The sequence below is a fragment of the Oryx dammah genome, unplaced genomic scaffold, assembly GCF_014754425.2.
Source record: "Oryx dammah isolate SB20612 unplaced genomic scaffold, SCBI_Odam_1.1 HiC_scaffold_4, whole genome shotgun sequence".
Lineage (NCBI taxonomy): Eukaryota > Metazoa > Chordata > Mammalia > Artiodactyla > Bovidae > Oryx > Oryx dammah.
In genome coordinates, this window is record NW_024070188.1 from 70,160,544 (window position 1) to 70,304,722 (window position 144,179).

The 144,179-nt window shown below is 37.5% G+C and overlaps 2 protein-coding genes across 5 annotated transcripts in view; one reads left to right on the plus strand and one right to left on the minus strand.

Annotated features, from left to right (window-relative positions):
- Nucleotides 1-4,758: 4,758 nt before the first annotated feature.
- SHPRH (SNF2 histone linker PHD RING helicase) lies at nucleotides 4,759-87,580 on the minus strand. 3 transcript variants are annotated; one of them, XM_040238635.1, is made up of 30 exons: nucleotides 87,331-87,580; nucleotides 78,984-79,650; nucleotides 73,489-73,618; nucleotides 71,256-71,474; nucleotides 68,462-68,540; nucleotides 67,658-67,808; nucleotides 66,161-66,269; nucleotides 65,457-65,713; nucleotides 63,067-63,726; nucleotides 61,596-61,847; nucleotides 60,737-60,815; nucleotides 56,315-56,478; nucleotides 55,943-56,199; nucleotides 54,350-54,471; nucleotides 50,332-50,420; nucleotides 48,585-48,677; nucleotides 42,874-42,981; nucleotides 40,086-40,228; nucleotides 37,207-37,380; nucleotides 36,829-36,891; nucleotides 35,636-35,861; nucleotides 33,176-33,319; nucleotides 31,199-31,300; nucleotides 28,039-28,110; nucleotides 26,441-26,629; nucleotides 13,472-13,564; nucleotides 12,718-12,804; nucleotides 11,770-11,948; nucleotides 8,389-8,469; nucleotides 4,759-6,977 (listed from the first exon to the last, which is right to left on the minus strand). In XM_040238635.1, exons 2-30 carry the CDS (start codon nucleotides 79,620-79,622, stop codon nucleotides 6,881-6,883), a joined length of 5,058 nt encoding a protein of 1,685 aa, XP_040094569.1. In that variant the 5' UTR covers nucleotides 79,623-79,650; nucleotides 87,331-87,580; the 3' UTR covers nucleotides 4,759-6,880. The 3 variants fall into 3 exon arrangements, with proteins under 3 accessions (XP_040094569.1, XP_040094570.1, XP_040094571.1); XM_040238636.1 differs by lacking the exon at nucleotides 87,331-87,580 and adding an exon at nucleotides 86,924-87,297; XM_040238637.1 differs by lacking the exons at nucleotides 73,489-73,618; nucleotides 78,984-79,650; nucleotides 87,331-87,580 and adding an exon at nucleotides 72,915-73,100.
- Nucleotides 87,581-136,442: 48,862 nt separating this feature from the next.
- GRM1 (glutamate metabotropic receptor 1) overlaps nucleotides 136,443-144,179 on the plus strand; it is a 430,251-nt gene continuing 422,514 nt past the window's right edge. For both annotated transcript variants that reach the window (XM_040238639.1, XM_040238640.1), the window contains exon 1: nucleotides 136,443-137,186. In XM_040238639.1, the coding sequence (XP_040094573.1) occupies nucleotides 136,487-137,186 (700 nt within the window). In that variant the 5' untranslated portion in view covers nucleotides 136,443-136,486. The remainder of the gene's footprint in view (nucleotides 137,187-144,179) is intronic.

A 144,179-nucleotide genomic window follows, 5' to 3' on the forward strand; every position in this document is an offset into this window, starting at 1 on the left:
AGAGCCTTAAAGTTCACTTGTACTAAAAACTTTCAGAAATTATTTCACTAACTCCTTTTGAGAACTCACGTTGTATTCAAATTTTCTTTTCTCCATGGAGAACCAATGTTGTAATGGATGCTTCAGGCCTGTTCTCTGACTTCAGTAAACCAGCTCCTTATAAGGATGAAATTCTTCACAACTATTTTACCTGATAACATGAGTAGCTCCCATGTTCACTTACATAGGTGACATGTGACTGCCATATAAATGGATGGGAATAAAGGTGTTGGTCTGCATATTAAATAAGAGGAAGCTTAATTCATCGTTTATAAAAAACCCTCCACTCTGAATGAGTTCTAATATCTTCTTTCCACACCTTAATGAACCTCCTTGGTGATCTCTGGAATGTGTCCATGGGAGTCCACTTACTGAGCCAATGATACTCATGAACTACCATTTCTTTGGGGTACAATCTTTATTCTTTAGATGTTTAAGTCACAGTTAAACAGTTTTGAGTATATATTTTTAGAAACATTACAATGCTATTTAAAAGTGGTAGCATAAACCGTATCACCTATTTGTTTCTCCAAGGATAGTCTGGATCAAGAGTTCAACCAGAGAAACAAAACCTGTTGGAGATACATATTCAAGGATTTATTGCAAGGCATTGGCTGATGTGATTGTGGAGGCTGGCCAGGTAAGTCTGAAGTCCAGAGGGCAGGCCATCAGGAAGGACAGGCTGGAACCCTAAGGCATGAGCTGAAGTTGCTGTCCACGGGTGGAATTTCTTCTGGGAAGTCTCACATCTGCTTGGAAAGACTCTCAACTGATTAAATCAAGTCTGCCCAGCTCATCTAGAATAATTGCCTTTAAAGCCAACTGATTATGGACATTAGCCGTATCTACAAAATCCATGAAAACATTTCATAGCCGCACAGTATCTGATTGGTTGAGACTACACCCTGGACAAAAGGACTCGTAAATCTGACCATCACAGGTGACAATTTCTGTGGTCCTGGGGCAGTCACAGAATATCACTTGTTTACATTCATGTGGACATAGCTTTTAAAAGCTGTTACATGCAACCTCAACCATTTCATTTTTTTTTTAACAAAGTATAAGATATAAAATTAAATGGAACTCTTTGTTTTATAGTCTACCAGACTTGCAAACACTGCTGCCGCTGTGTGGACAGACTTCTTCCTACACTAGGGCTTTGTCCATGATCAACAAAATTGTGTATACAGCAACTTACAATGTGGCCAGAAAAATTTGACCATTCCCTGCCTTGCTCCTGCTGAGGAGACACCAGAGTTAATTTAAAAATAGGCTATTATAGTTTTCAAAATTTTTGGTCTCAGGATCAAAATTTTTGGTCTCAGGTGCATCAAAATTATTGAGGACTCTGAAGAGCTTTTGTTTATATGGGTTATACTTATTAGTTTGCTTTGCTTTGCTTGCCTGCTCAGTCATGTCTGACTCTGTGACTCCATGGACTGTAGCCCACCAGGCTTCTCTGTTCATGGGATTCTCCTGGGAAGAATACTGGAGTGGGTCCCTCCTCCAGGGGATCTCCCTAACCCAGGCATAGAATCCTAGCCTCCTATGGCTCCTGCATGGGCAGGCGGATTCTTTACCACCTGAGGCACCTGGGAAGCCGGTTTGGGCTGCTACAAAACTTTCCAGGGACCTGAAGACTGTACACAGGGGAACATCCCCTCTGAGGCTCATCTGGGGAAACTCTTCCTCTTTCTAAGGAAATTTGGGGACAAATGTCTGCTCCCCAAGGCACTGGAAGAATCAGTCATCAGAACTGTGAGGCATACAAATCACAGATGTGAAAAGATCTCATGTGCTGAAAATAGGTTCTTGCTCAAAATTGTGTTTTGAATAGGCTCTATTGAGGGTTTGGAACATAAGAGCAGGTTTACTGGGAGACAAAGATGCCACAGGGGTTTGGAGATTAAGCTCTTTAAGGCTGAAGGGATGGAATAACTGAATGCAAAAAGAAAAAGTTACTGAATAATTTAGTCATCCATACAAAGAATTGTTACACAGGTAATGGAGCTTAAATTTTATTTCTATTTTGCAAGGAAAAAGCATAAGCTGTAGTATGAAAGATTTGGTTCCAATATAACAGAGTTTTAATGAACAAAATTGGTCTTGAGAGTCACTGATATTAAATAATGGAATAGGGTTCAAGGGATGGTACAGGACCTTCAAAGATAAAGTATGCAGGGCTCTGAAAGGCTAACTGAAGGCAAAGGAAAGTTGGAGATGTCAACTTTGGTCCTGGCCAACTTCTGCTATTTTCTGTATATGGTAGTCTGTTAACTCAGAAGCAACACCACATACCCATTATGAGAACTGAGTTCCCTCTGCGGTTTATCCATTACTCCTTCCTTTAAAGGAAGGCTCACAAGTAGTTCATATTTAAGCCTTATGTGTGATAGCATTTATGTGAAATTCACAACACAATGAAGGTACACAGAAATTCTTGTACATTATACAAAAGGTAGAGCTGACTGATCCCACTTTGAAGAAGCATTATGGAAGATTAGATTTTTCTTTACCAGAGTAGACAGGTTTAAAACATATTGCTTGTACTGTTTCATTTTAGCAGCATGTCATTTTTATATTGCTATGCCAGTAAGAAATTAAGAAATAGCATATAATTGTGGGATTTTGTTTAAATTCTAGAAAAATTGAAAGATACTTTTTATTCAGCTTAACAAGGCCTGAGCTCTTTTAGCATAGGTGATTTTTGCATTTCTCAAAGATTATCCTAGTTTAATAAACATAAAAATACTCAAGCACAATATTGGGAGAACTTATAAAGGAGAGCACAAGATTTAAAAGATATTATTTGTTTCTTTGTCTATTTAACAGGGTAACTTGGGTTGATGATTAATCTTGCATTGTTAAACTCAAATCCTAAATATTTTGACAAATATTGTCAAGTTTGATAACTATTTGTAAAGAATTTGTGGTTGTGTGTTGAATTATCATGTAGAGAGTTTAAAGTTTATTAATACAGTATAAAAGGGGCCAATCCCTAATAAGCTATCTCTAAAACACAGGCCATTGTGCTGAGATCACAAAGAGAAAAGCTGAAATTGCAATAAGTATGGTAAAGCTACCTGAGTTTGAAGCAAGAGACTAAGGACTTAGGTGTATTTCACATTATAGGGCTTCATTATATATAAATAAGTCTTTTCAGTCCTAGTAAGGTTACTTGGATTCATTTAAGAGAGATTCAGGGCTTTCCTGGCGGATCATTGGGTGAAGAATCCGCCTGCCAATGCAGGAGACTCAGGTTTGATCCCAGACCTGGGAAGATCCCACATGCTGTGAAGCAACTAAGCCTGTGAACCACAACTATTGAGCCTGTGCTCTAGAGCCCAGGGTGAGCCTATGTGCCGCAGCTGCTGAAGTTGGTATGCCCCAGAGCCCATGATCCAAAACAAGAGAAGCCACTGCAATCACTCTGTGCACCACGACCAAAGAGCAGCCCCAGCTCACTGCAACTAGAGACAAAGCCCATGCAGCAACAAAGATCCAGCACAAACAAAAATAACTAAAAAAAAAAAAAAAAAAAGAGAGAGAGACATACAGTCCCAGTTCCAAACACATTTCAGCTCACTAAGGACTTGAATTACCTTACTATTTTCCCTCTGTGGTTCATTAATAAAGTACTCATTCAAGAACAACTATTTTTAAAAGTATGGTGATATTTCAGAAAATCTAAAAAGACAGAAGCAGGGAAAAAAAGCCCTTTGTTTGCAGCCAAGATGTGGAGACTAGATTGGAATTTATTTTGAACAATTATTTGGAGGAACTGTCATAACTATGAGAAATGCTGGAGTGGATGAAGCACAAGCTGGAATCAAGATTGCAGGGAGAAATATCAATAACCTCAGATATGCAGGTGACACCACCCTTATGGCAGAAAGTGAAGAACCAAAGAGTCTCTTGAAGAAAGTGAAAGAGGAGAGTGAAAAAGTTAGCTTAAAACCCAACATTCAGAAAACTAAGATCATGGCATCCGGAACCATCACTTCATGGCAAATAGATGGGGAAACAGTGAAAGACTTTATTTTTGGGGCTCCAAAATCACTGCAGATGGTGACTGCAGCCATGAAATTAAAAGATGCTTACTCCTTGGAAGAAAAGCTACGACCAACCTAGACAGCTTATTAAAAAGCAGAGACATTACTTTGCCAAAAAAGGTCCGTCTAGTCAAAGCTATGGTATTTTCAGTAGTCACATATACATGTGAGAGTTGGACTATAAAGAAAGCTGAGTGCTGAAGAACTGATGCTTTTGAACTGTGGTGTTGGAGAAGACTCTTGAGAGTCCCTTGGACTGCAAGGAGATCCAACCAGTCCATCCTAAAAGAAATCAGTCCTGAATTCATTGGAAGGACTGATGCTGAAGCTGAAATTCCAATACTTCAGCTACCTGATGCGAAGAATTGACTCATGTAAGACTGAAGGTGGGAGGAGAAGGGGATGACAGAGGATGAGATGGTTGGATGGCATCACCGACTCAATGGACATGAGTTTGAGTAAACTCTGGGAACTGGTGATGGACAGGAAGGCCTGGCGTGCTGCAGTCCATGGGGTCGCAAAGAGTTGGACACGACTGAGCAACTAAACTGTCACAACTATTTTGAAGAAAGAATAAATGTCTATAAAATATAGGGTTCTGTGGTTTAAACAATTTTGACACCTTTTGTTGAAAGACCAAAACAAACAAAAAATGAAAACCATGTAGTATGTTCTATGGATCAGAAATTTAATAAATGCCCGAATTTCAATTTACACTAAAATATTTATTTAATTGATGACACTTTACAGGAATAAATAAGAGCAGTTTTTCTCTAATACAGATAGGTATATTTATCTATTTATATTTTTATATTTCTCTTTATACAAAATTGAAGCATTATCAAATTACTTTCCCTAAAACTGTAGCGCAAAAAAGAATACTCAGAAACAGAAAGAAATACTGAAACATGTTCATCATTCAATTAGAACCAAGGGCCTTCTGAATTGCAGCAAGTTATGATTTAGAGAAAAAACATGAGATTTGGAGCCAAGGGTCCTGGGCTCCACTGTTTACTTGCTATGTGTCATAGGCATATTTCTTAGTATTTCTGAATCTCAGTTCTCCACTTTTAAAACAGGAATGTTGTAAGTTTCATCAACTTCACAGGACTGGTGGGCAAATTAAACACAAAAATGTATAGGAAAGCTCTTTATAACACGTAAAGAGCTACAAAAATAATAGTTTTGTCTAATCTCATATAAAAGAATCAATGCATATCTTCTTTCAACTGAAGAATAAGCACCAAAAATGTGTGTGTGTTTTCTTCAGTTGGATTATGTCACTCTATAAACCAGAATAAGAAAATGCACCTTAACTAAGCACCAAAGCCTCTTGGACAAATGTGATCCAGGGTATATTCCTGTTAGTTTTCTGGACAACTAAGTAGGAGTTAATGAGTCCTGAGGGTCATTTGAAACTCTGAAGGCTCAAAGAAAATAAATCAAGAACATTTGTATTACATCAAATGGCTAGGATACAACAAGCTACTCCTTATTTAACAATTTCAAAGTCCATTAATTCTTCACAGAAGAAGAAACACTGGGTTATTATCACTTGCAATTATTTGCTTCTGTGAATATGACATTCTCTTGTTACAAAGATCAAATGCTAATCCTTGAGGGAAGTACTAGTGGAATGAAATAACAAATCCCATCATAAATTTAGATATTAGTGGTTAAAAAGTCTAGTTACACAAGAACATAGGAAAGAAAAAGAATCTAAGACATTAGTATGTAATAATGATAAAAACACCCTGCCATATTGCTATAATCATAAGAACTGAAATTATAGACACTGCAATATTTACAGATCAATCTTAAAACGTAAACATTTAGAACACAAATTAAAAGTAGAGAAAACAATTTTAATTAAACATTAATACACTTAATAAAGCTATGTTAACTGCCTACACTGATAATATTTAACATATAACAGAAATACTTAAAGTGTTCAGTGTTTCAATTTTTAGTAGCAAGATAGAGAGAAAAGAAATAATTGTCTAATATTAACTTACTGTTGGAGCTACATTACTCTGAAGTTACTATTTATGGAGTTACAGTCTATAACTACTCAAAGAACTGGGAGCTAATATAATCCATCATCTTTTAAAAATATTACTAATAAGATATTGATGAATCCTGTGCTAAAGATACTGAAGGCTCTTCCGAAAATGAGATCTATCTTGGTTGAGTATACTGAGTCATATAAAACTAGAAGAGTTGAGTTACTCTCTTATTCCAACTTCTTTTTAAGACTGATCTTATCAAAAGAAAAGTACACAATACCTCTCTTAATTTCCTCAGATAGAGATATTCTTTGGAATAAAAATAAGTATTTTTGTGTGTGTGTGCATGTGTGCAATCGCTCAGTGGTGTCCAACTCTTTTACGACCACTGTGGGCTATAGCCAGCCAGGCTCCTCTGTCCCTGGGATTCTCCAGGCAAGAATACTGGAGTGGGTTGCCATTTCCTCCTCCAGGGGATCTTCCTCACCCAGGGATCAAACCCATGTTTCCTGCATTGGCAGGTGGATTCTTCATCACTGTGTCACCTGGGGAGCCCAAACATTTTATTAGGAGTGTAAAATTAAAGATCTTGATAGCTATTATGGAAATAGTATACTGAAAAGGACTCAAAAACTACTGGACTGTACAACCAAAAAAGCGATAAACTCATTCAACTAAGAACAGTGTTTACTGACATCTACTGGATTGTTTTACTTATAACTTTATTCTATAAACTATGAAAAATTTAAAATACACTGAAGTCTGGACTGAACCAAGTGTACTTCATTCAAGGTCTTCGGTGTCTTTGGTAAACAGGTCTGCCAGGTCAGCCACGGTCAAGACAGAGGCCTCGGAATGCTTTGCGGAAGGGTTCGTGTGACTGCAGGATTTTCCAAGTGAGCAGAATCAGAAAGAAACCCCAAGAAATAAATTATTATGTTTGTCTTTATATACTGTTCTGGTCTCATAATAATGTAAGACATAAAAATATATTAATATTATATTCTTAATATAAGAGTACGTCCCTAATTTTTTGTAATTGAGTTATAAGAAACTCCGATAAGATGATGGGATCATTATTACAACTTGTTAAAATTAGGAAAGATTTCTATATAGCATTTTCAAACTTTGCCATAAAATGTTTTCCTCTGTACACTTAATAAACAAAACTCCTTGCCAACTACTGCTAAGGCTTTCACCTTACAACTTACCGTCTTACTATCCAAAGTTAATTTCAAGAAAAATTCAAGCTGCTATTTTTATTGAGGCAGCTTAAATATAATCACTGAATTCTGTTATATTTGGAAATACCACCAAGAAAAAGCCTTCATGTTTGAGGCAAAAAGCTTTTGTGGCAGCCTCTCTCTTTTCCACAGACCACCAATGAAAGAGAATTTCTGGTTTCCAATGGCCGCTTTACTGTGCAAAGTACTAATACCTCTGCAGAAACCATCCCTTCCAAGGCAATCATCTCTTCTGAGTTTATCTTGCAATCACACCTATCTCACCAGAATTCAGTTAGGCATTAGTTTATGTTTCAAGAAAACATATATGGAAAGAAAACAAATATTGAAAGAAAATATATTAGGAAGTAAATGTTAGGAAGTTTTATGATTTCAAACTTAAGTTTTTAAAATTAAGGCTGTTTTAGTCTCCCTGCTTCTGCTATGCCTGTAAGAGTAATAATACAATTACCAGCCTAGTTTTAAGTCCATACCTTTTAACTTGCATGTAACCCACAAGTGTCTGTAAGTTTCATGTTACAGATTTCAGACCAAGGCTTTTAGGTTGGGCATAAAGATAGATTTCATTTAAAAAGTAATCCAGCGTGGCAAGGAAATGTAGGCTAGTTCTCCCAAAGCCCTCCACTGGCAAAATATATATAGGTGATTGAAAGTATAATAGCTCTGAAATAAAGTTTCTTTAACAGCAGAATCACTTAAATATTTTTTTATGTATCTGCTGTTGTTCTTCCATCTCTAAGTCGTGTCCAGCTCTTTGGGACCCCATGGACTGCAGCTCTCCAGGCTTCCCTGTCCTTCACTATCTCCTGGAGTTTGCTCAACTTATAATCCCTATTAATAAATTAAGTCAAATATAGAATGCTTGGAGTATTAGCTGGGAAATTTTGGATAGGCAAAATGTAATACCTTGCTCTATAAAAAGTACTTGCACTTACATCTTTTGGTTGACTAAGTGATCATCTAGATGAAGAAGTTCTACACGCTTACACAACCTTAGATGAACGGGAACACTTCTGCCGTCTCCACTTGAAGCGAACTGTTACCTACCTCCTTTCAGCAGTTTTCAGCATTGCTTGCATTCTTTCTTCTATTGTCGCTTTTATTAAGAATCTGTGTACAATAGTGGGTCTAGAAGGTACATAACAATGATAAGTTTAAAAACACCTGTAGAACAGTTTAGAATGAATAAACTTCATATATTACATGCTATATTTATCAGTCAGTATCTGCTGTGGCAGGTACTAAGCCAGGTGCTGGGATGAGGGGGTTTGGTCAACAGTGAATACAACAAGCTAATCTCAATGAACCGCTATCTACAGTATCTACTGAGGGAAGACGTAATAAAAACACACCATGAAGACATTTTTAGGTATAGACAAGGTCATGAGGAGGCTGACATATGACCTGAAACATGACTGCTGAGAATAGGTGGCTACAAGCAGAGGAGGACAGGGAGGAGCAACCTGACAGCAGCAGCAGTACATCAATGCCACATCCGAGCACAAGCTTCGAAAGTCTGAGGGGCGGAAATAAGGCTAGCAGGGACGAAGCATACAGTGAGGGGGACGGAGGCTGGATTCCCTTCCTGCCCAGCCACCTGCAGGGTGGCTAAATCCTCCTTACCCTGCCCCTAACATAGTATATGTATTTACTCATTATGTTTATTGTTTACCATCTGTCTCTACCAATCCCCTACAACTAGTATTTAAGCCAGGTGAGGGCATCTCAAGTACTTAGAACAGTGCTTGGCACACAGAAGGAGCTCAATAAAAATTTACTGAATGAACTATACGGATACTGCTGGAGGTAGACAGCTCAAGTTGGTGATGGAAAGATGAGTTACTTCTACTCTGACTGTAGCTGTTTTCCCTTTTCTCCCTCAACAAGGAGGAGGAACAGAGAGACTGCAGATCTTCTCCTCAGAAAACAGAAAAATCTATATACTAGGGAAGCAAAGTAGGATTGTTAAGCAGTGTTGAGTGGCCTTTATAGACTTGTGGTCTCACATCTGAGATAAGCCCACTGTATGCTTTAGAAAACAATAAGAAGTCAGTGTTTAAAAATATAAGACAAGGCGAAAACAAACAGGGACTTCTCTGGTGGTCCAGTGGTTAAGAGTCGGCACTTCCATTTCAGGGGGCATGGGTGTGCTCCCTTGGTCAGGGTACTAAGATAACCACATGCAGTGTGGTACGGCCCCAAACCAAACAAAACCATCCCCGTCCCCGACATAAACCCGAATCAAACAAAGAAAAAACCTAGGAAGACATAACTACATTCTAAATGATACTTGGTAGTACTTTAGAACAATCTTACCTTTATTACAATTATATTACTTTGTCATATTTTGGTTGATGAATGTCTCTTTCCTGCTTAAAATTAAAGCCATTGTTTGCTCTCTCGGCCACTGCTTACTGAGCAGGCTATGTTTCTGAGTGTGGCATACAAGCCCTTACCTCCTGCCACTCCTCTGCACATACTTTATACCCCGGCAACTTCAAACTCCTGATGGTCCTGAGAAACATCATGTGGATTTTCTCTGTGTTTCCGCACAAGCAACTCTCTGCTGTGTGAGCACCCTTCTCTAGGCCAACTCTGGAGTAATTAGTCCTTCAAGACTCAATCTAATGAAGCCTCTCCTGACTCTCTAGGGCACAAGAGTACACGCTCTTCTTTGTTACCACAATATTCCTATTTTTGCACATTCTACTATAATATGTCAAATCATCTGTTTCCTGTATTACACAGTGATCTCATTGGGGAAACAAGATTATATCTTATTCAATTTGAATCTTCAGGGTAGAGCATATTTGTCATCATTGTTTAGTCACTGAGTCATGGGGACTCTTGTGACTCCACAGACTCTAGTCTGCCAGGCTCTTCTGTCTATTGGATCTCCCAGGCAAGAATACTGGAGTGGGTTGCCATTTCCTCCTCCAGGGGATCTTCTGGACCCAGGGATTGAACGCACATCTCCTGTATTTCAGGCAGATCCTTTACTGCTGAGTCCACCAGGGAAGGCTCCAGTGTCTAGAATAATACCGGACATATAGCAAGGGTTCAATCAATATTTATTTAACAAGTGCTTAGTATGGGTGCCACCACCCTTATGGCAGAAAGTAAAGAGGAACTAAAGAGCCTCTTGATGAAAGTCAAAGAGGAGAGTGAAAAAGCTGGCTTAAAATTCAACATTCAAAAAATGAAGATCATGGCATCCGGTCCCATTACTTCAAATAGATGAGGAAACAAAACAGTGACAGATTTTATTTTTGGGCTCCAAAATCACTGCAGATGGTGACTGCAGCCATGAAATTAAAAGACGCCTGCTCCTTGGAAGAAAAGCTATGACAAACCTAGACAGCATATTAAAAAGCAGAGACATTACTTTGCCAACAAAGGTCCATCCAGTCAAAGCTATGGTTTTTCTAGTAGTCAGGTATGCACATGAGAGTTGGACCATAAAGAAAGCTGAGTGCTGAAGAACTGATACTTTTAAACTATGGTGCTGGAGAAGACACTTGAGAGTCCCCTGGACTGAAAGGAGATCCAACCAGTCAATCGCAAAGGAAATCAGTCCTGAATATTCACTGGAAGGACTGATGCTGAAGCTCCAATACTTTGGCCACTTTTTCCAATGAGAACTGACTCATTGGAAAAGACCCTGATGCTGGGAAAGATTGAAGGCAGGAGGAGAAGGGGATGACAGAGGATGAGATGGTTGGATGGCATTACCAACTTGATGGACATGAGCCTGAGCAAGCTCTAGGAGTTGGTGATGGACAGGGAAGCCTGGCATCCTGCAGTCCATGTGGCTGCAAAGAGTTGGACATGACTGAAGGACTGATGTGAACTGAGTATGGATGCATTAGAACAAATTGAAAGCATCTAACATCCAGGAGGTAGTGCATCTGAGAGGCTGTATAAAGGACAATTATCCATTCTGATATTTGAATAAAAGTAGTACATACTACATAATATTTACTATTAGGTTTACTTAACTATCTCTTATATTAGATCGGGAAGGTTGTACTTTCCTAAGGGGAAGCATTTATAAGAGCTATTTGTTTTCAGTTACGCTTGAGATATGGCTTCTTTTAAATACTGGCTACTTCAGCAAATCAAAAATCAGTTCTTCTCAAAGTTATGACAGATGCCTTCAGCTTAATAGTTGTCTTAGGTATTTTAAGAAACTATCCTGATGAACAAGGAAAGAGAAAAATCTGGGAGAAGGTGGGGATTTGGTGTTTGGAGGAGAGTCACTGGAAATCTCAAAATATCTTCTGGTCATATAATAAGAATTGAAAATTTAATATATAAGTAAGTCACTAAAAATGAATAGGTTAAGATGAACATAAATGAAGAGTTTAAATGCTGACTTGTATCTTAGAAACAAGAGCAAATGTGACTGAGGCTAACTTTAGTCCTTACTTTGTTTGTCCAATCCGGTGCACCCTTCCGATGGCCTGAAGCTCATGGGCAGGGTTCAATATGGGCTCCACCAAGAGAACATGAGTTGCTTCAATGATAGTTAATCCATTAGAACCTGTGTGCAGGGGCAGCAGCAAAATATTGATTTGGGGATCATATTTAAATGCTGACAGGTTCTCCTAAAAAAAGAAAGGTACATTTAAATTTTAGCTGGATAGTCAAAAATAAAAGCAGGATACTACAGCTCGGGCTAAAATGCCCAATGATATCCAGGTCATTGTGAAAGGCAATAATTAAGAAAATTAAATGTTAAGAAGACAAATTTTAGAAAACAAAATCATGTGGCTCGACTTTAAGAAAAAAAAAGTGTCACACAACCTCTCATGTTCTTTATAATACATAGAAGAATCACAAGACACGTGCATGTGATGTATGCAAATGAAACTATATGAGCTTAGAGGAAAGAAGGAGTGAGAGAAAGTGCTACAGTGAGTATGAGAGACATGAATCTGCTAAATTTTCACTTGGTCTTTTTTTGGTGTTTTTCTCTTAGGTTTGTTCCTGTCATTGTGCTGAGTGTGAGGTAAGCACAATTTGACCATATGCAGTTCTGCCTAATACAGTGTTTTTAGAACTTAATTTTAGGGGCATGAGGCCTCTGTCCATTCAAAAGGTATACTATAGGCCATCTTTTCCTATGTTAAAGAAACGGACCTCAAGTCATAAGATCTTTAAATATGGTTTGCTATGGGTATAACTGAATAGATGGAAAGTAAATGTAATTTGTTTACTTTGCCTTTAAATATTAATCTTATAGTCAATCAAGAACTCAAACTGTTTTTGTGGTTTATATGACACACCACAATAAATGCAAGTAAGCTAGTTAAGAGCAGTTTCAGTTTGCAACAATTCACTCCAAAAAACATGAGTAAATTCTTCTTGACATACCTGAAATGTCTTAACACGACTGATCTGTGCAAATTCCATGTTGTTGTCAGTGAGAGCTTTTGAAATAATGTCTAATACATCTTGCCACTAAGAACACAGAAAACAGAAAACCAAATATTTACACATAGCTTTCATGTAAAAAGGATTTGAAAAGGGACTAAACCAAAATAAGCTTTATACCTCAAAATTAAGTAAACAAAAACAAAAACTTCAAGTGTAATACCATTAATATTATTTTCTATCCTGAAAGATATTTTAAATCAAATGCTGGTTAAAGATAGGGTAAAAAAATGAGCATCTTTAATAAATGAATTAAAATAAACATAATAGAAAATAAATTATAGAATATATAAGCAGAAGTGGCTATTTATCTTTCAAAAATGAAAACCAGAAGTTCTACTCAATACCTTTTTTTCAATAGGCTAATTTTCTTTTCCTTAACCAAGTACATTTGTGAAATGACTTTCAAGTTTATAGATTTCAATTTTAAAATAGTAATATAAGAAATCCCTAAGTAAAATTAATATTAAAAACATAAAATACAGCTATGGGAATTGCTTTGTGAAGCATCATCAAATTTCTCTAAAAATAATTCTATCCAATGGATATAGGAAAAAAAATTTAACAAGGAAAAGTCGATCAGTAATGCTAAATCTCAATTACATCATGGCAAACATTAACAATTAGTTCTCAGATATAAACTGACTAGAAACAGAAAGCCAGTCCAAGTTAACACTGAGGATATTGACTGTACCGTTGAGAAAACAAGTGCCTTAGCCCCTGGATCTCTAAGCTGGATTCTCATCAGAGTTCTGACCACAGCTTCCACTTTTGTAGAATGGCTGCCCTTTGAACACAAAGAAGAAAACCCATTATTATCAAATAAAATCCAATCAACAAGGGAATGGAAAGTCAATGTAAAACACCATCAAAACTGTATGATAGGTACATATGTATTTATTCTTTTTCATTTCATATTTGCTGGAAATTTTCTTTAGCCTCAAACTGCAGAAGTTACAGATTTATATCCCAAGAAAATCAAATATAAAAAAGCACTCCAGAAATTCATAAGACCCTAAGATAAGCTTTTTAAGTGGCTATATTTTACAATTACAAAACTTTGTTATTTTAGATAATCAGAATATATATTAAAATACACATCACTTTAGATAGGATGGCACTGAAATTGTTCAGAATATAATGAATCAAAACTCTAATGTAAGCAAATAGTAAAGAACCTAACCCACAAAAACATCCTTTCTTTTAAGGGCATTACAAAGGACAATGACAGAGGTACAAATGATGTCCACTTGGACAGAGGCAGACTTATGCAAAGCGAGATAAACACTTAAAAACTGCTTTTTGTACTCTGCATAACCATTTCTAAGATAAAGGAATAAGAAAATGAAGAAATAAAGCGTGTTTTTGAAGCCTTCATTGAGAAAGTTTTCCTCCTAGAATGCTGTGGGAGACGGTATGACATGGAGCTTAAGGGCATGAGACTGAGTGAGATAAATTGAAATTCAACTGCCAGTTCTGCAGCTCCTTAGTTACAAAGATTCTAACCTTTCTAAGCCTTAGTTTGTCAACCAGGGATGATGATTATATTTATTTCCAAAGGTTGCTGTGCTGGTTAAAGGAGAAAATGTGTACAAAGCGTTTAGCCTAATACTCCAAATAGTAGACACTTGGTAACCTTTCGGAGACATCAGATCACCCTACAAGAGGGGCAGATGTAACCAAAACGTAAAAGTATCCCCATATTACTATTACCCTCACATCATGCCCCCTTATTACTTTTACACAGAGATATTTAAAGGTAAAAATAGAAACAAATAAGGAAGAAAGTTTTATTAAGTTTAAAGTCATCAACAAAGAATTAAGGAAGATTTTTAAATTCTTATATTAAAGTCCTATATCTACATTTATTTCTCTGGATATGTAGACTTTCAGTTATACTTGAAAGGTTAAAAAGTATAAGGGAACTGTTTCAATCTAAAAATTATCTTAAATAAGAGCAAAACTATCTCACATAAAAGAAAACAGGAAATTAGCATAAAGTGATCATTTTAGCAGTTAAGAAAGAAACTTCCATGTTCCATGCAAGGTTTTATTTTCAAAGATATTTTCAAGTGAAACACCAGGATAACTATGAACTCTTCTAAAATTAAGCTGCTTCTTACAAAAATTTCAAAAGAAAACAGAATAACCTTTTATAAGCAAAATTCCAACCTGGATTGGTAACTCTGTGAAGGAAAAGACTAGAGTTCAGTTCAGTTCAGTCACTCAGTCGTGTCCGACTCTTTGTGACCCCATGGACTGAAGCACACCAGGCCTCCCTGTCCATCACCAACTCCAGAGTTTACTCAAACTCATGTCCATAGAGTCGGTGATGACATCCAACCATCTCATCCTCTGTCGTCCCCTTCTCCTCCCATCTTTAATCTTTCCCAGCATCAGGGTCTTTTCAAATGAGTAAGTTTTTTGCATCAGGTGGCCCAAATATTGGAGTTTCAGCTTCAGCATCAGTCCTTCCAATGAATATTCAGGACTGATTTCCTTTAGGATGGACTAACGGGATCTCTTTGCAGTCCAAGGGACTCTCAAAGAGTCTTCTCCAACACCTCAGCTTTCTTTATAGTCCAACTCTCACATTTGCTTATTAATATAAATTTACATTAATTTCATTCTTTTTTGTTCTTACAAACAATACTTCAGTGACTATACTTAGAGGATTGGGTATGTGTGCACAGAGTTTTTGTTGGCTAGGCATATCAAAGTGGAACTGTTGGTCAAAGGTTAAAAAAAAGTTTTTAGATTATCTGGATTGCAGTAGATTCCCTATCATGCTGACCCTAGTAATGCTAGAAATTTAAACTATCAATAGTTTAGATGTGCCTGCTTCTTAGTACACTTGTTAAAATTCAATTTTTTGCCAATAGCATAGGTAAAATGAGGAAACAAATTTTCATTTATCTGCATTTTCCTGAGAATGAGCTTGAATATCACTTGCTGGCCATTCAGAATTTCTCTTCTGTGAACTGTCTGTTCATATTCCTTGCCAATAAAAATAAACTGGTTTGTAGGACCACTCAAATACTGCACATGTTAAATTCATGTTGTAAATATTTTCCTACCTTTCTATATGTAGTTCACATTTAATTGTATTAAATGCAATAGTGTTAGCAAAAGTACTGTCTTAATACATTATATTAGTTTCAGTAACTCACAAATGCTTGATGAATGGTATGTGGGTTTATAAACTAGATGTCTTTTTGATTTTATTAGGCTTTTCTGTGTTTGACAGTTAAATTTGTCTTTCATAAGGGAAAGATGAGAGATTTTATTTGGAAAGGAACAGCTTTTTCTTTAATTAACTGCCCTGCGATGGTTCTATGTAGTATCATTTGATATGATATCATACCTGAGTATAGAATGCTTCTGTCATTTATCAGTTGATATACTACTTGAAAACATGGACTAAATGGCATTTACTTTTATATCTCTTAGAGCCGTGCATGGTCTTCCATAATAGTATACACTTAACCAATTTACTTAATGTAAAAGAAAATTTAATATGTACTTTTAAAGTTCTCAATCCCAAACAAATCTGAGTAAAACAATACAGATAAAATGAAAATAAAAGAGGTTAGAATATAATTTAAAACTCTCAACATATTTTTTTATTCATTCAGAATGATCAACAATAGGCAAATCAAATCTTATGATTGATCTCTATCGCTTTCCCAGAAAGACTCAGATAAGAACAGTCATGAAAGACAAGCAGATTTAATCTAACACAAAGCAAGCTTGAGGAGGATTTTGGGTTAGAAATATGTAATGAAATCTGGGGAACTGGTCTTAAAAGAAGTAAGTGATTGGAGGGTGTTACGATTTCTTTCAGGTTTATCAACTCTTGTTTTTTTTTTTCACCCACCTATCAGCAGCGATAGGAGAGGTTAATAAAGTCAGCCAACCCTGTGGACTTTTAGTTCAAATCCTTAGGATCAGAGGTCCTTATTCTTAACTTTCTTTTCTCTTTTCTGCTTGTGCTTTTTTCCCCTTCCAAGTGAAAAGCAAAAGTCCCAAAATAATACTGAAAAGACCATGGTTGGTCTAAGAGCAGAGTCAATAAAAGTGATCAGAGACAGGGCAGACTTTCTTCTGTGTCATTCTTCTATCATTCAATCCCTCCAACATTTCAGGCAAGTTCATGTTTGATTATTTAAATCATTCAACAAAAATTTTCTGTGCACACAAGTGACAAGAACTACAGTAGGCACTGGATGTACAAAGATGAAGATACTCCCTTATTCCCAAATGCATACAGTCTAACGTATGTTACAGAACATGGAGAAAAGCAAAGGAAAGTCTTATACTGCTGGGCTGACTTGGAAGTGACTTAAGTGAACGCTTTATTATACCAGCTTAATAAGCATTATCCACATTCTACTGTTCTTCTTAATGTTTCTTTTTATCTCATATGCATAAATGAACTTTGGCTCAAATCTACCAGTTTCTGAAGAGACTACACAATGTGGTCACTGCTCCAGAAAAAAAACATTCACCTTTTTGAACAGACTGAAATAGGAAGAAGGTGATGGATTATATACATGTTGTATCTGTATAGGAGGTGATCATAGAAAAGGCAAAAAAGATATGGGAGAGGAAAAAGGGATGCCAATCTATCCCTGTGCAAGGTGTTAAGAAAGTATAAATATTCTCAAGACATGTAAATTGGTAGCCTTAATCCAACCCAGCTTATGTTTTAGTCATGTCAATCAACACACAGATGAAAAGTTAAGCTGGAATTAGGAGGGTGCATAGGAATAGACACCCCACCCCCAAACTGCTAGATTATTCCTTAATATATGAGATTGATAAAGTTGCATTTAATTATAGCACCTCTGTCCTTTTCTATTGTTCTTGTCCCTTTCCTCATTCCTATCCTTTCTTGATAGTCTCCAGTTTTTCCAGATATATATCTGCCAACCCTGAGTCTATGATTAATGCTCAGTTTTCCTTTGTTTCTGAAGCATCAGTGACCAAGCCCGAGCTTTGGAATAAAGACCCTTCATTTGTCCTCTGCCTCTCTTCCCTGTATCTTTGTGGCCATTCTCTCTGAGACACAAGTTCTCTCTAAGGTCAACGAGGAGCTATAAAAAGAGACATCTGAAGGAAGTACAGCCATGCAGACCAAGCCAGTGCCTCTTCTGGTTTTCCTCTCATGAGGTAAGCAGCCAAGAGCATTGTAATAGTTAATACTGAAGAAAAAGAATTTGGAATTTTCCTTCTTTACAACAGAAGGATCTTATAAAATATTCTTTATGAAGATTTTTGCTCACCTGCTTATAATTTAATGAGCAAAACCAGACTAGATCTCGAAGCTACATACACAGGTCTTTCACTTTTCAGAAAATTAAATACAAAGTTAAAAGCTCCAGATCATTGGGTCAAAGCAATGAAAAAGAGTAGAGCTCCATTAGTAATAAAGGTTAATAAAAAATTTCTCATGAAATCTGGCCTAGAGGCTATCTACTAGCATAACTAAAATCAGAAAGGTCATGTAGCTTCTTATCTATTTTAAGTAGGTATAATTAACATTTTTAAAAATCAGAGTTAAATTTGATTGGAGTGTGCAGTTCTATACTCTCAGGCTCTTGTAAAATTCTGAAATCATACACTGCGTTAAAAGCTGTTAAATGTGTTTAGTTCAGTTCAGTCGCTCAGTCGGGTCCGACTCTTTGCGACCCCATGAATTGTAGCACACCAGGCCTCCCTGTCCATCACCAACTCCTGGAGTTCACTCAAACTTACATCCATCAAGTGGGTGATGCCATCCAGCCATCTCATCCTCTGTCGTCCCCTTCTCCTCCTGCCCCCAATCCCTCCCAGCATCAGAGTCTTTTCCAATGAGTCAACTCTTCGCATGAGGTGGCCAAAGTACTGGAGTTTCACCTTTGGCATCATTCCTTCCAAAGAACACCCAGGACTGATCTCCTTCAGAATGGACTGGTTGGATCTCCTTGCAGTCCAAGGGACTCTCAAGAGTCTTCTCCAACACCACAGTTCAAAAGCATCAATTCTTTGGTGCTCAGCGAAGGATAGAAAACTGAGTTTTGTTTCTATCATATATGTAGGAGACTAAAAGAATTCTAACAATAAAACAATCAACTAATATTTAATTTATTTAGACTTTGATCAACGCCTCTCCTCCAGAACGGGTCTAAATATTTTACCAATGCAACTTAGAGAGAGGTACGACTTTTTATTCCCTGAGGTCTTACTACTGGGGAAAGAGGGTGCACCTTAGAAAAATCCATGAGTATGGTAGAAAAGAGATTGCAGTTGGCTTCACACTATTCCCTCCACATCTATGTCCTATCTGTTGAGACTCCTGACTTGGAGAAGGGAGAACAGACATGGCACCTTCCAACTGGAGCAGCAAAATGCTACCTGTACTTGATTCATATGAACAAAAGAAAAATAGTGCTATATGACTAGAAAGTTAGTACTGCTTTGTATTTTTTTTTCAGTGACTTATACAATAGAAGTGAAAACTGTGGACTCTGAAGCAGAGCTTGGCAATCCATGACTGAACCAACAGTTCGTTGCCTGTTATAACCCTTCTTCACTGTCTTAGTCCTCCTTCCTTCAGCTTCTCTTATTTCCTCTGTTAAATCCATCCATATGCCTCTCCCACACCTTTTCCTTCGTAGTATCTATGGATTCTCATGGTCAGGCTCAGCTCCACTGGCAGAATTAAAGGCTACAGTGTCTGCTGTGTTCTGAAGAGCATCAGAAAAAACTCAACACAATGGAGATGATGAATGTATTCAGTTTTCATCAAACATCAGAGAAAATATTCATGTCTAGATTCTGCAGGCAGACCATATCCTTAGAGATTTTACAGATACTGAGTATTTGTACATCATCTTTAACAGCTTCACACCACACTGTGTGCTGTGTGTGCTTAGCCGCTCAGTCATGTCCCACTCTTTGCAACCCCAGACTGTAGCCCACCAGGCTCCTCTGTCCATGAGATTTCCCAGGCAAGAATACTGGAGTGGGTTGCCATTTCCTTCTCCAGGGGATCCTCCCAACCCAAGGACTGAACCCAGGCCTCCTGCATGGCAGGCAGATTCTCTACTGTCTGAGCTACCATATTAGTATGTATGTTCTATATATTCTATACATGTGAAATACACATAAACTAATATATACAAGATATGTCAAATAATGTCTCATAGTAAGGAGGCCAATTACTTATGACTCTAAAGTGAAGGCGGAATGAAGTCGTTTTTAGAAGTGCAAAAACTGATTTGCCATTCACATGCTCATCATATTAAAATTTCTTGATGCAGTTATAGCACAGTGAAAAAAAGAATCAAAGAATAAGGGTTACATGAATAATGATATCAGATAAGGCTGACACGGAAGTGCAGGAAGCTAGCTAAAAAAGTGAGAACTTCTATTAGACTGGGGTACTTAAAAAGATTCTTCACTGAAAAGTGAAATTTAAATGATACAGGATCAAGATTCTGCTCCTTTCTGCATGACTTCAATCACTCTACTTGGTTCTGTAATGAAAAGTATTTATATAACAAAATGTAGATGTATAAATATTATAATATAAAAATGGTAATATTATAAAAATACAAAGGAAAGGAATGAAGGAGGAATAGATGCATTAATTTTTCCTATTTTATAGTGAGGAGTCAGCAGATACTGTCTAAAGCTAGTACTTTAAGAAACAAAATTGATGCATATTACTGAGAATCATAGAGGTGATCTTTGTAAATAAAAATAGAAATTGTTCACAGTGGCAAGGCAAAGTAGGATGGATGAAGGAGAACGTTAGTTTTCACTGAGTGTCGTTCATTTCATTCTGAATTTATTTTAATCTTTGGTGTAAATTACTTCCACTAAAAAGTAACATTATACTGATTTCTGACAGATGAATAAGGATTTTAGGGGAATGGGTGGGAGATTTGTAATTGTAATCCTGGGAACTTTTAAGTGTATCAATGATACAATTGGGATTGTGTTTATCCTAAGTGATAAACACTTCCCTGGTGCCTAAGATGGTAAAGGATCTGCCTGTAATGCAGGACATCCAGGTTTGATTCCTGGGTTGGGAAGATTCCCTAGAGAAGGGAATGGCTACTTACTCCAATATTTTTGCCTGGTGAATTCCATGGACAGAGGAGCCTACAGTCAATGGGGTTGCAAAGAGTCAGACATGACTGAGCAACTAACACACATTTTATTATAAATGAACTGGTCTTCTGAATTATGTGATTACTCTAGTGCTGTGTAATATTGTACCTACAGCACCTCTCACTGCTCTAGGGTCAAACGGGTGCCTTGCCTCTGTTAGCTGCCACAGGAAAGGAGTGTCAGCCTTGTTAGAAATGGGACAATCACAGCTGAAACAGAGCAGAGTTAGTATTTAAATTTTCCAGCTATTACTCGGATTGATTTTTTGCAATCTTTTAAACTTAGTATAAGAGTCAAAAATCCTGAGATTAGAGTTTTTTTTGAAAATTCATTTAACTGAAGAACATCACTTTTAAAAAGACAAATTTATACAATTTAGCTCCCTCACACCCCCAAAAGAACTATAGTTTTTCATCAGTTATAACTAGGGCTATAATTTGGTAATAGGTCACAGATTTTTCTTTAGGTTTTCTTACTGGTTTGTAACTTCCAAATAACCTTAATGTTTCCTATTTTTAGGAAAACAGTACAGAGGAAGTAATTTTCTGTCTTGGGACTTTCTGACTTTCATTACTTTTATTCTGGACTTCTTTTAAAGTAGAGCTGACTTTTACAATTTGCTTGTGCTGTCCATAGTAGTTCTAGTTGAGTAAGATCAGTTAACATTGTTTTATTTCTGTCTGCACCTGTTCACCATGCTAAAAACCCAAGTTGATAGTGACAGATACAATTTAGTGCAGTTACACAGTTTATATACGATTGATCTCACAAATCAGGAATATTTGTCAAGTTCTTGCCTGGGAAAATGGTTGGGCTTTTCACATGTTTCTTCAATAAAGTCCAGTGGAAACTCCACCCAGGCAGCCTAGGTGGGAAATTTTACAAGTGCACTTAGCCACAAAAACATCCTGTTCTTTAAAGTATTTTGAATAATTATTTCAAAGAGATAAAAAGGTAGCAATAGCAAAAAAGTTAAAAATTTTATTTGGACCCAAAGGTTATGGGGGATATTATATGTAAATATAATAGATGGGGAATAGATGGGGAAAACAATGGAAACAGAGACAGACTTTATATTCTTGGCTTCCAAAATCACTGCAGATGGTGACTGCAGCCATGAAGTTAAAAGATGCTTGTTTCTTGGAAGAAAAGCTATAACAAACCTAGACAGCATATTAAAATGAAGTGATATTACTTTGCCAACAAAGATCCATCTAGTCAAAGCTATGATTTTTCCAGTAGTCACGAAGGATGTGAGTTGGACTATAAAGAAAGCTGAGCACCAAAGAATTGATGCTTTTGAACTGGTGTTGGAGAAGACTCTTGAGAGTCCGTTGGACTGCAAGGAGATCCAACCAGTCAAATGTAAAGGAAATCAGTCCTGAATATTCATTGGAAGGACTGATGCTGAAGCTGAAGCTCCAATATTTTGGCTACCTAAAACAAAGAGCTGACTCATTGGAAAAGACCCTATGCAGGGAAAGATTGAAGGCAGGAGGAGAAGGGGACAACAGAGGATGAGATGGCTGAATGGCATCACCGACTCAATGTACATGAATTTGAGCAAGCTCAACAGAAGCCTGGGGTGCTGAAGTCTATGGGGTCACAAAGAGTCAGACACGACTGAGGGACTGACCAACAACAACAAGATAATATCAAGTATCTTATATAAGAATACTTAGAGGAGCGTATTTAAATATAACCACTTGTGGATTATATTTACCAAATTATTTTATGTCAACTTTAAACTCAGTCAGAATTTTACAATCAGTTTTCTTCCACCTAGATATTTTAATTATAGTTAGAAAGTATAAGACAGACTTTACAAGTCACCTTCAAGTCAATTGAATACAAACTGAAAAAAAAAAAGGAAAAGAAACAACATGATCCTACACATAGTACAGTTTGACAAATGGTGTTGCTAGGTTTCTCTGAGCTTTAATGTAAAAATACAATATTTTGTTTTTCCTCTACAAAAGGCTGTATAAAACATCTTTACCAGCAATAGATTTGCTTGTTAAAAATGCAGATTTCGGGACCAGATCCAAGATCTAACAAGTTAAAAGTTATGGGAATGCAGCCTGAAAATATACTTTAACTTAAAAAACAGAGCACTTGATCACTAGGCACTCAAAAGTTTGAGAAGCTGAACCTCTGTGTGTGTAGCAGGTGCTGTTTTGCTGTGGCTATATCCATGTATTCTCTCTTGGATAGAAACTTCTTATGACATAAGAATCTTGTTCATTACAGGGTCAGGGTTTCCAATGACAAAAATGCTTTGTATGAAAGAGAGCCAAACTGAGGACACAGGGAACAGGTCACGTGGGGCCTATGTTCTGCCAGGAGGCCTACGTCACCCTCTAAAATGCCTGGCAGTTGTCAGAACTCGCAGAGGGAATTTTGTTCACTTTGCAAAATGCCCAGGAAGTTCCAAGGGTCACTTAAGAATACTGTGACACTGCTGTTAGGGTAGAGACAGTCTTTAACTTAAATGCATACCCTAAATCACTAATGAATACTTTATTCATTTTATTTCTATGGTCAATCAATAGGATTCCTTACATTGGGAAATACCAGTAGAAAAAAAAAGTCTTATATTTAATTCTATTTTTATGTTCTCCAAATATCCTTTACCAGAGATCAGCTAGATGATTAAGCACCATGTATGAAATTACATTGTTTGCTGTGTCCGAGTGTCTTGACATGAATTCTTAGAGTAAAGTCAACATTTCAGATAAAAACTTTAATGAAATAAGTTTCAAAACAATGCCTTCAGTATTTACATAGAGCCATCTTTATATCCCTCAACTCTAAGATGACGTGATCAATTAAGTGGGATAGTCTCAGACGGTCAGAGTGCAGTGCGAGTCTGAGAAAACAAGCAGATGCTTCAAGAAGATGGCAGAAATGTGACAGTCAGAAAAGGACACAGGCAGCAGAAGGCGGAAATGGCAGACAGAAACAGTGACAGAAAACAAAAAGTAAATGCAGAGAGAAGCAACGTGAGAATGCAGAGAAGCGATAAAACTTGCTCGCACAGTAAGTGTAATATTCAGTCACGTATTTAATAAAAAGGAAACATAAGTATATGTACATCTAAGATAATTTAACTTTGATAAATTCTGTATTCTTTTTGGAAAAAAATTATTTATTTTAATTGGAGGATATTTACTTTACAATACTGTGATGGTTTTTGTCATACATCAACATGAATTAGCCACAGGTATATGTGTGTCCCCCCCCCATTCTGAACCCCTCTCCCACCTCCCTCCCCAACCTATCCCCATGGGTGGTTCCAGAGCACCCACTTTGGGTGTCCTGATTCATGCACTGAACTTACACTGGGTATCTATTTTATATATGGTAATGTAAACATGTTTCAGTGCTATAAAATTTTTTTTTGGTAGATCCTTCAATTAATTCCTGTGTTCATCAATATCCACGGAAGACAGGAAGGAAAAAGTCAGAGCATAATATACAGTTATTTGTACACTGATACTCCTGTCCCAACAGGACAGCATATGTAACTGTCCTGATCTTTCTCCTAGGTGTCTAGGAGAGCTGCCATAAAATGAACAGGTGTTTGAGTTTGATGGCCTCAGTTTCAGAGAGTTGGTGCTGTTTACTAGTAGCCAGGCAATCACTTCCTAAACCTTACTGCATGAGGTCTGACACAGCAGTTCCTTCTTATGCTTGTTCCCTGTACCGTCATGAGCCATGCATGCCATCTGTGGCCCCTGGGATGCCTGAGGCCAGAGGAGAAGAGAGAGGTAAAGAAAAAAGACTTTTTATGCAAAGGAGAGTAGGAAGAGAGGAGGGGGGCGAACTGAAAAAGAAAGCAGTTCTCTGTGTGGTCAACAGGCTAAAGTATAATCAACTCTGGATATTATATACCTTCCACTTGGACCACTTACTCAACATTCAAATCTCATTGCTTCAGCTTCTACCACCTCAGCTGAGTTACCCATTTCTACAGTCACATCTGGAGTACTGAATACCTATTTTCTTTGAAAAGAACTAATACAAATATCACATGATACTGCTCATATGTGGAATCTAAAAAATTGGTATAAATGAACTTATTTACAAAACAGAAACAAGTCACAATAGTAGGAAACAAACTTATGGTTGCCAGGGGGAGTGATAAATCGGGAGATTGGTATTGACATATATACACTACTCTATATGAAACAGAGAACTAATACGGATCTACTGCATAGCACAGGGAACTCTACTCAATACTCTTAATGACACACATGGGAAAAGAATCTTAAAAAAAAAAGTGGACACATGTATATGTTTAACTCTTTTACTTTGTTGTACACCTGAAACTAATACTATAAATCAACTATATTTCAGTAATAGTAATAGTAATAAAAAGGTCTCCTATTCTCTGATAAGGACCTGTGGTTTGGTCTACTCACAAAATACAACCTTGGACAATAAGTGAGCAGACAGCAGCAGGGACCCAGAAGGAGAAGGAATTAATTAAAAATATTCTACTACTTCTAGCTTATGAGCCAGCTCCATCAGTCTTCCAACTACTTCTTCCGGCCTACATGCTCTACCACACTCATATGTTGAATTGTCCTCTAAGTTTGGTTAGGAAAACAAACAAAAAAAGCATGCTTACATAAAACAAAGAACAAAAAACCTAGTAAAGGCTTTTCATTAAATAAATACCCCCTCAGGCAGAAAGTCCAATTACAGATCCTACTTGGATTTTGGGTTTCCCTGGTGGCTCAGTGGTAAATGTAGGAGACGTGGGTTTGATCCCTGGGTCGGAAGGAGCTCCTGGAGAAGAAAATGGCAACCTACTCCAGTATTCTTGCCTGGGAAATCCCATGGACAGAGGAGCCTGGTGGACAACCGTTCATGGGGGTCACAAGAGAGTTGGACACAACTTAGAGACTAAACAACAAATCTGGAATTTATTTTATTTGCATTTTAAATTATAGTCTTTTTTCTTAAAGTTCTGAATGAAACATAGGAAAAAAAATTAGGAAAATAAAGCAAAGTTTTCCCTATAGTCTGAAATACCAATCCATGCCATCTAAAAATGCACTATCTCCTTGTGACAGTCTTCGCTAATTACTTCAGGAATCAATTTATTTTATCCCTCAATTTGGTGGGGCATATCTTCTTTTTCCTGATACATTGGGCTGAATGGAAAAATGAGGAAAAAGAAACCTGGAATTGAACCAGAGCTCTATCTAATATCTATAGTGTTCAGAAACACTATTAAAAAAAAAAGGACTGGAATTCTAAGATGTCACTTTTTTGCTATAGTGGGCATAATTATTACTATGTTTGAAAAAGCATTCCTGTGTTCCTACCGTGAGGAATGAGTAGATGTACTGAGGCTTTCAGGCAGTATATCTACAGTCAACAGTAGTTGCTTCATAGTCACTGAGCCAGCCCTGCTCTGATTCTGATGCTCTCATTGCCAGATACTGACTCCTATTACATTGCTCTGACTATGCATGTTCTTAACCGACTTTACCTTCACAGGGATGTCCTCTTCCTGGCTGGCTTTCTCTGAGGTGAAGACATAGGAGATTTCTTTGTGAGACGTGGTCTGGCGGCAGATGGCACACTTAATGGAGCTCCTGTGAGACCCCACGCTGTACTGTTCGATAATAATTGAAATGCACTCATTACAGAAACAGTGCCCGCAGGTCAATACTGCCCACTAAAGAAGAAAACACACAGAATGTGCCTCAGCGAGATGCTATCAAAGATGCCTTCCAATCTATAAATCTATTAAAAGGACAGGAAGAGAGCCATCATTTCATTTCCTAAATATTTCATGATATATAATAAAAAACCTTTAAGTCATAAAAGCTAAATTATACTTTTAAACTATTTTTTAGTGAACCATAGTTTTTAGTTCTGCTCACATTCACAGGAGGACTAATAGTCATCAATATTTTGTAAGATGTTGGTGTTCTCATTTCAGTATTTAGGAAAAATGCAAATTACTCTAATAGAGTAACAGATTGACTACAATATTGTGAGATATCATATTCAATACATTCTATACAACTTATTAAACAGATTTAATTTTTATATGTTAAAGCATTTACTACACAGAGAGTGAGATGCAAATGGTAAAGACAATAAAATTTCTGAGACAAACTAGTTGCATGAATCTCATCAAAACTAAAAGTAAAGAAGCTACTCACACTATGATCCTTTCCATTTATTACAGTAATTTTTGTCAAAATGCTTTTATCACTTATTTTTTTAATCAGTAATCTCCAGTATTACTGAGATTAATACTCTTGCTCAGTTTCCAATCTATCCTTTTAAGATTTATTATCAATAAAATATCCTTTAAAATCTTCTCCATAAATTATGGAGACTAAAAGGTATGTGCTTTCTGATTACTGATGGTCAGAGTACAGAATTCATATGTTTAACCTTTTACTCTTAGTTTCATAGGAAAAAAGTGCCAGAGACACTCTTACCCATTTAAGAAAAAGAAAAAAGACTTTTTCAAATTAAAAAAAAAAAAATATTCTGCTATCACATATTTATTTATCATACAAAATAGGAACTTACAGTATCGTAAATCACATTTCATAAAATAAAAATAATCTTTTTGAGGAGAACTAATATAGTATCATTTATTTTAGACATTTGTACACTAATATTCAAACACATATAAATTCCTTTAGGATTACTGTTATTTGTGCTTTAAATTCTCATACTATTAGATATTAATAATATTAAGAACTATGTTACTATACATTTGTAATACCATAAGTAAATCTGTGTATGTTGTATTGCATTTCTGTACAATTCCCAAATATTCATGATAAACTGACAAGTCAAGTGACTGAAAACAATGCTTAAAATTATTCATCTTTAATGAAAAAGATGGGATTATTCTAGAAACATGTTTGACCTATCACTTAAGGGAAAAAACATTGCTCAAACATATTTGATATTAAGCATGTTAGTTAACCTCTGGCCATATCTTTAAGAGATAACATTTGCCTTGCGTGCAAGGTTTGAGGGTAGAGCAGGGGAATTTGTATGTAGAAGCCTTTGAAAACTGTATTTTATAAATGCATGCAGTATTTATTATAATTTCACCTGTTTTCCCAGTTGCCGAGCACAGATTGGACAAGGTTCTGGATTAATACCTCCTGATGTTTTGTCCTGAGACTGTCCAAAAAAGAAGAAATAAAACATGTATTAGTTATATTTTAAAAGCTGATACGTATTTTACAACTCATTTATAAAAGTAAATATTGGCAATTGAATTAAAATAATCTAATAATTGAGATGACCTAATAATTCATATATTACCTAATACTATCAATCCTGAGATGTACAAATAACATTTATTTAAGGAGTGAACAAAAAAATGGACACCATTTTTAATACCATTTGTGAAAGTTGTCATATTACTATATTTATGATTATTTGTGATTATTATAGAAGGCAAAATAAAAAGCAAAATACTGATACAATTTAGCTAAATTCTCAAATTTTACTTTCATGCTAGATTTTTTAAAAAAATTTTTATTTTTACTTTATTTTACTTTACAATACTGTACTGGTTTTGCCATACTATATATTTTTTTTTAACAAAGAAATAAGTATTCTGCATATCCAGTTGGCATGGGATCACAGACATGGGAAGAGGCAGCATTTATTCACATAATTCCTTATTAAAGGTGATTTCTTCTCAGGACCCTTTCTGTAATCTCACTAAGCAGAAATACTATTGATTTGAGAGCTATCTATGCCTGGAAATGTCAAAATAGCTTTTCAAAATCTCCTTAAAAACTGGAAGATTTCCAAAACAAAGTCATCAAAATGAACAAGTTTTAAAGGAGGACAAGATAAAGGAAAGTAAGTTAGACTCATAGATTACTAAACTGTTCTTGATTACCCTTTGACTTTTATAAGCAGGAAAAAAAGAGTAAATTGTGCATGGATTCAGCAGTTCTAATGGTTAAAACAATTCCATTAACTATAATGTAAGTATGCAAGCATTTAAAAAAGTTGAACTGAATTATCCTTTCCCTTTTTATTTAATGATTTATTTCAGGAAACATGTAACAAACCACCTAAAACCTTAGTGGCTAAAAAAAACATTTATTTCTCCTGATTCTACCGGTCACCTGGGTAATTTGGGAATGGGCCGATTTGCTTTGGGCTTGGCCCCACACTCATGTCTAGCAGCTGGTAAGAGCTGGTCTGGGGAGAGGGCTAAGTGGAGGTATTTGCTTCTCAAGAATGGAACCTGGGCTTCCTCACTTAGTCTGAGAGTCCAAAAAAACAACACAACCGGGAGAATGCCGAAGTGCATTACTGCTGTTTAGCCCCTAAGTTGTGTTTCTTTTGCAACGCCATGGGCTGTAGCCCACTAGGTTCCTCTGTTCATGGGATTTGGAGTGGGTTGCCATTTCCTTCTCCAGGTGATCTTCCTGACCCAGGGAAGGAACCTGTGTCGCCTGCATTGGTAGGCAGATCCTTTACCACTGAGCTACCTGGGAAGTCCCCAAAGTGCGTAGACTTTTCAAATCTCTGCTATGACACAAGGCCAAAAGCAAATCATCTGGCTAAGGCCAGAGTCAGTGTGCATGTGGAGTAACTAAGAGCATGCACACAAGAGAAGGCATTACTGTATTATTTTATAAACAATCTACCATTTGTTTTCTCTTCTAATTTGTTTAACATAATAATTAGCATTTTTCCCATGAAGGGCCTGGTAGTAAATATTTTAGGCTTTGTGGGCCATATGATCTCTGCTGCAACAATTCAACTCTGCTATTACATAGCACAAAAGCAGCTGCAGACAATACTTAATGAATGACAATAGCTGTGTTTCAATAAATCTTTAAAATTTACAAAAACTGATGATGGGTTGGATTTGTCCTATGTGTAGTAGTTTATGGATTCCTTATTTTCCTTCATTTATAAACTAAATATTTTTTTCTATTTTAAGTCAAATGGGTTTTCTCATATAGATTATATCTTTGGGATTTTAACCTTTTAAAAAATAATTCAACATATAGAGGATATCAACTTATTCTATAACTAAAAAAATGACCAAGTGTCTCTTAATTTTGACCCTCAAATTTAAAGTACAGAAATCTTACATTTTAAAAACTCATGTCCATAAATATTAAAATTTTTTTCCCATGTTATTTTTATATATTTGGCATTTTTGCATGAGATTGACCTCAAATTTTTCTTTTTTACCCCCCTGCCAAAACAGTAGTCATCACTATAGTAATAGTAGTAATATTAAAATATTGTAATAATATAAACATATTAATAGCAAATACCTAGAAATGGTTTAATAAGCCAGGCAACACTCTTAACACTTTACATATATTAATTCATTTAATCTTACAAGGAGTCCTACAAGAGTATTACTATTCTTATTTTACAGATGGGACAAAGAGAAGAAAATAACTTGAAAAAAGTCCTATATTTAGAAAATAGTGGCTTCATGATCCAGCTTGCACTGTCTAGGTCAAAAGTCTACCTTCTGAATGACCATGCTATTTTACCGATAATGAATGTTTTTCATTTTGTCATCACTGAGATTTAATGACATTCACTCAAATGTTATTTTGCACCAGTTTTTCAGGACCAATTGTAGTCTACTCTTTGCTTCATTTTTCCTATCCAAAATCTTCTACTCTGATAAGTTCTTTGATAAGTAACTTTTCTGATAAGTTACTTTGTTAACTGTCACATTTAAGCTTGCCAGAAAGCTGAATTACATTCATCCATGTCTGATATAGTACTTTGCTTACTACTCAGAAAATATGCTGTGAATTACATTAAATAATTCATTGCCATATCTTCTTATTTAGTAGGTTTCCAAACACACTGCACAATTTCAGATAACAAATTAAAAAAAATCTACGCATGCATTAATGGAGGCAGGTGTATGTATTATACAGTGCAATCTTCACCCAGAGGTATGCTGCAATACTATTACTGTTCAAGGTTTTGAACTAGTCTGTTTACATTGTGCTATGCTATATACTCATACCCTTTACATTATCTGTATAACATATTTTCTACAGACATCATCTTCTTTCCTGATCTGCATAGGTACTGCAGACATAGCTAGTGTTCTGACATGTAACTTAACACAAACAAAAAAATGATTAAAAAAACACCTATAGCATTAATTATGGGACTAACAGATTAAATAAAGAGAATCAATAAAGTGGTTTATTGATAGTGCAATATGGGAAAAAGTAACATCTTTTAAAAACAATACCTTTTCCAAGTTAGTTAGGTAAAGAAGCTGCCCAAGCTTTTTCTGCAGCTGGGATGTAGCAACAGCTTTATCATTTAGTAGTTTTATACGATTCTGTTCTACCTAAAAAGCAAAATAAAACATCTTTATTCTAAGATGGTAACATTATATTAAATACACACAATTCTTCTATTTTAATTCATCCTTTCAACATTTAAGAAACATATTTAAGTGTGAAAACTCAAATGTGCAAAATGGATACTAAATAATATATATATATATATATATATAATTTAAAAAAAATTTATTTTATTTTACTTTACAATACTGTATTGGCTTTGCCATACATTGACATGAATCCACCACGGGTGTACATGCGTTCCCAAACATGAACCCTCCTCCCACCTCCCTCCCCGTATCATCTCTCTGGGTCATCCCTGTGCACCAGCCCCAAGCATCCTGTATCCTGCATCGGACATAGACTGGCGATTCGTTTCTTACATGATAGTATCATGTTTCAATGCCATTCTCCCAAATCATCCCACCCTCTCCCTCTGAGTCCAAAAGTCTGCTCTACACATCTGTGCCTCTTTTGCTGTCTTGCATACAGGGTCATCATTGCCATCTTTCTAAATTCCATATATATGTGTTAGTATACTGTACTGGTATTTTTCTTTCTGGCTTACTTCACTCTGTATAATAGGCTCCAGTTTCATCCATCTCATTAGAACTGATTCAAATTTATTCTTCTTATATTTTTAAAACTACATATATTTTGCTATATAGAAGAAATAGTATATAATGAACTTTTCTAAGTTTTTTAAGTTACAGACTGCAAGCTTTACAGAAAAAAAGATTTAAAAGATTTAAGGAACAAAAACAAGTAATAAAGAATATTATATTTTTAATAGGAAGAGAAAGGTTGGTGGAGTTATTTTTTAAATTTTGAGATACAAAGAGGGATTTAACAGATAGTAACCTGTCAATTTTTCTGGGCTCCAAAATCACGGCAGATGGTGACTGCAGCCATGAAATTAAAAGACACTTACTCCTTGGAAGGAAAGTTATGACCAACCTAGACAGCATATTAAAAAGCAGAGACATTACTTTGCCAACAAAGGTCCGTCTAGTCAAGGCTATGGTTTTTCCAGTGGTCATGTATGGATGTGAGGGATGGACTATAAAGCAAGCTGAGCGCTGAAGAATTGATGCTTTTGAACTGTCCTGTTGGAGAAGACTCTTGAGAGTCCCTTGGACTGCAAGGAGATCCAACCAGTCCTTCCTAAAGGAGATCAGTCCTGGGTTTTCATTGAAAGGACTGATGTTGAAGCTGAAACTCCAATTCTTTGGCCACCTGATGAGAAGAACTGACTCATTTGAAAAGACCCTGATGCTGGGAAAGATTGAGGGCAGGAGGAGAAGGGGATGACAGAGGATGAGATGGTTGGATGGCATCAATGACTTGATGGACATGGGTTTGGGTGAACTCTGGGAGTTGGTGATGGACAGGGAGGCCTGGTGTGCTGCAGTTCATGGGGTCACAAAGAGTTGGACACGACTGAGTGACTGAACTGAACTGTACTGAATCTGTCAATATCTGTTCATCATTTAGCAAAGGAAAATAGGGCAAGGTAGGTTCTTGGCCACTCTTTGGGGAAGACTTTCCCAGTTCTGAAAATGCTGAGGTAACAGGACACATGTCTAAAAACTGACCAAGAATATCTTTAGGTTTTTGCACACAGAAAATGCTCAAGAATAGATGAATATGCAATATGAAAGAGAAACACACACATGTACCAAATCAGTGATGCTAAGCACATGATAGATATGAAATTGCTCATCTTTGACCTACAAAAACAAAAACATCATAGGGCTCAAACTAAGAGTAGTCAGGAAACATTTATTGAAAACACCACTGTCCTGATCTCTTCTATGTGTCTCACATTTCTGTGACTCTCTATTTGCTGTGCTCTTTTCTGTGATTCACTTGCAGATTACCTCATGAGGCTCAATGATATGAAGCACTGGTGGGTTGGGCTTCGGCTCTCGAGGATCACGGACTCTCAGTCGTTCTGTAGCCATTGCAAGTTCATCGACAGCAGACACACGGTTCCTCAGAGCCATCCAGTATTCATGAAGCAACTGAAGGAACAGGAAAGACAGACAGTGGTAAAGCACATCATTAAAACTGGTTAAAATCACTTAGAATCTTCAGTGAGGTCTTAAGACATAAATAGTTTTTTCATTAGGATCTAAGGTGCAAGCAATCTTGGGACATTTTTGGGATGAAGTGTGACTGGATCATCTTCACAGGACACTAGAGGATATCACTTCTTCAGAATCTGAGGAACAGCACATTCCAAGATTTCTTGGTAGGATCAAAGATTTTTAGAGCTCAATACTAGACTGGTGGAATCTCTGCTTTATTTTCTAAAGAAATACTTTTTATTATACAATATTTCACATTCTCAATTTTAATATGTATATAGGATAATGAAAATATTAAAATACACAACTGAGTCCACATCATCCAAATTAGGAAAGAGAATGTCAGCTCCTTAGAAAGCCTCTGTTTTCCTTCTCAACTGCCTTGCTCTCTTGCCTCACATATTCTTCCTTCAACCCCCAACGATGGGGTAACCACTATTCTGAACTAGACTTATTATTCTGTACTTTTCACTGGAGTTATATTAATCTACACATACTTAATAAACTGGTTATATAATTTTCTGAAATTTGTAAAAATGGTATCAGTCATCATAACATTTTTTGATATGCTATCTTCAATAACATTATGCTTTAAGTTAGATCCTGATGTGTGAAGCAGTATCTCATTCATTTACACGGTCTAAAAGGGTTTAGTCTGCAGTGTCACAGAGAAAAAAAATGCATGAAGATCGGGGTGAAATGTGTGATAAGCATTCCTCTGACACAGAAGATGTGGCTAAAGTGAGCTCAAAGGAAGACTGCAGGGCAAGTGAACACTGTATACCGTACTGTCTTCTTCCATGACCTGCTGTTATTAACGGTGTTAATGTGCTTTTGCTTTTAGAAGAGTAACGTGAAGAGAAAAAAATTACTACAAACCAACACTTTGGACTCTACAGAAGTATCATTCCCTAAACCATTAAACACATGAACTGATAGACAACTTAGCTTCTCTTTCTTGAGAGAAATTTTTATCCTGCTTTAAAAGGAAGAACTTTAGATTAAATAAATAAAGATATCAAATGGAATTATAATGGCATAAATTAAGAAAAAACCTATTTCTTTTATTTCCTCCCCCATCTCACTTGCAAAATAGGACAAGGGATTAACAAATCTACATAAAAAGAATTCCAGTAGTCATGTATGGATTTGAGACTTGGATCATTAAAATAAAGAAAGCTGAGCGCTGAAGCAGCAATGTTTTTGAACTATGGTGTTAGAGAATACTCTTGAGAGTCTACTGGACTGCAAGGAGATCCAACCAGTCAATACTAAAGGAAATCAGTCCTGAATATTCATTGCAAGGACTGACGCTGAAGCTGAAACTCTAATACTTTGGCTACCTGATGCAAAGAATTGACTCATTAGCAAAGACCCTGATGCTGGGAAAGACTGAAGGCAGGAGAAGGGAACGACAAAGGATGAGAGAGTTGGATGGCGTCACTGACTTGATGGAGGTGAATTTGAGCAAGCTGTGGGAGTTGGTGATGGACAGGGAAGTCTGGTGTAGGGCAGTCCACAGGGTTACAAAGTTGGACATGAACTGAATTGATATAAAGGAAAATTCAAAATTAATAAATTCTAGAATTTCAAGTACAGAATTTCATGAAATTATTAAAGTATGAATATGAAGGGTTCCTTTGTGCATTATTAATTGCAATGGTTTCTAGTCTTATATGTTGAGAACTATTTACTAAGTTCAGTCTTCAAGGTTGCTGATGTTTGGTTGTTATTTACAGAACAAAAGCAAAACAAAAAAGGAAACAAAGTAATACTCTGATTTCAAAGAATAGCAGTATAAGGTCAAGCTAAAACAAGAATAACATACTTTCAAGGCTAAATAGAAGGTTTCATTTAAATTTCATTTTAGTTATTATTTTCAGCAATTTAATACACAGAAATTGCTTATTCAGTATATTTATTATTAATTAGTACAATCATTACATTTCATGGAAAGATAAATTATGATACCTCAACTTTCTTTTTTAAAAAAATATAAATTTATTTATTTTAATTGGAGGTTAATTACTTAACAATATTGTATTGGTTTTGCCATACATCAACATGAATCCACCACAGGTGGTATGGGGAGGGAGGAAGGAGGGGGGATCAGGACGGGGAACACGTTTATACCTCAACTTTCTGAAGCAGATTTTTAAAAATTGAGAGAGAAAAAGGAAAGTAGCAATTAAAATTAATGTAGAGGTGGAGAATTTTTAATACAGGAAGGAAGATTTAAATTACTGTTACCTTATATTCCTTCTTCCAAGCTTCAAAGAGATCCATTGAATTACTTCCCTCATCAATGAATTCAACATCAAATCTGTGTGATTTTGCAAATGACAGGAGCGCTTTCATAGATCGCTCTGTCTCACTTATGGCCCACAGACCACGGTTGGTAGTAGTTATTCGATCATCCACCAGTCCCTCTTCATCTTCTATCATTTCCTCAAATATTGCAGTCTGGCCTTTGACTCTGAAGGTGTTTGAGAAGAAAACTACAATAAGCGGGTGACAAGTACCGTAAAAGTGATATTGGCAGAATCAACAGAAAAGCAAGGTCAAAAACAATTATTTCATCAACAATACTGACAACTTTCAATGTTATGTCTACAAGATCATGCTAGCAAGCCTTTGGAAAAACCACAGCAGCCTTGAGGCATCATACACTTGACCAGTGTTCTTTTAAGAGCAATCTGGCACAGAAAAAAATGGCTATAAATTCCAGGCTAAAATCTTACTCTGAGAATTAAAATACAAAACACAAATTACCACTATCAACCATACAAACAGAAAAGGCCACAAAATGACCTGAAAGTACTCTATTTTCTCTTTTTTTTTTTTTTTGAGGCAATCAGAACTTAGTCTTTTCTCAATTTCCATGTTTGTAAAATCAGCATAATTTTGCTAATGTCATGGTTATACGTATCTTCAGTTTACAAATGAGGATCCTGAGGCTGAGAGAAGTCCACTATGCACATTAGTGAGCAGGGATCTGAGTTCAAATCTGTTGTCTGGACAGTCTGTGTCCTCCCTTCAAGTTAACACATACTACTATTAACACAAGACATGAACATTTAGAGGGTAAACTTCAGCAAAGGGGAAACTGAGCATGTTACATGGTCAAATGCTAAAGTTTATAAATTGACTGAAAAAGAGAGAGGAAAAAAATAGTACTTTGAGGAAAATATGATCCTATAAAGTACCAAGTCTTGGGGCATCTCTAGTGGTACAGTGGCTAAGACTGAGCTCCCAATGTAGAAGGCCCAGGCTCGATCCCTGGTGAGGGAACTAGGTCCCACATGCCACAGGTAAAGAGATCCTGTCTGTTACAACTAAGACCCAGGGCAGCCAAGTAAGTAAATAAATAAAAATAAATATTAAAAAAAAAAAACAGACCAAGTCTTGTAAAATGTTTCATTTTAATCCATCAGAGAACTTACGTGTGAGAAAATAGTTTCGACTCATACTCTGTGAACAATTCATCAGCCTTACAAAAGACACAGCTGGAAAACAAGAAATTATGAGAGAAAGAGTCACAGACATATCTGGCAATCAGGTAATCTCTAAAAGAAGCTGAGTATTTTATACTTCACATTTTTGTTACAACAAATAAGCCATTTTAGAAAAAAAAATACATAGTCCTCTGGTATGTGGTCTTAGAGAGATTTTTATTTTTTAAGTTAGATTAACAACACGTCTTTATTTCTATCTGAAATCAAATGAAAACAAGTTTTATGTGACCTGCTGTTTCTTCTCTGAGAAGAAATCTAGCTCAAAGGAATGACGCCATCTGCCAGGTGATTTCTGCTATTACCCACCAGTTGAGAGGAAGTCTGACTGGTCGGAGATGGCAGATTGTTGCAGACTCAATAACATGCCGAGATGGAGGTCCCTCCAGGTTTTTTACAGCCTCTCTCACTTGCTTCTGGAACTTACTGAGCTCTTCCATATGTGTTGTCAGTAAGAACTGAAGTCCTCGGCAGTCACGGAACCTGATTCCCATCACCAGCACCACACACAACAAAGAAAAGAACAGTAGGTCAATTTCTTGAAAATTCAAAAAGTGGTTGGCAGCGTGTTAAAGAAATTGAACATTTTACCAAGTCAAACCTGGGTGAGTTTATCTTAGGCATGTATGCAACTGCTATCTGCTAGTAAACAAAGAATAACAACATTGGGTAGTCCACTATGAAAGATAACAAAATCATCTGATAGTTGCTTGCCTCAGAACCAAAAAACAGTAAGCAAAACCTATGTCTCTGCCTCTGATGTCTGTGAAAGATCAGAATTGTCACATTTTTTTGTTTTTAACTCTGACTGATGCCCCCTGACATCAATGCTCTTCGTGGAGAGGTGGTGACTGCAGGATGAAAAGTAAAGACAGAAAAGTGAGAAGAAAGAAGAAAAATGGCCAACAGTCATTTTCCATATTACCAGGAACTTGTACATATACACACGTATTTTTATTAACCACTTACTAAATGCCAGCCACTTTGCCAAGCACTTCTCCTGTTAACCTCAAAAGACATCATGGTCCCCACAATGTAGATAAAGCTTAATGAATTAAAGTAATTTAAAGCTAGAAAGCTACGTGGCAGAACTAAGAGTTAAATTTCAAAGCTCTTAACCAATCTGATAAAGTGTAAATGAAACAGGTTAAGACAAAAAATTAATGGATGTGTTTATGCATTTATGAAAGGGAAAACAAAGCCTAGAATAATATGAAATTAAAAAGTAAAAAAATATATAAATGAGATTTGTTTGCTTTTTAGGTTAAGACTATACCTGACCTCCCTCTTGAGAAACCTATATGCAGGTCAGGAAGCAACAGTTAGAACTGGACATGGAACAACAGACTGGTTCCAAATAGGAGAAGGAATACGTCAAGGCTGTATATTGTCACCCTGCTGATTTACTAATATGCAGAGTACATGATGAGAAATGCTGGAGTACATGGATGAAGCATAGGCTGGAATCAAGGTTGCTGGGAGAACTATTAATAACGTCAGATAGGCAGATGACACCACCCTTATGGCAGAAAGGGACGAACTAAGGAGCCTCTTGATGAAAGTGAAAGAGGAGAGTGAAAAAGTTGGCTTAAAGCTTAACATTCAGAACACTAAGATTATGGCAGCTGGTCCCATCACTTCATGGGAAATAGATGTGGAAACAGTGGCAGACTTTATTTTTTTGGGCTCCAAAATCATTGCAGATGGTGACTGCAGCCATGAAATTAAAAGATGCTTGCTCCTTGGAAGAAAAGCTATTACCAACCTATAGAGCATATTAAAAAGCAGAGACATTACTTTGCCAACAAAGGTCCGTCTACTCAAGGCTATGGTTTTTCCTGTGGTCATGTATGGATGTGAGAGTTGGACTGTGAAGAAAGCTGAGTACCGAAGAATTGATGCTTTTAAACTGTGGTGTTGGGAGAAGACTCTTGAGAGTCCCTTGGACTGCAAGGAGATCCAACCAGTCAATCCTAAAGGAAATCAGTCCTGAATATTCATTGGAAGGACTGATGCTGAAGCTGAAACTCCAATATTTGAGCCACCTGATGTGAAGAACTGACTCATTTGAAAAGACCCTGACGCTGGGAAAGATTGAAGGTGGGAGGAGAAGGGGACGACAGAGGATGAGATGGTTGGATGGCATCACCGACTCAATGGACATGAGTTAGGGTAAACTCTGGGAGTTGGTGATGGACAGGGAGGCCTGGTGTGCTGCACTCTATGGGGTTGCAGAGTTGGACACAACTGAGTGAATGAACTGAACTCAATACTGCATATACTTTAGAAATTAGAAGTCTATCAGGTTCTGTATGATGGAAAAAAAAGATTATACTAAGGTACATCCAAGTTAATAATGACACATGGAAAATAGAGCATATCTTTTTAGGGTGTTAGCAGACATTTGGAAAAGATTTTAGAAGAGCAAATGAAAATGCTTTAAATATTTAACAGACATTGTTACTGAATTTTTCACTGAAAACCAGCTTTAATGCCAAGGCTGACCTCCAACTGGGATGTGATCTGAGAGGCAGAGGTCCTTCCACCCAGAATCCAGGTCTGCCACAACACCTAAGTTTCCCACACTAGGCAGACATCCCTTTTGGTTAAACCACTGAAGGTACTTTTGACAGAGTATACCTGTTCTTTGGAAAGAATTATTCCCCATTCATACATCAAGAGTAATAATCCAATATATCTATCTTAAAGAATGGTGTTGATAAGAAGAAAGACGGGAAGACAAAGACTCTAAAATATAAAACTGCTCACTGTGGCACTATACGTTTAGCTCTCAGGGAATGAATGACATAGGGAAATGGGAATGGCTTACCCCAAGGGCAAAAATCTCCAAAACAGAGCCTATTTCAAAACTCTGCTTCAGTTTGGTTTTAAGCAACTTTATCCAACAAAGATACGAAAAAATACTTCAAGCAGATTAAAAAAAAATAGAAAAAGAAAAGCACTAAAAAAGAAAACATTTAAAAATGACTAATATACAGGAAAAAAGGCTTATCTTTTAGATTTATACTTCATATTTTGGTCTGAAATATACACTTAACAAAATATAAAATTCAGATGTTCATCACCGTAGTATGTTATGATCTTTAACTGTAACTCTTAATACCAAATGATCTGAACATTTGGGATGACTATTAATACAATTATCCTGTTTTGTGCTACTTTCTTACTTCTCTGACATAGAAAGCTTGCCAGTTTGTTGCTTGTAGTTGCTGGTTATTTCATTTCGCACTCTTTGAGCAAGTTCCTCTTCAATACCAAATTCTATTGCTCTGTGTATCACATTCAGCCACCAAGGAGAATTAGAATGAATCTGTAAACAAGATAATTAATGTCTTTTCACTACTCACTATATTTCTATCACTGAAAAGGGTTCTAAAAGGAACAATAAATGCCACTCAGGAAAATCACAATAGTAGTAGGGAGACAAATAGACATGTTGGCTATACAATGAATGAACACAACATCTGCATATATAATTAAATAGAACACCTATTTCATGATTACTCTGAATGAGTGAGAATTTATTATACATACATGTATAACAAAGCTGTGCTAAAAAAAAACTTTAAAATTCAGTATTCACTCTATTTATCTGAAAAGGTAACAGGTTTCTTTCTCAACATAATAAAGAACTCATGTTTATCCTCAACTAACTGAACAAGATTCTACTCAATGAATAATCTATGGTAATTAACGAAATTATATGCCTGAATACTAAATAATTAATTAGGAAGAATAACACATGGTGTAACTGATTAAAATCAAAGACTAAAGGTTTGTGTAGCCTCCTCTTTAAACTTTGCTATTGACTTCATGAAAGAGAAATTTTAGAAATGACAAATCGCACATATTTCATAAGAAAAATACTTATAGTTTTAATATTCCAAACCTTGAAAGATTTTGGAAACATACACATCTAAGATCAAAAGAAGGTTGTGGAAGTCTACTTTCTTCAAAAGACAACTTGTTATATACCAAGGGTAGAGGAAACCCCATTACACCTTAAAAGAAATCAAAGAGAATAACCTCAAAATAGGTGATTTATCTCTGTATCTGTTCATTCAATCAATAAACACTGTTAACAGCAGATAAACTTTTATTGTGGCCCAGGTACTATATGGGCTTCCCCTGTGGCTCAGCTGTAAAGAATCCGCCTGCAATGTAGGAGACCTGGGTTCGATTCCTGGGTTGGGAAGATCCCCTGCAGAAGGGAAAGCTGGTAGCACTGGAGTGCTACCCACTCCAGTATTCTGGCCTGGAGAATTCCATGGACTGTATAGTCCATGGGGTTGCACAGAGTCAGACACGACTGAGCGACTTTCACTTCACTATACTAGGTGCTAAGAATTCCAAGATGATAAGAAAGTTCAAGTTTCTCCCCAGATCAGAACACAAACCAAAATGTTGTTGTTCAGTGTCCCAGTCGTGTCTGACTCTTTAAGACCACACGGACTGTAGCAGGCCAGGCCTCCCTGTCCCTCACCACCTCCTGGAGTTTGCCCAAGTTCAAGCTCATTGCATCAGTGATGCCGTCCAGCTATCTTATCCTCTAACGCCTTCTTCTCCTTCTGCCCTCAGTCTTTCCCAGCATCAGGGACTTATTTCCAATGAGTTGTCTGTTTGCATCAGATGACCAAGATACTGGAGCTTCAGCTTTAGCATCAGTCCTTCCAGTGAATATTCAGGGTTGATCTCTCTTAAGATTGACTGGTTTGATCTCCTTGCTGTCCAAGGGACTTTCAGGAGTCTTCTCCAGGACCACAGTTGGAAGGCCTCAATTCTTTGGTGTTCTGCCCGCTTTACAGTCCAGCTCTTAGAACCATACGTGACCACTGGGAAGACTAGCCTTGACTATATGGGCCTTTGTTGGCAGAGTAATATCTCTGCTTTTCAACACACTGTCTACGTTTGTCATCCCTTTCCTGCCAAGAGGCATTCGTCTCTGATTTCATGGCTGCAGTCTTCATCCGCTGTGATTCTGAAGCCCAAGAAGAGAAAATCTGTCACTACTTTCACCTTCTCCCCTTCTATTTGCCATGAAGTAGTGGGGCCAGATGCTATGACCTTAGTTTTTTAATATTTAGTCTTAAGCTGGCTCTTTCACTCTCCTCCTCCACCCTCATCAAGGTGCTCTTTAGTTCTTCTTTGCTTTCTGCCATTAGAGTGGTATCATCTGCGTATCTGAGGTTGATCTTTTTCCTGCCTATCTTTATTCCAGCCTGTAACTCATCCGGCCTGGCATTTCTCATGACGTGCTCAGCATACAGATTAAAGAAACAGGGTGAAAGCAGATAGCCCTGTCGTACTCCTTTCTTGATCCTGAACGAATTGGTTGTTCCATGCAGGGTTCTAACTGTTGCTGCTTGACCTGCACAGAGGTTTCTCAGGAGGCAGATAAGGTGGTCTGGTACTCCCCTCTAAGAGCTTTCCACACTTTGTCATGATACACATAGCTAAAGCTTTAGTATCGTTGATGAACAGAGATAGATGTTTTTCTGAAATTCCCTTGCTTTCTCTATAATTCACTGAACGTTGGCAATGGGAGCTCTAGTTCCTCTTCCTTTTTGAAACCCAGCTGGACATCTGGAAGTTCTTGGTTCGCATAATGCTGAAGCCTAGCATGCAAGATTTTAAGTAAGACCATACTAGCTTGAGAGATGAGTGCAACTGTTTGATGGTTAGCACATTTTTTGGTAGTACCCTTCTTGGGAACTGGGATGAGGACTGACCTTTTCCAGTGCTGGGTCTTCCAGATTTTCTGGCATAATGAATGCAAATCCTTGATGGCATCATCCTTTAGGGATCGAAACAGTTCTGCTGGAATTTCATTGCATCCACTAACTTTATTAACAGTAGTGCTTTTTAAGGCCCACTTGACTTCGCACTCCCGAAGGTCTTCATACCACCAAAATGTTACATGGATAAAAATGCAAGTAAGGAAAATTACATACATACCTTTCTCTGAAGATCACGGATAGTCTGCTGCACAGGCAACAAAGCCTGCTGGGCTTCCGCAACCTCAGTGTTACACTTGCTCATATAATGCTCTCGTAGCTGTTTGGCCTGTGTTAAAACATGAAACAAGTATAAACTTTCAGTACAGGTCAAGAAAATAATCTAGTATGATGTTTCAAGAACAGTATACTTATTTTATTTATTTAAATCTGTTTAATTTAAGCATTAAACTCAAGTATACTATAGAGAATGTAAAATCTATGCTAGAAGTTCCTAATATGTATGTTGAAGAGAATTTATCTGGAGGCCACCTTGACTTACATTTACATGTAAGTCATATAAAAAATTCCAAGGATGTGCTCTCCAAATTTCTAATTTTTAAATTAAAAAAAAAAATGGGAGGAGGAAGAGCAGTAACATTTTAAACTATAAGGCAAAGGAGGAATACATTTTAGAATTTCTTGTCTCATTCAGTTATTATAATTCCTTGGAATTACTTTAGTTTAGAACACTTGAGAATACATACTAACACAGGTTTTGTGGACTGAACTGTGTTCCCTCACAATCTGTATGATGAAGCTCTAACCCCCAGTGTGACTATATTTATAGACAGGGTCTTCAAGAAAGTGATTGAGTAAATGCACATACATGAGATGATAAGGGTGGAGCCCTAATCCAAAATGACTGGTGTCCTTAAAAGAAAAGGGAGACACACCAGGGATGCAAGTGCACAGAGAAAAGGCCATATGAGGACACAGTGAAAAGGCAGCCATCTACCAGCCAAGAAGAGAATCTTTTGGAGCAACCAACCCTGATGAGACCTTGGTATCAGACTTCCAGCCTTCCCTGATGATGAACGATGTTGAGCATCTCTTCATGTGCATGCTGGCCATCTGTATGTCTTCTCTGAAATAATATCTATTCCTATCCTGTGCCTATTTTTTTAACTGCCTGATAAGGGGTTAATATCTAAATCCCTGATAAGAGGTCAGCATCTAAAGTATATAGACAACACATAAAACTCAATATCAAAAAAACAACCTAATTAAAAAATGGGCAGAAGACCTGAACAGACATTTTCCCAAAGAAGACACAGAGATGGCTAATAAGGCACATGAAAAGATGCTCAAAACCACCAATTATTAGAGAAATATGGATTACAACAGCAATGAGGTATCACCTCGCACATGTCACAATGACTATATCAAAAAGTTTACAAATAACAGGTGTTGGGGATAACATGGAGGAAAAAGAACCCTTGTATACTGTTGGTGGGAATGTAAACTGGTAATAGCTACTGCGGAAAACAGTATGGAGATTCCTCAAAAAACTAGCTATTGCACCATATGACTCAGCAATTCCACTCCTGAGTATACAGATGGAAAAACAATGAAAACACTAGTTCAAAAAAATACATATACTCTGATGTTCAGAGCAGCACCATTTACAATTAACCGAGACATGATAAAACCCAAGTGCCCATCAACAGAGATGAATGGATAAAGAAGCTGTTGTAAATATTTATAATGGAATATTATTCAGCTATAATCAAAGAAAGAAATTCTGCCATTTGCAGAAACATGGATGGATGCAGAAAATACCATGCTCAGTGAACAAGGCAGAAAGAGAAACACAAACATTTTATCATATTACTTACACTTGGAATCTAAAAAATAAAATGAATATATATGCAAAACAAAAACAGACTCATAGATATAGAAAACAAACTACTACTGGTTGCCACTAGGGAGATCAAAGGGGACAGGGGAAATCAGGGGGATGAGACACAAACTATTATGACATATAAAACAGATGAGCAACAAGCATATATTGTATAGTACAGGGAATTATAGCCATTATCTTGCAGTAACTTATAATGAAGTATAATCTATAAAAATACTGCATCATTATGCTGTATACTGTATCATAAATTAACTAGAGAGTGGTAGTGTTAGTTGTTCAGATGTGTCCAACTCTTTGCAGCCCCATGGACTGTAGCCTCCCAGGTTTCTCTGCCCATGGAATTTTTCAGGCAAGAATACTGGACTGGGTAGCCATTCCCTTCTCCAGGGGATCTTCCCGACCCAGGGACTGAATCTGGATCTCCTGCACTGCAGGCAGATTCATTACCATCTGAGCCACCAAGGAAGCCCCATATCAAATCAACCATATTTCAATTAAAAAAAAGGAGAGACTGTCCTTTCCCTACTGAATAAGAACTATATAAAAAAGATCTTCACGACCCAGATAATCACAATGGTGTGATCACTCACCTAGAGCCAGACATCCTGGAATGTGAAGTCAAGTGGGCCTTAGGAAGCATTACTACAAACAAAGCTAGTGGAGGTGATGGAATTCCAGTTGATCTCAAATCCTAAAAGATGATTGCTGCACTCAAGCCAGCAAATTTGGAAAAGTCAGCAGTGGTCACAGGACTGGAAAAGGTCAGTTTTCATTCCAATCCCAAAGAAAGGCAATGCCAAAGAACGCTCAAACTACTGCACAATGGCACTCATCTCACACGCTAAAGTAATGCTCAAAATTTTCTAAGCCAAGCTTCAGCAATACGTGAACCGCGAACTTCCAGATGTTCAAGCTGGATTTAGAAAAGGCAGAGGAACCAAAGATCAAACTGCCAACATCCAGTGGATCATTGAAAACGCAAAAGAGTTCCAGAAAAAATCTGCTTTATTGACTATACCAAAGCCTTTGACTGTGTGGATCACAACAAACTGAAAAATTCTGAAAGAGATAGAAATACCAGACCACCTAATCTGCCTCCTGAGAAATCTGTATGCAGGTCAAGAAGCAACAGTTAGAACTGGACATGAAACAACAGACTGGTCCCAAGTCGGGAAAGGAGTACGTTAAGGCTGTATTTTGTCACTCTGCTCATTTAACTTATATGCAGACAACATCATAAGAAATGTTGGACTGGATGAAGCACAAGCTGGAATCAAGATTACCAGGAGAAATATCAATAACCTCAGATATGCAGATGACACCACCCTTATGTTAGAAAGCGAAGAACTAAAGAGCCTCTTGATGAAAGTGAAAGAGGAGAGTGAAAAAGTTGGCTTAAAGCTCAATATTCAGAAAATGAAGATCATGGCATCCGGTCACATCACTTCACGGCAAATAGATGGGTAAATAGTGGAAACAGTGACAGACTTTATTTTTCTGGGTTCCAAAACCACTGCAGATGATGACTGCAGCCATGAAATTAAAAGACACTTGCTCCTTGGAAGAAAAGTTAAGACCAAGCAAGACAGCATATTAAAAAGCAGAGACATTACTTTGCCAATAAAGGTCTGTCTAGTCAAAGCTATGGTTTTTCCAGTAGTCATGTATGGGTGTGAAAGTTGGACTATAAAGAAAGCTGAGTGCCAAAGAACTGATCCTTTTGAACTGTGGTGTTGGAGAAGACTCTTGAGAGTCCCTTGGACAGCAAGGAGATCCAACCAGTCCATCCTAAAGGAAATTAGTCTCCAGTATGCATTGGAAGGACTGATGCTGAAGCTGAAACTCCAGCTTTGGCCACCTGATGTGAAGAACTGACTCAATGGAAAAGACCCTGATGCTGGGAAAGATTGAAGGCGGGAGGAGAAGGGATGACAGAGAATGAGATGGTTGGATGGCATCACTGACTCTATGGACATGAGTTTGAGTAAACTCCGGGAGTTGGTGATGGACAGGGAGGCCTGGCATGTTGCAGTCCATGGGGTTGCAAAGAGTTGGACACAACTGAGCGACTGAACTGAACTGAACTGAACCTTGGTTCTTTTTTATAAATTAACTGACCATATGTGGGCAAGTTTCTTTCTGGGCTTTCTCTGTTCTTTCCCATTGATCTATGTTTCTGCTTTTATATCAACACCATACTCTTATAAATACTATAGTTTTATAATACAGCTGAAAAATCAGGGTGCATAATGCCTGCAGCTTTGTTCTTTTTCAAGATGACTTTGGTTATTCAGGATCTTTTCTAGTTCCACACAGACTTTTGGATTGTTTATTCTACTTCTGTGAAAAATACCATTGGAATTTTAATAGGAATTAAACTGAAAGTGTCTATTGCCTTGGGCCGCATAAACATTTTAACAACAGTAATTCTTCCAGTCCATGAGTGTGAGAAATGAAACTTCTACTGTTTAAGTCACCTAGTCTGTATTTTGTTATGGCAGTCCTAGAAGATTAATACAAAAAGGATTCAAAAATTGGGGCCCTTTCAACTTCTCAAGACAAAAAGGATCATGTTATTTGCAAAGAAACAGAAACACTGAAAAATTTTATTCGTGTAAGTTTCCACTAGGAAATTTAGGGGAATTCACTTTTGTCCATTTAACTGAAATACTTAACTGACTCTGGAAACTATTTTATGAATGAAGAAAGGGGATGATCAGAGGCTATGTGGACAGTGGGAGAAAAACTGGCAAGACTACTGAACTGGAAATCCCAATACTCCACTTAGTAGTGGGACGAGCCATAAGAAGTTGCCAATAGGAGACTACTTCTGACTTACAACAACAGCAATTTCATGAAGTCAACTGAATAGACACACCTCTCATGACCAGCCATTTCATTTTCCTAGGCTTTAGTTACTTCATCTACAAAAAGAGGTGGTGGAAATGGATGATTTCTAGAATTTCATCCAGCTTTGAAACACCAAGGCTTCATATCATGTGAGAGTTAGGACAAAGTGATAAAGTGATTTCCTTGGAAATACATCTACACAGTATGAACCCTCCACCTCTTGATGCAATTTTCCTCTTCCTGTCACAACCTTCCAATTAATATCCATTACAAGTCCTTGGATGTAATTAGCTGGTCATTAGAGCTGTCTACTAATAGATAGGACTGTCTCCCAGAGAGCTTCCTGTCACTGAAAGCATTTAATAGAATGACTGATTACATATAAAGATTAGATGTCTCCACTGGGAGTAAAATTTCATTTGAAAATTTTCATATACTTTTTCACTTGAAAATTTCATACACTTGATGCTAGATTACTATCTAGCATCTAGCTAGATACATATTTAAAAAATACTTACATACTTACTTACAAGTAAGTACATACTTACAAAATCTCATTTTTTATCCTTTTAATTTATATAAAGGCTCCATTTACAGGTTCAGTAGTTTTCAAACACATCTACTACTCCTTTGCTTTTAGGTTTGCCATCTTTCTGATCTTTAATGAGGCAAAAATTCACTGGGGAATTGGCATAAGTGTATTAAAACTGTTTTACATCACTGTTTCTAATGAGAGGTAATATTCATTGCAGAAGGAATTTCTTTGAGGACATAGGTTATCGTGAAAATTTGAGTTTATTTATTGCTTTAAATAATACATTGAAGGGTGGAAAAGATAGAAAACTTTATTTTTACTAAACTACACCTTTGGCACGTCTGTCATGAAGTCAACAAGATTTCCTTTAATTTGTTGTTTATATACATCCTGTGCTATTGGCTACCAGCAGCCATGTCTACAACAAGTAGTTGCCACACAGCTACAAGAAGATTATCAGAGAAACAAAATAATATGGAAAGTTCCTATTCTATGCCAACCCAAAATCACCACAGCAAAGTTTGGAACATCAAAGCAGCAAGGAAACACGATTACCTTTTGATTTCCTAGGATGTATCAATTAGCCGGAACATGAAGTCTGAGAAAAAATTCTTTTACAGGCAGAATGAAAAAAAAAAAGTACCTCTTCCTCAAGTCTGCCATCTCTCAGGGTAGGAGGTATCCCTGGGTGCTTGGCTGTCAACAATTCCATCAAGTTATGGGTAGCATGAAGTCTCTACAAACACACAAAAGGCAGCAATTATGACAGCCAACACAGTGGGCTCTAGGGGAGAATCTACTATCACTAAGGCATACAGAACACTAACAACGCATTTAAGGTCAAATCATCGAATTCGTTTCCTTTAAAAATGAATACCAACTTTCTTCAGAGTCAGTTTTACTGTAATTAGCTTAAGTCATAATGATGTAAATTTTCAGTTAAAATATATGGTTTTATGAAACATGTCTATGTAAAAAGTACGTAATATAGGTAACTTCTCTTATACATGTACTTGTCTATATGGGGAAATATGAATACGTCCAGTAAGTCCAGTAAAGCAGAAAGGTTGACTAGATAGACTTGATTCCTCTTCTGGAAAATGAGTCTGGATGAGCCTAGCAATTTATGATATAAAACCAAAGATAATGAAATACATAAGAAAACAGGGCTGTGACCTGGATCTGTTGAATTTAAGGGCTGAAAAGAGGAGGGGCTGGAGGTGAAGACGGCGTAGAATAAAGGAGAAAACTCCATCTTAAATCTCTGTATTAAATATTAATATAAGCCAGACATCTCACTGTGATATTGAGTCCGTGATTGTATTGAGGCTTCTGCTGCATTCTGCACAAGCTGGTGGAATGGATTGGGAGGAACACTTATCTCTCTCTGTTGCCTTACACATTTATCCCAACAGAGCAGAGTGGCTAATTTGACTGGACAGAGGTAGACATTCCTTGGGTTATGCTTGGTCAGCAGGCTAAGTTACTGTGACTCAAAGCAAGAACCAGGCTGACTGATGGTTTACTCTTCACTCTTGATCTCAGGCACTCTGGAATTACCTGTCCACTTTTGTTTCCTTTATTCAGGAGCATAGTATCTTTGCACTTTATCCTTCTCTCATAAGGTAAGGACATTTGCTTAAGGTCCAAAGCCTTCTGTAATCCTCATCCATACATACATAAGGATACTAGTATTTAATTTTCTCTCCTCTTCCCCCTCCCCCATACACTCCTCGTAACACCTGCTCAGACACAGGTGAATATGAGGTTCCAAGGTCTAGATTCTGAACAGTAAAAAAGAAGCCTCATCTAGGGCTCAAGCCTAAACTTACCAGGATTCATAAAAGGGATCTTATTTACCATTTAGCTAGAGTCTTTTCTATATGATCCACTGATAGAATCAAGAAGAAGAAATTTCACACTTAAGTGTTACAATTCAAATACCCAAATCTCCCTAAAAGACCTACAAAAACTAAATTAGAAGACCATTGGATAAGTATTATTATTACTTAGTTCCACTGCTGAGTGAAACTCAATTTCTTTTTTTGCTGAATATTATGTAAATAAATATGCTGATGTAAATATGCAAAAGTGATAAAACTGATGCCATGCTTCAAAATACGAATGTTTTGAGCTGCTTTTCTAATGTAGGTTAGGCTTATCAGTCAGCCTTGTGGCCAGTACTGGCGTAAATAGACAGAATATTAGTGTTTCTCAAACTTTTGGGTCTATACAAAAAGACATCCTGGGTGCTTGTTAAGAGAACATGAATTTTAAGCTTTATCCCCAGTGACTGCGACTCACTCCACTTGTTACCTTTTGTCCTCTTAAATATTCAGAAAACTTACTTTACAAAGATCACACAGTTTGAAACTGTTTAGTTTACTCACTTGCAGTGAATCTGTTTTGAGCTTTTCCTTGTGTTCCTCAGATGAACGCAACACTTCTCTGTATAGTTCTGCTGCCGAAGCATACTCGCCTGGATAATCAAAATATGTTTAAAGACTAAGAAAATCACGTATTTAGCTCTCAAAGTCATCTAAAAACATCTACTGTAAAAATACAGCATTGATTAGAACTCCCTAATTTATTTTTTACGAAAAGGAATTTGAGTTGGTATTAATATGACTGCCCCAGTAAAAAAAGTTGATGATAGCACCCTTTCTTGGGGGTTAAAATTCCATACAGATAGAACACCAATCAAATACAATGTTTTAAAATTATGCTAAAAAACAAACTCTAACTTTTAAACTAATGTTTTCTTCTTTTTCAAGTTAATGACTTCCAAGCAGTAGTCATTAGGATGTTTGAAATTAAGGACAAATTTAGGGTATTTACATGTGTTTATAAATAAATATTCAAAACACTATGACCAATGTACACGTACTTCTCAGAAAAATAATGCACTCTTCTTGATAGGTATTGTTTCTGTTGGTATTAGGCCAGAATGATTTAGTTTATAACTACATTTCAAAAATTTAGAATTCTTTCTATTTCTGGTTACATAATTCACAGTCTAAGAGATTTATGCTTTTTTTTGTTATACCTAAAAAGTAGCTCATACAAATAAAGTAAAAAAGTATAAAAGCACAACCTGACAAACTACAGCCCATGGGTCTTATCTGACTGTATTTTTGTAGGGTCTACACACTAAGAATTTATTTTTACATTTTTAATAGTTGAAATAAAAACTAAGATAACACTATTTTGTGACATGTGAAAATTACATGATATCAAATCTCAGGGTCCATGAATAAAGTTTTAGTGGAACTCAGTCATGAGGACTTTACGTACTGTCTGTGGCTGCTTTTGTATTACAACAGCTGAATAGTTGTCACAAACCTTATGGCTCACAAAGGCTAAAATAAATTACTACCTGATTTTTTCAGAAAGTTTCATTAGACTTCAGTGAAGGGGAGGTGAAACATTTTTAATGGCTCTGACTAATGGAACCTATCTTTTTTGCTGCCTGGGGAAAAACTCGAAACCAGTAATTTATACATACAATTAAAATGAAAATCTAACAGTGGCAAAATCATGAAACACAAGGGAGAAAAAGATAAAGAGATGTTCTAATTTCAGTTTGCTGAGGAAAAAGCTTTTATCCTGATCATTGTATACACTTGCTTATTTTAAACTTTAAACCAGTTTCATTAATATCATGGATTTAGAATTTTGCTCATAGCCATAATGAATATTATATATATATGATATATATATATGTGCCTGGTTGTTTAGACAGTAAAGAATCTGCCCACAATGCGAAATACCCGGGTTCAATTCCTGAGTCAGGAAGATCCCATGGAGAAGGGAATGGCAACCCACTCTCGTATTCTTGCCTGGAGAATTCCACAGACAGAAGAACTGTCCACTGGGTTGCAAACAGTCGGACATGACTGAGTGACTAACACACACACTCTCTCTCTGGTAAAGCTGATTTCATATATGTATATTTTATTGTGGTAAAGTATACATAAAATAAAATTTACAATTTCAACCATTTTTTTAAGAGTGTAGTCCAACAGCATTAAGTACATTCATATTGTTGCACAAAACACTTGCTTTTATACCACTGTTTTATATCTAGTTCTACCAGTTATTTAATATAAAGCTTTCTAAAGCACACATTTTCACAGTACTTGCCAAGTCATCTAATCTCTATTCATTTTTATAAAGCAGATTACTTTCACAATAATAAAGTTGCATTATAATGTAGGAGTAACACAATTATCTTCACACAATGAGCTCTCTTAGGTTTTCAAAAGACATATGGATTCTATTAATATTTATACTGTCATTTATAAAGAATAATTCATTTAACAATTTTCTCTTCATAATTATTATACCTTTTAAAGAAGGTACAATGACTAGACTATAATAAAAGCAGATGAAACTGAGCTATTCATTATAATATCTGTTTTCTTTTCACTATTTAGTGAAAAAAAAAAGATTTTTTATAGTGAAAAAAAAAATTTTTATGTCTTTCTCAGACTAAGACACAAAAATATCCATATTCAATAAGCTATGCAAATATAAGCCAAATATGGAAATGCCCATTCTTTGCCACTTGATGGCACTAAACATATTAACAACTAGACAAATTGTACTGGTTCGATACTGCCAAACTAATTTTTTCCAAAAAAACACACGCAGAAATGAAAAATGTATGTGAGGATCAGGAAAAAAAGCTTTCTTTCTCAGAAAACTGAACCTAAAACACTTCTATATTATATATATATACGTGCGTGTGTGTGTGTGTGTTGATAACACACACATATATATTTCATGTATCTAGTACACAAAATTGAAATAACAACATGTTTTTAACACCATAATCAGTGAGGACCTTAAAATATACACTGTATATCATATATATGTATATTCGCATGTAATATGTGAATCCCTTTAGAGTTTAATATAAATTTTAGATTTCATTTAGAATTCATATCTGTACTATCTGGTCTCTAATATTAGAAGAGTTTAAATTATATAAGTTAAATATGTAATATTACTTTTAAAAATGTATATTATTTAATATACTACTATGAATTAAACTAGAAACTGAAAGTAGTTAATCCCCCACAGTTAAGCTTATAATTACAATTAAATGAGAATAGACATACCACTTATTAACAGACTTTCTAATAGGAATTCTTCTTAACAATCAGCAATAGTTTCCAGCCACAGAAAAATAACTACTGTGAGGATGCAGTGGAAACTACCTGGAAAGAGCAGTGATGCACCTCCTGCTATATCATAGCATGGTATTTCGCAACACAGGAGTCAGTCACACACTGATCCTGTTAGAGTACTACAGTGTCTGGACACTGATCAGATGAATAACCCTCCCAATTCTCATACTGTGTATAATTTCACAGCAGGGGAAAAGAGACAAGTCTGACAGGAGACTAGAAAAAAGGCCAAGTGAAGAAATTCATTTACTGTCTAAGCTTCTGAGTCATAACACAGAATAAAACGAGAAATGTAGTTCATAATCAAGTTGGGAAATCTGAAATTTATTATTGTGATCATTTACAAGTGACATATCACTCAACATCAGAAATTTTTGATGGTGAGTTGCAACCTATTATATAGTATAATACTGAGGTTTACAAACGCCTATTTGATAAAGAGGAGGACATAGGATAATAAAAAAAATTAAATATCTGATGTGAAATCGAGAGATCCAGGGCAAACTCTTTGTCACTTTCTAGCTGTAATCTTGAGAAAGCAACTAAGCCTTTTGAACCCATTTTCTCAAATAAAATAGGGATGGTAATGACTAAACTAAATCCCTATAAAATAGGGATGGTAATGGCAATCATGAGGATAAAACAGAATATATATATATATATATAAAATAGTATTATATATACTATAAAATGCTTATAGAAAAATGAATTTTTCAGATATGAGGCTAGATTGACACTTATTTTAGTACATTATTTTTAGTACCTAAATCATAACCAGCACCTAGCAAATACTCGAATATTTGTTGCGAGATTGAACTTACAAGTGATACTACTTTGTAAGTCAATGACCAACATTCACTTGAATGTGTCACAATTTAACCATTCTATTTCTAGGCATTTTGGTTGTTTCAGTTGGTACACTATTTTGGTTGTTTCGATTGTTCACACAAAAAGCTTCTAAAAGTGGAAATGTTTGGTGAAAGCATACTGAAACTTTTTTTTGGATATGTTCTGTGTAACTGCTCTCCATTAAGTTGGACCTATTTAAATTATGATTAATATTGTGTGAAAGTGTCTTTCTGGGGAGACTTATTTACAATATAACATTATAACTAATACTGTGTGAAAGTATCTTTCTGACATATAACTATAATTAACTTTGATTTACATTATAAGTATTTAGAAGAACTGAAGATAACAAAGCATCACCTTCTACCTTTAATGATGTGGATGCCTGCTAAGCCATTGAGGGCACAGACTAGCTGCCGATGCGCCTCTTCACATTCAGTGCCACACTTCTTCTGCAAGGATGTCAGCAGTTCTTCCATTGTCATGGTGCTAAAAGAAAAGGCAGGTTTTACAGAACTAGAAAGAAGATTCCAAGTGAGAGAATATTACATAAGATCAAGAGTACCAGTCTCTGTTACCGAGTCTTTGTGATCCTTGATATCTGTTTACCTCCATTTTCATCACTACCATTATTAGTTTACTATTCTAGCAAGCTTTCTTTTGATCCTCTCATTCTTTAACTTTTTCTCATTTCAGTCAGTGAAGAGCAGAACTAGAAAAATCTTCCTAAAGTGCAAAGTGGTGGCTGTGGTGGTGAAGTTGTTCAGTCATGTCTGACTCTTGCAACCCCAAAGACTGTAGCCTGCCAGGCTCCTCTGTCCATGGACTTCTCCAGGCAAGAATACTGGAGTGGGCATTCGTCCCATTCTCCAGAGTATCTTCCCAACCCAGGGCAGGTCTCCTGCATTGCAGGCAAATTCTTTACTGTCTGAGCTACCAGGGAAGCCCCACAGCAACTCACATATACCTCCTGTGAAATACACAATGTTTTCTTTACATTATAGAGGTCTATAAGCTTTGTCTGATGGCTCAGATGGTAAAGAATCTGCCTACAGTGCAGGAGACCTGGGTTTGATCCCTGTGACAGGAAGATCCCCTGGAGCAGAGAATGGCAACCCACTCTAGTATTCTTGCCTGGAGGATCCCATGGACAGAGGAGCCTTTCAGGCTACAGTCCATGGGGTTGCAGAGTCAGACTCAACTTTGCAACTAACACTTTCATTAATCTTTGTCATTGCCTTTAGTTATCTACAAACTGCTCAAAGGCAAGGATAAGAGTCAAATTCCTCTTTATATTTCTTATAGCACTTGAAAGGATATCTTTTTAATATCAAGTGCTAAAAAAAAAAAGAGGCTCGTTCCTATCACAGTTTGATGAACAAACAAATTTTTTGGGACAACAGAGTATTGAAAGGAATAATCAAAGAATATAGCTAGTATAATTATGAAGAAAATATTTAATAGGAATCTAATTCACCTAATTCCCTGATGTCAGAACCAAAAAATACAACACAAAATGAACAAAAGCATTTCATATCTGAAATGCAGCAGAAGACAAATAAACAACCCCCCCGCAAAAACAACAAAACCCTTCAACAATCCTAAAAATATGTTCAAAACCATGAAAATAATTTTGATGTGGTTCTCTTTCACAAATGGGGTTCCATAGTGAAGAAAAATCACCACACTGCTAAAAACAGATGACAACTTAGTTCTAAGACCCTGAATGAAACCGTGGGCTAGGAAGCTAATTGCTTTAATACTGTCTATGTATGCACGCATGCTAAGTCACTTCAGTCGTGTCCGACTCTGTGCGACCCCATGGACAGCAGCCCACTAGGCTCCTCTGTCCACGGGATTCTCTAGGCAAGAATACAGGAGTGGGTTGCCATTTCCTTCCCCCAATACTGTCGATCACTACTCTATTATCTCTTACAGCATAAGAAAACTGATAATAAACCTTTTTTGGAGTGGCAGGAACTCGCCCCGAACCGCCTGAGGGTGGCAGCAGGCCTGTCGGAGCCTCAGCAATGGATACAGGATGGAGGCGACAGTCCTTCTGTCCAGGCTGCTGAGCTTCAAAGCCCAGTCGGAAATCTTCCTGAGTTTTACCACTGCATCCTGGCAGCACACCTCATGTTGACGGTGATAGAAATGTCTTTCCACTGGAGAAAAGTGAAGCCAGTGGGTTTCTTCTGTCTGAGGGGGTATCTGGATCTAAACAGAGGAGGAAAAAAAAAAGTCACTTGGAAATTTAACTTTTCACCCCAACTCTGCTTCTTCTCAAATTTTTTCCTAATACCCTTAATCAATAAATACTTATCCTACTGACTTGGTCAATCACATCTTTCTTCGCAGACCTCCACATTATCTTGGCAATAAAGCTGTAGAGGAAATGAGGATTCTTCTTGCAATAAGGACGATAGAGAAGTCGAACCCACCAGTGTCTGACACAGTAAGGTTCAACACCAAGAAATACCACTAACCCAAAAAGATCTGAAAGAAAGAAAAGAAACATGTTGAGAATACCGATAGTCTCTAACTTAGGATGGTTTGACTTAAAATTTTTGACTTTACCATGGAGCAAAAACAAATGTTAATTAATAAATCATCAAAACTTATTTATCTCTATCAGTCTAGCAGAGTGGCTATTAACTGGGGTGGAAGGAGGTGATTTTGCCCACTGGGGACATTTGGCAATGACTGGAGACAATTATGGGTGTCACAACTGCAAGAACACTACCAGCATCAGGAGTGTAAAAGCTCAATATCCAAAATAACCAGAACAGCTCCTAATAAAAATGAATATCTGACTCAAAATGTTAACGGGGCTAAGGTGGAGAAACCCTGGTCTAACACAAAAAGAAAACAAATGAGACTTCTACTTCCAAATACAACATAGTAAGTCAGCTGAAGAAGTTGAATGGTTCTATGAAGACCTGCAAGACCTTTTAGAAGTAACGCCCTAAAAAAGATGTCCTTTTCATTATAGAGGACTGGAATGCAAAAGTAGGAAGTCAAAAAGCACCTGGAGTAACAGGCAAATTTGGCCTTGGAGTATGGAATGAAGCAAGGCAAAGACTAACAGAGTTTTGCCAAGGGAATGCACTGGTCATAGCAAACACTCTCTTCCAACAACGTAAGAGAAGACTCTACACACCAGATAGCCAACACCAAAATCAGACTGACTATATTCTTTGCAGCCAAAGATGAAGAAGCTCTATACAGTCAGCAAAAACAAGACCGGGAGCTGACTGTGGCTCAGATCATGAACTCCTTATTGCCAAATTCAGACTTAAATTGAAGAAAGTGGGGAAAACCACTAGACCATTCAGATATGACCTAAATCAAATTCTTTATGATTATACAGTGGAAGTGAGAAATAGATTTACGGGACTAGATCTGATAGACAGAGCGCCTGATGAACTATGGACTGAGGTTCGTGACACTGACTAAACTGAACTGAAGTCCCATCAGGCTAACATTCCCACCGCAGTTACTATTAACACAAAAACCTCCCAAAACCTGATACAGTATAACAGTGATAGCATTAATGATATCAGAGAATCACGGAAGAAAAGATGAAAAATAAACTAAATTTCCAGACATTCAGGAAATGCTATTTTTAAAGATAACTTGGACATGAGAAAACTTTTGGAGTCATTATGTTGATTGTGGAAATAAACTCCTGGTAAATATATATGTCAAAAGTTTACAAATTTTACATTTTAAATATTTATAGTTTCATTATATGTCATTCATACCTTAATAAACCTGTTTAGAAAATTAATCAAAAATTTGTTAAAGGGTGCCAGTTGCTCAAAACACCTGCCAACATCTTATTCATCCCAAATTAATTACCCAGGGAACTGCAGAATTACTGCTCATATTCCTTTAAAATTAAAATACAAATAAAGTAACTGTGATAGGCATTTTCTCTATACCTTCCTAGCTAACTCTGGAGTTCAATGAAATCTTCAGTTCAGTTCAGTTACTCAGTTGTGTCTGACTCTGCGACACCATGAATCGCAGTACACCAGGCCTCCCTGTCCATCACCAACTCCCGGAGTTCACTCAAACTCATTTCCATCGAGTTGGTGATGCCATCCAGCCATCTCATCCTCTGTCGTCCCCTTCTCCTCCTGCCCCCAATCCCTCCCACCATCAGAGTCTTTTCCAATGAGTCAACTCTTCACATGATGTGGCCAAAGTATTGGAATTTCAGCTTTACCATCAGTCTTTCCAATGAACACGCAGGACTGATATCCTCCAGAATGGACTGGTTGGATCTCCTTGCAGTCCCAGGGACTCTCAAGAGTCTTCTCCAACACCACAGTTCAAAAGCATCAGTTATTTGGCACTCAGCTTTCTTCACAGTCCAACTCTCACATTCATACATGACCACTGGAAAAACCATAGCCTTGACTAGATGGACCTTTTTTAGCAAAGTAATGTCTCTGCTTTTGAATATGCTATCTTGGTTGGTCAAAACTTTCCTTCCAGGGAGTTAGCGTCTTTTAATTTCTTGGCAGAATCACCATCTGCAGTGATTTTGGAGCCCAGAAAAATAAAGTCTGACACTGTTTCCACTGTTTCCCCATCTATTTCCCATGAAGTGATGGGACCAGATGCCATGATCTTCGTTTTCTGAATGTTGAACTTTAAGCCAACTTTTTCACTCTCCTCTTTCACTTTCATCTTGAGGCTTTTTAGTTCCTCTTCACTTTCTGCCATAAGAGTGGTGTCATCTGCATATCTGAGGTTATTGATATTTCTCCTGGCAATCTTGATTCCAGCTTGTGCTTCTTCCAGCCCAGCGTTTCTCATGATGTACTCTGCATAGAAGTTATAAGCAGCGTGACAATATACAGCCTTGACATACTCCTTTTCCTATTTGGAACCAGTCTGTTGTTTCACGTCCAGTTCTAACTGTTGCTTCCTGACCTGCATATAGGTTTCTCAAGAGGTAGGTCAGGTGGTCTGGTATTTCATGTCTTTCAGAATTTTCCACAGTTTATTATGATCCACACAGTCAAGGGCTTTGGCATAGTCAATAAAGCAGAAATAGATGTTTTTCTGAAACTCTTGCTTTTTCGATGATCCAGTGGACGTTGGCAATTTGATCTCTAGTTCCTCTGCCTTTTCTAAATACAGCCTGAACATCTGGAAGTTCATGGTTCACATATTGCTGAAGCCTAGCTTGGTGAATTTTGAGCATTACTTTAGCAGCGTGTGAAATGAGTGCAATTGTGTGGTAGTTTGAGCATTCTTTGGCACTGTCATTCTTTGGGATTGAAATGAAAACTGACCTTTTCCAGTCCTGTGGCCACTGCTGAGTTTTCCAAATTTGAGTTGTAGCACTTTTACAGCATCATCTTTTAGGATTTGAAATAGCTCAATTGGGATTCCATCACCTCCACTAGCTTTGTTCGTAGTGATGCTTTTTAAGGCCACTTGACTTCACATTCCAGGATGTCTGGCTCAAGGTGAGTGATCACACCATCGTGATTATCTTATTAACACCTAAATATTAACATATTGGACAGTTTCCAATGTAACAGCAGACCACTAAATTTGGCCTTTTAATTAGCCTGATATTATTCTACAAATTGGAGAAGGCAATGGCACCCCACTCCAGTACTCGTCTGGAAAATCCCATGGATGGAGGAGCCTGGTAGGCTGCAGTCCATGGGGTTGCTAAGCGTCGGAGACGACTGATCGACTTTACTTTCACGTTTCACTTTCATGAATTGGAGAAGGAAATGGCAACCCACTCCAGTGTTCTTGCCTGGAGAACCCCAGGGACGGGGGATTCTGGTGGGCTGCCACCTATGGGGTTGCACATGGTCAGACACGACTGAAGCAACTTGGCTGCAGCAGCATTCTAGAAATATGTATCTTAATGTAACTTACTAAAATTACACAGCTATTTAAATATATACTTAAACATCTTCCTAAAAAACTCTTTTCCCCTAAAAATAATCATAAAAAAATAGTGTTTCTCAGTTCAATGTAACAGACGTTGATATTTTTACTTTAGCAGAATAGTAAGTTATCCTGCTAAGAACAAATGATACATGAAAACCTGAATTTTCAAGAATGATAGGTTTTGAAGATAAACATCTGTCATAGGACTAAGGATATTTATATTTTTATAATTAAACCACATTTTAGTAACAGTTTTTCCAGAAATTTATTATGTAAACCAACATTTACTTATTTAAACTTTTAGTCTCAAATATTTGCAACTTGGATAAAAGTTTTAAAAATGTTGTCTATGTTCTATGGAAAAAATTAGTTATATGAATGAGACTGATATAGAAGCATCAGTTAAAATGTGTGAGTGGGAAGTCCTTATCTTTATAGACACAGCCAAGTGAAACTAATTCCTTTTTCTTCTCTCTTTCCCTCTTTCTTTCTTGTCAGGTTCTTCCTGTTTTCTACTCACCATTTTGGAACTTTGAGTCCAATTCAGACCTGTGTCTACATTGTTCAGACAGGCACAATAACTGCTCAAATCAGGACAGTAGGACTATTCAACTACATATCTGTCTTCATATATATGTATATATAAACAAAAAGCACTTGATTCCATTTAAAAAGGTAGATGTCTGCAACTATTAGGATCAAATATAAATATATTTTAATATATGCATAATCACCTAAGGATTTCTGCAAAAGTTAAGCAATGCTTTTTGCTTAAAAAATTTAAGTTTTTCAAATAAATGCAATATGTGAGGAAACCATCCATTACCTTCCAATCCTCTCTGTACTGGAGTGCCACTGATGCACCAGCGGTTAATCCCACTCAAGCGCTGAGCCATTTCTGCAGCCTGATGGGAGAGAATGAAAAGAGAGACACAAGAAAAATGCAGAAGGGTTGTGTTTACTTATGAAAACAGCTCTCAAGCTCAGGATTCAGGTCAGATGCATTTGCCCCTACAGAATAGTTATCACACTCAATACTGAACATCATAGTCAATGGGCTATCTTCTAGTATGCGGCTCTTATTAGCAGGAGGCTGCAATGTGTCCTTTCAAAGAGGAAAGGAAATTCATGTATGGGTAGAATGAAAATGCCCCAGCTGACTGATACATTCCCTAGACCACCCCATCCTCCAGATGAGAAGAACCACTGTGCTAATAGGCATGACTTATTAAATCAGTTCAGGTCACAGACTGGGCAAAGAAGACAGAATAAAGACATACAGTGAAGTCTGAATAAAAGCTTTTCCTCCAGCATTTTTCCATTACCATTTGGTCTCTGACAAAAAGCTGTCAGTTACCAGAGCCTGTATGGTGAGCACTCCACGTGGCAGAAATGCTGATAAAAGTACCTAAGTAGAGTTTACTTAGATCTACATCACATAAAAACTACCATCTTCTTCAAATATATATGAACTTTTCATACAGAACAATGATTCTGAGTACCAAATAATTTCTAAGGATTATACAGCTCATGCATAAGAGAAAGCAAATGCAAAGCGTCCAAAGGCAAACTTTTGGTGAATGTCAATACTGTGGGTTAAACTACATGTAAACTATTAAATTTCCTATGAACAGTTTCCTCCAGTCTCTTCCCCAGCCCTCAAGTGATTCTGCAGAAATTCTCACTTTTACAGCAGGACATTCGACCATCTGAGCTTCATCAAGGCAGATCCTCCACCACTCCACAGCTACAAGAGGACTGGGAATAGCCATGTAGCGTTTCTGGTTCCTTAAGCGACGCCCATCCTCACTGTTGCTGTGTGGGATGTCTACATAGTTTAGTTCTGAACGGAGGACATCGTAAGTAATGATGACTATATCCTGTTCTGCCAGAAAATGAGGCTGTAAAAAACCATCCTTCTTCACTCCTTGATATACCTAGGATATAATCACAGACATTCATTTATACCCTTACTGAGCACTTTCTATTTGTTTATAACCAAACATCCTATAAGATACATCCCAGACCTATTTAGAGAAAGATGAATTTTACTGTGGAAGACTAAAAACATAAGCAATGTGAAAGGAACTGGAATAGAAGTAAATGCGAAAGCTTCACAGTGGAGACCAATTTTATGGCTAAGAAGGTAAATTCAGAGAGGAATTCAAATTTGCAGTAGATCTTGAAGTACATTCAAGAGTTTTCATGGGTGGAAGAAAGGGGAAAAGGTAGGTGGGTAGAATGGAATCAATAGTTTGTGCAAAAGCACAATGGTATGAGAAAGTAGAACAATAAAAGCTATTATTTACTGAATGCCTTTTATGTTTTAGCACTGCAAAGTTTTATCTCCCACCTTTAACAACAACTCTGTCAGTTGTTATTATTCCTATGTCACACATAGAAAACACGAAGTGACTTACTCAAAACTAGTGGAGTCAAGATACAAATCAAGGTTTGCCTCCTCTACAGAACAGAGCGCCTCAGTGGCAAAGTTGGTACTTTATAAACTACTGTATTATACATGCCTATCATAGTGGCCGAAATATAGAAAATCTCCAGTAACATTTGTGTGGAAAGAAGAAAAGAAGAACACAAAGGGTAAAAAATACTAACAGTAGTAAACAATAACAATAAATGAACACTCACTATGTGCCAGCACTTTATCAAATCATTTAATCTTCACAAAAAGTGTGTGGGGGTACAATTTTTAGAACTTAGCACAATTTCTGGCACACAATAGGTATTCACTTGTTGAATGAGTACATTCTTATTTTACAGAAGGGGTAACTGAGGCTTCAGAGGAAGATTCTGGAGCTAAAAGATGTAGGATCATACAAACAGATAACTATTAAACAATGCTGCCTTTGAACTGCATTTCTTTCTGAATACAAAGATGTTTTCCTTTATATGATTAAGGACTTTTTCAAAAACTTTCATAACTTTCCACTCACAGTGCTTTAACTTCTGATGTCAGAAAAGAATGAACAGTCTACTGTACTTTTTCTTATTCTCAATTTCCTCTTTGAGTTCTGACTTAATATTATTATCTCATTAAGTTAACTTTGGGGATAAAAACAAGGTGACAAAGATTATAAAAATTATCATAAGCAAACACTTACATTTTCCTATCCCTCTAAAGAGTCCAAACTGTCTTACCAAGACTCGAAGAGATGATGACCTCACATGCCTGTTGATTTCATCCACCCACTGATGACAGATGGAACTGGGGGAGATGATCAGAGTTGCTCTTGTAGATACTGGCTCCATTGCAACAAGGCAGTGGGGGCAGTAGAAAGGTTTAATCTTCAGATTCTTCTCTTCATAATTCACACATTTTGCATGTTGCCACAAGTGGCATTTCAGGCACTGAACACGAGGCTTACAGTCTACCTGGTCAAATTCACCACATATGCACTCAAAGCGATAAGTGGAAGAATTATAGGGACCCATGATATTAGAATGTGGCATGTCATCACCAACAGGATTTAGAGATTCATTTTGGTCCTTTGCTGAATGTTCTTGATTGACTCCAAAGACACATGTACTTTCAGATGTAGTAACATCAGTAATTTCAGAGTTACCAGTAGGTGGATAGTGATCTTGTGGGTTGAGACTGATGTTCAGCTGGCTTTTTTCCCTTTTTGTGGACGGAACAGGTTTCTTCCTCCATTTACTACGATTTCTCCTGGGCTTGTAGTAATAATAGTAAGGATCATCATCATCATCAGAGGTGTTTGATGGCAAATATTCAGAGTCTGTGTCCTTGTTTCCTGATTTTCTGGATTCTTTCTGAGTTTTCCTTGGACTCCCCACTGCCTATGAAAAACATTATTTATTTAATTTATTTCAATGGAGTGACATAGCTAAAATTAAACACCCAACTTCATGTGCTTTACATAAAAATCTTGTAGTCAGTCTTTGTTACTCTTTCCCTGAGGAGAATCACTCCTGATCAGTGATTTTCAAATTGCTCTATGAACTCCTCTCCCTGTAGGCCCAAAAGGAAAAGAAAACTCTGTTGTTTAATTAATATTTGGAAGGAATAAAACTTAGAAATAAAGGAAGCTACTAATTTTGCTATCAACGTCTTATAATTTATGGTCTGTCTAAATCAATAAAAGACTGGTAGTTTATAATACAAACTAGGGCAATTATGGGCTTCCCTGGTGGCTCAGCGGTAAAGAATCTACCGGTAGTGCAGGAGATATGGGGTTGAATCCCCGGGCTGTAAAGATCCCCTGGAGAAGGAAATGGCAACCCACTCCAGTATTCTAGCCTGGGAAATCCTATGGACACAGGGGCCTGTCCATGGGCTACAGTTCATGGGGTCACAAGAGTTGGACATGACTTAGTGACTAAACAACAACAGGGGAAATTATAAAAATATCAAGTATTAAAATATAGCTTTTAACTAAAGTAAAAATTAATCTACTAGTTACTGCAATAAACAAATAAATTCCTTCTTTCTCCTTTCTATTGGTGTACCCTCTTACAATTATTTATTGAATGCCAATTCTGTGCCAGGCAACATGTTAGATGCTGGGGATATAACTATGAGGTATATTTAGCTCCTGGTCTCAAAGGAGTCTGTAGGAAAAGAGAGAACAGTGAAAGGCAACCCACACCAGTATTCTTGCCTGGGGAACCCTATGGACAGAGAAGCCTGGTGGGCTACAATTCATGGTGTTGCAAAAGAGTAGGACACAACTGGGCATGACTCTTTAAAATGATGCTACAAGATTGCATAAGGGGGTTATACAACAGACAGGGGCTGTGCTGGGGAGGCAGATGCCAGCTGCACCTTCCTAGAGGTGATGTCACAGTCAAGGGCGAACACAGGAATGAATGACATTAACATGGAATGATTGGCATTAACTGAAGGAGATTTTCCTTTTTTGGTAGCAGAAGGATTATTAAAAGCACAGAAGTTCATTGCAGTCTTCTAACCCGGCTGGGGAGAAAATGCTGGAGACTCACTACTCTTGGAAGAGAACTTTTTGGTCTGCAATTTCTTTCACAGTAGCTAAGCTAGTAACTCCACATTTTGAATTGTTGTCATCAGTCTTTTCTTGATTTATATTCACAAATTTTTAACTATTTTCTTAAAAGCAAATTGTAGTATTGGCCCAGAAGAGAAGTTTTATAACAAAATGTAAATATTTTAAAAGGTGATGACAAGGGAAAATGAGAACATATATAAAAGATTCAAATCATATGTAAAGAGTTATGCAGATGTCATGTATTAACATTTTTAAAGTATGGAACATGCTTTTTGAGTGCTGACAATAGCATGAGGGTGAAGAAATCTTATTTTAACCTATATTATGCTTTACAAACTAATTGCATAATCCACTCAATTAATATTTATTTTTAGTTTCTACTCTGATGGAACTTTTATTCAGAAAGTAGAAAACAGAAGTCATAGCCATTAGTGCTTTTCTTAATGTTTCTTTTTTATCATCTGGCTCTAAGAGCTTTAGACAGGTGGGATCTGTCAACTTACTTTGTAAAGCATCACATGTTAACTACTTGATAAATGCTGTTACCTGCTTTCTCGTTTTATCATATATGTCCTCTTCTTTGTAATTCTTCCCCAGTGTAAAAGTACCAGAAAAACCATGGCCTTTGATCTGTTTCACAAGGCCTTCAAAAATTAAACATTTGAGCATCCGTTTCAGAAGACTCCTGTTCCGCTGAACATCATATCTATATATAGAACTGACATACTTGTAGATAGAAAGAATAGAAACTCCTTTTTTTCCATTCATTTCTTTAACAGCTGTCAGGATCATCACACGTGTAGCTAAATACAAAAGGATATGCTAACTCAGTCAAAACAATTAAAGTGAAAAGAAAATAAAACTCAGTTAATCTTAATGTGCATTAAGAACCAAGTAAAAAATAAAGATTTATTAAAGACATTCTGTCTGTATATCATCATTTTGAAGAATATGTAATGAGCTTATCTCAATTAAGAAGTAAATTACAGTAATGAAAATAATTTAAGAAGAATTACATTAATTTGCTAATCTATGAATTAAGCAACAAATTATCTGGATCAAGTCAAATCAAAGAATAAATCTTTAGTTTTGTTAAGATAATATGCCTTGTAACCAAACTTTTATGCAAAGTATAAACAACTGTAAAAACAATTATTTATAACAATTATAAAATATTGCTATTAAAGATTATAAGAATTAGAACAAATATCACTGCAAAAGGTGTTATCTTTAAGAGATTTCATACTTACGGGGGCACTGAACTTTTTCTTTTGGTTCAAATTCCATATTCTGGGTTTCTGTCTTTTTTACATTTCCGCCAGAATAATGTGATGGAATGAAATAATTTACCACTTCTCCCTGATATAAACAACGTTTAGCTGTTACACAGTGTTTTGCTTTCAGTATTCTGAGTTGCTTCACAAAATTAACCCTCCTTCTATTAAGGAGATACAAAAGAATTGTAACAAATTATGAAAGAAAGGGCTAAATAAGTTATTCACACATATAAACCTTATTTTTTATTTCAGAGTTAACAGCTAGCCATCATTTTAAAAAATTATGCATATTAAAGTGTGAAACTTCTGAAATTAATATGTTTTAAGGCTTGTTTAAAATTGTATTAACCCACTGAATTTGTAATAGCAATCAAAATAAGTTAAAATTAACACAGCTAATGAGAAAAAAACCCTCAAAAGGAAGTTACTGATAGTTAAAACTGTACACGTCAACTCATTTTTCTACAAAGGAAACAGACATTCCCTACTCTATCCCTTACTCAAATCTGAAAGGATAATTTTGCAAACTTTACCCTATCAAAAGATCATAAAACTGCTAAGGTTGCAAGCATGGTGGACCCTACAGGTAATTAAGGTTATGTCTTTAACTAGTGGCTTCTTTTCGGCAGGATTTAATGTGCTAATTGACGATTTCATTATCTGAAAATATAAGCTATAAACTATGAGTCTCAGTGAAGTTTTTTTTCTTATAAACTCTAAAATGTATATTTTTAAACACAACTATACATTTTAGAGGGTTTCCCTAGGGGCTCAGATGGTAAAGAAATCCACCTGCAATGCAGGAGACCCAGGTTCAATCCCTGGGTCGGGAAGATCCTCTGGAGAAGAGAATGGCTACCCACTCTACTATTCTTGCCTGGAGAATCCCATGGATAGAGAAGCCTGGGGGGCTACAATCCCTGAGCTTGCAAAGAGTTAGAAATGACTGAGCGACTAACACACATACATTTTAGAATGAAGACTTTATTTATTGAGAAGTTTTATTTGTTTCATTTGTTCATTTCATTGAGAAATCTGCTTACTAAGCTATTTACCCTTTAACAAAGTTCTAATTATTTGACCCCAAGATTTATATATCTGAGCTTTGCACAATTTTTGAAAAATAGCTCTCAAAAATATGTAGCAGTAATATGGAGATCAGAAGAAGTGACAAAACATTTGAGGAAGTAATCAAACTTTCCTAAGAGAATTTCTCTGCCAACTAGAAGGAAGTTTGATAAGTAACAGCATACCTATCCCCCTTCCTGCTTGGCCAATATCACTTTAAAAACTTCGCCAGGTCACAAATATCCCATTTTTTGTGCCTATGTGAAGTTAACAACTAATACAAATCATAAGCCGCAGAATAAACTGAAAGTGTTGACTTAAGTGCCAACCAAATGTTCAACATACGATGCTTTCTGGAGAACATATGCTCTGCTTTCCCAAGCCCTGTAGTACTCCTCCTACCTCAGGAAGAGTGAGAGCATCTTGTTTGACATCTTGTCGAGTATGTGTCAGAATCAGAGCCAAAACCTCCACTGTCTTTCCAAGACCCATCTCATCTGCTAAGATCCCACCAAGCAACTGTGGTCCAGCACTTGGGTACTCACGAATGATGCTAAAGGAAAATATAAGAAAAACACATCATAGGAATGCAAATATAAGTCATACTGTTCCTAAAGAGAACTGGGAGCAATGTACTAAAGTCTTAAGCTTTTTAAAACTCTACTTTCAGTTGCAACAATTATAGTCTCTAGATCATGAATAGAACAACTGTGAGAATAAAAAAACTGCCTGAGCTAACAACTTAAGTGTGCAGAAACAGAATGGGTACTATCATCATTTTTTTTTTCTCCCATAAATAAAGGGAAGCATGTCTACCTTCTGTAACCTTTATGAATCTGTGAATAAAAATGGCAATAACTACTGAGTCAATAATCATATTTAATGATTCCTAAAACTCTTTTATAATAAAATTAACAACTTTAATGAACTGACTCATAATAAGGTGATATTTTTACTTAAAAATATAATCTCTTTAAATATCAATAAATACACATCTTAAGTCTATCCTACTGCATTTATCTACCAAAAAATTACAAGTGCTATTAATTCCATGTCTATCCTATCTATAAAACTGTCTAATGAGACTTTAATTTAGTATGCCTTTTTGAGGTACTGCCAAGGCTGAAGACATATGCCATCAGTCTCATATAGGTTTTCATAATATTTGTTTTCAATATCAAGCACATAAGCAAAGTTTTGTCTTACCAGCCTGTGTATGGATTGTAGTAGAGTTTCACACCTTCAGATGTAACAATTTCTCGCCATAGAAAGTGTAAGGCATTTTCTAAAGAAAAATAAACCATTTTCTGTTTATTTTCTGTTCTGCCAGATAATCACATTAAAATAAAAGTAAGTCAACAGTCAGGATACCCTGGGAAGACACATACATGTGGGTAAAAGGCCAGGACCCCACTCTCATTCTTCAGATATTATTCTTTTGCCTCCTTTGTTTAGCATACAATTATTTTCCATAGAAGCAAGTGATAAGACAGAAAAACTAAAGCAAATTATACTTGCAATTATATTTTATTGGATACTTTATAATTTAACTTATTAATTATATTTTAATTATGCAAAGTATAGCAAAATGTACAAATTATACTAGTATAGAGGATTAACAGGAAAAGAAAACCAATACATATCAAGGCTTACCGAATAAATGAAAGCAACTTGTCTTTTATACATGCTTAAAGTAGTACCTTATATCGTTAAATAACTTCACAGATAAATGATACTGGGCTAATACATTAACATATCAGATCTAACCTTTCATATGGGTCTGAGTAGAGGAAAGGCTTAACTGAGGAAAAAAAAAAATCTAAAACTACAGCAATGAAGTACTGAGTCTGTGTCAACCAGCATCTTCCACTATCCCTTCCCAATATTTTAAGCTGTTTAAACCAACTGCTAAGTTGTAAGTATGTCTCTACTTCCAGAAACGGTTAGTCATTTTTTGTTACCTTTTTCAGTAAATAATAGATGAAGTAGGAATACAGACATACAGGTTTTTTTAAATGAAAAAAATTAAAAGATAGAAAGTTTTAATTTATGGGAACCACAGAGAACCGAAAAACCACTAAATGACGCATGTGATTTAATCAACAAAATCTAGCCTGGGGACAAAAAAAAATGAATTATTGATATATGCAGCATGGATGAACCTCAAAAACATTATGTTGAAAGAAGGCAACTCCCTCCGCCTGAGTGGACACATTTTATCACTGTCTGTTTAAAAAACAGACAAAACTAATTTATGATGACAGTGGTTGCCTCCTGAAGGGATTGAAGTCGGAAAACTGACTAGGCAATGATGGAAAGTGCTGGGTGATGGAAATATTTTATGTCAGCACTGTATGATACAAATATTAAAAGAAACAGATAAAATTAATTTTAATATTTTTGTCTAATTTAATCAAATACAATATTATCACTTCAATATGTAATCAATGTAAAGAGTAGTAGTGAGATATTTCACATTCTTTTCTTTTTGTACTATTGGAAATCACGTGTGTATTTTAAACTTACACCACATAATTTGGACAGTCACATTTCGAGTTTAAAGAGGCATGGGTGGCCAGTGTCTACTTTTGGGAAAGTCTGGTTCTATGTCTTAACTGAATTGCTAGTTACATAGATGCAGAGATTTATCCAAACTTATCAAACTGTGCCCTTAAGATCTATACATTTACTGTATATGTTAACATCTTAATCAAATTCCTTAGTTAAAAAAATTATTTTATTTTAGAGAAAAAAATAACCTGTAGGAAATTCTATAGAACTATAAAATTTCTTCAACAAATATAAGAAAAAAATAGAAGAGGAAATAAAACCTATGGACTAAAAGAAACTTAAGAGACACCAAGTAATTCCAATACTATATGGATGTTACTTGGTTTCAGATTTGAACAAACTAAAGAGAGAGAAATAGAAAGGGGGTTAGGAAGAAAGAGAGACAGTGATATTGAGACATTTTGGGATTTCAAAATTCATTATATATATATATATATATTTGCTTAAAAGAACCTGTATCTTTTAATGAAATAAACTGAAATATTAACAGATGAAATATGTGGGGTTATTGTTGCTATCTAGTCACTCAGTTGTGTCCGACTCTTTGCAACCCCGTGGACTGTACCACCAGGCTCCTATGTCCATGGGGTTTTCCAGGCAAAAATACTGGAGTAGGTTGCCATTTCCTTCTTCATGAGGCATTACTACTTCAAAATAGTTCAGAATATGGGAGAAGCAAGAGTAAGAAATAATATTGGCTATGAAGATATTTCCAAAATAAAAAGTTTAAAAAATTTTGTTGAATAAAAAAGTGGGAGAAATATGGAAGAGTTATTCATCACTAATTAAAATAAATCTATATAGGAAAAAGGAGAAATGGTTAGCACTTCACTTCCTAGAGTCATGTAAAAATCTCATCTAGTGCCCAACCCTTTAAAGACAATGATAAAGCAGTGACACAGATGATTCCCATAAATCGACTACTTTTATAAAAACACTTACTAGATGACATTTCATCTTATTATTTATTTTGTGGAGTAAAAAATATAAGTATAACTAGGAAACGCAGATTAATCACACGTTAGTCCCCCACTTTTATAAACGTGCTTTCTGTCCCTAACATTCATGATTAAATTGTGCAGTTTCTTTCACATATTAGCACAATTCCCATCTGATCAGGTTACAAAAGCAATTCTTAGTTTGGAAAGGCATGTAAAAAAAATTTCTTGGTTTTTAAAAATTCCATCAAGGCAGCCTTTACTCTGGTTGGAAAAATCAGTTCAAACTTTTACGGATGAGGGAACTCATAAATGAATTTCTCTAGGTGTCAATTTTGAAGGATGTCTTAGAAAATAATTTTGTTCACAGTAACACACCCATTCTATCCCATGCTTTCATATAATTTGTTTACTGACCGATTTCCTCCACCCTAACTCTCTCATCTAATTCCTCTGATCAATTTGCCTTTCTTTAAGTATCTTATACTTGCCACTAGCAGGGGTGCTTTTGAAATGCTCCTGTTGTAGCATCCAGTTGACAGCCTCTCTTTGGTACGGTCTCAACACAGGAATCAGTGCAGGATGCTGGACATCCACTTGGATGGACCGAGTTTCTTGCTGATGTGTCTGCTTCACAAAGTGATAGAGTTCATCAATGTCTTGTCCCTCTGGCTCACTATCGGAACCTTCCTCATCCTCTTCCAACACATCTGTATATCCAAGAACAAGTGTACTCAGAACAACAAGATCTACATTTATAATTATAAGCAATTCTTATTCCCAGAACATACCATATACTCTCCCGACTCTGGGGCTTTGCTTAGTGTGCCTTTTGACTGACCAAAAATCTATGCTTCCATCCTTCAAGAAAATGTAATTGATACTTTTTTCATGACATTATGTTTTCCCTGATCAGAATACTCTCCTCTGTATTATGCAACACTCTTATACACTGGATATAACAATACATTGCAGTCTTTCTCGTAGTATAATCGTTTGTGCGCATTCACCCCTTCCCCACTGAACTGTAACGCTCTTTGAGAGCAAAGGCTGTCTTTTGTTTTTATAGCCCCTCAGAGCAGCCAGCATGTGCTATGCCCATCGCAGATGTTTAATAAGCCTCTGAGGAACTGAATATGAATATCTATTGCAGTTTGTAGAAGAGTAATTTATTTTACTTTTATAACATTAAAAAAATCCACAGGCAGACAATTTTCCTACATCTAATAAGACAAAGTTTCCCATTCTATTTCTTATGCTAAAAAAGGATAGGTATTTGGTAACAGCAGCAGCAGCCAATTAGGAGACTAAGGGCTTATGCCACCAATACAAATTCGTAAGAATTTCAGATTCATTTGTTGGGCACAATTGCCCTATGGAAAAAGATTCATGCCTGCTGCTGCTGCTGCGTCACTTCAGTTGTGTCCGACTCTGTGCAACCCCATAGACGGCAGCCCACCAGGCTTCTCTGTCCCTGGGATTCTCCAGGCAAGAACACTGGAGTGGGTTGCCATTTCCTTCTCCAATGCATGAAAGTGAAAAGTGAAAGTGAAGTCGCTTAGTCATGTCCATGCCTACGATGCGGGAAAAAAAAAACCCCTCAAACTCTTGAAAAATTTGCAAGGCCCCTGTTGCCAATGATTTATTACTGAATGGTTTCAAACAGGCTTACACACATTTGTAGGACATACCTCACAAGCCTTAAAATAGAGACTGTACCACAAAATACAAAATTAACTTTTTTCAATAAAAATTATATCCTTTAAAGATTTTCAAAAGTTTAAAATAAATGTGTAGTTACATGCTTGGCTATTTCTGTTAGTGTAGGTGCATATTATTAGTAATTAAATTTGAAGTTTTCCTTTGAAAAGTTCCAATTTTATTATTTTTAAAAGGCAGAATAATGGACTCTTATCATAACTCTGAAAAAGTTCTAGATGTACTTCAAAGCATTCCTTCCAATTCTGAAACCAGTGATTTTCCTTTTTTCATATCTTTAGCATGCAAATGATTTACTATTATTAGTATTATGAAGCTTCACAAAGAATGTACTGCAGAAAAACAACTTAATAACCAAGCTTAGAAACTGATTTCCCAGATATCCCAGTATAAAACTGTTCTGATTTGCACCAGAAATAAGGCTGACCCACCATGAGCAGGACTTGGAGAATCTGAGCCGTTTTTCCAGTCGTGCTGATGGGCTGCAGCAAGCCATCCACACTCTCCCTTGGGAACCAATGGCAGACAACTCTGAAACTGCAGTCCTGACCAAGGATGCAACTTCTTGCCAAGAAACAGTAGCAAAGTTAACTGGTCTTTATGGGAAGCAGGCTCTTGAGATTATTTGTCAGACTGCAAAGGAGAGGTGGAGTAAAGGCCGGCCAAGAATCTCTGGCCATGACAAAAAAAAAAAAAAAACACAGCAATAATGCAAAAATTCCAATCAGCTCAGATCCCTTTATATTCTGCCTAGCGATGCCATCAACATTTCTTGAGTACACACTATAAGCTAAGCATATTATTAAGCAAAAAAAAAAAAAAGACAAAAAGTATAGTAGTGGGGGCATTTAAGATAAGTATAACTTTGTCATATAGCAATTTTATGTTGGTTGTTCAATTTTATTATGGTTTTATTAGCTGTTTTTCTGGTTGTTATATACAGGATTTGGGAGAAATTCACAGCTCTTCAGTAGCAGCAATTTTAAAGTTTACTTTAAAAATTACCTGGAATAATAAAATTGTATAGCTTTTCCATCACTCTCTTCATGAGTTGATTGAACTTTTTCATTCTTGAACCTGCGTCACTCAGAAAATCTGGTTTTGCTAGGCCAGCTTCCAAAAGATAAATTCCAACCTATAAATAATTAATCAACATTAAAAAGTTTTGACTGTACTACACCTTTTTTATGACCATATAAGAAACATTTTTAACACCATCAGTTTTAAAGGTATTCAGAGTATTTACCCCACAAACTCTAAATATATACCTACCAAATCTCAGATATTTCCACTTTCAATAACAAATTTATTCTGCAAATGCAGTGCTTACTATGTATGATGTACCACTGAAGTAGCTAGAAAAAAATATTTCCCTAACTGGAGCCAGACCTGCGAGACTGTGATGAGGACGCCAGTTCTACCGACCAAGTCAGTGATTTCCCAGCTAGATGAGCATCAGAATAATCAGTGGCGCTGGTTAAAAATACAGATTCCCCAAGAAGATTCTTAAACGCAGATAGGTTTTACTAATCCTTATTACTAGATCAAACACTAAAATGTTCAGGAAAATAGGCCCTGATTAAAGCTGTACAGCTTGACTTTGGTGAAACAATGTAGTATAAAGCTTTCCAGTCAAAATACTTGAATTTTAATACTGGCATTGATATTTAAGAGCTAAAAGAATACAAAAAATGATTGATTTTAACCCAAATGTTGTCATTTGCAAAATGGAGAGACAACTATATGAGATAGCCCACTTAGTATAATTTTAAAAGTTCCTAATGGTAGATAATCAACAAACACAGTTTCCTTCATTTCCCTGTATTATGCTGGGCCTGATTCCATGATCACTGAGAGTCTCACATTCTTTCAGTAAAGAACAAAATTCAATAAGCATTACACTGGAATAAGTGGCAAAGAATACTTTTCATTATTATTTGTATTCTGCTCTGTGTTTGCTTAGAGAGGCCCTGGTATCGCAGCAGTAAGTGTTTAAATATTTATAAAAGTAGGGATTAGGGAAGACAGAAGAGATCAAGACTTGACGTGGGTGAGAAGTGGACAGAACACAGGCATACAAACCACAAATTCTTAAATCTGTTTTTAACTTGAGCCACAATTTATGGCACTCACAGTCACCAGAGAGGGGATGCTAGGTTGCAAAGTTTGACTGTACAGGGAAGAATTAATTCCAATCTAATGCTTCTAAAATTTCTCCTTTCCTCAGTCAATTCTGAAGCTATAAATAGGGCTATTGATATAACTGCTTTTTAGTGTGAGAAATGTATAACACACGTGTGATGTTTTCAACTGAACAAAAGTGAATTTAACATTTTAGAATTCCACGTATTGAATCAAGTATATTCAAGTATATTTCAAGTATTAGCATGAAGACATATTAACTTCTTTATAGTTCGAAGTACATTTACTTACATTACCTCCTCTGATTTTCAGCACAGTTGTATGAGGTAAAATGAATATTATTTACATTTCATATGGAAAGAAGCTGAAATTAGAGTCTTTAAAAGAGTCACAAAAAGTTACTTGGCTAGTGAATAGTAGAGCCTGAAATGAATCATAAATTTATTCAGCCATTTGCTGAAAATCTGTTTAGTATTTGGTATTCTATTGGGTTGTGAAGATTAAAAAAACTTCATAGTCGAGTGAGGGGGGGGAGGTCTAAAATGGAAGTACACCACAAGCGATCAAGGCAAAAATAAGCATGTGCATCAGGTATTATGGGGGAAGAGCATATAACACCAGCCATGGAGTTTAAGAAAAGATCTCCCCAGATGAAGTAAACCCCGAGCTGCACAATGAGGAATGACCAGGAGTTTTGAGGGATGAGGAAGCAACAATCCAGGCAGAAGTGTGAAAGTGAAAGCACAGATGCAGAAAGACATCAGGGTGTATGCAGGAAACAAATCAATTTGTAGTTTCTGGGACAGAATAAAAAGCAGAGTGATAAAGAGTTGAGAAGGAGACAGATAAAGCTGGAGGAGACAAAGGTCTATCAAAGGAGAGACTTATATGCCAGATTATAGTTAATTCTGTAGGCATAAGTAGACTAGAATGTGGTCCACTGGAGAAGGGGATGGCAAACCACTTCAGTATTCTTGCTTTGAGAACCCCATGAACAGTATGAAAAGGCAAAACGATAGGATATTGAAAGAGGAACTCCACAGGTCAGTAGGTGCCCAATATGCTACTGGAGATCAGTGGAGAAGTAACTCCAGAAAGAATGAAGGGATGGAGCCAAAGCAAAAACAATACCCAGTTGCGGATGTGACTAGTGATAGAAGAAAGGTCCGATGCTGTAAAGAGCAATATTGCATAGGAACTTGGAATATTAGGTCCATGAATCAAGGCAAATTGGAAGTGGTCAAACAGGAGATGGCAAGAGTGAACACTGACATTTTAGGAATCAGTGAACTAAAATGGACTGGAATGGGTGAATTTAACTCAGATGACCATTATATCTACTACTATGGGCAGGAATCCCTTAGAAGAAATGGAGTAGCCATCATGGTCAACAAGAATCCGAAATGCAGTACTTGGATGCAATCTCAAAAATGACAGAATGATCTCTGGTCGTTTCCAAGGCAAACCATTCAATATCACAGTAATCCAAACCTAGGCCCCAACCAGTAATGCTGAAGAAGCTGAAGTTGAATGGTTCTATGAAGACCTACAAGACCTTTTAGAACTAACACCCAAGAAAGATGTCCTTTTCATTACAGGGGACTGGAATGCAAAAGTAGGAGGTCAAGAAACACCTGGAGTAGCAGGCAAATTTGGCCTTGGAATACGGAATGAAGCAGGGCAAAGGCTAATAAGAGTTTTGTCAAGAGAAAGCACTGGTCATAGCAAACACCCTCTTCCAACAACACAAGACTCTACACATGGACATCACCAGATGGTCAATATTGAAAACAGATTGATTATATTCTTTGCAGCCAAAGATGGAGAAGCTCTATACAATCAGCAAAAACAAGACCGGAAGCTGACTGTGGCTCAGATCATGAACTCCTTATTGCCAAATTCAGACTTTAATTGAAGAAAGTGGGCAAAACCACTAGACCATTCAGGCATGACCTAAATCAAATCCCTTATGATTATACAGTGGAAGTGAGAAATAGCTTTAAGGGACTAGATCTGATAGGTAGAGTGCCTGATGAACTATGGACGGAGGTTCATGACATTGTACAGGAGACAGGGATCAAGACCATCCTCATGGAAAAGAAATGCACAATAGCAAAATGGCTGTCGGGGGAGGCCTTACAAATAGCTGTGGAAAGAAGAGAAGCGAAAAAGCAAAGGAGAAAAGGAAATATATATGCATCTGAATGTAGAGTTCCAAAGAACAGCAAGGAGAGATAAGAAAGCCTTCCTCAGCAATCAATGCAAAGAAATAGAGGAAAACAACAGAATGGGAAAGACCAGAGATCTCTTCAAGAAAATGAGAGATACCAAGGGAACACTTCATGCAAAAATGGGCTCGATAAAGGACAGAAATGGTATGGACCTAAGAGAAGCAGAAGACATTAAGGAGAGGTGGCAAGAATACAGAGAACTGTACAAAAAAGATCTTCACGACCCAGATAATCACAATGGTGTAATCACTCAACTAGAGCCAGACATCCTGGAATATGAAGTCAAGTGGGCCTTAGAAAGCATCACTACAAATAAAGCGAGTGGAGGTGATGGAATTCCAGTTGAGCTGTTTCAAATCCTGAATGATGCTGTGAAAGTGCTGCACTCAATATGCCAGCAAATTTGGAAAACTCAGCAGTGACCACAGGACTGGAAAAGGTTAGTTTTCATTCCAATTCCAAAGAAAGGCAATGCCAAACAATGCTCAAATTACTGCACAATTGAGCTCATCTCACACGCTAGTAAAGTAATGCTCAAAATTCTGTAAGCCAGGATTCAGGAGTACATGAACCGTGAACTTTCAGATGTTCAAGATGGTTTTAGAAAAGGCAGAAGAACTAGAGATCAAATTGCCAACATCTGCTGGATCATAGAAAAAGCAAGACAGTTCCAAAAAAAATATCTATTTCTGCTTTTGACTATACCAAAGCCTTTGACTGTGTGGATCACAACAAACTGTGGAAAATTCTGAAAGAGATGGGAATACCAGACCACCTGACCTGCCTCTTGAGAAACCTGTATGCAGGTCAGGAAGCAACAGTTAGAACTGGACATGGAACAACAGACTGGTTCCAAACAGGAAAAGGAGTACAACAAGGCTGTATATTGTCATCTGGCTTATTTAACTTCTATGCAGAGCACATCATGAGAAATGCTGTGCTGGAAGAAGCACAAGCTGGAATCAAGATTGCCAGGAGAAATATCAATCACCTCAGATATGCAGATGACACCACCCTATGGCAGAAAGTGAAGAGGAAATAAAAAGCCTCTTGTTGAAAGTGAAAGAGGAGAGTGAAAAAGCTGGCTTAAAGCTCAACTTTCAGAAAACGAAGATCATGGCATCTGGTTCTATCACCTCATGGGAAATAGATGGGGAAACAGAGGAAATGTTTCAGACTTTAATTTTTTGGGCTCCAAAATCACTGCAGATGGTGACTGCGCCATGAAATTAAAAGATGCTTACTCCTTGGAAGGAACGTTATGACCAACCTAGACAGCATATTGAAAAGCAGACATTACTTTGCCAACAAAGGATTTCCAGTGGTTATGTATGTAGGTGAGAGTTGGACTGTGAAAAAAGCTGAGCGCCGAAGAACTGATGCTTCTGAACTGTGGTGTTGGAGAAGACTCTTGAGAGTCCCTTGGACTGCAAGGAGATCCAACCAGTCCATTCTGAAGGAGATCAGCCCTGGGATTTCTTTGGAAGGACTGATGCTAAAGGTGTAACTCCAATACTTTGGCCACCTCATGCAAAGAGTGGACTCATTAGAAAAGACTCTGATGCTGGGAGGGATTTGGGGCAGGAGGAGAAGGGGACAACAGAGGATGAGATGGGTGGATGGCATCACCGACTTGATGGATATGAGTTTGAGTAAACCCCGGGAGTTGGTGATGGACAGGGAGGCCTGACGTGCTGCGATTCATCGGGTTGCGAAGAGCTGGACACAACTGAGTGACTGAACTGAACTGAACTGAAAATAGACTAGAATTGCATTTGCATTCATATAATACCAGCCCAGAGACAAAGGAGATGAAAGAAGTGAAAAGGCAATGACTAAAGGATTGCTACTGGAAGAGAAAGAGATAATGAACATCAAAAGGAGTCACAGAGTAGAGCTGGAAAGGGTGAATCAGGAAGATCCCAAAGAAGTACAGCCTGGAAATGACTGGCTATGATATATAAAAAATATATATTTTTATAGTTATTGAATGCCCCCAATGAAGTGTACTTTGACACTTAATTATGAAATGCTTATCGCTGGCTTTATAGTGCTTCCTTCTAAATTAATTTCAAAATGGGGTATCCAATGCAGAAGAACCTTAAAGGACACCACATAAATTGATACCTTGATAATGTTATTTTCTTCTGGTTTTTGGTAAAGTTTTATTCTTTTCTTCTTTTGCAGCCATCCCAAATCTTCTAACATTTCACTGCTGAAGGACGACTCCACTTGTATTCCCTTGTCACAGATACTGATTGGCTCTCTGAGTCCTCTTTCTTTTTTCTCTACATTTTCACATCCTGAATGAACATAGATCAGGAACTGATTGCTCAACTTGGGACTCATTAGTGTAAAACTCTTTTCAGAAAAATTCTGAATTAAACACTGTTCAGGAAGAAGCTGAAGAGTGAATTCTCCTAGAAATGCTTTCCAAGAATTATCAAAGTGATAGGGAGAAATTACAATATTCAGCTTTACAGACAAAGGAGAAAAAACACCACCAGTCTCTTCTTTATCAATTGATTTTGAGATGCTCACGGCTTTGGAACATCTCTTCTTTTCTCTATGAGCCACTTCTTCCTGTAGACTGCCATCTACGATGATGCGGTGAGCAGGAGAGGGGTCGAAACCTGGGCAGGACTGCTTGTCATCGGTTAAGGTGAAAGGTTCATTCCTTCTGTCCTCATGCATATTCCAGCAAAGCTGCTGTTGCTTTTCCTCATCTACCCTCACTGGGGGAGCACGTTTCCGTCGGCTGCTCATCCTCAAGTTCTCTTGGTAAATGTGAACCCTAGAAGATAAACACAACAGCAGACATTCCAAGAGAGGATTTTAGTATTAAAATATTCCCAGATGAGCAATTAAACATAGAATAATAATCCCACACATAACATGAAATCTTTAAAGAGATACATAAAGCAATGGATAATTGTTTTTAATAAGTCAAATACAGTTATGGAACATATTGACTATAATCTCTTGTATCACATAAATCCTAATGATCTTAACGGTCTTTTTAGAGAAATTTAACATAGACGAATTTTTGTTTAAAATAAATTCTAAAAATATGTATAATGATTTTTGAATGCATGATGGGTAAATCTCTCAAATATTCTAGAAATGCTTATTTGAAAACTTTTAGTAACACTTAAACTCATATAATTATTACAGGATTTAATTTTGCTTTATAATTCCAAAGGGTTCACTTGACTCTGACATAGCTTTAAAATCTCTAAAAATATATTCTTTCTCAAAAGAGGAATATGAAAATATGGAAATGTATTTCTTTTTATGAATTAGCTGATAAACAGAATAAGAGGACAGCTGGACAAGAAATAAGATGGTGACAGATAGCAATGAGTGGAAATAAGGCAGAGACAATAAAAGAAAATAATTTTAAAATATAGGAAAAAAAGAAAAGAAAGCTTTTTCAATTAAGTTGAAAGTAGCCTATATAAGGCAGGCACTAAACTATATATATATATTTAAAGTCACTTAGTCATGTCTGACTCTTTGTGACCCCATGGACTATACAGTCCATGGAATTCTCCAGGCAAGAATACTGGAGTGGGTAGCCTTTCCCTTTTCCCAAAAGAACAGCCAATTCCTATATGTAACACAGAACTCAGAGAAGTTAAATCATAAAGTCACAATGATGGTTGGTGCGTAATCCAATGTATTCCAAGCATGTAGCTGAAAAAAAAGAGAAAGGAATGTATAAATAAAATTTGGCTTCAAGTGCAGTTTAATATATATTCTCAGTAATCTCATTTTTTAAATAAAATCCAGCCAGGTACTGGATAAGTCCCCAGTAAGTATTCAACACCATCCCGTATTTGAGGAGAGGATATAAAAGTAGCGTAGATCAAACCATGGTATTTAATTCAGTACAAACATCAAGCTGCGTTTTGGTTTTGTGAAGACAAACTCAGCACACAGAGCAGTCTATACTCCTCTACCCCTGCTAACAACCCATTCTCAATTATTCTGCCCCCAATCTAGCCCTAAGATAAAACGATGGGACAGCTCAGCTGTCCAGACACTTGGAGGGCTTCGTAAAGAATGACACAGAAGGGATCAGAATGGAAAGCTAAGTGACAGCGTGAATGTATTAGCCCAAGAGATGACAGCATCACCAAGGGGGCGGCCATGTTTAGTGGTGGGGCAGGTAGTGGTGGGACCTGGTAGTGGAACCTAAAGTGGAGACTCTCAGCACAAGAAATGTTAAATGAAGTACTCAAGGTAGAGGAAAATGATATTAGATGGGAATTTGGACCTACACAAAGAAAAAAAGCATTATGAATGAAAAATATCTGTAAAAATATTAATATTCTTTTTTTTTGTTTTTACACTCCTTTAAAAGATAATTAACTTTAAACAAAGTTGTAAATTTCTTAGTCTTAAAACTGTCAAGTCTTCATAAAAAGAGAAAATAGCATAGAGATCTGATGAAAGATTTATATGTGAAATATATACATAACTCTTGCAAACCAATTTAAGAAAAACCTTATTTAAAAAATGGACAAAATTGCTGAATGGTCATTTCACGAAAGATGATCTCTAAGTGCCAAATAAACACATGAAAATATCCTTACCATTGTCAGTCATTTAGTGAAGTTGCTCAGTCGTGTCTGACTCTTTGCAACCCCATGGACTATAGCTTACCAGGCTCCCCCATCCATGGGATTTTCCAGGCAAGAGTACTGGAGTGGGTTGCCATTTCCTTCTCCAGGGCATCTTCCTAACCCAGGGGTCAAACCCCGGGTCTCCTGCGTTGTAGGCAGACGCCTTACCGTCTGAGCCATCAGGGAAGTCCCATGTCAGTCATTCAGGCATTGCAAATTCAACTCATAAACCACAATGAGAAACTACATATCTAGTAGAACAGTTAAAATGTTAAAGACACCGAATAACTAAAACTGAATTCTCAAACATTCCAATAGGAAAAGTTTGTCAACTTCTTACAAATTAAATATATACTTTCTGCACAGCCTATTAATCCCACTCACAGGTGTTTACCTAAGAGAAATAAAAAACACAGAATCATAAAAAACCTAAACTTGAATTTGTTAATACCAATTTTGTTAATAAATGCCTAAACCTGGAAACAACCCAAATGTTCATCACCTGATGATTGGATAAACAAACAGAATGCTCCTCATAATAAACTATTGATACATATAACACGGATGAATTTTTAACACATTATACTAAGTGAAGGAAGCCAGATGTCAAAGACTATATAGTGCCTGATTCCATTTATATGAAATTCTAGAGAAAGAAAGAATCTAGTGTTAGAAAGCAGATTATGGTTTCCAGGGGTCAGGAAGTGTTAAGAGGTGTGACTGACAGCAAAGAAGCAGAAGGGAAACGTTTGGGGTAACAGAAATGTTCCACAGGTGATCACATGATTTTATACATTTGTCAAAATTCATCAAATTGTATATATAAAATTGTTGTATTTTATTGTACGTAATTTATCTTAATAAAACTGATTTAAAAGGTAAAAACAAAGAGCAGGTATAGAAGTGAATTAAAAACTCTTAATAGCTTTATTCTAATAAACTTGAAATGTATTGATACAATGCATAATTTACTAACAAAATGTAATGAGTAAAGCTGGCCCAATAAATAGAAAAATCTGAATAGGACAATAACCATGAAACAAACAAGTAATATTATTTATCTACCTAAGATCTACCTCATTTCCTTGTTGACAGAACCTTTCTCTTACTGAGGAACATGTTAGCTTTGTGACTTAAAAGGAGAGTGGTTTCCTCAACAGCCCCAAAGAAGTTGTTTGTGTAGTCCCATAAGGATGCCGACAGCTGCATCTAACTTTAAGAGGTAGTATTTATGTTAAAAACAAAAAACAAAAAGATTTAAACTCAGCTCTTCATTCTCCCTAGCCACAGTTCAAGTGCTCAAAAGCTCTATGTGACCAGAAGCTACTGTAATGGACTGACAATAATTGAACATTTTCATAATTGCAAAATGTCTACCAAAAACTGCTGTTCTAAGTCAATCATGAGAATTCCATTCCCTTAGTCAGTGCTTGGTTTATGAATATGGAGGTGGCAGTCTACAATCAACCTCTGACTATAGTTAACTACTTTTCAAGCATCTTATCTCCCCTATTACCTTGGATAAGAGATCAGAAATGATATAGAAAGTCCCTAATAAACTAAGTGCTTGTCTGTGTTCAGTTTTCCTCAGAGCACATGTTGGAATACCGCAATCGAGTCAGTCTTCCACACCAGTTTATCAGTTAGCCACCATCATAAATATGGTGTATAACATATCACCCAAAGCTCTGCCTGGAGACAGCAATCATTTTTTTTCACAGATCTGCAGATTATCTTAGGATTGGCTGATATAGGCTAGGTTTCAGGAAAAGCCACTTGGCTCTCCTAAGTATAATCATCCTTTTCCTCGTACCAGCAATAAAACCCAAGAATGATATTATGACAGTGACTGAAGAGTAAGAGTCCAAATCCAATCACACAAGTACTTTTTGGCATTTGGTCAGGGTAAAAACACTAAGGTTCCATGGGCCAAAGCAAGTTCACAAAGATGGACTCAGTCAAGAGGTGGGGACATACGGGGAGGGAACTAGGCCAGTTACACAATCTAGCTCACTAACCACCATAATATTAGTAACATGGTGATGATGAAATCATTAACTCTAATGGCCCCCAAAGCAACTGGTTACAGAATCTCACATCTGGCAAAGCAATGTGGCTTATATGAGAGAATGTGAGTTTTGGGGTCCTAAATTCTAATTCTAGCTTTGGCACTTAGAAATTATCTAGCTTCTCTGTGTATGTACAAGAGCACAGCAACCGAAATTTAGCATATATTCAGTAAGTGGTAGTTGCTATTATCATCACCCTGAGAACACTATGAGCTACTTCACTTTCACTTTTCACTTTCATGCATTGGAGAAGGAAATGGCAACCCACTCCAGTGTTCTTGCCTGGAAAATCCCAGGGACAGGGGAGCCTCGTGGGCTGCCGTCTCTGGGGTCGCACAGAATTGGACACGACTGAAGCGACTTAGCAGCAGCAGAGAACACTATAAACTACACTTTACAATAACCAAACTTTAAAGTGGCAAGATGGGGAAATACAGATCAGTGTGTTTCAAATTTGACTGAACACTAGAACCACCTGGGGGAAATTTTCAAATTCCTGATGCCCTGGTACTAGCCCAGCCAATTAAATTATCATCTCTGGGGCAGGGCCCAGGCACTACCTCCATTATTTTTTTAGGTTCCCTTGGTGATTCTTCCCTGGTGGCTCAGACAGTAGAGTCTGCCTACAATGCAGGAGACTTGGGTTCAATCCCTGAGGTGGGAAGATCCCCTGGAGAAGGGGATGGCCACCCACTCCAGTATTCTTGCCTGGAGAATTCCATGGACAGAAGAGACCAGCAGGCTACAGTCCATGGGGTTACAAAGAGTTGGACACAGCTGAGTAACTAACACTTTCACTCTCACTTGGTGATTCTAGCATCCAGCCAAGTTTGAGAAACCTTGTTATGGATAGCTAGCTGCCTACAGAAATCCATTTCTTTCCTGGCAAAGTACAGCATAGGTGGGAAATGTCTGCTCATCTGGTGGTACATCAATAGTAGTCCCAGGACCAGTCTGAGGCCATCAATTGCAAACAGAGGTTAACATGTGCCCTTTCTATTACGACAGTCTTGTAATAGACCTATTATTGAACCAGAACACTTTCCTTTTACTCTTTGTTCTTTTCTCTGGTAACACTCATCCTCATGCAGTATCTTCTAAATTATATATACCACTATAATCTGCACATTCACTCAGATGTTTGCTTCCAACTTGATTCTTCCAATATCACAGTATTATCAAAGTATTTATCAATTACAATGATAAGTTCAAGAAAAATAAATACCACGGTTTCTAGCAGGCTCTCCTTTCATTCGGTTCTCTACTGCCCAACATTCATGATCTGCCTTCTCTCTGCCCCTACCCTGTTTTGGTTAACTTTATTTTTTTAGGAGACTTTTATCTAGGAATAATTCTTGAACCAAAGATTATTTGATCAAAGCTACTCAAAACCATAATGTTAACTGGCAGCTATTAAGTCCCAGTAAAATTCCATATATCTCTAATCATATTCCAATTCTAAATCCTTCTCCTTATTTTCCTCAGACCAGATGAATCTTCTTCTTTCCTTCTTCCCCTCCTTAAATACCAGTGTTTGGGTGTAACATGATTATATATCACAGTTTCCTACATGAACCACACTTTCATTCTCATTCCTTTAAATACCTTTTGCATGAAATGCACTTTCATGCTTTTTGGCCTATCGATATTCTAATCTCCCACAAAACGTTCCACAACCAGGTATGCTGAGTTAAGGGCCTCTCCTTCTGATTCCAACTGCTACAGTGTTCTCAGCTGTTTGACTCTGAACTACTTGAAAGCTGGGCAGGAACAGTACCCTATTCAGCACTGTACTCCCAATGCCGGGTCAGGGCCAGGACAGAAATGATATACAAAGTAATGTGAAACAAAGATCTCTAACTCAGTGAATATTCTCTCTCTTCTCAAGGACCCAGAAGTACTTTTACTCAAATTTCTTTTTGGTTGAATCTCAGTCAACCACATTCAAACAGACTACAGGTAGCGTGAAACTACACCTTACAATTTCTGGCCCAGAGTGAAACAGAGAAAACTGACTGATCCGTGTCTTTAACAGAAAACAAAGATAGATTGCTGGGAAACAAACATAAAATGTTGTTACTAAGACAATACAACAGATGGATATCAATTAAACTTATTCAGATTTCCCCCCCCTCCAAATTACTATCTCTTCATTAAAAGATAACTGCCAATACTGAATAATATAGAACAAACCCATGGTAGGTCCTGGTTTAGGCTATGCAGGAAAATAGAGAGTATATACATTTGAGATATCACACTGCAAGGTAAACCTTATGCAAGTGAAACTCAATCACTACTGATGGCTGAGAAGTTCTCAATGACCTACCATTACCACAACCTTTTTCTTAGCGATAACCCCAGCAGGTTGACAGTATTTTCCTCTGCAGAACTCTAAAATATAGTTAGTCACAGATACTTATAAAAGGCCTTGATTTTTCACCAGCAGATTCTATTCCCCCAAATCTTTCTAGCCTGAACTCTTAATAACAGATTTAACAATCCTGTAAGTACAATTCTTTAGGCCGGACAAGAAGAGGATATTTATAAATAGCACCCTTCAAAAGCATTTTATTCTCAACTGCCAGCTTATTGGCTAAGTGGATTCTGTAAACTCTAGGAAGTGCCATGTACTGAATACAGAACATTTATCCCACTACTGCTCACTACTATCTTGCTTCCAGCATGATTTCTCATCATAAACCAACTAGCCTTTCTGGTGATGGTACAGTATCATTTCGATTCATGGGAGTTTCATCAATCTTGCTATCATCCAAAATAATAATTGAAACTGGCGCTAATAACTCTAAAAGTATTTTTGTTTATTAAAGTCACAAGTTAATTCAAACAGAAGTAGTGAAACTCGCTCAGTCACGTACGACTCTTTGCGAGCATGGACTATATACACACAGTCCATGTAATCCTCCAAGCCAGAATACTGGAGTGGGTAGCCGTTCCCTTCTCCAGGGGATCTTCCCAACCCAGGGATCGAACCCAGGTCTTCCACATTGCAGGCGGAAAAAGGAAAACACCAAACATCTAGGGTATTTACTTCACTGCTAAGGTCAAGTCCCTTAGAAAAAAGGCACAGAGTCACTGTTTACTAATCCTGTTTATCTGATAGTGACCGTCAACCATCAGAAAACATATCTTGGTTCAGAAAAGTAGAAACTATCACGGAGTCAAAAGGCACAAAATGCAAGGCTGGTTTTGAATGCGAATGTAATTAACCTGATTCCAGAGGTACCCGAGAACTTTAACTCAGAGGCCTCGGCCTCCCCTTTACTACAGTTACAATCCCACACACCAATAAGCTAGGCAGCTGCCCAGTTCCAGTCTCAGGGGCGTATCTGCGGAGAATGGTGATACCCACTCAGTTTTCTTCCGAAAGACTCAAAAGCGGTTTGAGGAGTCTGAACAAGGCTGTCAGCGCCGATGGCTCCCAGCAGGCCGGGCAAACAAGCTGCCTGGAGGCAGAGGAGCGAGATCAAGGGCCCTAGGACGCTCGAACGAGACACCGTAGGCCCCAGTCCGCGGAGGGAAAGCAAGCCTCCCTTCCGCGGCTCCTCTTCGTCCCGGGCAAGCCGCGGCGGTCCCCAGGCCCACACGTCGGGGATGGGGAAGGGTCGGGGAGACTCGCGCTGAAGCTCCCCGCTCAGCCTTTTAGTTTCCAGGCTCCAAAACAACGGAGTCGTCCCTCCCTGAGACCTCTGTATGCGTCCAGAAACGCCTTCCGCCCCCGACCTCTGACCCCTGACCCTCTATCACCCAAACGCCTACCTAGACTGTTTCTCCAAGCCTCTAGAGCCTTTCTGCACCAAGGCCCAGGGCCCTCTGATGCCCCTGCAGGTCCCGGGCACGCATTCGCTATCCACTGAACATCGGCCTGAGGTGGCCACGCGCGCTTTATGCTGGTTTGTGTCGGGGTTCCCGGGGGGCCCAGAAACCACAGCGCCTAGATGCCGGGCGCGCGCTGGAGCGTGGGGTTAAGGTGAACGCGCACGTCGGGACGCCCCGCCCCTTTTCTCCGACCCTCGCTTCATGAGTCTCTTTTGCGCAAGTCCACACGGTTAGAGACTCTCGAAGGATACCGTTGGAGTCTCGCGATAGCTACACTGAGCCATTAGAGAATATGGGATAGGCTGAACGTCAAAGGAAGAGGCGGCACTCTAAGCGGATTTAGAAGTGGGCGGGGCTGCTGGCTGAAGGTTTCGGGTCACACTTGAAACATGTTAAGAGCTGTGTCTTTAATAAAAAGACCAGAATTCTACAGGTACACCTTGCAAATTGTTTCTAGAAAGCAGCCATTAATTAGTTGCGGTTGAAGTTTGTCTCACTCAGAAGTTATTTTAAAAGACTCTTCGGGGAGTAAATATTTTTAAGATGAGGAAAAAACTACACGTATTGTGACGAAGCTGGACTTCCAATATCTTAAGCTTTTTTTTTTTTTTTTTTTTCCTTTTCTTCTACCTCTTGGAGGTAGGCTTATGACTAGGTAAACGCCGAAATCACTGAGCGGCTTCAGAACCAAGAGCATGGAAAATAACGGCTCAGAAAGTAAAGAATCTGCCTGCAATGCTGGAGACCCCAGTTCGATCCCTGTGTGGAGAAGATCCCCAAGAGAAGGAAATGGCAACCCACTCCATTCTCCATTCCTGGAGAATCCCACGGACGCAGGAGCCTGGTGGGCTACAGTCCATGGAGTCCCAAAGAGTCGGACTCGGCTAAGCGACTAACACTTTCAGACATGGGGCACTCGATGATTGAGTACCTAATGAGGACAGAATTATGCTGCGGAAGTGCGTCTTGGCCTGTGTGATCACAGAAGCACAAAAATAAGTTCATGCCTCTAGGAGGATCCGTTAGCTGTTGAGACAGTCCAGAGTGGTTGATATTCTTAGTACCGAACTTCATGACAAACCTCTAAGTCTAAGAGAAGCTATTTCCGTAAACAAAACCACTTAGAATTCAGTGAAAATCCGTGACCTATCCAGAGTTTCGGAGGCAAGCTAAAAAAGTAGCGCTACCACTGAGCGACTTCCCTTTCAATTTTCACTTTCATGCATTGGAGAAGGAAATGGCAACCCACTCCAGTGTTCTTGCCTGGAGAATCCCAGGGACGGGGGAGCCTGGTGAGCTGCCGTCTATGGGGTCGCACAGAGTTGGACACGACTGAAGCGGCTTAGCAGCAGCAGCAGCAGTGCTGGAAGAGTAGGCAAGCAGAATCCCACTTCATTGGAGAACTAAGCCTTTTATTAAGTGCAGGATATAATGGAGCCTTTCTTTTGGAAATGTAATTTGAAACTCCGTATTTAAATGTATATGGCGCTGCGACAGGTGATCTTTGATAGTTTTATGTCACATTTCACCAATGGAGCAGAAAATCAAGCTCATAATTTTACCAAGTCCTGCTGGTGCCAGGTAGAGATATTTTTAAATAAGCCCAGCCTCATTTCATTTTTGTTCAATGTTATTGAGTAATTGGTCTCTACAGACATTATTGTTAACCTGTACAAAAATAGTAAACTAGGGATCCAGTTATATATCTAGAGATGTTATTTAAACTCTCTGATGTAATACAGAGAATTATAATACAGTAGCATATGCTTACAATTAAGATTTGAACAGTTTTTACAAAGCTGTATATGTTCAGTCCTGTATTTTCAAAGTATAGCCTTTGAGTAGTTCTCTATGGAGTAATGTGTTTTTCAATATAGACTCACCAGAGCTAATTTCAGAAAACGTGACTCATTTTTGCACCTTAGCATTCTGGAAGCTCCCAGCTGTGAAGCAGCTGTTCACGCCTCAGTTCAGTTCAGTTCAGTCGCTCAGTCTTGTCCGGCTCTTTGCGACCACATGGACTGTAGCATGCCAGGCTTCCCTGTCCATCATCAACAACTCCTGAAGCTTATTCGAACTCATGTCCATCAAGTCAGTGATGCCATCCAACCATCTCATCCTGTCTCATCCCCTTCTCCTCCTGCCTTCAATCGTTCCCAGCATGAGGATCTTTCCCAGTGTGTCAGTTCTTCATATCAGTTCAGTTCAGTCGCTCAGTCATGTCCAACTCTTTGTGACCTCATGGACTGCAGCCCGCCAGGCCTTCCTGTCCACTACCAACTCCAGGAGTTTACCCAAACTCATGTCCATTGAGTCAGTATTGGAGTTTCAGCTTCAACAACAGTCCTTCCAATGAAAACTCAGGACTCATCTCCTTTAGGATGGACTGATTGGATCTCCTTGCAGTCCAAGGGACTCTCAAGAGTCTTCTCCAACACCACAGTTCAAAAGCATCAATTCTTCGGTGCTCAGCCTTCTTCACAGTCCAACTCTCACATCCATACATGACCACTGGAAAAACCATAGCCTTGACTAGATGGACCTTAGTTGGCAAAGTAATGTCTCTGCTTTTGAATATGCTATCTAGGTTGGTTATAACTTTTCTTCCAAGGAGTAAGCGTCTTTTAATTTCATGGCTGCAGTCACCATCTGCAGTGATTTTGGAGCACCCCAAAATTAAGTCTGACACTGTTTCCCCATCTATTTGCCATGCAGTGATGGGACCGGATGCCATCATCTTTGTTCTCTGAATGTTGAGCTTTAAGCCAACTTTTTCACTCTCCTCTTTCACTTTCATCAAGAGGCTCTTTAGTTCCTCTTCACTTTCTGCCATAAGGGTGGTGTCATCTGCATATCTGAGGTGATTGATATTTCTCCCGGCAATCTTGATTCCAGCTTCTGCTTCTTCCAGCCCAGCATTTCTCATGATGTACTCTGCATAGAAGTTAAATAAGCAGGGTGACAATATACAGCCTTGACGTACTCCTTTTCTTATTTGGAACCAGTCTGTTGTTCCCTGTCCAGTTCTAACTGTCACTTCCTGACCTGCATATAGGTTTCTCAAGAGGCAGGTTAGGTGGTCTGGTATTCCCATCTCTTTCAGAATTTTCCACAGTTTATTGTGATCCACACAGTCAAAGGCTTTGGCATAGTCAATAAAGCAGAAATAGATGTTTTTCTGGAACTGTCTTGCTTTTTCCATGATCCAGCAGATGTTGGCAATTTGATCTCTGGTTCCTCTGCCTTTTCTAAAACCAGGTTGAACATCTGGAAGTTCACAGTTCACGTATTGCTGAAGCCTGGCTTAGAGAATTTTGAACATTACTTTACTAGTATGTGAAATGAGTGCAATTGTGCGGTAGTTTGAGCATTCTTTGGCATTGCCTTTCTTTGAGGTTGGCATGAAAACTGACCTTTTCCAGTCCTGTGGCCACTGCTGAGTTTTCCAAATTTGCTGGCATATTGAGTGCAGCACTTTCACAGCATCATCTTTCAGGATTTAAAATAGCTCAACTGGAATTCCATCACCTCCATTAGCTTTGTTCGTAGTGATGCTTTCTAAGGCCCACTTGACTTCACATTCCCGGATGTCTGGCTCTAGGTGAGTGATCACACCATCATGATTATCTTGGTCATAAAGATCTTTTTTGTACAGTTCTTCCATGTATTCCTGCCACTTCTTCTTAATATCTTCTGCTTCTGTTAGGTCCATACCATTTCTGTCCTTTATTGTGCCCATCTTTGCATGAAATGTTCCCTTGGTATCTCCCCATTCTATCATTTTCCTCCATTTCTTTGCATTGATCGCTGAGCAAGGCTTTCTTTCTTGCTATTTTTCCTTGCTATTCTTTGGAACTCTGCATTCAGATGCTTATATCTTTCCTTTTCTCCTTTGCTTTTCACTTCTCTTCTTTTCACAGCTATTTTTAAGACCTCCTCAGACAGCCATTTTGCTTTTTTGCATTTCTTTCCATGGGGATGGTCTTGATCCCTGTCTCCTGTACAGTGTCACGAACCTCCGTCCATAGTTCATCAGGCAGTCTATCAGATCTAGGCCCTTAAATCTATTTCTCACTTCCACTGTATAATCATAAGGGATTTGATTTAGGTCATACCTGAATGGTCAAGTGGTTTTCCCCACTTGTTTCAATTTCAGTCTGAATATGGCAATAAGGAGTTCATGATCTGAGCCACAGTCAGCTCCCGGTCTTGTTTTTGTTGACTGTATATAGCTTCTCCATCTTTTGCTGCAAAGAATATAGTCAATCTGATTTCAGTATTGACCATCTGGTGATGTCCATGTGTAGAGTCTTCTCTTGTGTTTTTGGAAGAGGGTATTTGCTATGACCAGTGCATTCTCTTGGCAAAACTCTATTAGCCTTTGCCCTGCTTCATTCCGTACTCCAAGCCCAAATTTGCCTGCTACTCCAGGTGTTTTTTGACTTTCTACTTTTGCATTCCAGTCCCCTATAATGAAAAGGACATCTTTTTGGGGGGTGTTAGTTCTAAAAGATCTTGTAGGTCTTCATAGAACCGTTCAACTTTTGCTTCTTCAACGTTACTGGTTGGGGCATAGACTTGGATTACCGTGATATTAAATGGTTTGCCTTGGAAATGAACAGAGATCATTCTGTCGTTTTTGAGATTGCATCCAAGTACTGCATTTCAGACTCTTTTGTTGACCATGATGGCTACTCCATTTCTTCTAAGGGATTCCTGCCCATAGTAGTAGATATAATGGTTATCTGAGTTAAATTCACCCATTCCAGTCCATCTTAGTTCACTGATTCCTAGAATGTCACCATTTACTTTTGCCATCTCCTGTTTGACCACTTCCAATTTGCCTTGATTCATGGACCTAACATTCCAGGTTCCTATGCAATATTGCTCTTTACAGCATCGGACCTTGCTTCTATCACCAGTCACATCCACAGTTGGGTATTGTTTTTGCTTTGGCTCCATGCTTTCAATCTTTCTGGAGTTATTTTTCCACTGATCTCCAGTAGAATATTGGGCACTTAAACACAGTAAGTAGCATATATCGTCAATTATGTTCATATGTCTTAAAGTCCCTTCTTGATTATTAGTTCCTAAAAATTAACTTTTATAAAATAAACCAAATCCATCCAACCATCCAGGTAACTCTAGTGAAACCAATGTAAAGACAGATATTTAGAAACCCCTTGAGCAAATGATTTCCAACTTAAAAACTAATAGATCCTTTATGGTTAAAAAACAAGCTCGTGTAAACCAAATCCTTATTTTCCATAGCTATAATGTTATAAACTGGGGTACCAATCCTGGAAATCTTTTCATACTTCAAAAATGACAAAATCACCTTCACAAGAATTCACGAAAAATAGATCACAGGTCTATTGTGTCAGCCAAAAAGTTTGTTTGGGTCTTTCAATAACATCTTATGGAAAAACCAGAACAAACCTTTTGGTCAACCCTATAAATATAAAATGTGGAAGTATAAAACTCTTAAAAGATAGCGTGAAAGAAAACGTAGAAAACTTTGGGTATGGTGATGAAGGGGGTACTTTTAGATAGTCTACCAAAAACATAATATGTGGAAAAAAAACTGATAAGCTGGACTATTATTTTATTAAATTTCAATAAAACAATAAATTATTTTTTTAAATTTATTAGATTTAATTCTTTAAAATTGAAATAATCTGCTCTACAAAGACAATCTCATGATAATTAGAAGATGAGATACAGAGTACTAGAGAATAATGCAAAAGAATCATATGATAAAGGACTATAACTGCAATCATTAGTTAAGGGATACATAAGGCTTCCCTTGTGGCTCAGATGGTAAAGAATCTACCTGCAGTGTGGGAGACCCACATTCAATCACTGGTCTGGGAAGATCCTGTGAATAACAGAATGGCTACCCACTCCAGTTTTCTTACCTGGAGAATTCCATGGACAGAGCTATGGTCCATGAGATCACAGAGAGTTGGACATGACTGAAAGACTAATATTTTCATACAAGATAAAAAGATATAAGATGTGGCTTCTAAAATATAAAGCCTGGTGGAGGTAGAGAGCAGAAATATAGAGCCTTAGAATGTTATCAAGCTTAAGTTCTTATAAGTTGTTATATGTAAGCCTAATGGTAACCACAAAGAAGAAAGTAGATGTACAAAAGTTAAAGAGAAAGGAATTAAAAAATACCAATAAGCAAAGTTAGCAAATTATAAAGGAGGAGAGAAAGAGAAGAAAGAAACAGAGAGGAATTATGAAACAACTAGAAAATAATTAACAGCATAGCTGTAAATAAATACATATCAATAATTACTTTAAATGTAAATGTAATAAATTCCTCAATTGAAAGACATAGAGTGGCTTAATGGGTAAAAAAGACTCATCTTTACACTTGTACCAGAGACTCACTTCAGAAATGCATAGACTGAAAATGAAAGGATGGAAAAAGCTGTTCTATTCAAATGGAAACCAAAAGAAAGATGGGGTAGCTATACTCATATCAGACAAAATAGATTTTAAAACAAAGACTATAATAAGAGACAAAAAAAGGGCATTCTATAATCATAAAGGGGTCAATCCAACATCAAGGATCTAACATTTGTAAATTTTTATACACCCAACATAGGGGCACCTAAATATAGAAAGCATGTATTAACAGACTAAAGTGAGAAATAGAAATGTAATAATTTATATCGATGGATAGATCGTCTAGACAGAATATCATTAAGAAAACATCAGATCACATGAACTTAACAAATATACACAGAACATTCCATCCAAAAGCAACAGAATACATTCTTCCAAAGTTCACAACAAAGGCCATTTATGAAGAGCTCACAGCTAACATCATATTCAGTGAGGAAAAAATGAAAACTTTCCCTTCAATAACTGGTGCAAGGCAATAATGCTCACTCTTACCGCTTCTATTCAGTATAGTACTGGAAGTCCTAGCCAAGGCAATGAGTTAAGAAAAGAGAAATAAAAAGCATCCAAATTGGAAAGGGAGAAGTAAATTTTTCTCTATTTGCAGGTAACATAATTATATATGTAGAAAACTCTCAAGACTCAAGTAACAAAACCTGTTAGAATTAATAAATGAATTTAGTAAAGTTGAAGGGTGCAAAGTCAACATACAAAAATCAGTCATGTTTCTATACACAGACAACACAAAATACAGAAACTGGCTGAAAAGGAAATTAAGGAAACAATTTAATTCACAGTAGCAACAAAAAGAATAAAATATTATATATAACTTGACATAATACACAAAAGACTTATACACTGAAAATTATAAAACATTGGTAAAAGAAATCAAGCGACACAGATGAGTGGAAAGACATCTTTTGTTTGTGGATTGGAAGAATTCATAAAATATCCATATTACCCAAAGATTCAATAGAAGATTGCATAGATTCAGTGCATAGGTTCAATGTAAGCCCTATCAAAGTCCCAATGACATTCTTTACAGAAGTAGTATAACAATTCTACTATTCATATGGAACCCCAAAAGAATCTCGAGAAAGGAAAACAAAGTTGGAGGTATCATACGTCCTGATTTCAAATTATATTACAAAGCTATATCAAAACATTATACTTGCAAAAAAAGACATATAGGCCATTGTAACAGAATAGAGAGCCCAGAAATAAACCCACACAACTGCAGTCAACTGATCTTTGACAAGAATGCTAATTACCCATAATAAGGAAAAGTTAATCTCTTCTCAGTTTTGGGAAACCCGGATATCCCCATGGAGAAGAATGAAATTTGACCCTTCTCTCCCATCATCTACAAAAATCAGCTCAAAGCAGATTAAAGGAATAAACATAATTCCTGAAACTGTAAAACTACTAGACTAAAACATAGGGGAAAAGCTTCTCGACATTAATCTGGGCAATAATTTATTGGATATGATGCCAAAATCACAGGAGCAAAAGCAAAAACAGACAATGAATTTTGTCTATTTTTCAATGAGATTGCAAGGAAAAGCAACCTACAGAATGGGATAAAATATTTGCAAACCATATAATTGGTAAGTGGTTTAATATGAAATATATAAATAATTCAGCCAGTCAAACAGCAAAAACAAACAGTAAAAACAAAACAAACTTGATTAAAATATGGACTAAGGGCCTGAATACACACTTGTCAAAAGAGCATATTCAAATGGTCAACAGGTATATGAATGTAAGGGTGCACAACATCCCTAATCAGAGAAGTGGAAATCAAACCTACAATGAGCTATTACCTTAAACTTGTTAGAACAGCTATTACAAAAGGGCAAAAGAGATGTTGACAAGGATATAGGGAAAAATGAATTCTGGTACACTGTTGATGGGAATGTAAACTAGTACAACCATTATGGAAAACGGTATAGATTTTCCTCAAAAAATGAAAAATACAGCTGCCATATGATTTAGCAATCTCATATCTAGGTATGTAACCAAAGGAAATAAAATCAATATCTTGAAGAAATCTGTACCCCTGTGTTCATTGAAGCACTATGCACAATATTCAATATATAGAAACAACCTAGGAGAAGGCAATGACACCCCACTCCAGTCCTCTTGCCTGGCAAATCCCATGGACGGAGGAGCCTGGTAGGCTGCAGTCCATGGGGTTGCTAGGAGTCGGGCACGACTGAGTGACTTCACTTTCACTTTTCACTGTCATGCATTGGAGAAGGAAATGGCAATGCACTCCAGTGTGCTTGCCTGGAGAATCCCAGGACGGGGGAGCCTGGTGGGCTGCTGTCTATGGGGTCGCACAGAGTCGGACACGACTGAAGCGACTTAGCAGCAGCGGCAGCAGCAGCAGCAGAAACAACCTAAAGTGATCATGAATGGATTAATGGATAAAGATGATGTGATTACATATATGTTATTGTCGTCCAGTCACTAAGTCATGTTTGACACTATGTGACTCCATGGACTGAAGCCTGCCAGGCTTCTCTGTTTTTCACTATCTCCTAGAGTTTGCTCAAACTCATGTCCGTTGAGTTGGTGATGCTATCCCCTTCTCCTTTTGCCTTCAACCTTTTCCAGCATCAAGATCTTTTCCAATGAGCCAGCTCTTCACATCAGGTGGCCAAAATATTGGAGCTTCAACTTCAGCATCAATACTTCCAATGAATGTTAAGACTTGATTTTGTTTAGGATTGACTTGTTTGATCTCCTGGCTGTCCAAGGGACTCTCAAGAGTCTTTGCCAGCACCACAATTCGAAAGCATCAATGGACAAACCTGGAGGACAAGTGAAATAAGCCAGACACAGAAAAACAAATTACTACATGATGTAATTTATATATGGATTCTAAAGCATTTGAACTCATAAAAGCAGAAGATAAAAAGGTGTTTTCCAGGGAGTCAGAGATGGGAGAAATGGGGAGATGTTGTTCAAAGAGTATACACATTCAGTTATGCAGGATGAATCACTTCTGGAGATTTAATGAACAGTGTGTGACTATAGTGGTTTAGTCACTAAGTCATGTCTGACTCTTGCGACCTCATGGACTGTAGCCCACCAGGTGCCTCTGTTCATGGGATTTTCCATGAAGAATACTGGAGTGGGTTGCTGTTTCCTTCTCCAGGGGATCTTCCGAACCCAGGGATTGAATCTAGCTCTCCTGCACCACAGGCAGACTCTTTACTGATTGAGCTACAACAGTTCTCTGTGACTATACTTAATGATATTGTATGGTATACCTGCAATTTCCTAGAAGAGTTGATCTTGAGTGTTTTCACTACAAAAACTGTGATAGCAATGTGTGGTTATGGATATGCTGATTAACTTGATTGTAGTAATCGTGTCACAGTGTACATATATATTAAACCATCAAGTTGTACGCTTTAAATATACACAAGTTATATTTGTCAATACTTCAATGAAGCTGAAAAAATGATACCTGAGAAATTTCAAGTTTGAACTGCCCTCATCATAAAATGATTCATTTGTAATCAAATAGGTATTATATATCTCATTGTATTTTGATCCTTTGAAATGTAATTATCCATGTAGAAGAAATTCTTAGCCAAACGATATTACAATAGCTAGAATGCTTTGCCTGTACCAAATATTTTGAACAAATGTGGGTTTTCTATATTTTGATAAGAGGTGGGAGGAATTTCACCTATTCTACCAGAAACGAATAAAGGAGTCCTGTTGCTTTAATGACTGTTTCTCCTATGCAGAATATTTGTTCAATTTTGTTCCAGTTAAATGTAGTATATGAAAATCAATTTGAAATGCATAAATTTGTGTCATTAAGGAGGGTAATTCATAGTGGATATACTGGCAGAAATGGAATATTTAATCAAACACTTAAAAAAATCCATTATCAGTGATTATTACCCTGATTACAAAAAAAAATCTTCTTATGTAAAATAGAATATTTATGATTGTGTATTTTCGGTCATCTGGAATACAGGTATGTATTTGAAAAACTCTTCAAATTTATCAAAGTTCCTCTGCCCTAAATTATGAGCAGTTTTAGTTAAGGTTTTAATCATCCTCATCCACTTTACAGTGCAAGCTTAAAAGAGGTATGCTATTTCTATAGTGATTGCTGGCTGTATAGTCATTAGAAAATTCGAAATAGTGAAATGAATGCTGGAAAAATGTGTTTGTAGATATAAATAAATTTAGGTTCCTTGTATCATATGCTTTATTTTTTAATTAGAGATAAATATGATTATGTGGAAGTCACAAAAAATGTTTCATTAATCTTGTCATATGGGTCTCTGCTATTTCAGGGAAGTTTTTTTTTTTTTTTTTTTTTTTTAACCTGGTAGGTTAAACTCATTTGTGGCAAGCATCAAAATATCAGTTTAGGCAGATTTCCTTAGTCTAAATTTCTCTTTATAATTTAATATCTTTTCATTTCTTGGGGAAACAGAGTTTTTCTACATAGGACCAAATTTTAGGAAAATGATCATCACCCACCTTTTGAAGGAAAATGCTATGACTCGGTAGAGAAACTGCCTGAAAATTATACGAAGCTCTACTAGTTTGAATGAAGTTTCAAATAGTGCACAGACAAGGTAAAAACACAGGCTCAGTTCTGTACAGAGCTGACTTCTCTGTTACGTTATTACTATATAATACAAAGGAAAATTTATGAAGTCCATGAGGCAGATGTACCCTAGGCAGACATAATAGAAGCACTAGCAATATGAATATAGTTAAAGGAGAGCTTTCCTGGCTCATGTGGTAAAGAATATGCCTGTAATACAGAAGACCTGGGTTCGATCCCTGGGTTGGAAAGATCCCCTGGAGAAGGGAATGGCAACCCACTCCAGTATTCTTGCCTGGAGAATCCCATGGACAGAGGAGCCTGATGGGCAAAGAGTCGTACATGAGTGAGTGACTAACACTAAAGGATATAAAAACCAACTCCCCACTCCTCTATTGGAAAATATCCCTCTCACAGCTGCTTTGGTACTTGATAGTATATAAGTGAAAGAAAATGGAGTCACTCAGCTGTGTCTGCCTCTTTGCAACCCCATGGACCATAGCATACCAGGCTTCCCCATCCATGGGATTTTCCAGGCAAGAGTACTGGAGTGGGTTGCCATTTCCTTCTCCAGGGGATCTTCCTGACCCAGGGATTGAAACCAGGTCTCCTGCATTGCAGGCAGATGCTTTACCCTCTGAGCCACCACATATTTGTTTGTTTGGATAAAGATATGACATGTAGCAACTTTTTTTTTTTTTACTTTACGTATGATACATTCTGTTCAGTAAATATTTTGCAGAATTAGATGCCAAGTGCTTTACAAGTTGTAGGAATATACAGTTGAATGAGATAGAATCCTTGTCAATTTTTGTCACTGCCTATTAAGAAAAGATAGCTGTGTTAAAATTAGTATAATGAACTTTTGTATGTGCTATGGTAGAGTGCTGATTATTGTGAGGGCATAAATGTACAAATGAAAAACTACTGGGATAGTTAGAATTTTCTGAGGATAATTGAGTGTTTAAGTATTAATAGGTTTGTACCAGGTACTCAAGTGGGTCTTAGGAAGCATCACTATGAACAAAGCTAGTGGAGCTGATGGAATTCCAGTTGAGCTGTTTCAAATCCTGAAAGATGATGCTGTGAAAGTGCTGCACTCAATATGCCAGCACATTTGGAAAACTCAACAGTGGCCACAGGACTGGAAAAGGTCAGTTTTCATTCCAATCCCAAAGAAATGCAATGCCAAAAAATGCTCAAACTACCGCACAATTGCACTCATCTCACACGCTAGTAAAGTATGCTCAAAATTCTCCAAGCCAGGCTTCAGCAATATATGAACCGTGAAATCCCTGATGTTCAAGCTGGTTTCAGAAAAGGCAGAAGAACTAGAGATCAAATTGCCAACATCCGCTGGATCATCAAAAAAAGCAAGAAATTCCAGAAAAACATCTATTTCTGCTTTATTGACTATGCCAAAGCCTTTGACTGTGTGGATCACAACAAACTGTGGAAAATTCTGAAAGAGATGGGAATACCAGACCACCTGACCTGTCTCCTGAGAAACCTATATGCAGGTCAGGAAGCAACAGTTAGAACTGGACATGGAACAACAGACTGGTTCCAAATAGGAAAAGGAGTACGTCAAGGCTGTATATTGTCACCCTGCTTATTTAACTTCTATGCAGAGTACATCATGAGAAACGCTGGACTGGAAGAAGCACAAGCTGGAATCAAGTTTGCTGGGAGAAATACCAATAACCTCAGATATGCAGATGACACCACCCTATGGCAGAAAGTGAAGAGGAACTAAAGAGCCTCTTGATGAAAGTGAAAGAGGAGAGTGAAAAAGTTGGCTTAAAGCTCAACATTCAGAAAACTAAGATCATGACATCTGGTCCCATCACTTCATGGGAAATAGATGGGGAAACAGTGGAAACAGTGGCTGACTTTATTTTTCTGGACTCCAAAATTACTGCAGATGGTGATTGCAGCCATGAAATTAAAAGACACTTGCTCCTTGGAAGGAAAGTTATGACCAACTTGGACAGCATATTAAAAAGCAGAGACATTACTTTGCCAACAAAGGTCTGTCTAGTCAAGGCTATGGTTTTTCCAGTAGTCATGTATGGATGTGAGAGTTGGACTATAAAGAAAACTGAGTGCCAAAGAATTGATGCTTTTGAATTGTGGTGTTGGAGAAGACTCTTGAGACTCCCTTGGACTGCAAGGAGATCCAACCAGTGCATCCTAAAGGAGATCAGTTCTGGGTGTTCATTGGTAGGGCTGATTTTGAAGCTAAAACTCCAATACTTCTGCCACCTGATGTGAAGAGCTGACATTTGAAAAGCCCCTGATGCTGGGAAAGATTGAGAGCAGGAGCAGAAGAGGATGATAGAGGATGAGATGGTTGGATGGCATCACCGACTCAATAGACATGGGTTTGGGTGAACTCCGGGAATTGGTGATGGACAGGGAGGCCTGGCGTGCTGCGGGTCATGGGGTCGTAAAGAGTCAGAGACGACTGAATGACTGAACTTAACCAAACCACGTAGACAAAGAAATAAGATATCCTCAGTGAAAAGAGCCTCCTGAATATGAAAGCCAAGAGGTATAATACAGACTGGATTATTTGAAGAAATTGCAGGATGTTGGACATAGGTGGCTGTTTTGGTCTAAATGTTTATGTTGTTTTTGTGGCAAAGTCATGTCCGAACTGTTTGCGACTCCATGGACTGTAGCCCACCAGGCTCTTCTGTCCATGTGACTTCCTAAGCAAAAATACTGAAGTGGGTTGCCGTTTCCTTCTCCAGCAGATATTCCTGACCCAGGGAGCAAATCCACATCTCTTGCATTGGTAGGTGGGTTCTTTACCACTGAGCCACCAGGGAAGTCCAAATGTTCATGGGTCCCCCAGATTTATATGTTGAAACCTAACCTCCAAGGTGATGGTATTAGGAGACAGGGTCTTTGGGACATGATCAGTTCATAAGGGCAAAGGCTTCATGAATGGGATTATTTCTCCTATGAAGGAGACCACACTTAGATCTCCTGCTGCTCAGGGCATGTAAGGATACAAGAACAAGCTTGTAAGCTAGGAGAGGGTCCTCACCTATCAGTGCTGACTCCCTGACTTCAGACTTCCAGCCTCCAGAACTTTGAGAAATAAATTCCTGTTGTTTATAAATCACCCATTCTCTTGTGTTTCATTATAGCAGCCTGAATAGACCAAGCCAATGGCAACTTATATTTACATAGCAAGTTAGAGTTTTAAAAATATATTTATCTTCACAAATTATAATAAATATGAAAATGGCATGGGGACTCTCCTAATAAAACGTAGTCAGCTAGATTAGCATTAGATTTGCCAGAAAAAGTAGAGCCTTCAGGGACTGGGAAAGAAGGTGTATACAACACTTATGATAAGCAGTAACCCAGCAGAGTCTGTCATGCTCAACTGCTTTTGTGAGAGTGGCCAGCTGAATTAATGATTTGTTGGTTGGGGCTACAGAAAATAAGAAGAATTGTTCCAGAGATGAGGTTAAAAAGCCATTAGAGAATGAGCACTGCCTAAGTCACAATTCCATCTGTATCTGTGTCTTTTAGAATACTGTCATTGGAGAATATTGTGGTTGGTTAAAACACCAGTTAAGAAACAGAAAATATTATTTACTTTTCAAATTATGCCCAGATTTGTGTGTGTGTGGTTTATGCCTTGAGAATACAATAGGGATAAATGCCATCCAAGCAATGAAAATAGATATACTGGAAGACTAGGGCCCCCTCCCCGCTTTTTTTTTTTTGAAATGTGCACGTTTAGCTTGTGATACACAACTTAATGATTCCTTAGTGGTAGCATAAAAAAATTCCAAATGAGTTTTGTTGTTGAAATACAAGCAAATTTAACTTGAGAATAGTAGCATGAAAAATAATCTGTTTTACATAACTTGTGGGAAGCAAAGCTGCTTTAACTGGCATAAGCACATGAATATTTTGTTTCTCCCTGAAATATCAAATCTCTAACCAGATAGCCATTTACTTTTAGCTATAGGAACTAGACACTAAAGCAACTAAAAGAGCGATGGTATCACTCTCTTGGGCAGAAAGAGATAGAGGCCTGTGTTTGTAAATCTTCTTCCAGTTATCTATCACATTTAGTCAGTTATTAAAATTAAATAAGTGTGATTTTGTAACTGGAACATATGTTGTGAAAGGAATTTTATATATAAAAAATAGATTTCAGGATATAGGAATATGCAACTTCTCTTCTAAAGTAAATCTGGAATGAAAAGTTGTATAGTTGTCTAGAAAGATATTAATTATGTATTTAAATAAGCTGAAAAATTAATATAATGAATTACCAACTCTATTGTTCTCATAATATACATGATAGACTAAATTTAATTTTTAAAAAATTTTCCTTGCAAAAATGTATGATATAAAATGGTTCTTGTAAGTTATTCTAAAAGACTTTATTGAAATTAGCTGTTCAGCAGATAATAGTAGAAATTAAAGTCACATAGGGGTTTCTCCCAAGTTTAACCATCTATATCTCTGCCAAGACAGATGTTTAAATTATAGGGATTCTTTTGTGTCATGTATTTACATTAAAAGTTAATCTATCTCTAATTTTTCCGTTTGTGACACTCTTGAGAACTTTATTTCATTTTTTATTGATTCTCTAGCTCCAACTGCAGGAATTAGAGGCTCATTAACTTGATAGGAACTGTTTAAAGTGAAAGAGTTAGTTGCTCAGTTATGTACAACTCTTTGTGACCCTATGGACTGTAGCCTGCCAGGCTCCTCTGTCCATGGAATTCTCCTGGCAAGAATACTGGAGTGGGTTGTCATTCCCTTCTCCAGGGGATCTTCTGGGCTCAGGGATGGAACCTGGGTCTCCTGCATTGCAGGCAGATTCTTTACCATCTGAGCTACCAAGGAAGTCCAGGGAAATGTTTAGTTATTTTTAAAGAAAAATTGTTCTTTATTTCCAATCCCTCAAAATCACAGTTATTGAAGATAATGAGACCAATGAGTAATTGTTCCTGAAAGCAATATTTAGCCTTTCATACTGACAGAGAGATTGTCATCAAGATAGAGTATGCTTGTATGTCCTGTTATCTGGGAGGAAATTATCTGGAGGTAAATATAATTTTTAAATGAAAAATGCGTGATCGTTGATAATTTAACTGTGCATTTTTAAAACATCATCAGTTGAGAAGAAAGCTATATGCAGTTAGAAGAATTCCTTATGGATTTTGGCTTTTATAACAAAGGCAAGAAATCTGAAAGAGGGCGATTGCAGGTTGCATATAGCAGCTCAAGGATAACATTTCACTTTGTTAGCATCTCCATGCTCTCAGTGGCCCTCTAGACATTGTCTCAAGATGTCAGCATTTGTGGGCACCAAAATCACACAACCAGTATCCTGAATAGGAAGGGCTGGGACATAAAAGTTTCTTCTTGCAAAGTCTATCTTTTTATATAGGAACACAAATTTTCCCCAGAGCCTCCTAGCAGACTTTCTCTTATGTCTCATTGAGTATAACTTGTCATATGGGCACCTCTATCTCCAAGAAATTTGGGGAAAATATTTAATGAAGAAAAGTGGGATAGTGGGATTTCTATGACTGCTGCTGCTGCTGCGTCGCTTCAGTCGTGTCCGACTCTGTGCGACCCCATAGATGGCAGTCTACCAGGCTCCCCCGTCCCTGGGATTCTCCAGGCAAGAACACTGGAGTGCATTGCCATTTCCTTCTCCAATGCATGAAAGTGAAAAGTGAAAGTGAAGTCGCTCAGTCGTGTCTGACTCTTCGCAACCCCATGGACTTCAGCCCACCAGGCTCCTCCATCCATGGGATTTTCCAGACAAGAGTACTGGAGTGGGGTGCCATTGCCTTCTCTTTTCTATGACTAGTTTTTATTAATCATGAGTCATTTTCTAGGGCTAGCAAAAGACTTACCCTCCCTGAGATCAAGGAATCTTAGCCAGCTAGCTGAATATAACTAAGATTCTGTTAGGGAAGTCTTCACAAGAGATAAAATAGGATTTTTTCTGATGTTCTGAATTATGGCTAACATCCAAAGCTAGTATTAAAAGCAAAAAGTATTACACTTGTTACAGCCTGTGTTACTGTTTAGTTGCTAAGTCATGTCTGACTCTTTTGCAACTCTGTGGACGATAGCCCACCAGGCTCCTCTGTCCATGGAATTTTCCAGGCAAAATACTGAAGTGGGTTGCCATTTACTTCTCCAGTCGCAGTCTGTACCTACCAGCAGTTGGAGCTGACCATCATCCTTTAGAACCTGCTGAGATTTGCCAGTTCCAAGAAGAGACTCTGACACCACCTATCCTGTCACTTGTAGTCATTATAAGAGAAGTCATTGTAAGTGGGCTTTGTTTACAGAGAAAAGCTGTTCTGTCTCTCTTCTTGGCTTGAACTCCCAAGAAGATTGTGATGACTGCAAGAAGGGAATTGGCATTTACTTTCCTAATATCCACCCACATCTGCCTGTGAATTCTCAAATCATTTGGTTGCATAGACATAAGTAACCAAGAGAACTTGTAAAATTACTTGTCACATTAGCTACTTTGCTCTCTTCGCATAGATGCTTATCATGTAAAATGCTTTTGTTGACTCATGTGCCCAAAGACTCTGAATAGTTTTGTGAGACACAGTTCTTAGAGGTTAATGGTGATCTATTTTGCTACTACTTTGATGCTATTTCAGCTATGGTCCCAAGAATATCCAGATTATTTCTTCTCCCCTCTCCACGTAGGTTTCTGTGCAAGGTCCACATGTAAGAAAAAATAGGATAGACATCCAAGAACAACATCATTAACGATCATGCAAGCTTCCAATAACCCCATGGTAAAGTAGAACTGAGAAATGCATCTTAGACTCAGGTTCTGAGCTGTGACACTATTTTATTCAGCCCCACTTCTCAAATGGTTCAGGTATGCTCAGTGATGGTGGAATCAGTCAGAGTGAAGAGGACAAGAGAAATGAGAGAGGTATAGTAAGCAGATAGCCTGGTCCCAGATCTCAGCCTCTAGGGTGATAATTGTAGCTAAGTTAGAACGAAAGTATAAAAAGGTCTTTGAATCACATATGGAGTTAAACTTTAAAATGAATAACTAAATTTAAAAAATGAGTCAGACAGTTCTAAGTGTTAAAATGGTTAATAAATTATATAGATATCATGATGACAGAATAGTTCTTCAGGAAGAAAATGAAATACAAGAGGGTGGGGTTTTGTATAGCTTTTTGGAAAGCAAAACAAAACCAACTATTTCATCTTTATAACCCAGTGAACTCTTCAATAAACCAGTCTCATGGAAATGTTATTGTGTTTGTATATCAAGTACACGGTTATGTTCATACCTGTGCTGTAGTGTGTATTTATATAAGTAAAGAGGTATGTACAAATTATTATTAGCTATAAACTCAAGACAGAAGATAGAAAATGTATATTAAAGGAGAAAAAATATTTTAAACAAGTGAAGGTAAGTATTAAAAGCTCAGCATCAAGGAATATAACTATATGGAAAACTGGTGCAGTTAATGAAAGTGAAAATCACTCAGTCATGTCTGACTCTTTGTGATACAGTCCATGGAACTCTCCAGGCTAGAATACTGAAGTGGGTAGCCTTTCTCTTTTCCAGGGGATCTTCCCAACCCAGTAATCGAACCCAGGTCTCCAGCATTGTAGGCAGATTCTTTACCAGCTGAGCCATAAAGGAAGCCCAAGAATATTGAAGTGGGTAGCCTACCCCTTCTCAGGCAAATCTTCCTGACTCAGGAATCCAACCGGGGTCTCCTGCATTACAGCAGATTCGTTACCGACTGACCTATCAGGGAAGCCCAGTTAATAGGATATCAGTATTACACTGATACAATCCAGGAATTTTATTCATGGAGTAAGAATTATTCTTATGGAACTTATATTCTTCTGTTTATTTAATACTTATGCATGCTAAGTCATTTTGGTTGTGTCTGACTCTTTGCGACCCCGTGGGCTGTAGCTCGCCAGGCTCCTCTGTCCATGGGGTTCTCCAGGCAAGAATACTAGAGTGGGTTGCCATGCCTTTCTCTAGGAGATCTTCCCGACCCAAGGATCGAACCTGGGTCTCTTACATCTGCATTGGCAGGTAGGTTCTTTACTACTAGCAACACCTGGGAAGCCCTTATTAATACTTGCTGGGAATCAATTAAATATATTACTTTGAGTTTTCTAGAAGTCAGTGCAAAGCAGAAACATATTTTAATATGTAATTCAAGGCAACATAATGTAGAAGTTAATTAGTTGCTCAAAATGTAGTCATCACTTATACTAAGACCAGAAAGAGATGTCACCTGAATGTCTCAAAAGAACACTATGTACTCCAAAAACAATATCCTTAATATCATCTTCACTGAAGAGCTGATGATGAGTTTCCTACAGTGCTATAAAAAAAATGAAAACTTGAATGAGATAGAGTAGCAATAACAATTTTGATTACAAAAATAAGTGTATCACCTAATATATATATATATATATGTACACTATTCTTCAGAAGGATTTTTCTTGTGGCTTCAAATTTTATGTTTGAATGTCAGGGTTATCTGAGATTATTGAAACCACAAGTAAATTTGACATTTTCATGTAGTTTCCTCTCTTGAAGAGGAGCAATGTGTGCTGTTTATATCATGCATAATCTAAATTGGGAAGAAATGAAGCTCAACTGGCTTTTATTGAGTTAAATACTCACTTGTTATTTCTAGTTTTTAAAGCTCAACACATTAGAATTGAAAATATGTGTTTTGATAGTCATTGATCGCTGCAAAAGAGTTTGCAGTGAGTCTGTGTGTGTGCACATGTGTGCTTTGATCTTTAATAAATATTTGTTGAGTAAATGAGAGGATGGATGAGTATACTGCTTTTAATCATTCAATGGACGAACTCCTGAACTTTGGTATTATGCCTTATTATATCTTAGACAGAATTTCAGCTCTTTCTGTTAAAATAAAGACACTGGGCAATATTATTAGAGTGGTCTATAACATGGCTTGTAAAATGACAGGAGTTTTAATAACTTGAATAAGGGAATGGATATGTGAGTGCACAGTAACTCTTTTATTTTTAAACTTCAAAGTGAAATCAATAATTACAATAAGGACCTGACCCAAAATTAAGATCTGAAAATACTTAGTAACCAGTCATTAAGAACAGCATACATCTAGAAGCTGTATTCTTTAGCTGGCTGTTTCTATGTTGAAATCTGTAATTGGCAAAAACAAAGCAGAACAAAATTACAGGCACAGGGAGAGTCCTAAGCCAACTGAGACTCTTTTGTACCTTAACGACTTTCACTCCCTTTTTTGTTATATATCCTGGAATAGGCTACCAAGACTTAGTAAAATTTCTGATTTGGAAATCCTAAAAAAACAGAATAAACAAACAGAACTGATCTTGTACCTTTTAACTTATATCTTATACCTTTTACCTTGTGACTTTTTACTCAGTCATTCATCTTCCTTCTCTCCTTTAAAACCAAGGTAAATATTTGCTGCCTCTATCAAGTGGTCTCTGATTCTTGACCATGATCCACTGCTGGGTGTCATCTCAGCTCTTATGGGTTTAATGAAACATTATCATTCATGGTAATGTTACATCACATTGTTCTTATACGTTTCTTACTTTCCAAAATTAGGGCTCTTTTCCTGTTTTTGAGTAGAAAACACCAAAAGTAGCTTTTAAAAGTGATGTATTACTTAGGATATTTGGATTTTTACAATTGTTCTATCAGTTGGTTAACACTAAGATGATTTGATTTTGCAAAGTATGCTCCTGAGGGTTTATTAGAGCAGTGGATCCTGACCAGCAATCCTGGGAGCTCTAGAGGTTCCTTGAAGATCACTGTGTGGGAAACTTCAAAACATAATGTTTTTAAAATTGAATTATATTTGATTTACAATGTTGTTTTACTTTCTGTTGTACAACAAGGTGTTTCAGTTTATGTATGTATTATTTTTCATGATCTTTTCCATTATGGGTTATTAGGGGATACTGACTATAGGTCTGTGTGCTATACAGTAGTACATTGTTGTTTATCTATTTTTATGCAGTAGTTTGTGTTTTCTAATCACAAACTCCTAATTTATCCTTCCCCCATCCCTTTCCCCTTTGATAACCATAAGTTTATTCTCTATGTGTCTGTTTCTGTTTTGCAAATAAGTTCATTTGTATCACATTTTAGATTCTACATATAAGTGATATCATATGATATTTGTCTTTCGCTGTCTGATTTCACTTAGTATGATAGTTTCTAGGTCCATTTATATTTATTGCAAATGACATTATTTCCTTCTTTTTTTATGACTGAGTAGTACTCCAGTGTTCTTGCCTGGAGAATCCCAGGGGCGGGGGAGCCTGGTGGGCTGCCGTCTATGGGGTCGCACAGAGTCGGACACGACTGAAGTGACTTAGCAGCAGCAACAGCAATATTCCATTGTGTGCTTTGTGTGAGTGTGTGTATAGATATACATATACATACATATATATATATACTTACATACATATATATATATAAAACATCATTTTTACCCATTCATCTATCAATGGACATTTAGGTTGCTTCCATGTCTTGGAAATAGTATTATAAATACTATTATATAGCTATTGTAAATACTGCTTCTATGAACATTGGATGCATGTATCTTTTCCAATTAGAATTTATATGCCTAGGAGTGGAATTTCTGGATCATATGGCCACTCTAGTTTTAGTTTTTTTAAGGAAACTCTATAGTGTTTTCCATAGTGGCTGCATTAATTTACATTCCCACCAACAGTGTAGGAGGGTTTCCTTTTCTACACACGCTTTCCAGCATTTATTATTTGTAGACATTTTAATGATGGTCATTCTGACTGGTGTGAGGTGATATCTCATTGTAGTTTTGATTTACAGAAATATATTTTTTAAAAGTCTAATGAGTGTTTAGTTAGACTAAGTTGTCTTACCTTAGATAAACAAAATTGGATTTTCTTGGTTTTGCCTAGATTATACCAGTTCAACAGCAACATTTTGCATTGCTGTAAATAAAGCATTGGAATTCTTTGTATCCATGATGGGAATACAGAAAGATCAGTTACCATTTGGATAGACTCTCTGCAGGTCTTTGTTGAAGGCAGCATATACTGTAAAGCTTAGATAGTTTATATATGATAATTTATATTAAAAAGCATACTTTGCCCCAGTTATTACTTTCTGTAAATTTAACCATAGGAATAACAATATAATGTTAAACTTTTATCTAATAACAGTATCACATATTGAATGTCTTGGTGAGAGGCAATCTTGGGCACTGTTCATTCACAATCTCAGTCTTCAAAATGATTCCATGCTGTTATTATTTGTATTTTAATATTAAAGAAATAAAGGCTGATGAGGCATTAGTAACTTACTAAAGGTCATCTAGATATCAAATAAGTAGGCAGAAAATCTAGGATTCAGAAACAGATTTGCCCGAATCCAGAATGCATACTTATTCACGTGGTCTACAATGCCTTTCAATGAAAAATGGAGATACAAACTATTTTCTTGGGCTCGAATATCACTGTGGGTGGGGACTGTAGCCATGGAATTGAAAGACACATGCTCCTTGGAATAAAAACTATGACAAACCTAGACAACGTATTAAAAAGCTGAGACATCATTTTGCCGACAAAGGTCTGTATAATCAAACTATGGTTTTTCCAGTAGTCATGTGTGATTGTGAGAGTTGGACCATAAAGAAGGCTGAGTGCCAAAGAACAGATGCTTTTGAACTGTGGTGCTGAAAAGACTCTTGAGAGTCCCTTGGATACCTAGGAGAGTAAACCAGTCAATCCTAAAGGAAGTCAATTGTGAATATTTACTGGAAGTACTGATACTGAAGCTGAAGCTCAAATACTTTGGCCACCTGATGCAATGAGCCGAATCACCGGAAAAGATCCTGATGCTGGGGAAGACTGAAGGAGGAGGAGAAGGGGATGGCAGAGGATGAGATGTTAATGACATCATCAACCCAATGGACATGAGTTTGAGCAACCTCTGGGAGATAGTGAAGGACAGGGAAGCCTGGTGCGCTGCAGTCCATGGGGCCACAAAGAGTCAGACATGACTGAGAGACTGAACTGAACTGAACTGAACTGACACTTGGACGTGGCTTTCTATATTCCTCTGTTTACACTTCCCTGGTGGCTCATATGGTAAAGCGTCTGTCTACAATGCAGGAGACCTGGGTTCGAGCCCTGGGTTGGGAAGATCCCCTGGAGAAGGAAATGGCGATCCACTCCAGTACTATTGCCTGGAAGATCCCACAGCCAGAGGAGCCTGGTAGGCTACAGTCTATGGGGTCGCAAAGAGTCGGACACGACTGAGCGACTTCACTTCACTTCTGTTTACACAATACTTTCTAATACTCCAGTTTTCCAAAGAAACTCCCCTGCTTTTCTTTTCAGGCTTTTTACATGTCTATTGTTACCCTCAACTGTAATCTCCAGCTTGAGATGGTAATGGGTTGTTATTTGCCTTACAACGTTTTCAAGAAATTCTCTCTGCATAACAGCTCTGAATTAGGTGATGCAAAGGCAAGTATCCTGAATCACTGCCTCAGGTAGCACTCAGATATGTCAAAATGGACAAGCCCAATTCTTTGACAACAAGGTCCCTTTTGCTCGTTCACAAACTAGGGGCCAGTGTCCCACGGTGGGAATGTAGGCTGCTATCTTCAATATCACCTTAGGCTGGGAGGGGATAGGACAAGAGCAAGTATAAATGCTGAAAAACTTTCCTAGAATTCTAAAGTTGCCTTTTCCCCTCCTTAATTCAGTATTCACTTGATTGTTATAAATCTTTGATTCTTTTTCAGAGTTCCAGTTTTTGTATTACTTATGGTATTTCTGTGGAGGGGCCCTTGAAAATTAACTATTCCACCATTTCTGCTGACATTGCCTCTACAAATGGGTTTATATTTTAAATATTAAAAAAAAATCAAAGAACACTATGAAATTTACATAAAATTAAATTTCAGTGTGCACAGATATATATTATTAGGTTGGTTCAAAAGTAATTGTGGTTTTGGACCATGAATTTTAAACCATTACAACTAAGCTCAAACATATCTTTATTAATCAAAATAGGAACCAGTACAATCAACACATTTTTGCCAATGAGAAATAAATTTATTCCTGTAGATTTGATGAACTCTCGGAAAGCATTTTCTGCCTCTTACTGGTTGTGGAAGCATTTTCCCTGCTAAATGTTGCTTAAAGAAGTGATAATCAGCTGGTGAGAGGTTGGGCAAATATGGTAGACAGGACAAAATTTTATAGGCCAATTTGCTCCACTTTTGAAGCATTGGTTGTGCAACGTGTGGTTGGGCATTGTCATAGAGAATTGGTTCCTTTCTGTTGACCAATGACTATTACAGGTGTAGTTTTCAGTGCATCTCATTGATTTGCTGAGCATACTTCTCAGATGTAATGGCTTCACTGGGACTCAGAGAGCTGTAGTGGATCAGATTGGCAGCAGACCATCAAACAGTGATCATGACCTTTTTTGGTGCAAGTTTGGCTTTGGGAAGTGTTTTGGAGCTTCTTCTTGGTCTAACCACTGAGCTGGTCATTGCCAGTTGTGGTATAAAATCCACTTTTCATCATATATCACAATGCAATCAAGAAATGGTCTGTTGCTGTTGCATAGGATAACAGAAGACAACACTTCAAAATGATGATTTTTTTTTTTTTTTGATTTGTGGTCAGTTCATGAGGCATACACTTACTGAGCTTTTTCACCGTTCCAATTTGCTTCAAAAGCCAAACAACTATAAAATGGTTGATGTTGAGTTCTTAGGCAACTTCTCCTGTAGTTGTAAGAGGATCAGCTTCGATGATCCTCTCAATTGGTTGTTGTCAACCTTCAGTGGCCAGCCATTGTGCTCCTCATCTTCAAGACTCATGTCTCCTTTACAAAACTTCTTGAACCACTATTACATTCTACGTTTGTTAGCAGTTCCTGGACCAAATGTTTGTTGATGTTGCAAGTTGTCTCTGCTGCTTTATGACCCATTTAGAACTTGAATAAAAAATTGCTCAAATAAATTTGGTTTTTGTCTAACATCATTTTCATAATTTAAAATACATATAAAATACACAGCAAGTAATAAATCATTAGCAAAAAATCATAAAGCGAGAAGTGCATGTTAAAATTATGTATAACATAACCACATTTATTTAAAAATTATTTCAATATCAAACAGCAAAGTTAAGCAATGCAAAACAGCAATTACTTTTGCACCAACCTATTAGAATACCTCCACACTGATTCTTTCACCTACTGTCTATGTCTCCTTACACCCTGCAGTTGAGTAGTTGTGGAGAAATAGTTTGTTATTCAGCCTAAATTATTTATAATCTGGTCTTTTACAGGGAAACTTTTTTCAACCCCTGTTTTAAAATCTCTCAGCCTCCAGTTTTCTCTTTCAAACTCCAAATTGTTGTTATAAAAATCTTACCCAGAATTGGGTTTTTTTGAGATTTTCTTACTTTGGTTTACATGGTGCTTCTCAACTGACCTCAGTTTACTGCTTCAGCCTTACCTACTGTCCCTTTTCCAGGTTCATCCTAATTGTTTTACACTTCTTACTTCTTTACCTTAAGCGGCATTCTTTCGTAATGTCTGTGGATTGGCATATGCCATCATTTCTCAGAGTTTTCAAACTTTTCTCATTTGTGATATCTCAACAGTCTCTGAAATGGGTTGGCTAGACCCCCTAAAAGGCATGTTTATCTGCAACACTTGAAGGTGGTCTTATATGAAAAGAGGTCATTGTAGATGTAACTAAGGTAAGAATCCTGGTATAAGATCATCTTGAATTACAGTAAATGCTAAATCCAATCTTATAAGAGAGAGACGGAGGAAGGAATACAGAGGAGAAGATGAGGTGAAGACAGAGACAGAGATTGTAACGATGCATCTACAAGCCACTAGCCATTGGAAACTGGAAGTGAGGCAGGGGATGCAGTCTGCCTTACAAACTCAAGAAGGAATTAAATCTGTCAACAATTTGATTTCAGACTTCTGGCCTCCAGGACTTTGAGAAAATAAATTTCTGTTGTTTTTAGTTAGCATATTTGAGGTAATTTGTTACAGCAGCACTCACCTTCTGAAGACCCAGATCAAATGTTACTTTATAAAGGCTTACCTGATTCTCCTAGACTAGAAAAAATTATTTACTCACTCTTCTTTTGTATTTTGGCATTCACAACACTATACTTCAATTTATGTATTTAAATATTTGTCTTTCCTAACAGCCATGACCTTGGCCACTGTAAGAACTTGTACATTTGTCCTTCACACTTAGCATGTTATTTGGCATACACTAGTACTCAATGTGGAGTGAATGAATCATAGTAGAATATCAAGTGACATATTAAGCATTGCTTGGAGTCAGGTTGTTAATATTCTACATTTGGTTCTGCCACGTAAAAACTCAGTCAGATGCCACTTTGGTCCTCAGCTTGCTCATTGACGTACTTTGAGAGTAGGACTAAGGCTTTCCCAGCTCTAATTTTTTTAAAATATAGATTTATTTATTTTAATTGGAGGCTAATAACTTTACAATATTGTATTGGTTTTGCCATACATCAACATGAATCCACCACAGGTGTACATGTGTTCCCCATCCTGAACCCACTCCCACCTCCTTCCCTGTACCATCCCTCTGGGTCATCCCAATGCACCAGCCCCAAGCATCCTGTATTCTGCATTGAACCTGGACTGGTGATTCGTTTCATTTATGATATTATACATGTTTCAGTACCATTCTCCCAAATCATCCCACCCTCTCCCTCTCCCACAGAGTCCAAAAGAATGTTCTATACATTTGTGTCTCTTTTGCTGTCTCACATACAGGGTTACTGTTACCATCTTTCTAAATTCCATATATATGCATTAGTATACTGTATTGGTGTTTTTCTTTCTGGCTTACTTCACTCTGTATAATAGGCTCCAGTTTCATCCACCTCATTAGAACTGATTCAAATGTATTCTTTTAATGGCTGAGTAATACTCCATTGTGTATATGTACCACAGCTTTCTTATCCATTCATCTGCTGATGGACATTTAGGTTGCTTCCATGTCCTGGCTATTATAAACAGTGCTGCGATGAACACTGGGGTACATGTGTCTCTTTCAATTCTGGTTTCCTCGGTGTGTGTGCCCAGTAGTGGGATTGCTGGGTCAAAACTGGAAATAGAACTGCCAGCTCTAATTTTAAGGTGTATTGTTTCTTTGAGGTGATTTCTTTCATGTCATTCTGTTTTTGTGATTAAATTTGGAGAATAATATCTTTTAGATTTTCAAAAATTTGCTACACTACTAATACTTTAAAAGGACTTTAAAGACTTATCTCCTTTTATCTGTGAAGCAAAACTATAGATAATCTATTAGGGATAGATGAAAGAATTTCTGTTGATAACTTCCATGGTATGCAAATTTTTAGCTTTAAGAGATGAAATTTTTATGTTTAAATAATGAATCTAAATTAGGAACTTGTTTTTCCAGAAAATATTTTACAGTAATAGTTACTGATCATTTGAGGTATCATAGGCACTTAAAAAATAGATGCATACAAAATACCTTAAATTTATTATATACAGATAAACTTAACTTATAATAAGCTTTGAAATTACTTTTCTTTTTATATATATCTCAGATTATGTACTCCCCCCACACTGTCTGTTTTCAATATTTCTGTCATGGTAAAAAGCTCATATATCAATCACTTGATGATATATGCACTGTGTATCCACATGTTAGGAAAGCAACTTAGAAGCCAACAAAACATGTTATTTGTACATTATTTGCACCAATGAAGATCCAAATATATATAGGCCCTTCTTCAAACTGCTATTAAAACTTTGACTCATCAAATCACTTGCAAGGTAATTATCTTCACAGAGAGATAAGAAAATAGAATTGTCAGCATAGATACCGAATCAAGGCTAAAAGTGACGTTACTCTCTGAACTTGAGTCAGAAGTTGAGAACCGAGCTTCACAATGAAACCAAATAGTTCTGTAAAAAGATTTAGGAATCTCTTTAAAAACTCCTTAATTTGGGAGGCACTTGAAAGCACTTTATCTGCTCAAGCTGGAAGGAAACCTAGACATCCTTTGAATTTCAGATTTAGATGTGTTTTTATTTTTTATCCTATGTCTTCAGGATTATCTCTTGGAAATTCCTTGGTGGTACAATTGTTAAGACTGAGCTTTCACTGCTGCAGGCATGGGTTCAGGACCTGGTTGGGGAACTAAGATCTTGAAAGCTTCACACGGCATGACCAGAACTAAAAATTGAAAAAAAAATTTTAAATTACAAATTATCTCTTTCATTACTTTTTAATACAACACATTTTTATTGAGAATCTATTATGTGCATGCAACTGTACCATGGGTTACAAGAATACAATTTGATCTGATTCTTAAACTCAAGAATCATGTACTCTTTCCTCTTGACCAGGTATAAGTGAAAAACAAGGATATTTTCTTGGTGTAAATATATGTAACACAGTTCATTAGAAATCATAAATGGCAGCAATTAATATAGATCAGTGTTTTCTGAAGGCCTCAAAACAGGAGATGAGACTGGAGCTGGGCCCTCAAGGATAGATGAGATTAGCATGGCAGGAAGAAGACAAGACTGAGATAAAAAGATAGTTAAATAAAAGTACCATTTATGAGGACAGTGGATAAATGCAATGATAAGTGAATAATAATTGTGAGATGTGAGTCACTTTGGAGATATCTGCATTTAAGTCATCTGAGAAATACAGTGTTATGTCCTTTAAATTCTCATGGAAGATTGAATTCTACTAATTGAAAGAAACTTATGGTTCTTTGAAGTAGAAAATACCCCTGTTAAATCCAGTCCCCAGTTTTGTAAAATGTTGGGAACAGATTATGAGGCTTACATAAGATTTTCAAGTGTGATACATACATCATGAGTCTCCCTACACAGGACTTGAGATAGTTCATATTGAGTTGTGACTAGCAATTCCATTTTTTGAAGTTGCAATATGCACACATGCTAAGTCGCTTCAGTTGTGTCCAGCTCTGTGTGGCCCTGTGGATTTTAGCCTGCCGGGATCCTCTGTCCTTTTCTCCAGGCAAGAATATTGGAGTGGGTTACCATTTCTTCCTCCAGGGGATCTTCCTGACCTAGGGATTGAACCAGCGTCTGCATTGGCAGGCAGGTTCTTAACCACTAGCACCACTTGGGAAATCCTATTAAACATTAACTATTCAACCACTTCAGTCTGTCTTAAGCTCTCAAAACTTGACAAAAATTGCTCTTGCTGGAGCCATCCATTTCCTCCATACCACTAAAACCCAGGGATACTGCTATGTCTAACCTTAATTTATATGTTTCAGTGATATTCCACACAATTTATCCATTTCTCCTTCTTGAGGTACTCTTTTTTTTTCCCTTAGCTTCTTCAACATATATCCTTTCAGGATGTCTTATACTTTTCTGGATGCTCTTTCCCTTAAACAGGCTCTCATCCTTCAACCCACTTAGAGTTTCTTAGAACTTCTGACAGAGAGTGACAGTGAAAGTCACTCAGTCATGTCTGATTCTTTGCGACCCCGTGGACTGTAGCCTGCCAGGCTCCTTTGTCCATGGAATTCTCCAGGCCAGAATACTGGAGTGGGTAAGCCATTCCCTTCTCCAGGGATCTTCCCAACCCAGGGATCGAACCCAGGTCTCCCCCATTGCAGACAGATTCTTTACCATCTAAGCCACCAGGGAAACTTGTACCTGGGTTCTATACTGCTACGATTGTTATCATCACTATCACCGTTGATAACTGTCATTAATACTACCATATAATTAGCTTTTGTAACTCTTACAACTTTTTTTTTAGAACACTGTGTGTCTATACAAAAAAAACTTGAAAAATCAAGACTATAATTTCCCAAGTGTTCAAGGAATTGACAAATCTACAGACATATTTCTTGTAGCGTAGGAAAAATGAGGTTTAAATAGGAAAAAGTATTAATTGCAACACATACAACTAAGAAATTCTTATATTTTAATCTTTAAGAACTTGGCAATAAGCTTATTTCAAATTTCCAATCTGGCCTGATAGATGGCCAACCAAAGTAGATACGGTTTGCTAGGATCAGACACTAGAATCAAGAAAATTGTTTCCAACAATGTTATTTATACAGCATAATGTATTGATTGTTAAGTACTTCTGAGGTGAATTGGATTGACTGGTTTGACCATGAAGTGAAGTGAAATGAAGTAAAAGTCGCTCGGTCACGTCTGACTCTTTGCGATCCCATGGATTAATACAGTCCATGAATTCTCTGGGCCAGAATACTGGAGTGGGTAGACTATCCCTTCTCCAGCAGATCTTCCCGACTCAGGAATTGAACCAGGATCTCCCACATTGCAGGCAGATTCCTTACCAACTGAGCTATGGTATATTGTTATAGATTCAATATATCTGAAAAGCTTAATGAATCTTATTCAAGTATGGAAAATAGCTTTATTAATAAACCTGCAAAACAGTTCTTTCCATGAAAATGTTGAACTATAGTGAATATACATACCCAAGGAATAGACCCTTAAATGTTATCTTTTCTGCTGCTGCTGCTGCTGCTGCTAAGTCACTTCAGTCGTGTCCGACTCTGTGTGACCCCATAGATGGCAGCCTACCAGGCTTCCCCATCCCTGGGATTCTCCAGGCAAGAACACTGGAGTGGGTTGCCATTTCCTTCTCTAGCACCTTATAATAATAATTATAATGACAATAATCTCTTACCCTGATGCTGGGAAAGATTGAAGGCAAGAGGAGAAGGGGACGACAGAGGATGAGATGGTTGGATGGCATCACCGACTCAATGGATATGAATTTGAGCAAGATCCAGGAGATGGTGAAGGACAGGGAAGCCTGGTGTACTGTAGTCCATGGGGTCGCAGAGAGCCAGAAACAACTGAGTAATTGAACAACCACCATTTATACTGAAAATTATTAGTCAGTATACTCAGCATTTTCATTTAATTTTCAAAACAATTCCACCGGTATAAGTATGATTATCCTGTTTTCTTAAACAGGAAACTGGAATTTGAAGATGCTGCCACTTTCTCATGGTCCTACAATTAATAAAGTATGGAGATGGGATTCAAATATAGGTCTGATTTTGCTCCATACCCTTCTAATTTATCAACAATGTTGCTTTCCTTCCTTTTACATATAGAAGTAGGATATGACTATATATGTATATATACATAAATATAATTTCCTTGAGGCAATCTCCTTTTATAGTTAAATATTACACTAGGGGATCATTTGATTGTTTTTTTCCTTCTAAATTTATACCTGTAATTTGACCTTAATTTTGTGTTTAGTAAGTGTTCTGTAATTTTAAATCTCAAAGAGTAATTTTCATTGGTGTGCAGAAATCTGTGTGTGTATGCCGATATTTTTGGTATACCAAAGTTACTGGTAAATAAATGTAAAGGCTTTCAGACACTTGAAAAAAGTTATAAGACTTATTTTCTGTTTCCTTACTCCCATTTTTCTACAGTCTGATGTCATTCCTTCTCATAAAACTGCTTTATAAATATCACTACTAAGCTACTTTTTGATAAATGCAGTAAACTATATTTGGTCCTTTGCTTTCTCCAGTTCTTAGGACTCTTGGCTACTTTCTTCTTTCTCACTGGTTCTCTGGCCTTAAAGTTTCTTGTATTTTGTCTTTCTGCTGCTCCTTCGTTATCAACTTGTAGACTCCAATTTCTCTACTTTCACTATAACTAATATTATTTTTCTTACTCTGAGTATTCTATGGGCCAGTTTATCAAGTTCTGTTGTGTATTATAACACACATTTTTTTTCATCAAAATATGGAACATTTCTATCACTTCAGGAAATTCTTTTTTCTTCCTTTCTAGTTAATCCCACATCCCTCATGCAAATGTGATTACCAATTTGATTTCTATTTGTAGACAAGTTTGACTATACTTGAACTTTATACAAATGGAAATAAACAGTATGTACTCTGGTGTCTTTTTCTTAAAATAATGTTTTTGATTTCATTCATGTTGCTTCATGTAATGTATTTTTTTAAAATTGTGGAGTAGTGTTTTATTGTATGGAAATATTACAGTTTTTAAGCTCACTCTCTTGTTGATATGCATTTGAATTGTTTCCAGTTGTCTACTATAAATAAAACTACTAAGACCATTCCTATAAAAATCTTTTTATAAACATATATTTTTATTTCTTTTGGGTAAATAGGTAGAAGTAAAACTGCTCGTCCATAAACAGGTGTATGCCTAAATTTATAAGAAATTATCAACATTTAGCCATATTTTCTGCATCATTTAACACTGTCTTCAGCTGTTCATTACATTTCTGTTTGAGTGATATTCTTATCACTGTTTGGGGTTTTGGTTCTCATAAACTTTATCATTTTTACTGTCTCCTGAGTGTGAGGTGGTATCTTATGAGGTTAAAATTTGTATTTCTCAGATGACTAATTTAGTCATGTTTAGCAACTTTTCATGTATGTGTGTGTGTGTGTTAGTTGCTCAGTCATGTCTGACTCTTTGCAACCCCATGGACTGTAACCTGCCAGGCTCCTCTGTCCATGGAGTTCTCCAGGCAAGAATACTGGAGTGGGTTGCCATGCCCTCCTGGAGATCTTCTCGATCTAGGAATCAAACCTGGGTCTCCTGCATTGCTAGCAGATTCTTTGCCATCTGAGCCACCAGGGAAGCTCCTTTTCACGTACCTGCTGCTGCTGCTACTGCTGCTAAGTCACTTCAGTTGTGTCTGACTCTGTGCGACCCCAGAGACAGCAGCCCACCAGGCTCCTCCGTCCCTGGGATTCTCTAGGCAAGAACACTGGAGTGGGTTGCCATTTCCTTCCCCAATGCATGAAAGTGAAAAGTGAAAGGGAAGTCGCTCAGTCGTGTCCAACTCTTAGCGACCCCATGGACTGCAGCCCACCAGGCTCCTCCATCCATGGGATTTTCCAGGCAAGAGTACTGGAGTGGGGTGCCATTGCCTTCTCTGTTTCATGTACCTACTGATCACTTATATATCTTTTTGTGTGTGAAGTGGTATTCGACCCAGTAAACTTTGATTCCTTAAATTTGTCATTATATTAGATATTAAACATTTGATTTGTTTTCCATCTTACTATAATATTTTAATACATTAACATATATTCATTACAGAAATTTTAAGAATGAATATAGAAAAAATAAAATTACTTATTCTGCTAGCTTCTATAGCTAATAACTTAATATTTGATATAATTTCCTTCCTTTTTTAGTGTATATGTGATTTGCATGCTATTTAAAAATAAAATGCATCAAAGAGTATATGCAGCTTATATACTATTATATACTATTATAAGCTGCATGTAACTTTAATAGCTATTTCTTAAATAGCCACTGAAATAAATGTATATACAAATATGATTAAAATAATGAGGATCTTAAAAATAGACTCATGTTTTTGTTTTTTTCTTCTTCCAGTTTTATTGAGATATAATCAGCATAGAACACTATATAAGCTTAAGAAGTATGCCATTATGATTATTATACATCATAAAATGATATCATAAGTTTAGTGAACATCCATCATCTCATAGATACAAAATTAAAGAAATAGAAAAAATGTTTTCTTTGTAATGAGAATTCTTGTATTTACTCAATTACTTTTGTATATAGCATACAGCAACATTAATTATAATTATGCTATTGTACATTATATTACTACTACTCATTTATCTTCATGTTTTTGAGATTTGAAAAAAATCTGTACTTTAGTTAATAACATTGTATACCATGTTAATTTCCTGTTTTGTTTACATCACAGTATTTCTTTTTATTCTCAGAATTGCATTAGAAGTTTCAAGTCTTATTCAAAAAATTTTTTTAATCACTATGATAATAAACTTTCTAGACTTTTAGCAGTAATATTAGATGCCAAAATGCATGGAACTATATTACAATTTTGAGTGAATATAAATTAGTAATGTAGCATTCTATTCATACTAAGTCAAACAAGTGGGATTAAAATGTCATATATTTTTTAGCTAGGCAAAAATTCATAAGTTTTCTAATATATATATATTATATATTATTGTATATATTATATATATAATATATATGTGTATATATATTATATGTGTATATATATATTATATATATAACCAAAAACTTCTCTGCTGTTGGTAATGACTTGAGAAAGAACTTCAAAAAAGAAATGGAGGAATTGGAAAACATAAACAAAATGAAATGGGAGAACTGAATATGAAATAGAAAAAGTGAAAGAAACTAGATAAAATTAAGAGATCATCATATAGTCCAGTGAATTTTTAAACATGACTGCCTACTGGAAACACATTTGGAGTTTTGGAGAAAAAAAAGCAATACCTGGTCAATTGTATTTTTCAAAAAATTCCAAGATCATTCTTATATGCATCTGAATTTTGAAAAGTGATTACAGGTTTTCCTATTAAATGGTAGTTTTAGTGATATAAAATTCTGTTATTTTTTGTTGACTAGTCATGATACAATTATTTTATTGATCAAAAATCACAATAGTAGAAGATGTTTATCAGTTGTCACAATCAATAGCCAGACAAAAATAAAAAATCATTACAATCGCAAACCATGATGGAAACCTGACTAATCTATAAATTAAAATAGTTATATACAATTTGGGTGGTTAAGTAGAATGATGTGGAAAGTGAAAGCACATATATGCACGTATTTTTCATCTGCTCAGCCAGTCTATGTCTTTTGGTTTGTGCATTTAATCCATTTACATTTCAGGTAATTGTCAATATGTATAATCCTATTACCATTTTCTTAATTATTTTCAGTTTATTTTGTGTTGGTCTTTTCCTTCTATGTGTTTCCTGCTTAGAGGAGTTCCATTAGCATTTGTTGTAAAGCTGTTTGGTGGTGTTGAATTCTCTTAACTTTTGCTTGTTTGGAAAGCTTTTGATTTCTCCATCAAATGTGAAGGAGGATCTTGCTGGGTAGAATACTTTTGGTTTTGGTTCTTTTCTTTCACCACTTTAAATATATCATGCCGTTCTCTTCTGGTCTGTAGAGTTTCTGTTGAGAAGTCAACTGATAACCTTATGGGAGTTCCTTTGTAAGTTGTCATTTTTCCCTTGTTGCTTCTAGTATTTTATATGTCTTTAATTTTTGTCAATTTAATTATTATGTGTCTCTCTCAGGTTTATGTGTCATTCTCAGGTTTATTCTGCCTGGGACTTTGTGTTCTTCTTGGACTTGAATATTTCCTTTACCATGTAAGGGAAGTTTTCAGCCATTATCTCTTCAAATATTTTCTCAAAACTTTTCTCTCTCTCGTCTCATTCTGCAACCCCTATAATACAAATGTTGGTGAATTTAATGTTGTCGAGAGATCTCTTAGGCTGTCTTCACTTTTTTTTTTCCAGTATTTTTTTTCCTATATTCTGTTTTGTGGCAGTGATTTCTATCAGTTTGCCCAGAAAAGCAGTTAACTGCAAATGATTCCTTCTGCTACTGCTGCTAAGTCACTTCAGTCATGTCCAACTCTGTGCGACCCCATAGACGGCAGCCCACCAGGCTCCCCCATCCCTGGGATTCTCCAGGCAAGAACACTGGAGTGCATTGCCATTTCCTTCTCCAGTGCATGAAAGTGAAAAGTAAAAGTGAAGTCACTGAGTCGTGTCCAACTCTCAGTGACCCCATGGACTGCAACCTACCAGGCTCCTCCATCCATGGGATTTTCCAGGCAAGAGTACTGGAGTGGGGTGCCATTGCCTTCTCCAGATGATTCCTTCTATGTGTCTCTATTTGTATTTTTAGTTCTTCTAGTTCTTTGGTAAACATTTCTTGCGTCTTCTCCATTGTTTTCCTGAGATACTGTATCATCTTCACTATCACTATTCTGAATTCTTTTTTGGAAGGTTGTGTGTCTCCACTTCATTTTGTTGTTTTTCTTGGGGGGTATCTTTCCCTTCATCTGAGACATAACTTTCTGCTTTTTCATTTTTTCATCCTGATTCAGTCACTAAGTCGACCCCATGGACTACATCATGCCAGGCCTCCCTGTATATCACCAACTCCTGGAGATTACCCAAACTCACGTCCATTGAGTTGGTGATGCCATCCAACCATCTCATCCTCTGTCATCCCCTTCTCCTGCCTTCAATCTTTCCCAGCATCAGGGGCTTTTCCAATGAGCCAGCTCTTTGCATCAGGTGGCCAAGGTATTGGAGTTTCAGCTTCAACATCAGTCCTTCCAATGAATATTCAGGACTGATTTCCTTTAGGATGGACTGGTTGAATCTCCTTGCAACCCAAGGGACTCTCAAGAGTCTTCTCCAACACCACAGTTCAAAGCATCAATTCTTCGACATTCAGCTTTCTTTATAGTCCAACTCTCACATCCATACGTGACTAATGGAAAACCATAGCCTTGATGAGACAGAACTTTGTTGGTAAAGTAATGTCTCTGCTTTGTAATATGCTCTCTAGGTTGCTCATAACATTCCTTCCAAGGAGTAAGTGTCTTTTAATTTCATGCTGCAGTCACCATCTGCAGTGATTTTGGAGCCCCGAAAATAAAGTCTGTCACTTTTTCCACTGTTTCCCCATCTATTTCCCATGAAGTGATGGGACCAGATGCCATGATCTTCGTTTTCAGAATGCTGAGCACTCATCCCATATGCTAGTAAAGTCATGCTCAAAATTCTCCAAGCCAGGCTTCAGCAATACGTGAACCGTGAATGCCCTGATATTCAAGCTGGTTTTAGAAAAGGCAGAGGAACCAGAGATCAAATTGCCAACATCTGCTGGATCATGGAAAAAGCAAGAGAGTTCCAGAAAAACATCTATTTCTGCTTTATTGACTATGCCAAAGCCTTTGATTGTGTGGATCACAATAAACTGTGGGGAATTCTGAAAGAGATGGGAATACCAGACCACCTAACCTGCCTCTTGAGAAATCTGTATGCAGGTCAGGAAGCAACAGTTAGAACTGGATATGGAACAACAGACTGGTACCAAATAGGAAAAGGAGTACGTCAAGGCTGTATATTGTCACCCTGCTTATTTAACTTCTATGCAGAGTACATCATGAGAAACGCTGGACTGGAAGAAACACAAGCTGGAATCAAGATTGCCAGGAGAAATATCAATAACGTCAGCTATGCAGATGACACCACCCTTATGGCAGAAAGTGAAGAGGAGCTAAAAAGCCTCTTGATGAAAGTGAAAGAGGAGAGCGAAAAAAGTTGGCTTAAAGCTCAACATTCAGAAAACGAAGATCATGGCATCCGGTCCCATCACTTCATGGGAAATAGACGGGGAAACAGTGGAAACAGTGTCAGACTTTATTTTTGGGGGCTCCAAAATCACTGCAGATGGTGACTGCAGCCATGAAATTAAAAGATGCTTACTCCTTGGAAGAAAAGTTATGACCAACCTAGATAGGATATTCAAAAGCAGAGACATTATGTTGCCGCCTAAGGTCTGTCTAGTCAAGGCTCTGGTTTTTCCTGCGGTTATGTATGGATGTGAGAGTTGGACTATGAAGAAGACTGAGCGCCGAAGAATTGATGCTTTTGAACTGTGGTGTTGGAGAAGACTCTTGAGAGTCCCTTGGACTGCAAGGAGATCCAACCAGTCCATTCTGAAGGAAATCAACCCTGGGATTTCTTTGGAAGGAATGATGCTAAAGCTGAAGCTCCAGTACTTTGGCCACCTCATGTGAAGAGTTGACTCATTGGAAAAGACTCTGATGCTGGGAGGGATTGGGGGTAGGAGGAGAAGGGGACGACAGAGTATGAGATGGCTGGATGGCATCATGGACTCGATGGACGTGAGTCTGAGTGAACTCCGGGAGATGGTGATGGAGAGGGAGACCTGGCGTGCTGCGATTCATGGGGTCACAAAGAGTCAGACACGACTGAGCGACTGAACTGAACTGAACTGAACTGAACTGAGCTTTATGTCAGTTTTTTCACTCTTTCTCTTTCACTTTCATCAAGAGGCTCTTTAGTTCTTCTTCCCTTTCTGCCATAACGGTGGTGTCATCTCTATATCTGAGGTTATTGATATTTCTCCCAGTAATCTTGATTCCAGCTTGTGCTTCATCCAGGTGAACATTTCTCATGATGTACTCTGCATATAAGTTAAATAAGCAGGGTGACAATATACAGCCTTGACGTACTCCTTTCCCGATTTGGAACCAGTCTGTTGTTCTATGTCCAGTTTGAACTGTTGCTTCCTGACCTGCATACAGATTTCTCAAGAGGCAGGTCAGGTGGTCTGGTATTCCCATCTCTTTCAGAATTTTCCACAGTTTATTGTGATCCACACAGTCAAAGGCTTTGGCATAGTCAATAAAGCAGAAATAGATGTTTTTGTGGAACTCTCTTGCCTTTTTGATGAGTCAGCAGATGTTGGCAATTTGATCTCTGGTTCTCTGCCTTTTCTAAATCCAGCTGGAACATCTGGAAATTCTGGTTCATGTTTTGTTGAAGCTTGGCTTGAAGCATTTTGAGCATTACTTTGCTATCTTGTGAGATGAGTGCAATTATATGGAAGTTTGAGCATTCTTTGGCATTGCCTTTCTTAGGGATTGGAATGAAAACTGACCTTTTCCAGTCCTGTGACCACTGCTGAGTTTTCCAAATTTGCTGGCATAGTGAGTGTAGCACTTTCACAGCATCATCTTTCAGGATTTGAAATAGCTCAGCTGGAATTCCATCAGCTCCACTAGCTTTGTTCATAGTGATTCTTCCTAAGGCCCCTCTTGACTTCACATTCCAGGATGTCTGGCTCTAGGTGAGTGATCACACCATTGTGATTACATGGGTCATGAAGATCTTTTTTGTATACTTCTTCTGTGTATTCTTGCCACCTCTTCTTAATATCTTTTGCTTCTGTTAGGTTCATACCATTTCTGTCCTTTATTGAGTCCATCTTTGCATGAAATGTTCCCTTGGTATCTCTAACTTTCTTGAAGAGATCTCTAGTCTTTCCCATTCTATTCTTTTCCTCTATTTCTTTGCACTGATCTTATCCATATTCAGTAAATCTTTAATCCAATTTTCTGTTGATGGGTGGAGCTGTGTTCCCTCCCTGCTATTTCAGTTCAGTTCAGTTCAGTTGCTCAGTCATGTCCAACTCTTTGCAACCCCGTGAATCTCAGCATGCCAGGCCTCCCTGTCCATCACCAAATCCCGGAGTTCCCTCAAACTCATGTCCATTGAGTCGGTGATGCCATCCAGCCATCTCATCCTCTGTTGTCCCCTTTTCCTCCTGCCCCCAATCCCTCCCAGCATCAGAGTCTTTTCCAATGAGTCAACTCTTCGCATGAGGTGGCCAAAGTACTGGAGCTTCAGCTTTAGCATCATTCCCTCCAAAGGACACCCAGGGCTGATCTCCTTCAGAATGGACTGGTTGGATCTCCTTGCAGTCCAAGGGACTCTCAAGAGTCTTCTCCAACACCACAGTTCAAAAGCATCAATTCTTCGGCCCTCAGCTTTCTTCACAGTCCAACTCTCACATCCATACATGACCACTGGAAAAACTATAGCCTTGACTAGACGGAGCTTTGTTGGCAAAGTAATGTCTCTACTTTTCAATATGCTATCTAGGTTGGTCATAACTTTCCTTCCAAGGAGTAAGCGTCTTTTAATTTCATGGCTGCAGTCACCATCTGCAGTGATTTTGGAATCCCCCAAAATAAAGTCTGCCACCGTTTCCACTGTTTCCCCATCTATTTCCCAGGAAGTGATGGGACCAGATGGGATCTTCATTTTCTGAATGTTGAGCTTTAAGCCAACTTTTTCACTCTCCACTTTCACTTCCCTGGTGGCTCAGAGGTTAAAGCGTCTGCCTCCAATACGGGAGACCCAGGTTCGATCCCTGGGTCGGAAAGATCCCTTGGAGAAGGAAATGGCAATGTACTCCAGTATTCTTGCCTGGAGAATTCCATGGATGGAGAAGCCTAGTAGGTACAGTCCATGGGGTCGCAAAGATTTGGACACGACTGAGCGACTTCACCTTCCTTCCTTCCACTTTCAGTTTCATCAAGAGGCTTTTTAGTTCCTCTTCACTTTCTGCCATAAGGGTGGTGTCATCTGCATACCTGAGGTTATTGATATTTCTCCTGGCAATCTTGATTCCGGCTTGTTCTTCTTCCAGCCCAGGGTTTCTCATGATGTACTCTGCATAGAAGTTAAATAAGCAGGGTGACAATATACAGCCTTGACATACTCCTTTTCCTATTTGGAACCAGTCTGTTGTTCCATGTCCAGTTCTTTTTTTTTTTTTTGAAGCTGAGCCAAATTTTATTTTTTCTTTTTTTTTTTTTAATACAATATTGTATTGGTTTTGCCATACATCAACATGCATGTCCAGTTCTAACTGTTGCTTCCTGACCTGCATATAGGTTTCTCAAGAGGCAGGTCAGGTGGTCTGGTATTCCCATCTCTTGAAGAATTTTCCACAGTTTATTGTGATCCACACAGTCAAAGGCTTTGGCATAGTCATCTTGGGGCCAAACTATGGTGGAGGTAATAAAGATAATGGTTAGCTTTCTGGGTAGCTTTCTGTATTGTGGTTTTTGTTCTAGCTGCTGTGAGATTGTGGTTCTTCTTGCTACTTCTGTCTGCCCTCTGATGGAGGAGACTAAGAGCTTGGGTAAGCTTCCTGATGGGAGGGACTGGTGGTGGGAAAAACCAGTTCTTACTCTGGTGGGCAGGGCTGTGCTCAAGAAAACTTTAATCCAATTGTCTGCTGATGGGTGAGGTCTATGGGCTCTATAATAGTGTTCATGACAAACTCCAAGAGGACTTACACCAAGGGGCCCCTTCCAAGAAGGCTGCTGCCAGTGCCTTCATCCGCATGGCAAGCCATTGCACACCCACACCTCCACAAGAGACTTTTCAACACTAGCAGATAGGTCTGTTTCAGTCTCTTGTTGCATCACTGCTCTTTCTCCCTGGGTCTTGGTGCACACAAGATTTTGTTTGTGCCCTCCAAGAATGGAGTCTACTTCCCCCAGTTCTGTGAAAGTCTTGTAATCAAATCCTGCTGACCTTCAAAGTCAGATTCCCTGGTATTCCCAGTCCTTTTATTGAATCTCCAGGCTGGGAAGACTGACATGGAACTCAGAACCTTCACAATAGTGGGAGAACTTCTATGGTAGTATTGTTCTCCAGTCTGTGGGTTGCCCACCTGGTGGGTATGGAATTTGGTTTTATTGTGATTGCACCCCTCCTCCCGTCCTGTTGCAGCTTCTGCCTTGTCTTTGGATATGAGGTATCTTTTTTTTTGGTGAGCTCCAGTGTTCTGCTGTCAATGGCTATTCAACAGCTAGTTGCAATTTTGGTGCTCTTGTGGGAGATGAGCACACGTCTTTCTGCTCTGCCACTGTGAACCCAAAGCTGGACTCATGTTTTATATCCAAGAGATTGTCATTTTCTTCTGAAAGCTGATGATTTTTAAGTTGCTCATACATTTTTGGAGTTATTCTTCAGAATTGCCTTTAGATCCACCCCCCCCCCCAAATTTTTTTTAGAATCACACTTGTTTTTTAATTCAAAACTTAATCATTTATTGAACAAATACTTAATGAGTTATAAATACCTTTTTTCAGGTTCTGGAGATTCAGGTTTAAGCAGATACAGTTCTCTTCCTTCAAGGATTTTGATTGCTGTTATTAAGAATTTTCATGACAATTTTCCACTTCCAGAAAATTGTCTGTATGCAAAGATGATTATTTACTATGATTAATGATTTCAAAAACAATATATTGCTATTTATTAAGAACTTTCATAACTACTCAAAAATATTTTCAGCTTCATTAGAGCTGGATAAGTCACTAGTTTGAAATTGACCACAGCAGTTGTGAATGAGACCAGATGATGTGCAGATTTTTAAAAAATCAGTAATATTATTTGACATAAAATTGCCAAATAAGCACTATTTTATGATTTCTCATGGAACTGGAAGCTTTCATGGATAAGTTGCATTTGACATAAATTTTGAGGAAGGGCAATACATATAAAAGAAATGAAAAGTGAGTGAATATTTTGTGTGTGTGGTGTAATAGGCATGAAAGCCTCCTAGGTGGCACTAGTGGTAACAAACCAGCCTGCCAGTGCAGGTAGACATAAGAAATGCAGGTTCAGTCCCTGGGTGGGGAAGATCCCCTGGAGGAGGGCATGGCACCGCACCCCAGCATTCTTGCCTGGAGAATCCCATGGAGATAGGAGTCTGGCAGGCTACAGTCCATAGGGTTTCAAAGAGTCAGATATGGCTGAAGCAACTTAACATGTATGCATGCAAGAAGCATGAACTGAGGCATGGGGAAATGCAAGGCTTGTTTGGTTAGAAAAAGTGTGAGTAGGAGAATGGGATGAAATTTTATCAGTGGCTTTTAACTAAGGGTCAAACCAGAATTATCCAGGGAACTTTAAAATGTATCTTGTCTTTATTATTTTGATAACCCTTTGGGCATATTTGAGCCAGAGTCTCTTTCTCTTAGGACTTAGGGAAGGGAAAAATTGGGTATGAATAGTCTCCATCTTTGCTTCTGTGAATCTCTTCCCCATCAATGGCCTTTAGACATTATTATTAAGGAGTTTATACATTGTTTTCTTGGCAACTGGGTAATACTATAAGTTTTTGAATCATGTGATTGAAATGATAAATGCTATGTTTTAGATAGATCAATATTTTGATGATCTGCTGGATGGATAGCAACTGTGTAGTTTTTGTTACAGTGAGATGGGAGTACAATATACTGCTGTTAAAACAGGAATAATAATTTAATTTATTGTGTTGGTGAAACTGTAGCAAGAGAAAGCCTTTTCTGATGAGTTAAAATGGGAATAATAATTTATTGCGTTGGTGAAACTATAGTAAGAGAAAGCCTTTTCCAATAAAAGTTTTTACTGGGTCTGAAAATTTAGATGATTTTCTTGCTTAATTATTCAGAGTTGACTGTGAGACTGTGCAAGTAGGTTACTGCTGTTATTAGAACTGTTATAAAAGATGGCTATTTTAAGCAAATAGAACAATCACCTGTAATGTTATGCCCTCAACAGATGAAAGGCCCAAAGGAAAGGAATTCAAATTACTTAAGTGTTTTGTGAGAAGAGTCTCAGTTCAAAACTTAAAGAAAAATGAAAAAAAGTAACACTTAGCTCAATTCATATAGTCAGTTTTTATAAACCTGTGAATTTGGAATAAAGGTAGTGTCATGAGACAATGCTCCTAATCTGATCCCTAAACTCAGGCAAGAAACAGATTCTTGGTGCCTCAATTTTTCCATCTGTTAAGACTAGGATAATATGCCTATTTTATGTATCTCATGAGATAGTTCTGATATAATCATAATATTAGATAAGGTTTATTTTCCATTCATGTATCTTTTTACATTTGTAAAATGTCTAAGTTTTATTTGATATTGATTAACATATGCAATACAGTAATAAAAATGGTTTCTTTACATTGGGAACAAATTTTAATACTTCACATGTAATAAAGTTTGTAGTATAAGTATGTTTCTAAATGATTTAATACTAATTAGGCTGGTTACTTTTTGAGAAACAGTAGCAAAATATTCTGTCTACATTATATGAAGAATAAATTAGAAATGTCAGTAAACTGCCTGCTTTTAATCTTAAGAAAAGTCATTAAAGTGAGATGATATTTTTAGTATTCTGGGAAAATGTATCTATTTATTTATTCAACAAATATTTTAACACCTATCATGAACCAGATGTCTGTATTGTTTTAGACACTGGGAATACAGAGGGGAATAAAACAGACAGTAATTATGGCTCTCATTGTTCTTCCAAAATAATTGTTTGCCTTATTCTCTTCAACTGTGTTTTAGTACTTTAAAAACAAGTGTTTTAAAAACAAGTGTTTGGCCAATGGTGGCAGAACAGCCTGTGGCCAAATGTGTGTTTCCCAGTCCATGGACATTGGTCCATTGATGAGTTCTTATTGCTTATGGAAGCTGACACATTTGGTTCTATCTTTGCACAAATGGTTATAGCCTAAGTTATCAGGTTAACAAAATATTTTATCAAAAATTTTATCAAAATTGAATATATATAATAAATTCAACCTATTTTAGTTCTTTTAAATATTTTGATTACTTTTTTAATCAACTGTGTTTTATAAAGTGTTTTGAATTTCTGAAAGGAAGAGGTTTTATTTTACAATTTTAGTGTTTTGGAACAGAGCATGAGGTAAATGAAGATACGGCAATTTCCCCATTGATTTAAGCAACATAGATAGATAAATAGTATAAATAAGCTGAAAATTCTAACTGGGGCTTAAATTATCTTGCTGAACCAATGGATTAAATATAAGAATATAAGAAATACCTTACTAGATTAAATCAGTTGTCCACAGAGCATGGTATTTTATTAAAAATCATGATAATCGCTCCCACAACACAGATCTACCTTGAACATCTGTTTTACTCCCTTAGTAATATATTACATATCAATAATCCACAAATAAATTTTCTACAAAAAACTTCTTTGATCCTATTTCTGTTTTCAGTCAGTACTATCTCTTCAGTAATGAGTTTATTATCTCGTGTATATTTCAGTTTTATATTCTAATAACTCTATAAACTTTACTTTCCAAAATATCCATTAGCATACACAGTCAAACTTGGAATATGTGCCTGGCTTATCTCTTCCTTTCTTTTGCTTTCTTTCTTTAAGCCTTGTTCTTGCTCACCTCTTATCTTTCTCATTTGAAGAGTATGAGTTTTTAACTGATTTTATGTGGAAAGTTTTACATCCTTTTGCTCCTTTATTGTCTAGACCAGTTCCTTTATGATGGAGGACAATGAAAATTGTGCACACATTCCTAAGGAAAGTGATCACAGTTTTGTTTTTGATAATATGTTTTATTACCATATAAGGATAGTGATCATTTTGTTGTCTGAATTGTCATAGCAGCACATTTAAATCATTGTCTTAAGATAACATGTTGGCTATTCTTCTGCTTAATGTCCACTATATTTTTTATTAAATGGATTTTTCAAACCAAGTTGCTCCTAACACTTTTTGCCCTGTTATAATACAAATTGCATGCTGAATATAAGATAGAACCTTACCAGCACTGAATAAATACTCATATTGACTGTATTTCTGGACTCATATGCTCTTAACATTCTCTAATAGATTAGCTATTGGCCTATATTTGTTAGTTTGTGTGTAATTCATTCTTTTAGTCATTCTCTTCAGTTCTAGTAATAGAACCTTCTCTTACATGTCTCCACATGTGTTATATCATGTCTTCCTTGGTAAAGTCTTAATTTCCAGAGATTAAGCATATTTGGATATGGAGCATATTTAGATCATATTATCTTCTACTTTCTTGTACCTTCTTCTTGACTTATTTTTGTCTTTGTACCTTCTAAAGTTTGGTCTTAAATAATTAACAATACATTTAATTGATAATTTCAAATTGACACATTTGAAGTTAAAAATTTCCTTAACATCTATCATACATAGTTCATGCCTATGTAGAAACATTCTAGGTTAGGATTCATAAGTTGTTTTTTTAAAATGTCTTGTTTTAGCCAAACAGAATGTGTGGTTTTTACTTGGACTCTATTGAGAACAAATAAGTCTGAATATTTAATTATTCCTTCAGCAGCAGAATCTTTTCTAACCTATATCAATCTGATATATTAAAAATATATACCTTTGAGGATCACATATTTAAGCTAAATATGGACTTCAGAGACACTGTTCTCTCTAATTCTGCAAATCATAGTTAATGGTTTATATGCACTGAAATCTTTGTATATTCACTGTATCTATGAAATATCCCAGGCAAATCATGTTTAGGCTTTATGTTACTAGAGAATAGCCTTATCTAAAATGGAGATTAAGTGACTAATAGAAGAAATAGAATATTCTGAGATATCATGAACACCTGTGGCTTGCCTTTAATGTTGACATCTTCCTAAGGGTCCCAGTAGAGAACCATTTTACTCTATATGTGAGACAGAAACTTACTTCTTATTTTCCTTGAGGAAACATATTTACTTCTAGAACTGAGATCATTTAGAGCTAAAGGGTGTATATACGTGGTTCCATTCATTATTTGTGGAAAAAGAAAAAAAATTCTATACTCTTTAAGTTACTTAAGAAAAATCTAGAAAAATCTGAGACTTGGAAAACAAACAAACAAACAGATTCAGAACAAAAGAGAGCTTCTGTTCTGACTGGAAGCATTTCCTGTCCTGCCTGTTTCATGGAACATGCTAAAAAGAGTTTTAAAACTGCCTCATGTGGTTTGTCACCTTCAGCCTGACATGAGCAAGGCGATTATAAAGGGAATCATATATGTTGATCTCTCTTCTCTTCACATGACACAAATTGAAAGCTTTGAGCAAGAGAGGGAAGGCACACTGTCACTTGTCTTTCTCCTCTGAAGAAGCCGGGACACATTCTGCTCAGCCAGCATGTTCCCAGAGGAATGTGGTTTAACTTCCACTTTTCACACAGTAAGAAACAACACTGTAGACCTGCCGGGAGGGTGACGGCAGCCTGAGAGGAATTTGGAGAAGTGTTTTCACTCCAGTGTTTCCATGTGACCTGACTCGCATTCTCCATTTAGTTACACATTGACCTGGAAAATGCAGCCAAACTTGGCCTCTCTTCATTTGACTTACCTTGATTCATCATGTGGGTACCTTCCCCCACCTTCTCCTATCCCCCTGCAGCCTCTTCCCCCTTTCCCTTGCAACCTACCAACAGAGCCTCTCTAGATCTCTTCACGTGCATTTACTCTGTTTTCCTCAGTAGGGGTTTTACTTCCAAGGAGATAAACTGCATTTGGGTCCCTGAAATGCATAAAAGGAAGAGCCACTGTAAAGCAGTCTAAGCGGTTCCCCACTCCTTTTGCCAAATCTGACTGTTCATATTCCTGGCAGCTTCTTTAAGAACACTCTGGTAGTAAAGGAATTAATATTCTCCACTTATTCCTGGATTTTATCCCCCACTCCTCCATTAAATGACTGGCTTTTATGCATGAAATAAGAGACAAGCCTTGGGTGACCTGTTTTTTTTTTTTTTTTTTTTTCCCCTTCCCCCCCTCCCTCCTCTTTTTTCCTTGCGGTAAAATAGTGCTGAAGAAAGAGGGCACTAGTGTACAGCCCAGATCGCATCCTTGCACCGTCTGGATTAGAGCTGAGGCGTCTGCGAACCGCGCGTGGCCGCGGTGCTCTGGCCCGGGGACCGCAGCGCTGTCTACCCGGACTCAGGTACGTCTCAAGTCCAAATTCTTCAAGCAGACCCAGGTGAGCAGACACCTCGCGGCGGGCAAACCCACCTACTATGGCAGAGAAAAAGTCCCAATCTACGGGATTTTTCTTCTCGTCCCAGAGGCATCCTCGATTATTTATTTCTTCTAGTCCTGCCTCCCCGGGAAGCCTCGGGACCCATGGATGCCTGGGCTATCTTTCTTCTTTTGCCTGCCTCACCTTCTGTGTGTATGCTTTCTCCCTGCCTGCTCCTTTAGCTCCTTTCTCGTCCGACTCTCACCTTGAAAAAGGGAACCGGAGAGGGACGAGAGAGAGCCAACTTCAGCCCCGCAGGCGGCTGATTTGGCGCCTCTGTCCCCGAAGCGGTAGGGTTTGAATATACCTTCAGGAGCACTAGCTGCGAGGCGAGGAGAATGAGGATGGAGGGGTGTAGGGGAAGCGAGGAGGGGTGTGTGTGTGTGTGTGTGTGTGTGTGTGTGTGTGTGCGCGCGCGCGCGTGTGTGTGTGTGTAAAGAACGCAGGGAGGGGGGTCGAAAGAGAGAAGTCGAGGGTTGGCAGAGGTGGGGGTGGGGGTTAAAGAATTGCAACGCGCTGGTCAGCGACCGGCTCTGCGGGAGATGGTCTCGGCAGCTTGATCAAGCACTGTCCAGGGTTCTGAACGCTGCAGGGCTTAGCTGCCGCCGCGGGATCAACCCGGAAGCTCCCCTCTGTTCCCTTTCTATCAACTATATAGGGAAGTGCAGGGACCCCTCCATTCCCTCCCTCCCTCCCTCATGGGTCGCAGGAAACTAGTTACCCGATCTGTACCCTTCTCCCCACTCCCCCAAAGTCTACAGTAAGATGACTTCTGGGGGATGGGGGCGATGTGCCAAAATCCGACATGTGGAGAAATTACCAGGCGTTGCCTTAGTAACTAATATGGATTTCCTCAAACTGGCAAATTTATATTTACTATTTGGGTAGTATGTTAGGGTCTCTTCAGCCCCTCAAAGTTAAAGTAAAAGGTGGATTCCTGGTTCGAGTTTATTTGGAAGTAGCGCTTCCACCTTCATAATGAAAGAGTTCCCAAATTTCTTCTGGGGAAAAAAAGTTGATCTTTTCAAACCTGGAAAGTTCTCTAAGGTCAGAAGCCCTAGCTCCTCCTTCTCCCGCTTCCCTCCTCCCCCTGGAGTCTGTAAGCGTGAGGGTGTTTGGGGACCTGGAAGAGACCTAAAGGTGCAGGAGAGAGCGGGTCGGCGGGGCTCTGAGCCTCCCAGGACGAGCGACGGAGGAGAACGCTGGGGGCAGAACGACCACCTTCCTCCTTGACCAGAGCTGTCTCTCAAGCTGTCCCTCCAGCCGATATTATGATGTCCTTCCAGCCCCTATCATGGAATGGGCCGGGCAATTAATCAACCAGCACTGACCGTAGAGCTTTGACACAGGTCCTGTGATAAGGGAGCTTTGATTTTCTTCGTCTTTTGTCTGCAGCGTCCAGCTCACCACAGCCACCACGACTCTCGGTCAGTTTACCCTGATGCACCAGTGAAGAAAGGGGACTCGAATTCCTCTAGAGACGCCGCTAAGGCGTAAAGGTGGTCGTGGAGGACCAGGAGGAGGAGGCGGAGGGGAAGGAGGAGGGGGTGCAGACGCCGAAGTCTTCGGACGATTGGTATTGGCAGACTGGACCGAGCGGCGAGAGGCAGGCGTCGGGTCCACGCTGTGAGCGCTCAGAGCCGGCTGGCTGGACCAGCGTGGGCACACGGCTGGCGGGCTGGACGGCGTCTTCAGCACAATGGTCCGGTTCCTCTTGGTTTTCTTCCCAACTATCTTTTTGGAGATGACCCTACTCCCCAGAGGTCCCTGCAGGAAAGTGCTGCTGGCGGGAGCCTCATCTCAGCGCTCCGTGGCCAGAATGGACGGAGATGTCATCATCGGGGCCCTCTTCTCAGTCCACCACCAGCCTCCGGCCGAGAAGGTGCCCGAGAGGAAGTGTGGGGAGATTAGGGAGCAGTACGGCATCCAAAGGGTGGAGGCCATGTTCCACACTTTGGATAAGATCAACGCGGACCCGATCCTCCTGCCCAACATCACTCTGGGCAGTGAGATCCGGGATTCCTGCTGGCACTCCTCCGTGGCTCTGGAGCAGAGCATTGAGTTCATCAGGGACTCTCTGATTTCTATTCGAGATGACAGGGACGGGCTCAACCGCTGCCTGCCGGACGGTCAGACCCTCCCCCCAGGCAGGACTAAGAAGCCCATTGCGGGCGTGATCGGCCCCGGCTCCAGCTCCGTCGCCATTCAAGTACAGAACCTGCTGCAGCTCTTTGACATCCCCCAGATCGCGTACTCTGCCACCAGCATCGATCTGAGTGACAAAACTCTGTACAAATACTTCCTGAGGGTGGTCCCTTCTGACACTTTGCAGGCAAGGGCGATGCTTGACATAGTCAAGCGGTACAATTGGACCTATGTCTCCGCAGTCCACACGGAAGGTAGGCATTGCATTTGGGGAATAAAAGTACCAAGAAAACCAGGAATTGCACAGATGTGAGCTTGGGTTCATAGTGTTATTCCTGTTTATTTCTAGCGTCCTAGGACAGACTCTACCCTTTTCAGTACATGTCCACCCAAGCATTGCCTAGTTCTCATTCTCCTATAATAAGTGCAGGAAAACTGTCCCCTGGTGTTTCTGGGGGTAGTAGGAAGCAAAAAGACACCAAACTCTCCATGAATAGTGCCAAATTGTAGTTTCTGGATTTACGTATTTGCTTTTCCTTGTACTCAGAGTTTATTTGCCCCTTTATACTACCCTTAAATGACTGCTGTGGTTTTCCATGCTTAATGGAAATGGACTAATCCAATGTGAGAGATTAGAAAAACAGAAAACAAACTGCTGTTGCCTTAAATTGGACTTGAAAACTTTATCTTGCCTTAAGCAGCTGAAGGTGCTTCTTGGTCCTGGTGTCCTTCTTGGTCCCCCTTCTTACACATTTAAAACTTACCTGTGTTAAGGTAATTAATGTTAGATTAATGAAGTCATCTTCCTCAATATACTGGATACATATTTTAAATTCTAGGGTGCCTTATAGGTACAAAGGAAAAATGAAATTTTAAGAGTACATTATTTTTTCCTACTTAATGGGAAATTTTTTCCTACTTAAAATGGTCCATTTGTCTTCAGTCCCCCTAAGGATTGTCTTGTTTTATGAGCAATAGTACTGATGACCTCTTGGATTTGAATTTTGGTTTCTAGTTTTTTTTTTTTTTTCTCCTAACACAATGACTTTGCTTGTTAGAATTTAAAGCTAGACAAATTATAAATTACTAACAAAATGATAGTAGATATCAGGTTTAAAATAGCTTTTAAAAGTGAAATATATTTTACCTGAGGCCAAAAGCTTTGATGTATACAATCTTACAGACATGAATTCTTAAATAATTTCTTATATATAACTTTTCTTTACTCTTCTCATCTTACCCTATACTGATTGTTGAGTCATTTACTTTTAACTCCCCCAGGTTTATAGAGAAATTGAGACCCAGGTTACAAATCAATGTCCAGGACAACTCACGTGTATATGCTGGCATATGGAAGAGAATCTTGAGGTTATTGCTGGATTCATATTTCTTAATACCAGATTATTAATATAAAGGCCATAGGTATGACTTCATGTTCTCTGAACAAGGTACGCAATATTCAGTCACTGGTGTGAAGTCTGATATAGAAATTTAGAAACATTCTTACTGAAGTGGTGATATGGTTATGTTAATGAAAACTGATACTTTAAAGGGAGAAGAGTTTTTAGGAAAAACAAAAATTATGTAGAATTATACATTATAATTTAAGACTTTAATTTTGGGGAAAAAGTGTTCCTGTTGCAATATTATGACTTCTCATAACTGACTCCTATTTCTGAATCTGGATTTTTCTTAGTGAACTTGTGTATCTCTTTTTCAGCAAAATCTTATATTACTCTTTTAAGACACAGATTTAAATTCAGATGTGAACTCATTACATTTTTTGCTTAATGTTAGTTTACTGTATTTTGTTGTTTAATATTGCTTCCTCCAGTGCTCAGATGGAACATCTCTAAAGCACAAGTTCAAAATGTGTTAATTATCAGCACTAGAGAGATCCAACAGGGAATGGCAAAATGTAGATTGAATGTGGTTTATTTAATTATTTAATAGCTCTTCCTCAAGTGAGCTAGATAATTGATTATAGATATTAGAAGTGTAAATTCCTTCTTCAAGAAGATGTAATACTCTATCATTTTTACAAGGTAGTTTTATTTTCTGTATTTTATTATGTCATTTTGTTTGGGGGTAGACAGGAGTGGAGAAAAGACCCTCCTTCCACTCTTCAATATGTTTTCCAGTTGCATCATTTTGCTAAAATAATTGTTTATAGTGGGTTGTTTTCTGACAACTAGAGTTATCTTTTTGGAAAATTAATTGGACTTGTGTTTGCCAATTTTGTTGAGGAAAGGCTGATATTAAAATTCCACCCTCGTGTTAGTTTGGATCACTTTGTTTCCTCTCTGCCCTCTGACTTGTGTTGTGTGGTAGGGCTAATATCCCCATAGCATTAGAGTAATTGATTCGAGACTGGTTTGTGTTCAAAGAACAGCATCAGAGCTAACTTTGGTGTATATTTTATTACCAAGAAATGATGGCATTCATCTGGCCTTTAATATATGATATTTTATTTCTTCTCAAAGGGAACTTATTTCCTCTCTTATTACATATAATATCTGTGGAAGCTAAATTGCTTTTATTTTGTTCTATCTGTGAAGAAATATAACAGCGTCCTTTGTATAAGCTCTGACTGAAAATTTATTTTTTTCTGAGGCTCTGCCCTCCAGCTTCTCAGGGACCCACAGTGTACTGGCCTGAAGGCACTTTCTTGCATCATTTAGTAATTTTCCTGTCTTCAGACTGATGGGGTCACCTCCTGGTGACAGTTCCCTGTCAAAAAGCAGCTAAGACCACATATCTGGGCTGTCTTTGCCATCTGGGCACTATTCACGAGGAAAGCTAGTTTGTCTGGATATTAGCAATTTGGAGTTTAGAAATTCTTGGACCTCCAGTGACCTTCACCTCTCCTTTCTAAATGAGCCATTCTCTAGTCAATTTATCATCACAGTTTCTTTTATTAGAAGTTAGCCTAGTATAGTTAACATCAAAAGTATTAGATGACTAGATTAGCGTACTTTCATTTGTATGGTTACTATTGATTGACTTTAAAACCATAGATGAAGCATCCTATTCTTTCCAAAGTTTTATATCCCTCTGTTATTTTACTTTATATACAAGTTAAGCTTGGAGGTGTTTTCTGTTTTTGTTTTTGTTTTATTTAGGTAGAATTCAGCCGTTACATTCTTTTACATACTTTCAATCTTCTACCATGTCATTTGTGCCACACTTGTCCTCTATTCATGACAACTATCAGTTTAGCTGACATAAAAAGAGGATAAGTTCATATGAAGTTACCTGCAATGGGCTCTCCAGAAATCTTTTCAGGATTAGTTCCTGAGAGGCATATTGAAATAGGATCAAAGGAGGGCACTGAAGCAATAGAGCCTTGTCCACAAAGAAAAATGGAGTGTACTTTGGAGCAAGCTGCTCACCTGGAATGTGTGTCTTTAAATATGCTAATCATAGAGTACAAAAATAGCCTACTTCTGTGAAGAATATCTCGGCCAAGGACATTGTATCCTGTCCTTCTGATAAAATACAGATTCCCCACCCAAAATCAAATTTATCACTTCAGAAAATTTTAGAAAACAATACTTAAAAATTATCCTACTGGATTAAATTCAAAGCTTTGTATGAGTCCAGTAAAGAATATTCTTTGAGTCCAATAAAGAGTATTCTAATAAAGAATATTAGCTTCAGAAAGTTATTTTTTTGGATTGAATACATTTCACTTCTCCTAATATTTGTCTCATAGTGTCAGGGGAGTATTGATACGGTAAGCGATTTAGTGATGCTGCTGTGCCCTTTTGTTTACAGTTATGTTTTTACTGTGGTGCACTTTTTTTGGACATTTGCTTACACTTAATATAAGATGTGCTTTTTTGGGGCTTCTTTTCAAAATCTGATCTTTTTAGAAGCTTTTCTCTATTTGATATAAAACACTCTAAAATTCTAATGGCATCAGAGAAAAAAATCCTCATAAATCATAAGAACATCAGTTAACTGTTACTTTAGCTAATGCAATGACCTACAAGAATTTTATTTTTACTAAATATCTTATTTCCTATCTATACACCAGCAACTTTCTTTATACCTTTCTTATCTTGATTCCAACCTATTTCACTGTTAAATCACCTTAACAAATGTTCTATTTTATCACAAAATAAGAAATACATCTTAAAAAGTTATTTAGGCTGCCCAACTAAAGAGTGTTAAAACACCATTATTACATCTTTGCCAAAAAGTGGCTCCCATATGCTCTAAGTTTCCTAGTTGTGATTGGGATTTCTAATGAGAGTTGAAGAATATACGACTTAAATTCATAGGCAGAGTTTAACCCATTAGTCAGTTTTTCTATTTAGTGATGTTATTGCCTGAAATTTCTGTCAACTACTGGGAATTATCCAAACAATTCAAATTTCTCTTCCATGACATATCTGGTATTAATGAACTCTCTCTCTTTTATGCCATAGCTCACCAGTTCCTTTACCTATACATTTAAATTTTAGTTCCATTACTAACATAGATAACTCAACTAGTTCTTAGATAAGTTATAATCCAAAAGCCATTAAAAAAAAATATGTGCTGCTTCTAGGCCACATCTCCTTTCTTTTCTGTTTGAATAATTTTTAATATTATTATTATTATTCTAAGAGTAAGACTTTGTTTTTGTTTCCTTTAAATGTAAAAATTTTAGCTTAAATCTGCCTTATCAATAAGTCCTGGAATTTTTTAAAAATTTAATTCATCTTAGCATCCCAGCTTTGTGTCCTCATGATTTGACTATATATGTTAAAACTGAGTAAAAGAGAGTTAAATGTAAATCCTCATAGCGCTTCACCAGCAAAGTACTGCTCTGGTGCTCACTCAGTCTGTTATGAATTCCTTTCACAGTGAGTTTTTTCATTACATGCTATACCACTTTATAAGATAAATAAATGGCTTAAAAGTAGGAAAATCATCACAGCACATTTACAATTTGAATAAAAAATTTGCTATACCAAAAACTGTTTATAAGAAATTTGAATACTTGGTTTCAGTTACTGAGATCTTTATACTCTAGAAAGGGATTATGGTCTGAGCACATGTAAAATGAGTAAAAGCAAAGTATTAGTATAGACATTTAGAAACATGAGTTTATATGTGTTTAGGGAACACTGAGAGAAGATACTGGTAAGTGGAACTAGCTAGAAAAAAAGCTGGAGAAAAGGGAATTTTGATTAGTTTTTTAATATGGCATTTGTAAAAGATAAAAGCATTGGAAGAATGTCCCTATTGGGATAAAATAAGCAGGTCTGCTTGGCTGAAGTGGAGATTGTGGGCCAGGAAGTAATTAATAATAAAGGTAGCAACTCAAATGTGGGTCCTTTCATTCTGTGATTCCATGAGTCTTTATCAATATGAAGGACAAATAATGGAGAATCTTGAAGCCTGAGACAAAGAGTTTTCATTTAAAGAAAGAAATATCAAAGCATACCAAAACAGTTTGGTATGATTAAAAGGTAGTTTAAAGAAAGTGAATTCTTTCTGAAACCTGTAGGGATGATGCATTGGATGTGGAAGAAAACTAGCCATGAAAGGTTACGTTTGTAGAATTCTAGATACTAGGCTGTTAAAAATAATTGGGAAGAATAAAAATACTTCAAAGGAAAACTTTTTAGGAGGATTTGATGTACCAAAGAGTTAGAGACAAAAGAGTCAAAGATATCTTCAGTTTTGCAATTCTGAAGGACCAGGAGAATTTTGGTGTAATTAAGAGGTTTTCCGAATGGCTCAGTGGTAAAGAATCCACCTGCCAATTCAGGAGACGCGGCTTCAACCCCTGGGTTGGAAAGATCCCCTGAAGAAGGAAATGGCAACCCACTGTAGTATACTTGCTGGGAAATCCCATGGACAGAGGACCCTGACAGACTATAGTCTGTAGAGTTGCAAAAGAGCTGGATGCGACTGAGGGACTAAACAAAAACAACAACAATAGGCCTGTAATAAGTAGGTTTCAAAACCATGATTCTTTATGTTTAAAGACATGGATTTAGATTTTAAGAGTTCAGCTTGATGTGAACTTTGGCTAAGAAAACATACATTACTAGTGAGAGTGGGTATCTGGACAAAAGAAAAGTCAGGGACACACATAAGTTACCCTATTTGTGATTTTAATAGTGTTCACGTCCAAGTAAACCTTGTGTACCCAGAGCCTTGGTTACCTGACTGACTAACTTGAGTACTTGAGAGCTGATTTCTTTAAACTCCAACCTTTTACGTTTTAAACCTGTTACAAGGTGGTCTTTGAAAATTGTATTATATAACTCCGTCACATCTTTTAAAGAGCATGCAGGGTTTAATAGCAACTATTCTTGAGTATCTGAAGTAATCATTCTGAATCCCAACTGTTACATGTGTTGGGGTACAGTGATAATCTTAAAGCCTTTTGAAAAACATAAAAGCCACATTCTTATAGAAAATGGCCCTCAGTTCAGTTCAGTCGCTCAGTCGTGTCTGACTCTTTGAAACCCCATGAGTCGCAGCACACCAGGCCTCCCTGTCCATCACCAACTCCTGGAGTTCACTCAAACTCACGTCCATCGAGTCGGTGATGTCATCTAGCCATCTCACCCTCTGTTGTCCCCTTCTCCTCCTGCCTCCAATCCCTCCCAGCATCAGAGTCTTTTCCAATGAGTCAATTCTTCGCATGAGGTGGCCAAAGTACTGGAGTTTCAGCTTTAGCATCATTCCTTCCAAAGAACACCCAGGACTGATCTCCTTCAGAATAGACTGGTTGGATCTCCTTGCAGTCCAAGGGACTCTCAAGAGTCTTCTCCAACACCACAGTCCAAAAGCATCAATTCTTCTGCGCTCAGCTTTCTTCACAGTCCAACTCTCACATCCATACATGACCACTGGAAAAACCATAGCTTTGACTAGATGGACCTTTGTTGACAAAATAATGTCTCTGCTTTTCAATATACTATCTAGGTTGGTCATAACGTTCCTTCCAAAGAGTAAGCGTCTTTTAATTTCATGGCTGCAGTCACCATCTGCAGTGATTTTAAAGCACACAAAAAAAGAAAGTCTGACACTGTTTCCACTGTTTCCCCATCTATTTGCCATGAAGTGATGGGACCGGATGCCATGATCTTCGTTTTCTGAATGTTGAGCTTTAAGCCAACTTTTTCACTCTCCTGTTTCACTTTCATCAAGAGGCTCTTTAGTTCCTCTTCACTTTCTGCCATAAGAGTGCTGTCATCTGCATATCTGAGGTTATTGAGATTTCTCTCAGCAATCGATTC

What these genes read in the sequence shown, in the direction of transcription:
- SHPRH (XM_040238635.1), bottom strand. Translation starts at nt 79,622, where the DNA reads ATGAGCAGCCGACGGAAACGTGCTCCCCCAGTGAGGGTAGATGAGGAA. An exon ending in ATGCTCTCACTCTTCCTGAG is followed by an intron (nt 66,270 to 67,657) that starts GTAGGAGGAGTA and finishes TGTTTATATCAG; the next exon opens with GGAGAAGTGGTAAATTATTT. An exon ending in ATATCATTGAGCCTCATGAG is followed by an intron (nt 31,301 to 33,175) that starts GTAATCTGCAAG and finishes TTTGCTTTTTAG; the next exon opens with GTAGAACAGAATCGTATAAA.